The sequence below is a fragment of the Polypterus senegalus genome, chromosome 1 (assembly GCF_016835505.1).
Source record: "Polypterus senegalus isolate Bchr_013 chromosome 1, ASM1683550v1, whole genome shotgun sequence".
Taxonomy (NCBI): domain Eukaryota; kingdom Metazoa; phylum Chordata; class Cladistia; order Polypteriformes; family Polypteridae; genus Polypterus; species Polypterus senegalus.
The window spans coordinates 32,755,107-32,899,285 of record NC_053154.1 but is presented as its reverse complement, the minus strand read 5'-3'; the positions used below and the strand labels follow the sequence as shown (position 1 = coordinate 32,899,285).

At 40.8% G+C, this 144,179-nt stretch overlaps 2 protein-coding genes across 2 annotated transcripts in view; one reads left to right on the top strand and one right to left on the bottom strand.

The window, feature by feature from the left end:
• nfatc4 (nuclear factor of activated T cells 4) overlaps positions 1–21,535 on the bottom strand; it is a 184,966-nt gene extending 163,431 nt beyond the window's left edge. The window contains exon 1 of the mRNA XM_039745718.1: positions 20,811–21,535. Coding sequence (XP_039601652.1) covers positions 20,811–20,964 — 154 coding nt within the window. The 5' untranslated portion in view covers positions 20,965–21,535. The remainder of the gene's footprint in view (positions 1–20,810) is intronic.
• A 31,395-nt stretch (positions 21,536–52,930) lies between these two features.
• On the top strand, positions 52,931–104,464 carry LOC120515612 (galanin receptor type 1-like). The gene is made up of 3 exons (XM_039737138.1): positions 52,931–53,683; positions 93,117–93,182; positions 104,135–104,464. The coding sequence occupies exons 1-3, from the start codon at positions 52,931–52,933 to the stop codon at positions 104,462–104,464; spliced, it is 1,149 nt and encodes a 382-aa protein (XP_039593072.1).
• Positions 104,465–144,179: the final 39,715 nt, after the last annotated feature.

Here is a 144,179-nt window from a genome sequence, read left to right as displayed (position 1 = left end):
CTTGTTCCACTGCTCCTCGACTGTCTCCACACTTAAAAGCTTATCCCAGTCTATCCTACTTAGACTTTGTCACATCTGCTCAAAATTTGCCCTACCAAAGTTACACTTAACAGTTTTAGTCTTTGCATCTGCTCTCTTACAAAATACTGAGAATTGTATTATATTATGGTCTCCTGACCCTTGTGGTTCAATCACCTCTACACCCTCAATTCAATCCTGATTATTACAAAATAGTAAATCCAGACAGGCTTCACCCCGTGTTGGTGCTTTAACATACTTTGTTAAAAACAGTCACTGATTACTTCTAAAAACTCCTGCTCTTGTGCTCCACTTTTTGCAACATTATCCCAGTTAATATTTGAATAATTAAAGTCCCCCATGACAATAATATTCCCCTGTAAACTTGCATCTTCATTTGATATATATGACAAAACACTGGTGGAGCATACAGCTTTCAAAACACAATAACTGCCTGGCGATATTGAAGTGAAATACTAAGTGTGGCCATTTTGTGAGTTTTACATTTAGAAATTGATATCTTCTATCCATTTGCATGTACTCACCATGTTCAATGCAGGGAGCTGAAATCTATCCTGGCATTATTTTGCGCTAGATAGCAGAGAAGCCTGGAAAGGGCACACTCATTGTCACCCATACTCATTTATAACAGGCTAATGTGGTGATGATAATTAATCTAACACATGCTTTTGGGATGTCAGATGAAAATTGGAGTGCCTGGAGGAACATTCCCACAGACATGGACACAATGCACAACTCCACACAGACAGTGACTGGTGCCAGGATTCAAATTCCAACTCCTGGAGCTATGACACTGGTGCACTAACCACTCAGCAGCTCTTCATGTCATATTATTCTTCTGATAATGTATTTAGGAGTGACAAAGAGTCACAACTGGCACTTTATTTTTACGTGTAAGTCTATCGTCAGTCATCTTTGTAAGGTTCCAGGTGTAGCATTCATTTACATAATCTTAAGAAAATCACATAAATAATTGCAGGGTATGGTCGCTACTGTCAGACATATAGCGTGACATCCCCAGTGACTTATTTATAGAGCTCTACAACTAGACCTGACTATGACAAAGTCACATTGGTTGGATTTTCTTTTAGCAAGTCAAAAGTTCTATGGATGTGCTCTTGTTTCTGTAAGAATTAACAGATGTGGAGTGCTTTTAGACAAAAGTAATTTAAATTTATACATTGCCCACAAAAAGTGAAGAATAAAAATGGGATCAAGGAAAGAAGCCAAGCAAGTATTTTGAGCTGTAGAAATGGAAGAGATGCTCATCAAACTTTAGCGCTAGCACAAAGGTCCACCCGATGTTTCATATTTGTACACCACAGGAGAGCACAGACTACAGCTTATTTTTCATGATGTTTGCTTACTTTTTGTATCTCCTCCATATTGTTTTTATGCTCCATGTTGATTGGCTAACATTAGGTGACTTTCTGGTACTCCAACAGGGCAATGTAAGACTTAAAACCATAAAGAGACTCACAAGAAAATCAAATATCGACTTCTTTTGATTTCAAGTTGTAGAATTTGACACCCTGCAAAGCAATTCGATTCACCATCATTATTTGCTAAATATGGGAGACTGTCTGACTAGAAGTCATGTCAAGTCCTGTACTGTAATGCCAGCCTTAACGATGGTTCATCTTGTTGATATTCTGTCTGTATTTGCACCATTATATACCAAATAATTGGCTGCCTTATGGCTCACACCTGTCTCAGCAGAAATAAGTCTTAGCTCTTTGAACTGGAATCATCCAGTTCTAACATATAAGATACTGTATATTAGGAGTTCAGAATAATGTATCTTATATATAAAAGTGTACACGTGGAAGTATATGTGTCTGTCTGTCTGTCTGGCCCGGAAGTGCGAGGCTACTGCATGAAGCTCAAAGAGCCGGCAAGGCGGCCCCAAGTTAACAAGTCGGAAGAAGAAAAATGTACGAGGCTGCAGCGTGAAGCTGAAAAAAAGCGACTCCGTCACAAAAGCGAAACTCGCTTAGCCGCTGATAGACAAGGGGACGAGCACGTCCGCAAAATGAAACCGCCGATTCTGCATTTCAATTTTTTTCTCATGATTTTAATAGTATCTAGAAGTACGGGCTTTTACGGCACAGGTTTACACAGCTATCTCATATATAAATGTCTATGCGTGCAAGTGAGTGAGTCTGTCTTTCCTGCCCAGAGGTGTGGGGCTACAACATGAAGCTCAAATGAGCTTTGACACTCTGGCTCAGGTTCATCCCATTTTATTGATTATCACTTGTGATGTTTCCTCACCTTGTTTGGAGTCCACCTAAGGTCAATCAAATGGATTGGAACAATTAGGAAAGGCACACACCTGTCTATAAAGGGTCCCATAGCTGAAAATTTGCATTAGAGCAAAAAACCAAGCCATGATGTCAAAAGAATTGGCAGCAGTGGTTAAAGACAGGGTAGGGTTCAGGCACAGATCTATCTATAACAAAATCATGCAGCATTGAAGATTCCCAAGAGCACAGTTGCCTTCATAATTCTTAAATGGAAGAAGTCTGAAACAACCACAACTCCTCCTAGAGCCCACAAAGAGAAGGAGGGCCTTACTAAGAAAGGTGACCAAAAACCCAATGGTTATTTTGCCTGAGTTTCAGAGAACCTGTGTCGAGATGGGAGAGGTTTTCTGAAGGACAACCATCACTGCAACACTTCACTGTTTTATGACAGAGTGGCCATACAGAAGCCTGTCCTCAGTAAATGACACAATGAGTGTGCAAAAAGACACCAAAAAGACTGTGAGAAAAGAATTTCTGGTCTGATGAATCCAACATTACTGGGTCATGTCTGGAGTGGCCCCACTCATCACCTGTGCAATACCATTCCAACAGTGAAACATGGTGGTGGCAGCATCATGCTGCGGGGTTGTTTTTCTGGGAACCTAATCAGGGTTGAGGATAAACTGAATGGAGTAAAGTACAGAGATACCCTTAATGAAAACCTGCTCTGGAGAACTCTGAATATCAGACTGGGCCAAAGGTTCACCTTCCAACAGGACAATGACCCACAGCACAAAGCAAAGACAACACAAATGTGGCTTAGGAACAACTCTGGTTATGTCGTTGAGTGGCTCACGCAGAATCCTGACTTGAACCCAACTGAACATCTCTGGAGAGACCCAAAAATTGCTGTTGCTCCATGCAGCTTAACAGAAATTGAGAGGATCTGAAGAGAAGAATGGGAGAAAATCCCCAAATCCAGATGTACAAAGACCCAAGAAGTCTCCAGGCTGGAATCGCTGCCAAAGGCGCCTCAGCTAAGTGCTGGGTAAAGGGTATGAATACCTGTGTCAAATTTAGAAAATTCTGTTTTTGCTTTGTCATTTTGGGGTATTCAGTGGTGCTTGAAGAGGAAAAAAGGAATTTAAGTGATTTTAGCACAAAGCTGCAACATAACAAAATGTGTAAAACGTGAAGGGGTCTGAATACTTTCTGAATCCACTGCATGTATGCACAGCATGGCTACAATGCCTTTCAATGATTCAGTACTCCAATACTGGGAGGCTGTAGGTTCTGCCAGGCTGAGGGACCGAATACTACCTTCTTGTCGGACAAGTTCTTCTACATTTACATTAAATAAAAATGATTTCTGCTGGGGGCAGCATGATGGCGCAGTGGGTAGTGCTGCTGCCTCGCAGTTAGGAGGCCTGGGTTTACTTCCCGGGTCCTCCCTGCGTGGAGTTTGCATGTTCTCCCCGTGTCTGCATGGGTTTCCTCCCACAGTCCAAAGACATTCAGGTTAGGTGCATTGATGATCCTAAATTGTCCCTAGTGTGTGCTTGGTTTGTGTGTGTGTGCCCGGGGTTTGTTCCTCCTTTTGCACTGTGCTGGCTGGGATTGGCTCCAGCAGACCCTCGGTGACCCTGTGTTAGGATATAGCAGGTTGGATGATGACTGACTGACTGACTGACTGATTTCTGCTGGGACAGGTACAACCATAAGGTAGCAAAATCGCTTGGTATGCAGTGGCGCAAACAGACGACATATTAAAAAGATTGATCATCACTAAGGTTGGCATCACAGGACTTCTAATCAGCGAATAAAGGCTGCAACATGATAAAATGAGAAAAAAGGGAAGGGGTCTGAATACATTCTGAAGGCCCAGTACAGCAGGACACACCCTGTGCCAACAGTTCAAACTCACACTGACTCAGATGAGTATTAACTGACAAGACATCACCAGTGGTTCCCAAACTTTTTCGATTTTTGGTGCCCTTGCTGAATTCAGGTTTTCCCAAGACGCTCCCCCAAACACCACCCATGTCAAATTTGAATTTGCGAAATCTCCAATATATTTTTTTAATTAAAGTGTTAAATAAAAATAAAACACATTTGTAAGGTCACCTTGTAAGATGCTAGCAGTGCATTACTTGGTATTGATGCCTGCTTATAAAACCTACCTTTTTGTTGATTTCACTCTTTTAACTTTCTGGTAAAGTAGTCACGAGATTTACTAACCATGCTGAGATGTTTGGTTTCTAAAAGGCATTTCAACTTCCTTGATAGCATGCACTCTGATGCCAAAACTTTCACACACAGTACACACCGCGGCCTCTCTTCACCATTGACTTCTGTCAACGTAAAACCAAAGTCTAAATAACTGTCATCGTAATTTCGATATTTGTGATTCTTCACGCTATGGTTCACGTTGCCACTGGTTGACGCTGTGCCATCTTTATTTTCACTCTCACAACGCAAAACCGATCCATTATTAAAAATACATATGAAAAGAAATACTTCGCTTGACTTAATCACAACAATATACAGTTAATGCAAACTCCGAAAATTAATTCAACACTAACAGTATGTGAAACCGACAGCTATTTATATACGAAAACAAAGTACCGAGAAAGTTTGACAAACTACTAAAACAATCAAGAAACTTAATTATTGTAGAGTGTCATCTAGTGACCATTTGTAGAGGTTTCCGCAAACAGTTATTACTAAGTGAGTTGCTGCTTTGCTCCAGGTCCGCCAGATGTCACGTCCTATCACATTGAATTGAAAAATGGAAATAAAATTATGAAAATTGGGCACCACTGACCTAAGGTAAAGCACCATTTTCACACAATATAATAGTAGGCATCCTTATCCAAATATCCTTCAGACTTTTAAAATTATAATTTATAACTAAATTTATAATATGCTTTAAGAAAAGAAACTATGCTGTGCTTTAGAAATAGGTCTTGCAAGGATTCTGAAGAATAACATTTCATTGGACTGTATGGGCTGCTACTAACTTAAAACATATTTTTGAACATTAACAAACACTTTAATTAATGTGCATGACCCTTTTAAATAAGTATTTTTAGTTATTCATGGAAAAAAATAAAGTCTGTTTAAAGTTGTTAGTCACAGATCCCTACGCCAGACAGCAAGTGCAGGCTCTAAATAGAAAGAATCAGGTGTGTGCCCCAGGGGTGGCCTTGCCCACTGTGGACAGTAGTAAGCACAGGACCACTGCTGGTGGTTAAACACGAAGTGGAGGATTCCTGCATAACGACAAATGCTGGCAAAGCTCCCACAATGGAGGCTGGCAGAAGGTCCCAGCAAGACTAAACGGCTGCTCAGAGGTGGCCTCGTTCTTTAAGTGAGGTATTTCAGCTGTAATGTAGCTAGGAGCCACCGGGTGGTGCTGTTTATTGGAGGCATCAATTTTTTTTTTTTTTTAAGTTGCCCCAATCCCAGAAATAATTTTATATTTGGGTTTATAAAACCCTGAGAACTGCAAGTTGGAAGGCTGAGACAGACAGCTCTCTACAATTCATGGAGGTGCTTGGGGTCTTTTATCGTGTGTGTGCTGCTTAACTTTGTGCCCAATAGTATCTTTTTTTTTTTTTTGTAAACATGAGAATTGAACATTTTTTCTTTATATAGCAGTCTTGGCCATGCTCATACTTTATGATTGCTCCTGCTGTTAGGAGTATTCTTAATTCTGGTAATTTTTCAGATATTTTAAGTCAATATTTGGAATTGTTTATGATTTTGAGGCATTTTGACTGTTATTTTATATTTGTTGTCATTCTGGGCACCCGTTGTAAGTTGTCATTGGCGTGTAATTGAAGGTCATCACCCTAATTTCTCTCTGACAGCATAAAGGTCACAGGACAATTCTTCCCTAACTGAGCTGCAGATAAAACCCTTTTTGAATCACACTACAGAAAATTGTTGTGTAAGTTAAATCTCAACCTTTGCTATCGCTTTTGGACTCTGAGTTAGCCTTTCATTTTGGCTTGTCATACAGCTTCTTCCGATCTTTACGGTTTTGACCCCTTGCCTGTTTTTTTTTTTTTTACTTTGCTCTCCTGGTGGCTCATAACACCTGCATGCAAAGGGATGAAGACCCTAACAATACATTATGGCCCCAATTTACATGGCATCTTATTTTCACAAATAATTTGAGATAAAGGAGTCAACCAAGGAAGGAGGTGGTTTTAGGAATCAATGTCTTCAAAACTTTAGGGACTTTAGGGATACTGTATGATATATAATGAAAAACTACAGCTTTACTGACTTACCCATCTCCTGTGTTAACCTTGATAACTTCAGTAAAGGGTGCATGCTGAGCTAAACATGGTGGCAGGAAAACAGAAAGCTGTTTGATTATTAGGTACTGTTTATAAGTGTTTCATTGTTCTGTTAATGTTGTTTCTTCTTCTGCAATCCCAGCTTATCTTCTGATGCTGTCACAAGATCAGGACTAAGTGGTGGGGCCAGCATGAGGGAGACTCATATAAATAATATACATATTAAAGAATGTAGGTTTGAAGTTTAAAAAGCACACATACTGATTACACAACCGTACTACGTCGCTATTTCTCGGCACATTGCAGCATACAAAACAATGAGTAACAGCTCTCATTACTTCAGCTTTGATTTCACTCACAAAAGTAATTCAGTCACGACAACTACAACAAAATGAAAAAGATTTCAAAGAAGAACAAAGTGACGAGGTAAACAGAATCATATTGTCCAACAAAGAAAGTGGCCATGAAAATATCAGAGAAGATAATACAACAAAATGCAAAGGAAAACTAAAACAACGAGAGGGAGAGACGAAGAAGCAGTGCTCAGTGAAAATGACGGTGTCCATCACAGTTCACCAGCACTGGCCATGCTGATGTAGCACCCTCATTCAGGTTTAACACTGAAGACAGCAACAAAATGATTACAATAAACATGAGTTGCAATATGCTTATGGCGTTGAAAGGAAACTGCAAATAATCAAATTTACCACTTTAGGCAATTTTAGTTTGTTTTCACTACGGTTGATCGACGAAATTCGCCAATGCAATTTTCACAGTGAATTTTCATGAAACAGAAAAATAATACCTTGACCCTGGTTCAGCTTACATAAAAAGGTTCTTCAGACTTTAGCAATATGTAAGTACTAGGGGGCTTCACCCCCTGCTTGCTTTGCTCACCAATCCCCCGGAATGCGCTACGTGCCAGCCACTTCGCGTCTCTGCCACTCGCGTATGTGGATTTCACTTTCACCAAACAACAAATCTTTTAATTCTCATGGATACGCCTCTTCATTGTGAAGAAACACTACTTTTCCTCGATGGCAACATGAATTAGATGATCTACAAGTCCTCGACTTAAGGTTTAAACTCCGAACAATATCTACATACTTCTGTCATATCACCTGTGTCCATATTTCCAATCTCTTTTCGCTGTTCCGTTATTTCACCGAGTAATAATTTCCACTTGTTTGCACTAATGCAATCTTTACTATAATTTTTTTGAGACTTTTGAATTTTAGTACTTTCATTACCTCTAACCTGCTCTGCATGTGTTTCACGCCAATGTTTCTGAATTCTTTACGACGTTCTACTTTGTTATCTACTATTTGTCTTTTATTTCCGGCCCCGGGCGTGGTTAAATCTCTTGGCACAAAGTCTCGTCTCGCAGGACATGAAATTATCTCTCTGAAAAAGTCACCTTCTTGTCCCAGACTGAAAAGTGTTGTCTCTTACCAGGATTTTTTTAAATAATAGAGAGATAAAGAAATTAATTAAAAGAAAGATACTTTGGAGTACTTTGTTAAGCAAAGGCTTTACATGTTATGGATATACAAGAGAATATTTAGCATGTAGATAGATAGATAGATAGATAGATAGATAGATAGATAGATAGATAGATAGATAGATAGATAGATAGATAGATAGATAGATAGATTAGAACATTAGAACAATCTAGATGAGAACAGGCCATTGAGTCCATCAGAGCTCACCAGTCCTATCCACTTAATTCTTCCAAAAAACATCAAGTCGAGTTTTGAAAGTCCCTAAAGTCTTATTGTCTACCAATCTACTTGGTCGCTTATTCCAAGTATCTATCGTTCTTTGTGTAAAGCAAAACTTCCTAATGTTTGTGCGAATTTTACCCTTAACAAGTTTCCAACTGTGTCCCCGTGTTCTTGATGAGCTCATTTTAAAATAACAGTCTTGATTCACTATACTAATTCCCTTCATAATTTTAACTGCTTCATTAATGTTCATTTCAAACATTCAATCAGATAGATAGATAGATAGATAGATAGATAGAATATACTTGTTACTAGATAGATAGATAGATAGATAGATAGATAGATAGATAGATAGATAGATAGATAGATAGATAGATAGATAGATAGATAGATAGATAGATAGATAGATATAGATAGATAGATAGATAGATAGATAGATAGATAGATAGATAGATAGATAGATAGATAGATAGATAGATAGATAGAATATACTTGTTACTAGATAGATAGATAGAATATACTTGTTACTAGATAGATAGATAGATAGATAGATAGATAGATAGATAGATAGATAGATAGAATACACTTGTTACTAGATAGATAGATAGATAGATAGATAGATAGATAGATAGATAGATAGATAGATAGATAGATAATACTTGTTACTAGATAGATAGATAGATAGAATATACTTACTAGATAGATAGATAGATAGATAGATAGATAGGTAGATAGATAGATAGATAGAATACACTTGTTACTAGATAGATAGATAGATAGATAGATAGATAGATAGATAGATAGATAGATAGAATACACTTGTTACTAGATAGATAGATAGATAGATAGATAGATGACACTATGTAATAGATAGATAGATAGATAGATAGATAGATAGATAGATAGATAGATAGATAGATAGATAGATAGATAGATAGATAGACAGATAGATAGATAGATAGATAGATAGATAGATAGAATACACTTGTTACTAGATAGATAGATAGATAGATAGAAAGATAGAATATACTTGTTACTAGATAGATAGATAGATAGATAGATAGATAGATAGAATACACTTGTTACTAGATAGATAGATAGATAGATAGATAGATAGATGACACTATGATAGATAGATAGATAGATAGATAGATAGATAGATAGATAGATAGATAGATAGATAGATAGATGACACTATGTAATAGATAGATAGATAGATAGATAGATAGATAGATAGATAGATAGATGACACTATGTAATAGATAGATAGATAGATAGATAGAAAGATAGAATATACTTGTTACTAGATAGATAGATAGATAGATAGATGACACTATGTAATAGATAGATAGATAGATAGATAGATAGATAGATAGATAGATAGATAGATAGATAGATAGATAGATAGATAGATAGATGACACTATGTAATAGATAGATAGATAGATATTTTTTATTTTTAAAAGCAAACTTTATTAAATAAACACAGGAATAAATACAAAAAAACACAGTAAAACTCAAAATCTTAAGTCTTACAAAAACACGTACACACTTTCCTAATGATGAATATTCATTTTAAACCATTACATATTCATATTGTTCTTGGAGTATATATTTATCTAATCCCCCATTGTTTCCACCCTCCAATCCCACTTATTCTCAATTTATCCACCCAATTTATAAAGGAATGAAACACCAAAGTCAAAGCACAAATTGCAAATTATCTTCATCACATACACAAAGCACATTATTCACCACCACATTTCCTTAAACTTTGCTAAATTATTTGTGGACTTATAAAAATTAAAATCCACTAATATCCTACTTTCACATACTTTTCTAAAAATACAACAACATTTTCATTTCCACTCCCAGTAATCTTGTTTTACGGTCTTCCATATTGACAGTTTTGCTTGCCCGATAATAAAATTAATTAAGTTCATATTTTCTCTGGTGTGTTTTGTAATTCTAACCCCAAACACAAACACCGTGCCATTATACGGACCCCAGCCCTTCTACTATTCTTTCAATTTCACTAAAAAGGTCTGGAGCCTCTCACAATACATAAATGCATGAAAGACACTTTCCCTCAGACCACAAAAAGGGCAGCAATCTGAGACCCCCGGACATATAATCGATAAGAAGGAGTTCACCGCTAGTATCCCATGTACCAACCTCCACTGCAGGTCTCCCACCCTACTGGCCAATGGCGGCTTGTACAACCTCCATGCGGGTTCAGTCCTTGAGGGGCTCCAAGCTTGTCTCTCCAGGTGTGTCGTGTCTTCGTGTCCTCAGCTGCTCCAGGTTGTTCACCTTCACACAAATCCTGTACAGCTGTTTCCCCAGCACTGTAGGTAGAGATAACGCCTCTAGAGAACTTAAGGCTAAAACATTAGTCTCACCATCCCTCAGTTCAACAGCCGGAGACACAGTAAGCGTTGGAAAAGGTGTTTCGTCAGTTGGCTTCAATTGTGATGAGAAAATTCCGTGCAGGAGTGTCATGGATTCCCTGTCCATTGATGATTGTACCTGCCACAGAAACTTCTCCATTAGGCGGACTGAGTGCACTCCTGTCTCCACTGCTACCACTTGTGCACTTTTCCAAGTGTAATTTTCCCAGTCAATTATGTCCTTTATTGTGGTTATTCCATGTATTATGAAATGATTAATACAATTTTCAGAAAGTCCTGTAGCAGTGCCAACAGCAGGATTGTAGAACAGTGGTTCATGAAGGACCCAAAATGTGGAGAGGTCATCACAGTCCTTTTTTATCAACAGCAGTTGCCACGCTGCTAGAAGGCTTTTATAAAAACCTGGCACCTGTAAAGTCTTGATCTTATCTAAGTGGCACAGCAGTAAACTTTTCCCAAGTCCCATATGCCTGGCTTGTTTAAAGAAGAGTACGGCTAAGTTCATCCACTGGCTCTGCTCGACAGGATACAGCAGTTTTTGAATGGTCTGAAGGCGGAAAGCAGCAATCCTGCTGGTAATGTCAATAAGTCCTTGTCCGCCTTCATCCAATGGTAAAAATAGAACGCCCTTCTGTATCCAATGGGTACCAGTCCAAAAAATCCATGATCGCCTTCTGTATCTGCTGAACAAGCAAAGGTGGAGGTTGTAGACAAATACACTTATGCCACAGGCTGGAGGTCACCAGGTTATTAATGACCAGCATCCGTCCTCTATAGGATAACTGAGGGAGTATCCACTTCCACTTGGCAAGCCGAGCTGTAACCTTGTCCAACAGACCCTCCCAGTTCTTTTGGATGTAGTGGTCATCTCCAGATGGACTCCCAGGTACAGGAAGCCTCCAGTTGTCCACTGCAGACCCCCCTTCAGTCGAGGAGGACTACATCCTTTCCAGTTCCCAACCAACACTGCACTACTTTTGTTCCAATTCACTTTAGCCGAAGATGCTTTGCTGTAATTCCTCAGACAATCAGTTAATTTGTCCAAATCCTTCTGGCTTGTGATGACCACAGCAAGATCATCTGCATAAGCAGTGACTTTCACAGGGTCCATGTTGCAGTTGGGGATGGAGAGACCAGTCAGCACCTTCCTCAGGTGCACCAGGAAAGGCTCCAGCGCCAGAGCATATAACATGCCGGACAAAGAACAGCCCTGTCTGACTCCTCTTCTGACACTGAAAGGTGCACACAAGCCACCATTGACCTTTATGATACCAGAAATGTCACTATAAAGTAAACGAATATGTTTAATAAAAGACCCCCCAAACCCAAACGCCTTCATGGCATTCCATAAAAATGAGTGACTGACCCTGTCAAAAGCTTTTTCCTGGTCAAGAAAAATAAGACCAGTCTGAAAACCAAACAGTTCTGCAGCAGCCAAAATGTCCCAATTAAAAAATGTTATTAAAGATGGACCTGCCAGCCACGCAGTAATTCTGATCAGGATGCACCACTCTCCCTAAAACTTGGACCATCCTGTTGGCTAAGGCTTTAGAGAGAACTTTATAATCAGCGCATAAGAGAGACACAGGCCGCCAGTTCTTAATGAGACACAAGTCTCCCTTCTTCGCAGCAGCGTGATCACGGCTCTCCGGCAGCTCGGGGTAACAAGCCAGTTTTAAAACTCCATCGGAACACTTCCAATAAGTCCAGGCCGATGACATCCCAGAACTCTTTATAAAACTCCACTGGTATTCCATCGATTCCCGGGACCTTCCCTGTTTTCAGCTGTCCCAGGGCTGTGGTGAGTTCTGCAAAGGTCACCTCTATTTAGCTGTGCCACATCTGCATTGGGCAGCTGCGGTAAGTCCTGCAAAAAGGCCTGTTGGTCTTCACTGCCACCATCTCCATCTGCAGCAAACAGAAGTTCATAAAATTCGGACCACCTGCCTTATTTCACTGGGCTCTTGTGTCTCACTGCCATCGGGTGTTCTTATGCAATGTAAGATTTTACTCTGCGAGTTTTTTCTCTAAACCAAAAAAATATTGAGTTGGTGCATCCATCTCAGTCAGTCGTTGAAACCGGGCCCTCACTAAAGCCCCCTGAGCTCTGGTCTCAAGCAGGTGAGCCAACCCCAGTTTAGCAGAAGTCAGGCTCGCCTGAAGCTGCTCATTTGGACCCTTCTCTAGAAGCTGTTGAAATTCAGCTATTTTAATTTCTAAAGCTGCCATTTCTGACCGCAATACTTGGGTGACATTTCTGGTATACTCCTGACACAAGGCCCGGATGTGACTCTTCCCAACCTCCCACCACTGTTGTAAGCTGGTGAACTCCTTCTTCATAGCCTTCCAGCCTCCCCAGAAATGAACAAATAACTCTTTAAAGTTCTGATCTTTAAGGAGGAGTGTGTTAAAATGCCAGTATGGACTACGGGTCTGTAAGTGTTACAAATAAGTGTACAACACACCAAACTGTGATCAGAGAATCCAGTAGGCACAATAGAGCACACCTTAAATAAACCTAACAGGTGCTTAAAACTATAAAAATGATCGAGTCTGCCATTGAGATCGTATTTCCACTCGTCCGCCCCAGGTGTATTGCCGACAGGCCCCATTTTTAGCCCTCCATACATCTTCCAGCCCAATGTCCTTAATTATTTTACCTAAAGCTCGTGCTGAGCGGTGCGGTTCCAGCCCATTATTTCTGTCTATTCTGGTATCAAGTGTACAATTAAAATCCCCTCCTAACACCACCACTTCCTCAGGGTCACACTTGGATAAAAGATCTCCTAACTTGTTAAAGAAGTGGAGCCTCTCCTCACCCTCATTCGGGTACACATTAATGAAAGTGACGACACTGCCTTGAAGTTTCACCGTCACTTTCAGGAGTCTCCTTTCACCAGCTCATCAGTGCTGCAAACTTCTACTTGAAGTCCTCCAAGAAATAAAATGGCCACTCCAGCACTAACATTTGTCCCATTACTAAATAAAATGTCCCCCTTCCAATCTCTGCTCCACTCCCACTGATTTTGCTCATCAATGTGGGTTTCTTGTAGAAAGGTGACATTCAAGTCTTTTGTCTGATAAAATCAAACAATGCGACCCTCTTATCTGGACTTCTCCCACCGTTAATATTTAGGGTTCCTATGTGTACACTTGCCATGGTAACAGAATAGATAGATGAACACACAATGAAACACAGGGACCACCACAAAGACTGTGGAGTAGATTTAACAGGGGGCTTAGCCATTAGGTGGTGTTTAGATTGGACTGTTTTCTCAGTTTACTTGTTAAATTCTTTAGCCTCACGAGCTCTTTAACATCAAACATTGCGGAGACTGCTTTGTCTCGTCGCAACCCGCGGACAGACGATAGAAAGAGGTCAATGTCAGGGAAAAATTCGGCCACATCCACCCCCTTTTTCCGGCGGTATTCACCAAAAACTCTTTCACACTTTGAGCGCTGTAACCCCCCCTGGCTTTTAACTCTGGGGGCTCCGAGGCAGCAGACCCATCGGAGATATTACCGTCGTCGTTTTCTTCCCCGACACTCCCGCATTTGAGACGTTATCGGCCGTCTCCGCGAAGACGGAAAATCCTCCTGACAAGGACCATAGGCGGGATCCTCTCCAACGACCCCCGAGCCCTGACTTAAAACAATTTTCTTTCGTGCCCGATCTTCTCTTTCTCCTTGCCTTTTTGAGCAGGACGTTTAAATTCACTTTTTCCTCTGTCTCGTTGCTGCCTCCCTCATCCATATCAATTCTCCCCACACACTTTCTGCTGCAGTCGCTGTTTGATCTACCGTTTCACTACCGCCTTCATTCGGCTCATCTCTGGGCGGCACTTGATTCTCCTGCCCTTCAGCTCTAGTAGCATTTTTATTCTTATCACCTTGCGCCTCTGCGCCATCAGCCACAATTTCGTGATCTTCCACTTTCTGCCCCTCTATTTCTGTATTTGTACGGCTAGTTTTCTTGTTCCCGTGGTGTTTCTCAGGACACTGTTTAATTAAATGTGCTTCACTCCGCACCAAAACATTTCATTTCGTTAGAAGTGACGAAAATCACATAATCGAAACCGTCCACTCTAAACTTCATTGCCACATTTAATTCGTCATCCATTCTATTTAAAACCATAAAAACTTGTCTCCTAAATGACAAGACATGTTTTAAATCAGGCGATTTACAACCTAAAGGAATGTGCCGAATTTTCGATACCAGACGCCCATGCCGCTCCAACTCTTTCGCTATAGTTTCATTTTTGAGAAAAGGCGGCGCATTTGAAATTGTTACTCTACGGGACGGGACGGCTAAAGGGGAAACCTGTACAAAGGAGCCATTAATAACCACCCCCTTCTCAACCACTGTCGGAACTAAATCCACAGAGCTCAAAAAAACCACGATATTCCCGCTCATTCGTGAAGCTGACTTAATATTGTCACATCCGACCACTTCGCCTACCGCCAAAACCCCCGCCTCTAAAGGAACAAACTCCTCCGATATAAGTTTAATCCCATGGCGGCGGCTCAAACGCTCAAGATTAGCAGCCATTGCGGCTGCCGTGGCCTAAGCCACTCAGTACAAAAACAAGTGTAGCTGTTTTCACCAAAGAAAAGATAGAAATAAGAAACTAGAAAATTAGAAGAAAAAGAATCACCACACTCCCCTCAGCGTCCACCACCAGTTCCACTCGCTCACACTCAAGACAACCACCCAGCATGCACAGCGACAGCAAGAACAGGAAGGAGATAGATAGATAGATAGATAGATAGATAGATAGATGACACTATGTAATAGATAGATAGATAGATAGATAGATAGATAGATAGATAGATAGATAGATAGATGACACTATGTAATAGATAGATAGATAGATAGATAGATAGATAGATAGATAGATAGATAGATAGATAGATAGATAGATAGATAGATAGATAGATAGATAGATAGAAGTTTATTTGTCCCCAGGGGTTTGTATCCACAAACTCAGATAATCCAGAAGGCTAAGAGACTGAACTTTACACGTTTGACAAAGTGTGCACTGTGTGACCCTGACTGTCACTCTGCAGCAACTCCTTTGCAACATATACACAAAACAGAGACACAAAAGAACTTCAAGATGACGTCACAGGAAGATATGAAGTAATTCTGAAAAACCTAAAGATATGCATGAAAAGTAATAACAGAAATGAACTCTATGACTCAAATAAACCTCAATAGAGTGAAACATGAGATTAAGTTTGCAATATTAACATAACAAAGAAAATAAATGTAAAAAATAACAGTCACTTAACCTGCTTATTTAAGTAAACTCTGAGCAAAGGTTTCTCTCAAACATGAAATAAAAATTCTGAAGGAAATAACCCAATCAATAACACATTTTATTCATTTTTCTTTGCACTACATAAAAATATTGATATTAATCAATGCTACTTTCATTGGCTAAACCATGGTAATAAAATCATGGAACCTCCTGCCATGAAAACAGTGTGATGTGCAGATGACAGCTGCAACAGTGACTGGGAGTCCACTTCGTAACTTCGAAATTGTGACCCCCACATAAAGCCACAGTACGTCTTTCCTTGTGTTATGTTGTCTGAGGGCATGTAAGTTTTGGTGTGTGCTTGAGTGTACCCAGCAATATGCTAAAGTTCTATACAGTGCTGGTTTACTAATATATTTTGAGTGTGTTATGAAATACAAACTCGGTTGAATGAGCACAGCAAGCGTCCCCTCCATACACGCCTGCTCTAGCAGCACTAAGCTGGCATTTCATGTATGAGCGTATCCTGTAGGCGGCTGGTCCCTGCCCTGCACTCAATGCTGTCACAAAAGGCTGTGGCTCACCACATTTCAATATTTACAAATTGGTGACATAAACGGATAACATAAGCAAGGCAGACAAAATAAGCAAAGTATTCAAAAGCATCAAAGCCTTGAAAATCTTCAAAGAAACTTGACAACTCTTGAATGGCTGGTGAAACAAAACACCTGAAATCAACCACTGGGGGCTTGAGACTGCTATTTTAAATATTTATTGACATTAAAAAGAGTTATTCACAGCTAATTCAAGGACTATTTTATCTAAAACTGAACATTAGAACAATCTAGATGAGAACGGGCCATTTATCCAAACAAAGCTCGCCAGTCTTATCCACTTAATTCTTCCAAAATAACGTCAAGTCGAGTTTTGAAAGTCCCTAAAGTCTTTCTCTCCACCGCACTACTTAGTAATTTATTCCATATGTCCATGATTTTCTGTTTCTGTTTCTGTTTGTGTCCCTTGTTGCAGAATGTATTATAAAGTAACATCTGAGATCAACTGCACTAATTCCCTTCATAATTTTAAATATTTTAGTCATGTCACTTCTTAATCTTCTTTTGCCTAAACTAAAACGGTTCAACTGCTTTAGTCTTTCCTCGTAATTCATCCCCTGTAGTCCTAGAATGAGCCTAGTCGCTCTTTGCTGGACTTTTTCTAGTCTTTTTTTGTAACCTGGAGACCAAAACTGTATGCAGTTCTCGAGATGAGACCTCGCCAGTGAGTCATAAAACTTGAACAGAACCTCCTTAGACTGGTGCTCCACACATCAGGGCGCTATATAACGTAACACTCTGTTAGTCTTCTTAATGGCATCAGTCCACTCTCTGAAATACAGAAGGTTTCAAAAACATCCAAATCCTAGTCATCAGTTCCTGTTTATTTTCTTGGACTAGTTTCCATTGTCATTCTTAAGACAAGCAAATGCTCCTCTTATATGACATTTACACTAACTGCTGAGATGGCGACTGTGCTTCTTGTTTAAGAGCTTTAAGGCTCTACCACCATTTGCTTGTAGCAATAACAAAAGGGTTATATCATTTAGCAACCTGCTACATATACTGATAATGCTGGGGAAGGCCCGAAAGGGCATGGGTGGCCAGTCAACTCTCGGTCATTAGAACTGCAACGCTGTCTCCTTTCTGTCTGGTTTGGTTTATTTCCTACAATTATTCTGTTGAGTAGAGTTTTTGTTTTTTTTCTTTTCCATTGTCAATGTTGAATTTCCCAATTATACTTTCAATGGAATGTATATGTTAATTAAGCTCTAATTTAGTTTGTTTCATATAGTTTATGTTTTTGTTTTGAATGCAAATCTATATGTACCGTATGTATTCACGTCCTGTCTTGAAACCCGAAAAATCGATCATAAAATCAGACCCCGACTTATAAATTTGACAATTAATTTTTCTTTTTTATATCTTCTTGCCTCCTCCAATCTCGTACCAGTTTCTCAGATGCATTCAATTTCGTTGCAGTAGCGCATATACCAATTTCATTCACTACTTCAGTGATGTTTAATTTAAAATCAGCTTCATATTTTCTTCTGATTCAATGATCCATTGTAGATCAGGGATGCTCTTACAATAAAGGTGTATGAGGGTGTGAGATACAAAAAACACAAATCAGTGCAAATGTTGCTTTCAGGATAGTTCAGGTATTACCGTGTGGTCACGTAGGCACAATAGAGAGAGAGAGAGAGAGGGAGGGAGCTTAGGAGCACGAGATGATACAGCGCATTGCTGCACCCACATAGAAACAAAAAGGCTGTGTGCTCTGTGGTTACTCTCTCAGGTGGGTGTTAGCATATCATAATCTCTTGGACCAATAACGTGAGCTTTCTGCATTCGACTTATACAATACAATACAGTTTATTTTTGTATAGCCCAAAATCACACAGGAAGTGCCGCAATGGGCTTTAACAGGCCCTGCCTTTTGACAGCCCCCCAGCCTTGACTCTCTGAGAAGACAAGGAAAAACTCCCAAAAAACCTTTAGGGAAAATGGAAGAAACCTCGGGAAAGGCAGTTCAAAGAGAGACCCCTTTCCAGGTAGGTTGGGCGTGCAGTGGGTGTCAAAAGTAGGGGGTCAATACAATACAATACACAGAACAGAACAATTCCTTAATACAGCATAATAATAAAAATTTTAGAAGTACAGTTTAACAGTAGATGATATGACATAATTAGGTTTGGATATTTTTAGAGTCCCGGAGGCCTCATCCATCTAGCTGCCTCCCCATTTGGCCATGCCACGGCTGAAACATTGCTCCGATGAAAGGACCCCTCTTTCCCATGATTCCTGTGATCCTCCATCAGGGATGACTTTACCATAGGCAGGCAAACAACACGACTGACATTATAAAATACCAGAAATTATACTGCAAAATCAAGTCCCAACTTATCCGCAGGAGAACATATTCATGAGTATATACAATATATAAAATGCTAAGATGTTCATCTGTCATTCAATTACTTGTGAACTAAGGGGCAAGAAACTTTATCTTGTTCTTGATGAAAAGTTTATGACCCAATACTCATTGGGAATTCAAAAAAATTGAGGTAGTGGCAACCTTGGCAAACCGGCCTGCACTCATGGGTTTCTTATGGCAAAATGAGCAACAGACGAAGTGACGCTGTGGAAAGAAAAAGAACACTTGCAACATCTGCTGAGTGTCAAGCGAATTGCAGAGGCCAATGACATGATGAAAACTAAAAGAAGAAGAACAAGAGCAGCGCCATCTGCTTAACATGTGCAGGATATGGAATGCAAGAATGACGAAGACGAAGAGATGCATGCTACCGGAAGTCGGGTGTGACTACTTCAGCTAAAGCTTTGATTTTCACCTTGATTGAAAGCTTATGACCTGACACACACTGGAAATTCAGACAGTTTCTTACAGCAATGTGCTTGGCAAACAAAAGAAAAACATAGTAAAAAGAAAAAGATCAGTGACATCTGTTGAGAGTCAAGCAAATTGCAGAATCTGATGATGTGACAAAGAACAGTATAATAGGAAAAAGAAGAAGAGCAGTGCAATCTGAATAACATCAGGGCCGGGATGTAGAAAGCAAGAACGAGAAACACAGAGAAATGAATGCTACCAGAGGTCCTTGTTTGACTACTGGGTCTAGAACCTTGATCTTGGACTTGATTAAAAGCCTATGATATTACATGTTTTTAAACCACCATGAAATAATTGAAAAAGAGAAAAAGATGGGCAGTGATTACAGCTGAACTGGCCATACCTGTAAAGCCTTTACACAGACACCTGCTCCATCAGGAAGCATGTTATGGGCTATCAGAAAAAGGGGCAAAATTGCGATATGTTAAATTGTACTGGAAAGTCGTCACTTAGTCATCTCATTTGACATGCCCTGCTCTTCGTTGTGTAATATGACACGTTCAGGCAAAGAGATCAGTCCAGTTTGACATTCCCTCAGACTACCGGCAGACTGGTATATCAACTTATGGGCACTGGCCTTCTGCAGTGAGGACCTATGGCATCTTTATCAAGTGGGGGCTGTGACCCACGAATGTAAGTGATAAAAAGTGAGTCTGGTTTACCAAATAGAGGAATTAAGTAACAATCAGTTGTGGTCCTTGGTGACCCATGGGGGCTAACTCTGTAATTTGTCTCAAGTTTTGAAAATACTACAGTCGATGAAAAACACAACGCCAGCAGCTGTCTTTCCTCTCTGTTACATTCTAACAGCGTCTAGTATGTGCTGCTGCTGCGTCGGGGTGGTGGGAGAGGGGGTTGCGTGCGAAGGAGCCGTCACTTCGGTGGGCAGCGTTAAACCGTTAACTTCTCATGTCCATAAATGGGGGCGGTCACGTCCAGGAGTCTATGTATTCACCGCACACTCCCGAGACTATGACAGATCCCGAGTGTCTGAGTTCCCGTCATTTCTTCTTACCCGGCCTCAAGTCCGCGTGTTCACCCAACTCCTTCTGTTCTGATTCCCTGGTTGGAAGGAAAGGGGCTGTGCGCGTGCACGCGACGCAGTCAAATTCAAGAGCGGGCGCACAGCCCGGAGTCTACTCTCTCCTATACGGTTAAACAACAATCAACATCATAGCTATACTTAGAAATAAACAAATAAATTCAGCCATGCATTCACGTACCCATGGGCAGACTCAAAAAATGACGGATTTAGAGGTCGCTCGCAGCACACTCTGCTCACCTCTGTCTGCCCGGTGCCCGCGCACATGACTGCTGCCAGAAGTGCGACGATTTCTCTACTTCTATGGGAAACTGCTCACCTGGGCTATGCGTCTCGTCCGCGGATATTCGCTTCTCTGTCCCGGACTCACAATTGCTATTGCCAGCGCCCGACCCTGGAACGGCCGGCGGATCTTCTTCAAATACCAATTTGAATTCCAGCTCTCCGTCTTCCCAGCCCGGTGCTGCGCCCATCTGTGGGACCCTAGCATACAAATGCTGCGACAATGCGGGGATCCCAGCGGGTCAAGTTACAGTTAGCTGTCCGGGGACCAAAAGCTCACGAAGTCAAGGAAGCAAAGAGCAGGGCCAGTACATAAATTTTCTTTCTTTCTTTCTTTCTTTCTTTCTTTCTTTCTTTCTTTCTTTCTTTCTTCGCGAAATCCCTTTATTTTCCTATATTTTGCCAACTTTTTTCTCACGCTCTCTGTTCATTGGACGACGTTTTTCCCGTTCTTCACTTTTCATTGGGCGGCGCTTTTGCACCCCTGCGATGAGTACCCTCTGCTGAATTACGATTGGCCAAGCCTGACAGATAACCGGGACAGTATTGGCTTCCGTAACAGTAAATCACTGTAGTTTTTAATAGGGGAAACGTTTTTATTGTTAAATGCTTCGGGGAGAAAGTTAACTCGTTGTGCTTCTTAGCTTTTCCTAGAGTAAATTATTTGTGATTCAACAACAGTGGCATCGCCAATTTAGACTGCTCAGTATATTAATTAAGTTAATTATATCATTGAGTTGCATGTTCTATGATCATTACGTATACAAATAACATTCAATAATGAGTTTAGGAGTCGGCTGAAGTGCATCACTTAGATTCTTACACACACGAGCCTTTGTTAAGGTCAAGTTACGGAGAAGTAAGTGCCGAATCAGGGCAATATAAGCAGCCCCGATTCAAAAGTGTCATCACTGGCCCCTCGTAATGCATTGTTATGATCGCATTCGTAAACGACTAGTACGTACATTCAGTATAGGCTTATTTACTGATCTCGGACTAAAATGCTTTTTGAATAAAGTTGAAAACGGGACGTTAAAGCTTCGCATGTGACTCATACAGTATATGCATAAGATGAATATTATCAAAATATCTTTACGCCTTTATCCAAGGCAACTTAAAACATCTGAGATGCACTTTCTTACAGTTCTTTTGTTTTATAATTGAAAGGCAAAGTCTTAGTCCTTAAATGAACAGTGATCAAGAAGAGGCGAGCCTGATCTTTTAAGAGAGACACCAGTAAAAGAAACAAGAAAGTTATATTTTCAACTACAATTCAATCTAAAAAATGTTAATAAGTGTTCACATCTATCTATCTATCTATCTATCTATCTATCTATCTATCTATCTATCTATCTATCTATTATATAGTGCCTTTCAGTATCTCCTCTATTATATAGTGCCTTTCAGTATCTATCTATCTATCTATCTATCTATCTATCTATCTATCTATGTACAGTGGATTCAGAAAGCATTCATCTCCCTTTTAATTGTGTTGTAGGTTTAATTTTTTAATAGATACATCTTCCATTCTTGCACATCAATCTACACTCAATTATCCATAATAACAAAGTGAAAATATATTTTCAGAAAAGTTTGCAAATGTATTAAAAATCAAAACCTTGCTGTGACACTCTAAATGGTGCTCAGGCGTATCCTGCTTGCTTTAATTCTTCTTGAGATGTGTTCAGAACTTGATTGGAGTCCACCTGTGGTACATCAAATCGATTGGACATCATTCAAAAAAGCACACATCTGTCTACAGTATGTATGGTCCCATAATTCATACCGCAGATCAGGAAAAACCAACCCACAAAGTCTAAGGTGCTTTCTTTTAGACAACCACAGGTTAAGGTGAGGCACAGATCAGGACAAGAATGTAAATCCATTTCTAAAGCTTTGAGGGTTCCCAGTAGCACATTAGCTTTAATAATTGGGAAATGGAAATGTGGAACTACCAGGACTCTTCCCAGAGTCGGCAGTCCAAGGAGGGCCTTGGTCAGGGAGGTGACCAGGAAGCCACTGGTCACTCTTAGTAGAGCTTCCGAAGTCCTCAGCTAAGATGGGAGAACCAGTTATGGCCCAGTGGAGTAATAGAAGCCACTCATCCATAGAAGACATTTGACAGTTTAAACAACTCTGAGAGCTGGAGGAGAAAGATTCTCTGCTCTTTTTTCCCCTACTCTCTCTTCTGTTTTTTTCCGGTTTTCTGTGGTGGCGACCTGCGCCACCACCACCTAATCAAAGCATCATGATGTCCCTACATTGATGGATTAAAGGCCAGAAGTGCACATGACCGTCATCATCAAGTCCTTCCATGAGAACCCTAAATACAAGAGGACTGTTTCATTTATGTTAGGTAGGATGCCCAGAGGGGACTGGGTGGTCCCGTGGCCTGGAACCCCTGCAGATTTTATTTTTTCTCTCCAGCCGTCTGGAGTTTTTTTGTTTTTTTCTGTCCTCCCTGGCCATCGGACCTTACTTTTATTCTATGTTAATTAGTGTTCTCTTATTTTAATTCTTACTTTGTCTTTTTTCTCTTTCTTCACCATGTAAAGCACTTTGAGCTGCATTATTTGTATGAAAATGTGCCATAGAAATAAATGTTGTTGTTGTTGTAGACAAAACTTGAAATCTTTGGTCAGAACTCCAAGCAGACTCCAGGCACAGCTCATCACGTGCCTACACCATCACTGGGGTGAAGCATGGCGATAGCAGCATCATGCTGTTGAGATGTTTTTCAGCAGCAGGGACAGAGAGAGTGGTCAGAACTAAGGGAAGGATGAATGCATCCAAAAAAAGAGAGGTCCTTGAACAAAACCTTTCCAAAAGTCCAATTCACATGAAGGTTGTAGAAAGAACCTTCATTTATTTAGATATATAACTTGATCCTTACATTGAATAACCATGAGTAGATGGTAACAGATTTGTGAAATACCAATGGGTTGTGATTTTAAAAGGACTTGCATTGCATATGTCCAGTAACTCAAGCCAAGTCCAGGTTTTCTTAATCTGTTAGTATCCTGTTAGTATTCATTAAGGTGAATTAGGCTTTCGCCTACGGAACATATCATAAGGTGTGGTGGGGTTAGAAACACAGATCAGCTACCGAACAGTCGGTTGGCACTAATAAGTTTGGCCTAGGGTGCAAAATAGCCTAGCACCGGCGCCGCTTGTAGCCCACCATACATGAAAGATTTTGTTTTTATTTCTATATATTAGGAAGTTTTTTAAAACACAAAGAACATGCAAAGAACCCGACCCAGAATGAAATAAAGCTTGGTCAAGCAATGGAGCTATGAGGAGTCACAAAGTCGAGTAAAGAACCATAAAGTACCATTAAAGAACCAGGATCTTCAAAAGATTAGTGTGACGGTTCACCTTTCATCATGACAATGTCTCCAAGCACAGAGTCAAGACAATACTGGAGTGGCTTCTTGATAAGTGTCTGAAGAGTGAGTTCTTAAGTGGAAGGCCTTGACTTAAACCCCATAGAAGATCAGGGAAGTGACCTGAAGTTGGCAGTTTACATGTCCTTCCCTTCTGTTCTAATGGAACGTGAGAGGATCTGCCAGGAAGAATAAAATAAACTGCCCAAATTCAGTTGTGCAAAACTTGTAGAACCTTACTCCGAAAAGAAGCTGTCATTGCTGCTAAAGGAGCTTCCAAAAGGTATTGAACTAAAGGTCTGAATTCCCATGTGAATAAGAGATTTCAATTTTTAACTTTCAATAAATTTGCACATTTTGTCATTGAGGGTTATTGTGTCTACATTGATGGGTAAAAACTGGAAATGTACCCATTTAAAATAAAATCTAAAACTCCATAAAGTGGGTGGCTCGTTTTTCTATCTATCTATCTATCTATCTATCTATCTATCTATCTATCTATCTATCTATCTATCTATCTATCTATCTATCTATCTATCTATCTATAGTGTAATCTATCTATCTATCTATGTGACGATGTACATAATGTACAAGAAGGTGTGTAAACTGTGATGTCTTTAAACTCTTTATTCAGTGGTGCACGGGGTCAGTTACATTTTGCCATAACTTTACTCTTTCTTTTTCTTTTGCAGATCCTCTTTTTCCAGCTCAAATGAAAGCTGAATAACGGGCACTGGGCTCGAACTTTATCCTCCGAGTATAACGGGACTGCATTGCGCCCAGGGCGGCGGTGGCGGCGGCGTGGCTCGAGCGCTCTGCCCGTGTAATGCACGTCTGCACGGCGACTGCCGTCTCCACGCTCTGGCTCGGTTTCAGTCACTTTCATTTTTCAGGTCTCCCTCCTTCTCTCTCTCTCTCTCTCTCTCTCTCTGTCTCTGTCGGCAGTGCCCATCCCCCGATCACCCCCTACCTCCGTCCCGTCCCGAATTGTCTGCTTTGCATTAGGCTCCTGGATTGTTTACTTCTGCTGATTGCACACACATGCATCAAGAATGCACACCTCCCCCTCTCCCCTCACCGTCTCCTTCTCACTCCCTCTTTATTCCGTCGTTCTTTTCCTCTGTTCCAGCCCCCCCTGCTCCTTATTACTGGCATCCCATCCAAGCCTGGCTCCTGCTTTATGGGCGCTGCTACCGGGATAACCAACTCATCCGCTATTCCTTAAGTAAACACCTTTAGGTCTTTCCCTCAATATAAATGCCGTACGTAACCCTACGTTTGTAGCCGTGCCCGCTCGTTGTCTGTGTGCAATTAGTGTAAATGGAGTTTTTTTTTTCCGATACTCCAGTTTTCCTTTTGCAGGTTAGGAAGGTTGGCGGCTCAATGCTGGCCGTGTGTGTGTGTGAGTGAGTGTGTGTGCCCAATGACGGATTGACAAGTCTGTCCAGGTGTGTTTCCCACCTTACGGCCAGCACTGCCAGTACCGACTCCAGTGGACCTTGAATTGGATTAAGGATATCATGTTGAAAGACGGACACCTCTGTCTCGGTCCAGTGCGTCTCATCAGCTGCTCGCACGCTTCTCCATCTTTCGCCGACTGCCGGACTCCTGCCCAGTTTTGACTGATGCCTAACCAGCTGCGTGCTCAAATGAATACGCCTTACTTACTTATCCAACGACTCAAGTAAGAAAGGAAACGATTTACTTAAAAGGAATGTCAAGTTCCTGCATAGCAGTCATTTTTTCGTGCGAGTAGACCAGTGTTTCCGAGTGATCAATGTTTCCAGTGGCCTAGGAGGCCCGCCGCTTCAAAGATCCGAAACACTTAGAAGAAGCGCCATCTCCTGCTACCCGATACCGCCACCTGTCGGTCAAATCAAGTCTTTCTTGGCAGCTGCCGAGGTTTTTTTTTTGCATTAATTGAACGAAAAAAGTTGAATAGCAGTCGGTATGGGAGGAAGGCGAAAAGGAAAGTTACAGCAGAACATTGAAAAGCTTGCACAGGTTGCCCAGGTGTGTTCTTGTATGTTGTTGCAGTGTATTAAAGCAATACTCTACCCAAAATATATTTTTTATGTTACTTTATAGTGGTGGTCGAGAAAAAAAAAATGTAATCTCATGTTTTCATGCAGAAAAAATAGAAAGAAAATTATGATAAAGTGGAATCCAATGGTGATTAATGCGCCACAACAACAGATGGTGTAAAATAAAATCATCAATGGAAAAAAGAAAAAAGAAATCTCATGTTACTCATGTTACTTAATCCACACATCAGTTATCCAGTCTTAGGTACAATGCGTGCTTTTTTGCTACAACATTGTTAAACAGATACTTTTGGAATATTTATTGCATTTCATAAATATGGGTCTGAGTTTTTAACTTGAACATCTGCCTCTCCCCCTCGTTCACTGGACAGGAGTCTTTTACAATTCTACAGGTAATTCCCATGATGCTTTGCTTTGCTGTTTATAATGGGCCCTGATTATTCTAGAGCATTATATGAGCAAAAAAGCATTTGGTTTACACATTTTGAGCATACAATTGGATAACCGACATGCTGATTATTCCTTTAATGTGAGTAGTGAGCATCCATCACATCTTCTACAAGTCTTTGATGGCTGGTGCGGTTTTCAATGCTGTGGTGTGCTGGGCAGGTAACATCACTTCAAGAGAGGCCCACCGAATCAACAGGCTCAGTAAAAAGGCAGGCTCAGTTATGAGACACAATCTGGACCTCCTGGAGTTTGTGACAAAGGAGAGAATTAAAACAAAACTGAGTGCCATCATGAACAATGCTGCACATCCTCTCTCTGACGCACTGACACAGGACTTTCAGCCAATGAATCATTCAACACAAGTGTGTCAAGAAACACTAAGGGGGTCCTTTGTACCAACAGCAATACGCCAGCATAAGGCCTCACTGGGACTGGGGTAGCCAAGTTAGAACTTTACTTAATCTTTCAATTTTCTTTGTTTTTAGTTATTCTGGTGTGTGTTCAGATCATATTGTGGGTGCGTATCTTTTTACTTATCTATTTATGTATTTATTTATTTAAGGAGCTTCTGTAAAAAGCCACATTTATCCCAGATACAAATACAGATCTATCTATCTACAGGGTGGTCCAGGTTCACTTTCCAGTGAAGATCATTACCACTTTTGGCTTCTATTAATTAACAATTTTCCTCTCCATTTTTCATGAAAACATGAGAATAAATTTTTGGTGTAAATAACATATAGAAAAGTTATACACCCTTTAGTCCAGGCGTTAATGTTATTACAACTGGACCACTGCAACTATCTGCTGGCAGAAGCACCTGCATGTGCTGCCAAGCTGCTCCAGATTTTTCAAAATACAGCGGCACATCTGGTGTTCAACCAGCAAAGACAGGCACATGTCACTACTCTTTTCAGCTTGCTACATTGGCTCCATGTAGAGGCTCATATTAGGTTCAAATCTTTGATTCTTAGCAAGAGAATAGTCAGTGGGTCAACTCCTGAGTATATGGAGACACTCGTAAGGTTCTATCCTTGTTCTTGTTTTGTCACTTCATTGTGACATCAAATCTCAATCCAGATTCTTATAATTTGTAGGTCCTAGATGGTGGAACAACCTGCCTACCTCCATCTGAACTGTTGACTACCTCAATGGGTGTAAGAGGCATTTGAATACTCTCTTGTTCTGGGAATATCTTTCTAATTGATAGTATATACTGTGTGTATATATATATATATATATACAGTGGTGTGAAAAACTATTTACCCCCTTCCTGATTTCTTATTCTTTTGCATGTTTGTCACACAAAATGTTTCTGATCATCAAACACATTTAACCATTAGTCAAATATAACACAAGTAAACACAAAATGCAGTTTTTAAATGATGGTTTTTATTATTTAGGGAGAAAAAATCCAAACCTACATAGCCCTGTGTGAAAATGTAATTGCCCCCTTGTTAAAAAATAACCTAACTGTGGTGTATCACACCTGAGTTCAATTTCCATAGTCACCCCCAGGCCTGATTACTGCCACACCTGTTTCAATCAAGAAATCACTTAAATAGGAGCTGCCTGACACAGAGAAGTAGACCAAAAGCACCTCAAAAGCTAGACATCATGCCAAGATCCAAAGAAATCCAGGAACAAATGAGAACAGAAGTAATTGAGATCTATCAGTCTGGTAAAGGTTATAAAGCCATTTCTAAAGCTTTGGGACTCCAGCGAACCACAGTGAGAGCCATTATCCACAAATGGCAAAAACATGGAACAGTGGTGAGCCTTCCCAGGAGTGGCCGGCCGACCAAAATTACGTCAAGATGGCAGAGACGACTCATCCGAGAGGTCACAAAAGACCCCAGGACAACGTCTAAAGAACTGCAGGCCTCACTTGCCTCAATTAAGGTCAGTGTTCACGACTCCACCATAAGAAAGAGACTGGGCAAAAACGGCCTGCATGGCAGATTTCCAAGACGCAAACCACTGTTAAGCAAAAGAACATTAGGGCTCGTCTCAGTTTTGCTAAGAAACATCTCAATGATTGCCAAGACTTTTGGGAAAATACCTTGTGGACTGATGAGACAAAAGTTGAACTTTTTGGAAGGCAAATGTCCCGTTACATCTGGCGTAAAAGGAACACAGCATTTCAGAAAAAGAACATCATGCCAACAGTAAAATATGGTGGTGGTAGTGTGATGGTCTGGGGTTGTTTTGCTGCTTCAGGACCTGGAAGGCTTGCTGTGATAGATGGAACCATGAATTCTACTGTCTACCAAAAATCCTGAAGGAGAATGTCCGCCATCTGTTCGTCAACTCAAGCTGAAGCGATCTTGGGTGCTGCAACAGGACAATGACCCAAAACACACCAGCAAATCCACCTCTGAATGGCTGAAGAAAAACAAAATGAAGACTTTGGAGTGGCCTAGTCAAAGTCCTGACCTAAATCCAATTGAGATGCTATGGCATGACCTTAAAAAGGCGGTTCATGCTAGAAAACCCTCAAATAAAGCTGAATTACAACATTTCTACAAAGATGAGTAGGCCAAAATTCCTCCAGAGCGCTGTAAAAGACTCATTGCAAGTTATCGCAAACGCTTGATTGCAGTTATTGCTGCTAAGGGTGGCCCAACCAGTTATTAGGTTCAGGGGGCAATTACTTTTTCACACAGGGCCATGTAGGTTTGGATTTTTTTCTCCCTAAATAATAAAACCATCATTTAAAACTGCATTTTGTGTTTACTTGTGTTATATTTGACTAATGGTTAAATGTGTTTGATGATCAGAAACATTTTGTGTGACAAACATGCAAAAGAATAAGAAATCAGGAAGGGGGCAAATAGTTTTTCACACCACTGTATATATATGTAATGCAGAAAAGTAATGAGACTGATTTTTTATTTACCAAAGGTTTTATTTTTTTCAAACATCAATGTTATCCCCTTCAAAGTAGTTCCCTTGGGCAGCTACACACCGATGGAGACGTTGTTCCCACTGTTGGTAGCAGCTGGAAGTCTTCAACCGGTATGGTCTTCAGCATGTCCGTTACACTCTTTTGGATGTTTTCTAAAGTCCCGAAATTACGTCCTTTGAGGACATTTTTCAGTTTAGGAAAAATGAAAAAGTCACACAGACTGAGGTCAGGTGAATAAGGGGGCTGGGGAACCACAGGAATGCCTTTTGAGGTCAAAAATTCTGTTATGGAGAGGGCAGTTTTTCGGCACCATTTTGGCACAGACCTTTCGCATGTGCAAATGTTCAGTCAAAATTTGATGAACGGTAAATCTGTTCAAATTTAATTGTTCACTCATCATTTTTAATGTTAAACGACGGTCTGATCTCACAAGAGTGTTCACACGTTCGATGTTTTCATTGGTTTTCGAAGTTGATATCCTCCCTGAACGGTGTTCATCTTCAATGTGTTTTCTGCCTTCCAAAAATGATTTGTGCCCGCGAAAAACTTGAGCTCGGGATAAAGAATGTTCCCCATAGGCCTGTTTCAACTTTTCAAACGTCACACTTGCCGTTTAATGGCACAACGTTGCTCCAAATTCCGCTGTTCCATTTTGCATGACGCACAACCAAAAACACAACTTCGCTAATAGCAGTCACAAAAATCATGTAGTTAACGGAAGGAGTTGAAACTCGCACTGAGCTATGGGAGGGTACTGATACACGTGCTCTATCAAGGACAACAGCGCAGCGTTATGATCGCTTGCAGTGTTGCCAGTCTCATTACTTTTCTGCCACACCTCGTATATATATATATATATATATATACTAGGGGGCTTTGCCCCTTGCTTGCTTCGCTCACCAACCCCTGGGCCTGTGCTACATGCTAGCCTTTTTGCAGTTCTGCCACTCGCGTATGGGGATGAGGATGTACAATGTAAACAGATTTTTATTTCCATGGGAATTCTTACCTAACTATTTTACATTACAGTGAGTAATTAACTATAGTTAAAAAATAGTAAAATGTAATATTTTGAATGTAAATTATGTTTCATGTTGATTAAGTGTTATTCGTTGCGTAATACGATTTCATTCTGTTTGGCTTTGAAATTAACATACATATACTTTTACTGTAAAACTTAAGTAAAAACAATTTTTTGAATTAAATTTTTGTCAATATCATATTGAATTTTGATTCTGTGTTTGGACTTTCATAGTGACAACACAATGCATATCTGCCCGTGATTAAATTTCATTTCTTTCTGTCTATTAAATAAAAACGACTTTTTCAATTATTTGGCTCTGAGATTTGTTAATTGTCTTTGCAAAAGCTATTCTAATGGGAAAACGTAAATGTTTTAATACAAATGGCATATCAAGATCTCCTTTGTTGTCTAATGTTATCCCCTGAAGATGTACTACATTACCATTCTTGGATGCATCCTACTTTCAACAGTAATTCGGCCGGTGGAAGTCCGGACGGTGTTAACGGTTATATATATTCTTCGGGATATTGTAAGTTGATGTTTTCATGTTCCACACGATCACCACCAACTGTTTCAGCATAGTCTATTGATACGCATTTAACCAATTTTCAGTGCAACCGATCAAAATTTTTGCCATTAATTCGTTTGTCTTCATTGTTTCTCGGTGCTAGGATTACTCATTTCTTCTGTTGACAACCCTTTGAGATGAAATTCTTCAATAAGATTTGGACATATTACGTCTTCTTTAATTGGGAACTTAAATTGAGGAAATGTTAAAATTTATAAGAGCTGAGAGAGCAGAAACTGTGTCTGACAAAAGCATTCACACAAATGAGAGGTGACATGACCATCTGCGTGGTTGAAAATGGTTGAGAGGATACCGTGACTTAAAAAAATCTCATGGCCAAAGTCTCGTCTCGTGGGACTTGGAAAAAATCTCTTGTAAAGTGTCTTGTTTCGTCCCAGGATATTTTTTTATATAATAGAGAGATATACATATAAAATCACAGTAGAAACTGAAACTTGCTTTTTCAACCACTGCTAAGCTGTGCTTGAAGCTGTTGTGCTGTGAGGTGCCTGTCATGAAAGCCAGTGACCCTTCAAAACTTGTCTTCTGTCTGGGTTGTAACTGTGGGTATGCCAGATATTTTCCTATCAGTTTCTCCCAGTTTCCAGTTGCCTTTGCATTGTGTAGGACACCACTGTACTCAGTAACACATTGATTTCTTTTGCAGTTTCTCTAAATGAAAGGCCTACACTTCTAAAGGCAATAGTGGTCTGTCTCATTTCATTTGTTAACTGTCGTTTTCTTGCAATTATCACTGGAATATTGTCCAAGTGGTACTTCAGAAGGTATAATAACACAGTCTGTTGCAGAACATCTGTAGGTTGTAACCTGCTGGTTGTTTTAGTTGTTTCCTCATTTGTAATATTCTGATATTTCCTTTTTTCAGTTTAAATTTAAACCTCTGTCAGTTTACTGATTACCTTTTCACTATTTTAAGTCATTCATTGCATGGCAAAATTGAGGTGTTCTAAAATTTTTACCAATAGTGTATAATATACAGTGCCCTCCACTATTATTGGCACCCCTTGTAAAAATTAGTAAGAGGGGTTAGAGAAAGATCACTGCTGAAGAACCATCATTTTGCACTGAAAAAATGAAAAACATCAGACTTGTAATTGAAACAAGTTCAAAGAAAAACAAAGCCTTGATCAACAAATCAATATTTTTAAAATTAACATTTTTTATAAGGGGTGCCAATAACAGTGGAGGGCACTATACAGTATATATGTGTGTGTGTATGTATATATATATATATATATATATATATATATATATATATATATATGTGAAGGATGGCCGCCATTTATCCCGCCAATACCCCCAAGCCCAGGTGGAGCCCTCCTTGCAGCGTGGAGGTCCCCAGAAGACCAGCAGGGCATCATGGACATTGGAGTTTTATGCAAAGCCCTGCTGGATGCCGTGGGGGCCACAGGAGGGAGCTGCAGGGAGGACCGAGGGCTTCTTCGTGCCCTGTGACCCGGAGGTTCATCACAGGAAGAGCGACAGACTTCCGGGTTGAAGAAAAGGACTATTTACCCTGACCCGGAAGGAATAAGGACTTGTGGACTATTGGGTAGAAACACTTCCGGGTCAGGAGATATAAAAGGACTGTGGGAGCTCCCAGACGATGAGCTGAGCTGGGTGGAAGGGTGGCAACGCGTCTGGGAGCTGGAGGATTGGTTTATTGTATTTGAGATTTATTATATGAGTATTGTGGTAGAGAGTGTGCTTTGTGCACTGTGGAAGAAAAATAAAGTCAACATTTGGACTTTTACCTGGTGTCTGGAGTCGTGGACAGGGGTTCAAGGGAGCGAGAGCGCCCCCTATCGTTCACAATATATATATTTATATATATATATATATATATATATATATATATATATATATATATATTATTTTCATGACCATTTACAGCACTCCATCACTCTCCTTCTTGGTCAAATAGCCCTTACACAGCCTGGAGGTGTGTTTGGGGTCATTGTCCTGTTGAAAAATAAATGATCGTCCAACTAACCTGACTTCTGCACAACACAACTGCTGGTCCCAACCCCATTGATAAAGCAAGAAATTCCACTAAATAACCCTGATAAGGCACACCTGTGAAGTGAAAACCATTTCAGGTGACTACCTGTTGAAGCTCATCGAGAGAATGCCAAGAGTGTGCAAAGCAGTAATCAGAGCAAATAGTGGCTATTTTGAAGAAACTAGAATATAAAACATGTTTTCAGTTATTTCACCTTTTTGTTAAGTACATAACTCCACATGTGTTCATTCATCGTTTTGATGCCTTCAGTGAGAATCTACCAATGTAAAAGGTCATGAAAATAAAGAAAACACATTGAATGAGGAGGTGTGTCCAAACTTTTGGCCTGTACTGTATATATATATATATATATATATATATATATATATATATATATATATATATATATATATATATATATATATATATATATATATATATATATGTATATTCACACACCCTGTATATATTCAGAGATAAATAGAGAGGGAGATAAGGACAGAGAGTGCAATGGCAAGATTTATACTTGATAGCATTCAAAGTACAATATGCCATGTCAAATGTTAGAAAACAGAGAGAGTCTGATCCTGAGAGAAATAAAAGGAAAGTATTCTTTTAATATATATAAATGATTTAGATAGGAATATAAGTAACAAGCTGGTTAAGTTTGCAGATGATACCAAGATAGGTGGATTAGCAGATAATTTGAAATCCGTTATATCATTACAGAAGGACTTGGATAGCATACAGGCTTGGGCAGATTTGTGCAGATGAAATTTAATGTCAGTAAATGTAAAGTATTACACATAGGAAGTAAAAATATTAGGTTTGAATACACAATGGGCGGTCGAAAAATCGAGAGTACACCTTATGAGAAGGATTTAGGAGTCATAGTGGACTCCAAGCTATCAACTTCAAACAGTGTTCAGAAGCCATTAAGAAGGCTAACAGAATGTTAGGTTATATAGCACGATCTGTGGAGTACAAGTCCAAGGAGGTTATGCTGAACCTTTATAATGCACTGGTGAGGCCTCATCTTGAGTACTGTGTGCAGTTTTGGTCTCCAGGCTACAAAAAGGACATAGCAGCACTAGAAAAGGTCCAGAGAAGAGCGACTAGGCTGATTCCAGGTCTACAGGGGTTGAATTATGAGGAAAGATTAAAAGAGCTGGGCCTTTACAGTTTAAGCAAAAGAAGATTAAGAGGTGACATGATTGAAGTGTTTAAAATTATGAAGGGAATTAGTACAGTGGATCGAGACTTGTATTTTAAAATGAGCTCATCAAGAACACGGGACACAGTTGGAAACTTGTTAAGGGTAAATTTCGCACAAACATTAGGAAGTTTTTCTTTACACAAAGAACGATAGACACTTGGAATAAGTTACCAAGTAGTGTGGTAGACAATAAGACGTTAGGGACTTTCAAAACTCGGCGATGTTTTCTTGGAGGAAGCAAGTGGATAGGACTGGCGAGCTTTGTTGGGCTGAATGGCCTGTTCTCGGCTAGATTGTTCTAATTGTTCAAATTGTTCAAATTGTTCTAATTGTTCTATTCAAAAACATTATTTTCACACCATCAGCTATTTTCAGTTGTTAACATAAAACTAAAAAGAGAGAGGTTAGGAGCACACACTAATACTGCGAATTGCTACACCAACCACATGACAAACCAATTTAGGATCCCAGATTAAGACCTGAGTGCAGCCATGGGACGGGTGACACCACAGCACCACACTAGTTCAGATGGAGTGGAAACAGTATGAGGGTCCACTAACATACTGCCTGCTCCATTTCAGAATCTTTTCTCTACCACTGCTCTTTTGATCAGCTACCAATAAACTTTACCTGTATTTCATTACATATGTGGCCAACCCAGTAGTTGTAAGATGTTTGCATGGCTTCATGCCCAACCTCTCCAAACCATACCTGGCTGGTCAACAGTAATATTCTGTTTGGGTGGGTAGGACTTTTCTCTATCAGTGCCTGAAAGAATAGTAGAACATCAGAACAATCTAGACGAGAACAGGCCATTTAGCCCAACAACGTTCACCAGTCCTATCCACCTGAATTTTCCAAAATAACATAAAGTCTAACAATTTTGTTTTCAAAAAATGATTTCTCACCACTGTGTGAAGTGACAGATAATAGAATGCAAACATCTGAGTAGTAAGGTGAATTTTTTTTCCCTTGCAATCTGCTTTTCAAATAAATTTGTTTCCCTCCAAAGGACCACATGATATCAGCTAAAATCTCTGCAAGTCTCACTGATATTGCAAACGTGGATGAAGGAACACCATCTCCAACTCAACCCGGCAAAGATGGGCCTTCTCGTTATTCCAACTCATCCATCTATTTAACTCCACAACTCTGATCTACTTGACTTACTGTATACGTAAAACCCGCAAAAGTTGGTACACAACTTTGGGGTGGTGATCGATGACCAGTGATCTTTCAGGGACTCCATTGCTATAGTCTCTATAGTCCCTCAGTCTTTCAGATTCATACTATACCACATCCATCAGGTAACACCGTATTTGACAGAACCTGGTCCAGGCTTTGGTCTTATCACGTCTGAACTGCTGTAACTCTCTCCTGTGTCACCAAGGCACTGCAGATGATTTAACATGCAAAGGTATGTCTGGTGTTAAACCAGCTGAGGTGTCACTCCTCTTTTCAGATCACTACATTGGTTTCCTGCAGCAGCACATAACAAGTTGAAATCCTTCATGCTTTCCTACAAAGTAGTCAAAAAGTCAGCACTTATTCATATGGAGACAATTCTGAGGCTGTATGCTCCTTCTCGACCTCTCATGTCTGTTTTTCAATGGCATTTGATGATGCCCCTTCCACATGATATCATGTTCAGACTCTTTTCATGTGTACCTCCTAGCTGGTGAAATGAGTTGCCCACCTCTGTTTGAAATTTGGACTCCCTCAATGTTTTTGAAGCATTTGAAGACTCTCTTGTTAGGTGAATTTCTGTCTGTTTAATATTAGCTGTTATTAGGTTTTGTAACCTAGGAAGTGTAACTCGATTGTATTTTGTTCTGAGATCTTCACTTCTGATGATCAGTTTTGTAGCCTTGTCCTGTAATATGTGTTCCCAAATAGTCATTTACTTGATTATGTTGACATCTTTTATAAGTTACTTTGGGTTAAATCATCTGCTAATCCAGTGGTTCTCAAACTGTGGGGCGGGCCCCCCTAGGGGGGCGCGAAGTAACAAAAACAGGGGTGCAAATATGTGAAAAAAAGAAAACAAGAATTGAAAATATGAGAAACACATCTATTGAAACCAAAACAAATTAACTTAAACTACATTCTGATACTAGAAAAATAAATATAGAGTTAGATAAATGTCGATAAAAGTTAAGTTGGTATAGTAAAATATGCATCTATGATATATCATTAATTAAAAAAGAACAAATTGTATTAGTGGGCTCCTTCCAAAAAAACCTTGGGGGGGCGTGATTAAACCATTATGAAATCTCTGGTCGCAAATACTTAAAGTTTAAGAAACGCTGTGTTAAGCAAATACATGTAAATGTACATTTTTGGTTCCTAAATAGGGTGCCTATGCTCACACGCACACATTCACAGTAACACACTCACATTAGACCAATCTGAAATCATAATAACAATAATAATAAAATTGCTCCTATCGACAGACTGCATTTTGTTTGAGCGTTCAGAGCGTTTGTGATTCACCGTCAAAAGTGAGTCAGTGCCCGCCTGGGTGGACCTTCCACCAAGCCCTATGGGGACTTTGGCTATCAATTTATTTACACAGTTTGTCAGAGCTGGCCTTTGTTAGCGGGTCTCTGTGAAAGTGAAATCATAGCCTGCAGGTCTTGGGTGACCAGTGGCAGGATAAAGGGGATAACACTAAAAGAGAGTGGTCCCCCAGGAGTATGTTTGCAACATGGCTCATAATTTAAGCACAAAAGAGTTTCCATTTAAACTGAATATAGTGGTATCTTCCCATTGGGATAAATATTCAGATGCGGCGCTGGTTGGTAGGGACTGATTAATGCATAGCAGCATGCAAAGAGATGAATACAATCCCCCTGTGTGGGCTTACAAACTCCTCTCCAGCAAATCAACAGATTCTCAATTGGAGTCCAAGTCTAATTTCAGCCTGGGGCTCTGTGTGCCCTGACCACAATTGCTTGGCTCTACAGATTATTTAATACCATGGTAGGCCCCTGAGAATAAAAATCAATATGAAATACTTGGAAAGATCACCATCATGCTGAACCCCCCACAAAACTTTATTTTATCATCATTATTATTCTTAGAATTTTTTTTCTTTTTGGAGAAAGAAAATTACAAAACTCTTTAACTCATTGCTTTCCTACTGATTTGTCTGTTTTATGAACTGGAGTAATTCACAATAGAAGCTGGTGTGAGCTCAGCCAGATTCTAGAAATTCGGCTGTCAAATATCTCTGGGAAAGTGTGTGTCTTGTCAGGCTTGGAATTAAAACCAAGTGTGCTTTGTCAAGGAAAGAAAAAATGTAACATGGGATGGCCATGCAAGACTATGTCACCCCATTTATGCTTATTGAATTTTGAAACATGAAATATATGTTTCTGGTTATGTGAACAGCACTGACTACATTTTTAAAAACACCTACCACTGGGAATTACGTTTGCTTCTGCTTGGTAACTACAAACACTTTTGAGTCCTGTGAAACAATTTTTTACTAGCTAACATTTACTAAATGTTAATACAGTGGTACCTCGGTATACGTCCTTAATCCGTTCCAGATTCTTTGACTTATACCAAACAGGACGTATACCAAACAAATTATTCCCATAAGAAATAAAGGGAAAATGATTATTCCGTTCCCATGAAAAAAAATCTTATTGTTATTGGCATATTATACATTGATGGGGTTGTATAAAATAATTTTAACACTGTTTAATACTAAAATGCATAATACAAAATCAATTAAATGAAATAAATGAAAATTTAACCTCAATTTACTTTTTAATAATGTCTTTGTTTTTCACAATCGTAGATACCGTCGTTCTCGGCATACGGTATGCAGCAGCCATGTCCCGAATACGCATGCCACCTTCATACTTTTTAACAATCATTTCAAATTTACGTGTAAAAAAACACAAAATCAGGTGAAAATTCACAGAGTTATAGCTCAGATTGTTCACTGAATGCTAGCAACTGGCGTACTGACGCTCGTGAGCAGTCGTGGCTTTGTCTCGAGAGAGGTAAACAAGGGTAGCACGTGGTGTTCTAGTAAGCAAGTCGTATTCCAATCAAAAGTCGTAAGCCAAGCAAAATTTTTAATGTCCAAACAGGACTTATACCAAGTTGGACTTATTCCAAAGCGGACGTATACCGAGGTACCACTGGTTAAATAAGCAGACTCCATCCGCAATTAAAACCTTAGATTTCCTGTTGTCACACACGCGTGTTTACGAGACAACTAAAGGGCTTGAGTACATGTAATTCCACGCCACACCAGGGGGTGGTGAAGAGCACTAATTCTCTCTCTCGATCTTTTGTAGACTATTCTACAGAAAATCCGCCCGGTTCTGGGGCAGCCAACAACGTCACTTCATGGTCTGGCATGGAATTAAATGTACTCAAGCCCTTTAGTTGTCTCCTAAACACATGTGTGTGACAGGATCTATTCCAGCACCTGGAAGGAACACCTACAGCATGTCCGAGCGATATTACAGACATGACTTTTTGCTTCCTTTTATCCTCCAGAGGGATGCTTCGGACACAGGCCTAGGAGCAGTGCAGGGCCAAAGTGTTGATGGTGCTGAACACCCCGTCATGTTCCTGAGCCAGAAACTGCTGGATCAGGAGACAAGGTATGCAGCAGTGGAAAGAGAGGCTCTTGCGATTAAGTGGGCGATTACACAGTTGAGGTACTACTTCTTGGGTCGGGAGTTCGCACTTGCCACAGACCATGCACCTTTACAGTGGATGACCCTGCATAAGGAGTCCAACCCTCGAGTCACTAGGTGGTTCTTTGATCTGCAACCTTATAAGTTCTCGCTGGTTCATTGGAAGGGTTCTCTCCACACCAATGCCGATGCTCTCACTCGCATTCATGACCTCTCAGTGCAGGATCTTGTTGATATTAAAGCAGTTCTGTTTTGGACTCAGTCGTGTGAACATGTCTGTCATATTGAATCAGTTCTGCAGCCGGGAAAAATTATTCGGGTGTCTGCACCAAACTTTTGCAATGTGTTATGGTCATTCTTGTTACACTGTGTATCTTGATTTTTGAATCCTGAACTGATCGATCTATCTATCTATCTATCTATCTATCTATCTATCTATCTATCTATCTATCTATCTATCTATCTATCTATCTATCTATCTATGTTTGTGTGATTGAAGTTCAGTGGAAGCTTTTGACTTTTGGAAGGAGAGAGGAACATTTGTGAGTCCCACTGGCATTATTTTGAATTAGCAAATTTACATAGTAATCATAAATAACACATGGCTTCCTTGCTGGACAAACATCCTGACCTTGAGAGGGGAAGGTTCCTTACCCAGACGGGAGACACTAAGTGGACGGACAGGCATCCCAGCCAAGAGAGAGAAAGATGCTTAGCCAAAGATAATACAGTCACCATAAGGCATTATAAAGTCATATTGCCATTTGTATAAAGGAGCCCCAGTAGCATTTCTCAACACACTTCTGTTCAATAATTTGTACTCAGTGCATCACTGCATTCTCTCCCCCTCTACTATCTCAAGTGGGTTGAGAGTGCGCCTCATAACTGAGCCTGGGCCTCTCTTGAAGTGATGTTAACAGCCCACTGCACTGCAGCATCGTTTTAGGAGCCACAAGTAAGATATAGGTTAATGGTTTCTACTTGAGAGATCGGGGCATTGGGAGGAGTGTGGAGGTGGCAGATGATGGCCCATGGTGACCATTATATAGTATTGCATCTGGGAGAGTCTCATCATTGTGGTCATTTGCTGCTAAAGGCTGGAGGGCTCCTACATTTTTCTTAGAACCAAACACTCATTCGTCTTCGTGGTTAGGATGCATGTGACAGTAGTCATGACCAGGATGAGCTGTACAAATGAGGTGCTCCTATTGAGAAGTGCTCAAGTGCTTTTATTAAAAACAACTCAAAATCAAACTGTCCCAAAAGTGCAGTGCTCCAAACTATCAATAAATAAATAATCTATAAGAAAAAGTGTTCTTGTGGTGTTTAAAATCAGTAAATAGAAAAATCTGTTAAACAATCTGTCCAACAAGCCCTGATGCCTTCCTTTAAAACTGACGCTTCTCCGTCTTATCCCATCTGCTCCCTTCTCATCTGACCAATGGCCACCACTGCCAATCTCACGGTGTCAGCGGGTGACCACCAAGCCCTGCTCTGCCTGAACCGCTGCCAATCCAGGCTCCACCATGAGCGGATGCTTTGTACTTCCACCGTTGCCAATCCAGGCTCCACCCAGTGAAGTACCCCTGAGCATGATAGTCATTCCTGCTCCCAAAACACTGAACAGGAGCGACACTTCCACTCTGTACACCGGCTTGTTTCCTCTCTCTCTCTCACTTTCTTTTTGTCCCATCTTTCAACCTCCGTTCTCTTTTCTTATCTTTTTTACTTTTTATTCTCAATCCTGATTCTCCTACTCGCATTCACGCTTCCCATTTTAAAATGTGGACTGGCACAGCTGTGATGATTAGCAGCTCCATCCATCCATCCATCCATCCATCCATCCATCCATCCTCTTCCGCTTATCTGAGGTTGGATCGCAGGGGCAGCAGCTTGAGCAGAGATCCCAGACTTCCTTCTCCCCGGCCGCTTCTTCTAGCTCTTCCAGGGGAATCCCGAGCCGTTCCCAGGCCAACCGGGAGATTTAGTCCCTCCAGCATGTCCTGGGTCTTCCTCGGGGCCTCCTCCTGGTTGGACGTGCCCGGAACACCTCACCAGGGAGGCGTCCAGGAGGCATTCTGATCAGATGCCCGACCCACCTCATCTGACTCCTCTCGATGCGGATGAACAGCGGCTCTACTCTGAGTCCCTCCCGGATGACTGAGCTTCTCACCCTATCTTTAAGGGAAAGCCCAGACACCCTGCTGAGGAAACTCATTTCAGCTGCTTGTATTCGCGATCTCGTTCTTTCGGTCACTACCCATAGCTCATGACCATAGGTGAGGGTAGGAGCGTAGATTGACTGGTAAATTGAGAGGTTTGCCTTACGGCTCAGCTCCTTTTTCACCATGACAGACCGATGCAGAGCCTGCATCACTCCGGATGCCCCACCAATCCGCCTGTCGATCTCACGCAACATTCTTCCCTCACTCGTGAACAAGACCCTGAGATACTTGAACTCCTCCATTTGGGGCAGGATCTCTCCCCCAACCCTGAGAGGGCACTCCACCCTTTTCCAGCTGAGGACCATGGTCTCGGATTTGGATTTTATAATCCCCTTAGGCAGATGAAAGGATCAAGGGTGTAATTTCATGTTGGGCTTGCATAGCAAAGTATATACTTGGCCATTCTCTGTGAGGTTCATATTAGTTTGGAGCTGATAGACACAGGGGTATCCCTATCAGGTAGGAGAAAGGAATGATGGGTCACTAGATGAAGAAAGAATCAGAGAGAGAAAACAGAAGAGTGCTCCCTATATGGCTGCTTCATGTAGGCGTAAGCTGCTTAGTATTTGATGTGCAGTATGTGTAACTGAAGAAGCTGCACACTCACTTGTGATCAGAAGTTACCTTCTCTGTAATCACAGGACAGAGAAAGATCATGTTTAACATTTTGATTTGTATTATTTCTGACTAGCCAACCCGGAGCGTAGAATACGCCGCATAATCAGGCTGCTTTTTAAATGATTTTTAAGGAAAGAGGAAAAAATAAACATTTGAAAAATCTGTAATTTAATAAACCACCAAGAAAAGTAACATTGCAACAATGCACGCTACGAACCAACATACAATTGTCCGTGACTGAAAACCGGAGGAGCGCCGTCGCGCTTTCTCCTTCCAAAGCGAAGGACGGGATTGAGCGGCGCTCGTTCAGTATGCACTGTCCGCTTATGTGCCTGCCCCGAACTCCCTACCTGAGTCGCTTTCGTCTGTGTATAGTCCACACGCACCTGTGAGTCACGTTGACTGTTAATTTTCCAAACACCGCCTCAGTCGGTTTCCACGTTGATTTTTTATTGTTCTTTGCGGTTCCGGCTGCTTTTTTTTATATATAATCCACCAAGTCACCCGACCATGGGGGGCTTTAAAAAGGGCAGGGACGTAATCAGTGCGAGCGTATGACCCGCACGTACTGGGAATTTCTCGTTCATGGGGAACAATTGGAAGCCACGGTCTCCATCACGAATGGGGTTCAACGGCTTACCCACGCCTCCCCGCGCCGGGTAGACACACGTTGATCCATTCAGTGTAGCGCGCGTGCAGTACTGGACATACAAGTGCATCACAGACCTGTTAATGCTCAATCTCACATGGCTGAAAGCCAATTGTCCCTCTAAGAATTTGGATGCCGACCTCTGTTGGGTCGTGTAACTATTTAGCAGGCGGGAGTCTCGTTCGTTTTCATAAATTACCAGCCAAATCGCTCCACCAACTAAGAACTGCCATGCACCACCACCCACAGAATCGAGAAAGAGCTATCAATCTGTCAATCCTGTCTGTGTCCGGGCCGGGTGAGGTTTCCTATGTTGAGTCAAATGAAGCGAAAGGCTCCTCACCTGGTGGTGCCCTTCCGTCAATTCCTTTAAGTTTCAGCTTTGTAACCATACTCCCCCTTGAACCCAAAGACTTTGGTTACCCGGTTGGCTGCCCGGCAGGTCATGGGAATGACGCAGCCGGATCGCTTGTTGCGGGGCCTGCATTGGTGAAGCAGGTGAGATGGTAATGAAACAGAGGCACAGGGCTTATTGGTTTTTAAAGACTGCTTCCTTCATTGGGTTTTAACCAATGCACAGAACGAACCAACACACAATCGACGTGCGGCGCTCAGGGTGGAACGGGAGGAGAGGAGAAGGACATCCACTCCGCTCCCTCCATCATGCTAGTCTGCTGATTTCTCGTTCAGTATACACTGCCTGCTCATGTGCCCACCTCCAACTCGTCACTCAAGTCGTTGTCTTTGTACAGTCCAGATGCACCTGTGACTCACGTAGACTTTTCATTGCTCTGTGCGGTTTTGGCTGCCTTTCTATATATAATCCACCAAGACACCCGACCACGGTGGGAGGTGGGTATGTACAAAGTGCAGGAGTATCTAAGAAGACGCATGTTTGTCGCGGATGGGAATTGCAGTATGTAGCGTGTAAAACAGTTTGCTATAGTGCACGCGGTCGTGCGTCATAACCAAAAACTTGTTTTTTAAAGACTGCTCACTTCATTGTGTTTTAACCTCAGTTTTAAAGGAACATTTTAAGGATCCCATGGGATACCCCTCGCAAACAGTTTTACACGCCGCATATGGCAATTCACCTCCGCGAGAAACATGCCTCTATGAACAGTCAACGTAGGTCGGAGCTACATGTGACCTCTACGACAGATGAATATAAATGACGCCGGTTTTTCTGTGTCGTCGTGTCCGAGTTGGTGGGCGTGGTTCTGTGAGTTGTCGTCGTACCCAATGGTCTTGGAGTTGGTGGGCGTGGCTCCTTCCTGCGTGCGCCATAGGTGTCTCACTTGTCGGCGGCTTAGTGAATCCACGCCCCTTCCGCCGTGCTTTCCATGGTTGTCTTGCCTTAGTGAATTATATATATAGATTCTTGATAATACATGCTTCAATGGGTAGCATTACCACCTCTGAATTTGCTAAGTCTCCAATCAGATTTCCTCTTCACTTCAAAAAAGGACTGCTATTCTACAGCTGAAGCAGCCTACCATATGTCTGATGTGGCATTTATCCTTTATTTTACTTAACTAACTTTTTCTTTACTACACAAAGACATTAAATGGCCATCTGGAGCCCCAGCACTTCTTTTGTTTCCTTCTGTTTTAATATATTTACACAGACACATACACATATGTTTATATATATACAGTATACATACCAGCTGTGTAAGCCCGTGCTATAAAAAGCCCAGGGTCCTAGAAGCTATTGAAATCATTAGAAAAAAAACTGAAATGTAGAGATGTCAGGTAATTAAAAGGAACTGCTCTGGGCGTCGTGGTGAGTCTGAACGCTCAGCTCTTTGTTTGTGAGCTCCCATAATCCTGTTATAATCCCTGACCCGAAAGTGTTCCAATCCCCAGTCCATGTGATCTCCTATCACTTCCGGGTCAGATGTCATTCCCCTTGTCCATGTGATGCAAATAAACATTATTCCTCCCTTCAGCCTCTCCTAGTGGCCCCCATGGTATCCAGCAGGGCTGTGCATAAAGACTCCAATGTCCATGATGCCCTGCTGGTCTTCGGGGTACCTCCATACTGCAGGGAGGGCTCCACCTGGTGGCTTGGGGGTATTGGCTGGTAAGAATGGCCGGCCATATACCACAATATATATATACTCTGTGCACAGTATATATGCTGAGAGTATTTTTTTTTACTGTTGGAGTACAGGCTATTTAAGTGACCTGCTTCCAAAAAATGTACACAGTCTGTTGACAATGGGACTGAAGCAGTGGTTTAGTCAAACCAGCACATGGATAGACAGATATGAAAGGATATGTTAAAGGATATGTTATAGATAGATAGATAGATAGATAGATAGATAGATAGATAGATAGATAGATAGATAGATAGATAGATAGATAATCTTGTTCAGGTAAAATTCTAAAGGCAGCTGAGAGGGAGGGTGAGAGAGAGAGTGAAGGTCCAGACTACGAGTGCGGCATTGAAGAAGAACTGCAGGAGGCGGGCCAAAGCATGAGGGGGGCTGAGCAGGAGAAGGAAGATGCAGTGGAAAGAATAGTGAGAGCCAGAGGCAGGTGGAGTAAAGCTGTGGAAACCTGGCATCATAAGAAAGGACTAATGAAAATTGTGAAAAGAGAAATAAAATGCACTGCATGTCGTTAGATTTTATACAGTGTACTGCACATATTTTTTCCTTGAAGAAAAAAAAAATAATTTTGTGGTTTTATCTTTGAATAAACTAGTGATATTTTAGATCATGATTAACAGTTTAACACTTCTGAAATGTGGAAAATGTGGTCAAAAAGCAGAAGAGCTTTGATCCTTTGAGTTTTGAGAATTGTTACCTTTGGCTTCAATTTTTAATTTGCATTTTTTTGTGTTGCTATAGTCTTAAATATTTCAAATACACATAGCATTCTCACCTCCTGGAGCCATTATTTTTTTTTTGCTACCTGTCCTGGATGGTTCTGTCTGCCACAGTTGACTCTGCTGTTTGATTTCAGAGACTGAACGTGAACATGGACACAGTGTGAAGGATGGAGCTGTGAGCACAGTGAGTGGATTTGTACACTTTAAGTATTTCAGTTCCAATGTATCATTAAAACAAAGGACAGTTTGTTAATAGATGTAAATATTTTTATTTCTTCTAACACACACTTGAACCTGAAATGACAATTTTTAAAAAATGTTTTGCTTTACTTTTGACTTTTTCTTAGGCTGTGAATGAAAGTGAGAATCCAGGTGTCTGTTAAATGTCTCCAAAGCAGCTTGAGAAGCTAAAAAAATGAGCTAACCTGGATTAACTTGACTAAGAAATATGTGCGTGCTGATTGTGGAGAAAGAGCTTGTTGAGTTTTGCATAATTCTTCAGTGTGACTAAAACCTTTGCTTTTTTGGCATCAAAGAAAATCAAAAACATGCAACAGCAGCTGAAATACAACTCCTGGTGTTTCCAATGATCTCAGTCCTGCATTATACAATCAAATCTGCTAAGATTTACAAAACCAGCCGCTCTTTTTTTTTTTTCATTTTTTCCATTTGCTTAAAATGCATTACTAACAAATGGAAGCCACCAACCACCATTAAATTTATTCCTACATTTTTTGAGTCCACTCTTCCAGGACACACGTTAGCAGACGGCTCAAAGTTGTCCCAGCAAAACTAGATGCAAGGCATGAACTGTAATTGAATTTATTTTGGGTTTATTACAAAGGAAAATAGAATTTCTGTTGCAATGTTGAGAAAGTTAAAACTGGCATGAAATGTCTTAAAAAAGAAATCATTAATTCAACTAAATGCATTCAAACTGTTTGTCCTCACTTGCATGTTTTTCATTAGTTGGCAGACAGCTAACAGTTTCTTGTAGTAAGGCTTAGAAAGAAAAAAAAACCTTTTATTATCGTTCATAAAGTTAATCATTAGAAGATACAAGAAAAATGCTTGTCACAATTAGTATGAGTGATTAAAATTAAAGTGAACACATCCAGAGCACGTCAATGGTAACAGAATCCTGGAACTTCACGGGCATGCTAACAAAGCCAGTGTTATGTGATAAAGGCACAAATATACTGAGGCCGATTTCAGGATAAACTAAACATGTTGCACAGTAAGCTGAGAGACGTGACGTACAGAACGCGTTCAAATCGTGCAATATACAAGTGCTTAGAAACATATGGGGGTAAGTCAAAAATTAAAGGGAATTTAAAAATTACGCAAGAACGTCAACAGACAGAAGAATTTCACAATACAACACATTCATGACAGCTTGTGGGTAGTTGGAACACGCACAGCACAGCGCTCTGCCGTTAGTCTAGTTGTAGCCCAGGTCAAATGGACATAGACGCTCCGCTGTGTGATTGCTCCATTGTTGAACAATGCGCCACAGTGAGACTTGTATGGGCAGAGGGAGTGAAACCTGCTGAAATTCACAGAGTGGTGTTGGCTTGTGCAAATCAGTAAGCTGCTTGGGGCACCCATCTTGCAAAACTTTATAGTACCCCACATCATCATATAGTATGGAATCTGTAGATCCATAACTGATATGGAAATGTGCAGAAACAGTGGGCCACGTAATCCATCGGTCTTCTCTGATTCAGGCATTCGCCTGTGGACTTGTGTGTGCTGTGTTGATGGTTGACCTGATCGAGCTTCCTCTGTTACACTTGTTCTTCCCACTTTAAACCTTTCTACCCATTCATAATCGTTTCATTAAGTCATGCAGTTTTCACTTTCTTACTGAGCTAACATCCTCCAGTGAATTTCAGGAGGTTTCACTCCCTCTACCCAAAGAAATCTCACCGTGGCACATTGTTCAACACTCCCACTGCGGACCACTCACATTCATTTGACTTTGGTTTCAACTACACTAATGACAGCAGAGAGCTGCACTGTGCGCGTTTGAACTACCCATAAGCCATAGCGAATGAGTTGTATTGTGTCAGCTTTTTTCCGTTGCAGTTACTGCGTAATTTTTCAAATTACCTTTACTTTTTGATTTATTCTTGGAAATGGTTGAAGACACTTAAAGAAAAAGCTGTAAATTCAATAATATGGCTTCAGCTTGTAAAAAAAGCAAGGAAGTTCAAACTGTTATTGTAATCACACATATGACATAACTAGCTAAAGTACCTGCCATTGTCCGATTTTATTTATATAATGGCTTAAGGTAAGAAAGCAAATATTTATCTGTTTTTGAAATGTACTCCCTTTTGTCACTGCTTACTAAAATGCTAGCGTCCCATTTGTCATTTACACTGCCCGCTCTGTCAGTTTCTCTGCTCTCAAGATTTGAGGATTTATTCTTCTTGTGTCTGATTGGACTCCATAATTGTGGTGACTCCTTAAAGGGATGGAACCATGAAAGCTACTTCTTCGCATTTAGTGTGTTTCCCACCGTGGTTTATTAATCCCATATTAATAAACCAGGTGGCTTGATGAATAATTGAATCCTGGAACTGAAGAAAGCAGCTACAATAGGAGGGCTGGGGGGATTGGAGCTCTCCATTTTATTACAGGAGACAGCACCAGTGATGGTATTTGAGAATGTTCATCCATCCATCCATTATCCAACCTGCTATATCCTAACTACAGGGTCACGGGGGTCTGCTGGAGCCAATCCCAGCCAACACAGGGCACAAGGCAGGAAACAAACCCTGGGCAGGGTGCCAGCCCACCGCAGGGCACACACACATACACACCCACAGCACACACTAGGGACAATTTAGGATCGCCAATGCACCTAATTTGCATGTCTTTGGACTATGGGAAGAAACCGGAGTACCCAGAGGAAACCCATTCGGGTCACTCAACTGTGAGGCAGCAGCGCTACCACTGCGCCACCATGCTGCCCTATTTGAGAATGTTATAAAGGTAATTCAAAGTTGATTGATTTAAAATGGCTAGGTAAGATCATAATGCTGTATTGGCATCAAGGCCTAAAATTATAGCTGCCTCATCATAGCATAGACTTAAAATAATGTCTTCCATCAATAAATGGTAAACATTACTAATGCCATCCTCTGTCATTCTCTTTCTACAGCATTTTGAGCAGCAAATCAGCATGCACTAAAAAATCCTGTTTTATTCTTTTTCATCATGGATTATCTCTATCGATCTTACTATAGTAGCGATATGCATGGCTTCTTCAACAATGTAAGGGTTTGATTTGATAAAAATAATGTAGTGTCACAATAGTGTCATCAGTTTATTTCCGTTATTGTGTGAAATTTCTATCTGCATGTTTGACCAGTAGAGTAGGTCTCCACTGTCATTGCCCAGGGGCCAGAATCCAACTATATTTGGTTATTTGTAATATCCATCCATCCACTCGTCCATTTTCTAAACCCACTTATAACATCAGAAAATAAAAGGTAGAGCAGAGATAAACCTCCATATACTTTACTAATCTTTGTTTCAAATATGATTTCTCAAAAGCAAAACTCACTAACAACAACAACAACATTTTTTTATATAGCACATTTTCATACAGATAAAGAAAAGAGAAATAAAAGACAAAGTAAGAATTAGAATAAGACAACACTAATTAACATAGAATAAAAGTAAGGTCCGATGTCCAGGGAGGACAGAAAAACCAAAATAAAAACTCAGGACAGCTGGAGAGAAAAAATAAAATCTGCAGGGGTTCCAGGCCACGGGACCGCCCAGCCCCCTCTGGGCAATCTACCTAACATAAATGAAACAGGACTTGATGAAGATGGTCATGCAGACTTCTGGCTTTTAATCCATCAATGTAGGAACATCACAGTGCTTTGATTAGGTGATGATGGCGCATATCACCACCATAGAAAACCAGGAAAAGAAACAGAAGAGAGAGTAGGGGTTAGTATGGGTTCTAGAGCCACCATGAATAGTTATAATGAATTGAACATACAGAGTATCAGGAACAAATGAAGGTGAAGTTATCAGAAAGCCATGTTAAAGTAATGTGTTTTCAGCAGTTTTTTAAAGTGCTCCACTGTATTAGCCTGGTGAATTCCTATTGGCAGGCTATTCCAGATTTTAGGTGCATAACAGCAGAAGGCCGCCTCACCACTTCTTTTAAGTTTTGTTCTTGGAATTCTAAGGAGACACTCATTTGAAGATCCAAGGTTACGATTTGGAATATACGGTGTCAGACATTCCGATATATAAGATGGAGCGAGATTATTTAAGGCTTTGTAAACCATAAGCAGTTTTTTAAAGTCAATTCTAAATGACACAGGTAACCAATGTAGTGACATCAAAACTGGAGAAATGTGCTCAGATGTTTTGGAGTTTTAAAAGTTTATTGGGGTTTGAAAGTGCTGAACATTCCTCTTTAGGGGTTTGGCAACACCATGCACACCTTTTGGATATTTCCCAGAAAAGTGTCAGGATGCTTTGGAAATTGAACATGGCCAAACACAACCCATGATGAGACAAAGTCACGTACTCTTAGCCAAAATCTATAACCTAGCAAGTCAGTAAAAGTGTTATCCAGACTAGTTGAGAAGAACACACTGTATGTACCTGTGGTCTTTAATGAGATCCTGCTTTGGCCGGTACAAAACTCTGTGCTGTTCTCCATCAGCCTCAGTTCACTCCTGCTGCCTGATGGGAACTGCAGTCTCTACATGAGCAATTGTTTTTTGGTTGCCCCATTACAACCCATCAACCTTAAACACCATATAGCCTGGATTTTAAGTTTGACCAATGACATTACAAGTGAAAAATTTTGTGAAAATCATTTCAGCCATTTTTGCAGGACTGGCAATAAGACGAACAAACAGACAACTTAGGATTGTAAATATGAAGATGAGAGTCCTGCTGTACTGTACACTAACAAGACATTGAGGGTTGTAGAAATAAGAAGAAATAACAAAAAACAAGAACAAAAACATAATGCTGTAATACCAACAGAAAAGAATCAGGGGTCTATATATCATGCTTTCAGAAAGTATTCAGACCCTTCAGTTTTCACATTTTCTTATGTTGCAGCTTTATGTTAAAATCATTTAGATTATTTTTTTTCCCTCATCAAACAATACTTACTAATCCAGAATGTCAAAATCAAAAACACAATTTTAGGAATCTTTTCAAATTTATTAAAGATAAAAAGCTGAAATATTACATTGATACAAGTATTGAGACCCTTTACTCAGCACTTCATTAAAAGTCCTTTAGCGGTGATTGCACCCTGGAGTCTACTTTCGTTTGATGGGACGAGCTTCTCACATCTGGATTTGGAGATTTTATGCTATTCTTCTCTACAGATCATCTCAAGCTCTGTCAGGTAGGATGGAGACCACTGGTGGACAGTTATTTTCAGGTCTCTCTGTGGATGTTTGATTGGGTTCAAGTCCAGGTTCTGGTTGGGACACTTAAGAACATTCACAGAGTGTGTTGTCCTTGCTTTGTGCTTAGGGTCATTGTCTTGTTGGAAAGTGACCCTTCAGCCCAGTGTGAGGTCCACAGGGCTCAGAAGCAGGTTCTCATTAAGGGTATCTCTTCTTTGCTCCATTCAGGTTTCTCTCGACCCTGACTTGTCTCCCGGCCCCAGCTACTAGAAAACAACCCCACAGCATGTTGTTGTAACCTCCATACTTCACTGCTGCAATGGTACTGCAGATGATGAGTTGTGCCTGGTTTCCTCCAGATGTGACTTTTAGAAATGAGACCAATGTTGGTTTCAGCATACCAGAGAATCTTGTTTCTCCCAGAGTGAAAATCCTTTAAGTGCCTTTTTTTGCAAACTCCTAGAGGGCGTTCATGTGTCGTCTGCCACAAACTCAAGATTAGTAGAGCGTTGCAGTGGTTGTTGACCTTCTGGAAGTTTCGCTCATCTCCATAGTCTCCATGGAGCCCAGGCAGAGTGACCTTTAGGTTCTCGGTCACCTCTTTTTACTGTGATCGCTTTTTTTGGCTGGGCAGACAGCTCTAGGAAGAGTCAAGACTGTTCCAAATTGATTGCATTTAAGAATTAGGGAGGCCACTGTAATTTGGGGAATCTTCAGTGCTGCAGGAATATATTTTGTACTCTTCCCCAGATCTGTGCCTTGATACAATCCTGTCTCTAAGCTCTGCAGGAAATTCCCTCGATGCCATGGCTTGGGTTTTACTTTTAAACGGGTTTGTTCCTTTCCTAATCATGTACAATGAGATGAATTCCCCACAGGTGGACTCCAAACAAGGTGCAGAAACATCTCAGTGACACATCAGTTTCAAGCATCATAGCAAAAAGTCTGAACGCTTGCATCAAAGTGATGTGTCAGTGTTTTATTTTTAATTAAAGTGCAAACATTTCTAAAATCCTGGGTTTGCTTTATCATTCTGAGTGTTGTTTGATGAGGGAAAAAATGAATTTAAATGATTTTAGCATAAGTCTGCAACATAATAAAATGTGAAAAATGTGAAGGGGTCTGCATACTTTCTGAAGGCACTGTCTACAAAGAAGCACACAGGCACATATCTTATATAATTCAAATGGTAAAAACTGCTTGATCTTCTTCAGAGTCACTGGGAGCTAAAGCATTGAATGTAAGACAAGAGTCAGCCTTGGATGAGGTGCCATCTCACTGCTGGGCACACCCAAACCCACATTAACACTCATCAGCAGGGGTGGGGCTAATGAAACTGATGTACCGTTTTAATTATATTAAGAAAAATTACGTTAATGAGGAGAACATGTAAACTCCACACAGATAGTGCCTGGGCTGAAATTTGCTCCCAGGATTTTGGAGCCATGACACAGAAGCACTTACCCTCCCATAAATTAATTAATATAATAAAGGTAAAGAAATTTTCTTAATAGGTTTTTAATTAATTTAATTAGTTTTCTCATTTTATTACTTTAATATTGAAAATGTCTTGTGACCTATGTGGGATCTGAAAATGGATGGATGGATAAATCAGAAAAAAAATATGCAAAATATCTGTCAGTTTAACTTTTGTAATTACCTTTATATAATTGTATTAGTTTTATTAATAATATTTCCTTTTTTTTAATTTGTCTGCCTAGGTTACTATGGAATTCCTGATCACCCCAGAATTTGCACCATGACTATCGTTGTTATTACTCAACTTTAAAGACATTGTGACACAGTGCCAGTCATGGTTTTGTTGCTGCAGAATCTTAATGGCTTTATAAAAACTTGAGTCCAAATTTCTGGAAACCAACAGAGAAGCCAGCACACGATAGCCATGCCATCATTAATGTCTGTCATTAATGGCAAGTATTCATGGAACTGACACAATATTGAATTTCTAACTTTCCTTTTTCGCTAACTGGATCTCTTGATTGGACTCACATTTCACAAACACTTTTCTCCTGTAAGGGACACTTTAATATTAAAGTGTTTTTATTTTTTTCCTTAAAAATACCAGTAATTTATTTTTTGGACAACTATATAACTTTAGTAGATTGATCATTCAAGCGATGAATATCTACGTGGATCGTTACAAGGACTGTGATCAGACAAACACTTCCTTTGTCACAAACATGAGTGTCGAGGGTGTGTCGACATCCTCTACGTGGACCCCCATGAATATCAGCGCTGCTCTGCCCACGGCAGCCTTCTCTCCCGGAGACGGCCCTGTGACTGGACCTCAGGTGATCATGGTGCCACTTGTTTTCTTCGTGGTCTTCATTTCTGGTGTGATTGGTAACTCCTTAGTCATTGTTGTGTTATCCCGGAAAAAAATGGGCAAATCTGGCACAACCACAAATATTCTCATTCTCAATCTAAGCATGGCAGACCTGGCCTTCCTGTTCCTCTGTGTCCCTTTCCAGGCCACAATTTACTCCCTTCCTGAGTGGATTTTTGGGCCCATCTTATGCAAGTTGGTTCACTACTTTGCCACAGTCACCATGCTGGTCAGCATCTTCACATTGGTTGCCATGTCGGCTGATCGTTACATTGCAGTTGTGCATCATGCCAAGGTGTCCTTGGGACTGCGCAGCCGCAGAAATGCAGTGTCTGGTATGGTAATAGCCTGGCTTCTTTCTCTGGGCATAGCCATACCAGTAGCCCAGCACCAGACATATGTCACAGGCTACTATGAGGCACCCAACAGCACTTTCTGCTGGGAGATATGGGAGAGTCGCACCCAGAAACAAAGCTACACTGCTGCCATCCTCATTTTGGGATATCTGCTTCCATTACTGTTTATTTCATGTTGCTATATTCAGGTGAGTAAAACTTTTGACATCAGTACACATGGCATTAAAAAATATACAGTGCTATCAAAAAATATTTAGACCCCTTCACTTTTTGCTATTTTGCAGCCTTATACTAAAATCTATCAAATTCATTTTTGCCCTTCATCAAGCAAAACTCAGTTTTCTAGAACTTTAAGAGAAAATACGATTTTTGGAATTTTTGCAAAATTATTGAACATTAGCTGTGGTATCTGTCACAGATAATAGAATAATTAAAAAATATTTGCTATCCCTGGCGCCTTTCCTCTGTATGCATATGTGTGTGTACACCTCGGTGCCTCTTTTGTGCACGTTTCTGTAAAGTCTGCGTCTCAGACTCCTTCCTGATTTGCGAGGCAATTTTCTCGTCTCCTGTTTGCTTTTTGACTTGAAGACAACACTTCCTGTGTGTCTCATATGCCTTTACTCCTCCACTTGCATCTCTCTCACCTCCTCTTTCAATTTGTCACCAAAGCCAAAGTGATTAATCACGCCAGAGCCAAACTGACCAATCAAATTTCTTGGAGAAACTGGACACACTGACCTTAGCGTTTTATTATATAGTAAACTAGCTGTACCCCGTGGCTGTGCAACACATAGTAATGAAACAGGACAAACTTTAAAAATCAATAGACGTTGGCACTATATCTGATCCTGTTCAGCTCTGATGGGAGAGCATTCCCCAAGTGCGGAGACAAGCACATGGCCGTGATATCTCTGGCAATCAGCAGCTACCCTCTAAAACACACGTAGCTCTGATCTCTCTCTCAAAAACGCCAAACGTTACTCCTTAACAATCTGTAGATGATAATGTCTGTTGAACAAACAGGTATCGCCAACTAAGCGGAGACAAGGTGCACTCCAACACATAGTGAGATGTAGACCAACCAACTCGAACAGAGGCTGGCGAGTGAATGAGGAAGGCCCCGTCCCCCTGCTCTCGGCCTACAGCCACTCTCTTGGATTTGCATAAATGCATTGGTACCTCAAGCGAACTATGGCACTGGAAAGTTAAAGCAAATTATAGAAAACAACCAGATCTAAATCCATTAAGTAATTCTCTCGTGAAAGGGTAAGGGTATCCTACATTCCAAATTTCTACTCCCAAGTCCTCATGGTTTGGGAGATTTCGTGATGAGTGAGTCAGTGGTATTTGGTTTATATATATATATAGATTAAAAACCTTAAATATCCAGTTGACACAAGTATTTGCTGTGGCACTTGATGTTTGGCTCAGGTATATATCATCAGATTGGTCCTCTTTGAGCACTAGTGGTCAATTCAATTGATTGAGCATGATTAGAAAAGGCACACTGCTGTCTATAGAAGGTCCCATGCATTGAAGGACTACTTAATTCATAAATGGAATAAGTTTGAAAGAAACACATGACTGCATCAGAATTCTGAGGAGAAAGGCATTAGTGAAAAACCAGGAGTGGTCTCCCCTAGACTTTCTCATATACTCAGATATGGGGATGGATGTTTGAGGAGTAAACCATAAGACAATGATTATATTTTTATATTAAGTACATTAAAGAACTATCAACAAAAAATCAAATCAAATTAATAATATATTGAACAATTATTATAAAAGTGAATGAATGCATGAATAAAACAGTACCACTTCTGGTTAGTGGAAATAGCTCAAAAGTTGATAGAAATTTACGTTTTGTACCTAAAACTTGTATGCAAAATTTGGTTGACCTAAGTGACAGCGTACTCAAGTTATTATGTTTACACACATACACACATACAGACACAGACACACAGACATAATTCCAAAAACATGATTTTTGGGAGGTCTAAAACGTTGAGATCCATCAAAATCTTGAAATCGAATTTTAGGACATTACAATATTTTCCCTATACTTCATACACAAGAAAGTAAAAAGATGACCAAGACCTGATTGTCACTCTACAGCTACAGAGAAGCTGTGTGAAAATGGGAAAAACTTCCACAAGGACAACCACCATAGCAACACTCCACTAATCAAGGCTTTATGTCAAAGTGGTGAGACGTGGTTGCTTGGAGTTTGCACCTCAAGGACTCCCAGGTTATGACACACATGATTCCCTGGTCTAATGAAACCAGAATTGAACTGCTTGGCCTCAATTTTAAGGGTTAACTTTTGAAGGCTGCCAGGCACCAACTTCCAAGTTGTTGTGCCTGCTTCTGGTAAAGTCATCCCTGATGGAAGATCGCTGGAATCATGGGAAAGAGAGGTCCTTTCATCGGATTGGCTGGCCCAGCACTGTTTCAGCTGTGGAATGGCCAAATGGGGGAGGCAGCTTGATGGATGAGGTCTCCAGGATTATAAACAAATCCAAATTATCTTATGCGATGTCATCCATTGTTAAATTTTGCTACGTACTTTTAAAATTTTTATTTTTATACTGTATTGAGGTTTTGTTTTGTTCTGTGTATTGTTTTGTATTGACCTCCTTCTTTTTGACACCCACTGCACGCCCAACCTACCTGGAAAGGGGTCTCTCTTTGAACTGCCTTTCCCAAGGTTTCTTCCATTTTTTCCCTTCTGGGGTTTTTTTGGGAGTTTTCCTTGTCTTCTTAGAGAGTCAGGGCTGGGGGGCTGTCGAGGCAGGGCCTGTTAAAGCCCATTGAGGCACTCCTTGTGTGACTTTGGGCTTTACAAAAATAAATTGTATTGTATTGTATTGTATTGGCTGTGTACTACCCTTCCTATGGTAAGGAATTGTTGGAAACGATGAATTGATCACTCAATCAATTGTCAATTTAAGCAATTAATTAATTTGGCAAGGCTCCACCTATATTTACCTTACCTTCCTCTGTTGTAGGAGGCAGATCTCTGGCTGTTAGACTTGTGTCAAAGTAACTGAGGCGGACTTGTTTAAGAAGCAGAACAATACAATTTAATGATCACCTAAACGACCATAGAAACATGATAACTGCATATATATTGCCATAGAAGGCAGAACAAAAGAGAAAAGAGACACGCAAACGTTTAACACAGAATATGCTGGCTGTTTACTGGCTATTTAGAGTTCTATGTCATCTTGGCACTGGTAAACAGTTTTACGATACCATGTCTTTAAAGATGATGTCTGATGTTGTGCGGAGTCATTGCTGTTGTTGCTTCATGTTTAAGTGCAGGACTTCTTCTGTACTGGAGTGCCCTCTTTCTCTTTGCTACATGGTCATTGTCCTTTGTTCGTGGTGTGCTGTGATGCTGCCTTTATCAGCTCGCTGGTAATTTCTTTGCTATGTCCTCTGCAACTTTTCTTTCATTCTTCTCAAACTTGGCTCAGTCACTGGCACAGAGCTTGGCTTGGCAGAGTGACTTCTAGTGCTAGTTCAGGGCATCCGGCGCCAAGGCTCTATGGAGAATAGTTTCCAGGCCAAAGGCAGTGGGTGGCTTATCACCCCTGAAGAGACTAGCCCGTCTGCTTTCATCTCACAAACAGAACAGACTGTCAGCTTTCAGTTCCCTAAAAGGGAGTGTATTGTCTGCAATATGGCTCCCCAAAGGAAAATGACTCTCAGGATAAAAAAGAGATGAAATCAGCTAGTCTTAAAGGAAGGTGACTGGATTAAAGTCCTGTCCAGTTACAGATCCAGGGCCTGTTTGTAGGTGTATTATTTCGTCCATCACATCCAGGCAGGTTCAGTTTGCAGTCACAAGTCTAAAATAAATGTCCATTTGGGTGCCTTTCATCAGAAGGAGTCTTTTCAAGTGTCAGCTCAACTCTCATTCACACCTTTGCTATCAGATGAAGGACTTTGCTGTCCAGAGTGTTGGTGTGAGCTGCAGTTCAGCAAATCACTCTAGAAGGCAGGTAAAGGATGGAGAGTAAAGGGCTTTCTGCATCCCTGTTAAATCTACTGTATTGACAGGCCTTGCATGCCACTAAAGCCTAGCAAAATAGGCAGTGCCCACTCCATCCTAACGCAAAGCGGTGGCAGCAACATACTGGAACTGGGAGACAAGTCACAGTTGAGGGAAGTTGAATGGAGCAAAGTACAGAGATACAGTATCCTTAATGAGAACCTGCTCCAGAGTGCTATGGACCTCAGACTGGGCTGAAGGTTCACCAATGACCCTAGAGGAGAGGTTTAGGGACAACTTTGTGAATGTCCTTGACCAGCCAATCGATCACTTCTGAAAAGCCTTGAAAATAACTGTCCACCAATAGTCTCCATCCAAGCTGACAGAGCTTGAGACGATTTGCAGAGAAGAATTGCAGAAAATCCCCAAATCCAGGTGTGAATGTCATTGGATCAAACCAAAGAAGACTTCAGGCTGTAATCTCTGCCAAAGTTGATTCAACTAATTACTAAGTACAGGTTCTGAATGTTTGTGTCATTGTGGTATTTCAGTTTTTATTCCTAAATTCTTCTTTTCGCTTTGTCATTCTGGGGTGTTGCTTGATGAAGGAAAAATGAATTTAATTGATTTTAGCATAAAGCTGTAACAAAATGAGTTAAAAGTGAAGGTATTATATGTAAACCTTTGGGCATTTCAGAAATGAAGAACAATTTTGGAATATGGCATACTGTTTATAAGGTAATAGAATGACACGGGTTTATTTGGCAGCAATCCATTCATTTGTGTACTTGGTAGCATCATACACAGAACAGCAACCACTCATGGCTGCATAGGAACAACCACACGTTCACCCAGCTTCAGTCACACTCCATCACTTTAGATCCTCATTTGCCTTATTCATGGTTGGGTTTATAGGGGCAAGGCCAGCACACACTTACACTAGCACAATTTAAAGGCCTTTTTGCTTGTAGCAATTAAATCATCCCAATATGGCCTACTTTTCGCATTGCATAACACACTCACTCACTCACATACACACACCCACATTCTTTCATACTGGTGCTATTTCAAGTCTGCATTTGCTTATTTCTGGTGAGGCTTATGAGGAGCCAAAAAGAAAACTGCCCTCATGTGGGGTGCCAGTTGATGGCAGGACATATTGTGAGCACACAATCACAGCTGGTTTTCACCATGACAGCCCATTAAACTAAATGTCCTTAGGCTGATGGAGGTAAGACGAGGAACCAGGAGGAACATTCAGACTCCAATAAGAAAGACAACATTTGGAAATGGAACCAGGTTCTTAACTTATATATTTTAAAAGATAGGAGAGAATGTAAAAAAGCATTACAATAAATCTTCTGTTTCAGTTCTCAGCTTCGACTCACCTTATGGCCTGAAGTGAGTCACTTCACCTACCTGCAAACAATGGTGCCACAGTGTAACACTCCAGATAGAGGTCGCTATACAAAGGCAGTTCTGCCCACCATCCATCCACTTCCTGAGTCTATCCATTGTAGATGCCACATGGGCTGGACGGGCATGAAAAGGGGATGATTCCTTACCCGGAGGGGATGGGGGCCTAACAGGCAGATGGGAATCCCAGGTAGGGAGGAAAAAAGCATCAGACCTGGAAGGAAGGGAGCAACAATCAGCCCACTAAAAACACAAAATATCGATGGGGGCTTTTTACTCCCCCAGCACGCTAGATGGCAGCAGCCTCCAATATTGGTGCCCAGCGGAAAGCCAGCAGGGTATGTAGGGAGATGTAGTCTGGCAGAGCAGCCCTGCTGGGGTCACTGGGTGCCACAAGAGGGTGCTGCAGGGAGACAAGCTCCCTGCTGTAATGGACTCATACAGTCTCAGTATGTCTCAGGCAGTGGCCCTGACACCAGAAGTACTCCCAGGTCATTAATAAAAGGGACCCACATACCCTTGGCCAGGCGAGTCGGAGCTTGGAGCAAGAAGGGCAACACTCGACTTTAGAAGGGCAGTGCGGTGGTAAGAGAAATTGTGGGGAAGAATTGAATTGTGGAGAGAGAAACCTGTGTTTTTGTGCTTTTTGTTACTTGTTTGAGGAGTTTGGTTAATAAACCAACCTTTATTTAAACCCGGGACTGTACTTGTGTGTTCGTGTCGAGGTTTGGGCTCACTGACGCCCCAGTTTCCATCACACCGTCTATTTCCAAACTAACGTATCCCAGATGCAAACCAGCTGACACTCTTGGGCTGGACCATAAAAGGCGCACTATAAGGTAAAATGGCAGACACTAAGCAGCTTTTCCATTTTTATGATGCTCCCCCCTAGTTCTGCCCCTAAAAGTCATCTCAGTTCTGACAGCACACACGGGCTGTTGTTGCTTGGTTGCTTTCTTTAATTAGTTAATTGAATTCTGTATAAACAAGGACTAGTTTGTTTTTATCTTTTAAAGTCTTCTTCACATCACCTTCTTTCGTTACCCAATGCCTCCTCCACTCTTTGTTAGCTCTCTCTGACATATTCAGAACTTCAAGCAAAGCCGCATAATGTTCATAATCAATGCCCTGCCGTCTCTTTGTAGTGTTGGCACATCACACATTAGACGCAGGGTTACTCTTAATGGCAGCACCTTATGATAATTTTAATATTTTTAATTCTTGATTCCACCTTCTCTTGAATAAGCCAACAATTATTTTTCATTTAATTTAACTTGTTGAACACAGGATTACCCCACTCACAGTTAAGTCTTCATTCTTATCATCTGGTATCTAGACAAAGGGTGAAGTCAGACTAATGAGGGTTACTATGCTGCTGGCAGCCTGGGCATTCTGCCAGGCTCATTAACAGAGCACACTTCTTTCCAGACATGTGAAGCTACCAATTACATGGGAGTTGGGGGCAAAAGATCACAAGATGTTTCTTAGCTAATCTTTTTTTTTTATGTTCCAACCACTGGCAGCATGATGGCACAGAGGTTAGTGCTGCTGCCAAAGCCATCAGCTTTGAGTTTGCATGTTCTCCTTTTGTCCGTGTGCACACTGGTTTCTATTCAAAAAGCCTTTCACACTATCCACCATTTAAAACTAATTTTGAAACTAGATGCTGTTGCCATTAAAACCACATTTTATGTTGGATAATCGATACAAGGCCAAGAGGACAGATAAGGAGGGAATGGAGGAAGTCATTAGCAGAGCTCATCAAGGGGTTTGTCCTTCCAGTATTAATCTTTCAAAGTGATTTTAATAATTGTTCCAGTGTAGTTAATAAACCTTTGAAATGTCTAGATAGCACTAAAACTGGAGGGGTGGCAAATGCAAAAGATCTTAAGTTTAATGTCGAAAATTACAAAGTGCTACATGTGGGCAAAAGGAACGTCAACTATAAATACAAGATGGATGATTCTGTCTTACAGAGCAACCTCTGGAAAGGATTATGGGGGTTGATGTTACCACAATTTTCTCATCAGCAAGGCAATATGCAGAAGCAATTGCAAAAGCAAATAAAATGCTAAACTATATTGTAAAAACTGTTCAATATAAATCATGCTAGGTTACGCTCAGACTGTAAAACGTACAGTGCCTATAAATAGTATTCACAATGGATTTAATTTGGCTTTTCTGACACTGATCAACAGAAAAGACTCTTTAATGTCAAATTGAAAACAGACCTCTGCAAAGTGGTGTAAATGTATTACAAATGCCAAATGCAAAATAGCTGATCACATAAGAATTCAGGCCTTTGCAGTGAGTATTTAGTACTTGCACCTTTGGCAGCCATGGCAGTTTTGAATCTGGGTGCACAGGTCTCCCTCTTTCTATCCTCATCTTGGCTCTTCTTTTTTTCTGTAATCAGTTTCCAAAAGTGTCCCAGTTTCTGTCAAGTTGCGTGGAGATTGTGAGCAAACAACCTTTTTCAAGTCCAGCCACACATTCTCAATTGGAGTGGACCTGGACTCTGACTCGGCCATTCTAGGGGCCTCACACATAACACCGTGTATAGAATTCATACGGACAAAAGCGCAAATGTGAGTACGCACAAAAAAATCCAGATGCATAAATCTGTGCGTATGCCAACTTTCACGTTCTTCCGCTACATAAATCCTGGTGAGCGTGAAAAGTAACGCACGTGCATGCGGCTGCCACCATTCCCATACTCCTCCAAGAATTACGCCTCTTTGAATATGCAAATCAATATAAATAGCCCTTAAGCTCAGCATTGTGTGAAAAGACAATTGCAAAGGCACGGGGGAAAATAGAAGAATTTCAGCGAATACCAAGTGGAGGCAAAGAAAAACATACTATTTGTTGGTTTAAACAGTGATATAAACAACAAAAGGAAGTTGATCGAGTGACAGAGTGCTGGGGAAACTTGACAGTTCAAGTTCAGAAAGGAGCAAATTGTCTGAAATAAATAAGAAGTTGTCAGATATCAAAGTCGCCATGAAAAGGCGAGTCGTAGCCCACCGTCTGAGTGTCATATGAAAGCTTATTAGGATAAAGAGAAAAAAAAAAAAAAAATAGGCACACAGTGGGAAAAAAGCTAGAAATGTCAACTTTAATCTAGAAATGTCCACTTTAATCATGTACTTTATTTTGTCGTCAAAGCCAAACATCATAAACCATCTTAAAATCATTTAATTTACTAGTTTTTCAAATACCATCGTAACTAAAGTAGCATGATAAATGCTTTGTTTTGTATTTGTTCTTCTATGTGCTCTATGTGTGTGAATCACTACGTGATTCTTAAACAGGACACAGAATCCATTACATTCGTGATATTACGGCTCTCGGGAAACAATTTAAATATTAATAAGGTGTATACTTGATCTCATTTCAGTATTCATATCATATCAATTAAAGCATGTATTAAACATGGGAACACGGTGGAGCAGTGATAGTGACAAGCTGGCACCCTGTCCAGAGATTGTTCCTGCCTCCCACAGGATGGTTGCTGCACCCTGCACGACCTTTGATGAAATAATTTATTGCAGCAGTACTGTCTCTCCCAAACATACTAACCCCCAGTTCCTGTCCTTGCTTTTCTTTCTCCAAGTAACCAATCGCCACACAATCAGCTCTGTAATACATGTTAAGCCATCTGTAAGCTTAGAACACCGATTCTTCAAAACTTTTATGAAACATTGAAATATCTTCATAGTACATGTTTAATTATTCCATCCATCTATCCATCCAGGGTCATGCCAATCCCAGAAAGCATGCAGAGCGAAGCAGGAACAAACCCTGAACGGGGCGCCAGTTCATCGCTAGTGCTGCACCACCATGTCCTCACATGTTTAATTATTAACAATATACATTATTTTAATGAAGTTTAAAACGTATCTGTATAATGTGATCAAAATGCTTTACTGCATGTCATTTTAAAAATGATATCAAGAGCTCCAAGAAGATAGCTCTTGGAAATCTAAATCAACTTAGAAGCCAGTCATCATCATTTGTAAACACGTGCTTTATAAAGTGGCTCAGGTTGTGCAATATTATAACTGTCGTGCAAGTTTATAGTGAGGTGATTGTACCAATAAGTACAAACAATTCTACCAGGAGCAATTGATGGATGGGCTGATTGAGTGTGTTTAGAGCACTTGAGATGAAACTGTTTCTGAACCGCGAGGTCCCTACAGGAAAGGCTCTGAAGTGTTTGCCGTATGGGAACAGTTCAAATAGATTGCGCGCATGGCTGAGACAGCGTTTGGCAATTCGGTGCACCATTATATGGTTACAGGTTGATTACAATGAGATGCTTTAAACTAATAAACGATATGTGGTTAATTTCAGTGCATTTGATAAAGCCACATCAGGGACGTGAATCTAAAAACTAAAGGGAAACCACATAAGAACAGTAGCACTGCTTTGACACTTGGTGCTGCCAGTTTGCAAAACCGAGCGGAGAACTTGCGTACGCCAAGGTTTGAGCTAGCATGAAAATGTGCGTGGCTTTACTATAGTTTAGTTTTTATACATTGCAATATATAAAAAGTTTTGGTCTTATCAGACCATTGAACCTTCTTCAACCGGACTTTAGACTATCCCAAGATGTCCTTTGCCCATTTTCTCTTTGTGAGTCTGGTGAAGCTCCTGGGCAGTACTTGTCTGCTGTCTTTCCAGTTTCACTTACTGTAGTTTGTGACTCCTTGAGAGTTCTCATGAGTATCTCGGTGGCCTCCCTCACTCATCTTCTTCCCGCACAATCACTCAGTTTTTGTGGACGGTCTGCTCTACCAGATTTACAGTTTTGCTGTACTTTTCCAATGTCTTAATGACTGATTTAACTGAACTCCAGGAGACATACCGTGGCTTGGACATTTTCTTGCCTCCATCCCCTGACTTGTGGTTTTCAATCCCCTTTTTTCGTAGAGTTTCTTGGAGTGTTTTGCCTTCTTTGTGTAGGTTAGTCCAACATACTAACCAGAGTCACCACAAGCTGGCCCTTCCACATTTTCATGTGACTTCTCAAGTCAATGGCTTCACCACTGATGATTTAGGGGTGGCATATTAGAGGTGAATGCTTATGAGAATCAATTATTTTGTGTTTTATATTTGTAATTAACCTAGACCACTTAACAGAGATCTGTTTTCACTTTGACATTAACTAGTCTTTTTTATGTGCCAAAAATCCAAATTAAATCCACTGTGATTCAATGTTGTATAACAATAAAATGTGAAAATGTTCAGGAGGTGAATACTTTTTAAAGACATTGTATAGCGGTTACTTTGAACAATTCTGAAATCAGGACTACTGCGTCACTTGGAGTAAAAGGTGGGCATGTTTTGGTACTTGCACCACTGAATCGATGAAATAAGGTTATGTCGATGCTATTAAATTCTCAGGTTCAAGTTGTTGCCTGGGCACTGTTTGTGTGGAGTTTGTATAAGTGTGCCCTGCGCTGGTCTGGTCTGTACAGGGCTCCATTCCACTTTGTGCCCTGTGCTGCCAGGGTTAGTACCAGGTGCCAATGCCTCTGAACTGGATATGTGTTGTAGAATATTAATGAATGAGTCTGTCTGATTGGTCAGTTTTTATGTAGTCGATGGTTATGACTTGCATTTGATTGGTTAGATTCTCTTCAGTCAATGGTTGTGACTTTAATGGCCATTCGCATCCATTTTATTTGTATTAAGTGCTTTGAAGTTATTTTTTCACTAGAACATTTAAATACTGAACACACCAGCAAAGCCTCATAATCTGCTTTTCTCTAGATCTCCTAGTCAACGCTGGGTACCAATCCATGAAGGCCAGGACTGGGCCGGCCATTTAAGGGTGTGGCTATGAAGAATTAGTAATTAGCTATTACTGTGGCAACTCATCTGAGGAGGCAGCACAAGGCTACTGACTTTGAAATCCAGAACCATGTGACCCCTTTAGTAGGTTGTCACTTGTAAAGAAAATATTGAAATTCTTACTTTCATCATTTCCAAGAAAAATTCAATACCTCATCCTCTCTTCTGCTTATCCCTCATGGGACCCTATGGGCAGAGGAGGCATCCTGCTGAAAGGCAGAGCCAACATTTTTCTCAGAGGCTTGGGTCCCTGCTATCCTATAGGCTCCCAGCAGGGCACTGCCCTGAGCCTCACTCATCGAAGCATTTGCTGCCACTCCTCGACTTTACATGAAAGTGAGCCTTGGGCCACTCCATCTACCCCTAAAATATTTGCCTCTTTACAGCCCCCGAGTGTCAGTTCTACGCTCCTCTGATGAGCTTTCCTCCTGGCTGCCTGCCTCCTTCTTCTACTTGGCACAACGATGACTCCCCATCCTTCTGTCTCCTGTGGCAGACGACTGGGATGGCAGGAGAAGGGAAGCACCAGGAGAGGAGCAGTATCTTCCCTGGGACACAAGAGGGCAGCTGCTCTGGATTGCATGGGGGCCTTGGAAGCTCAACCCTGCGGGGGGCTGTGGCCACCGCCAGTGGGCAACTGGATGGTTCCAGAGCCATACACTACACCACTTTCGCAACACAGAACAGGAGCCAGGTACTCCCGGAGTGCTTCTGGGTGCCCATGCAGCACTTCCACCAAGGCCCGCAGGGAGCACCTGGAGCACATATGGGTGCAGTGTAAAAGAAGCCGCCTCACTCCATTCAGGGAGCCAGAGTTGGGTGGAAGGTTGACGAAGCTTGAGAAGAGTGGAGGCGGCAGAAGAAAAGTAAAGAGAAGAAGGAAAAGAAAGAAAGAAAAAGGACAGTGAGCATTGTTAGGAATTTAGGCGCTATGTGGTGCTGTAGAGGAAGAAAAATAAACGTGTGTGTTTTGCACTTGGCTGTCTCAGTGTCTGTCTGTGTTCAGGCTTCTTTCACACTCCATAACCTTCCCTCCTTTAACCTCCATATCACTTTTCTTTCTTTCTTTCTTTCTTTCTTTCTTTCTTTCTTTCTTTTCCTCCTCTGTCCCTCTCAGTCATGAAGGCTCTTCTTATATTGACCTGACTGTTTGCAGATGTAACCCTTCTGCCCACTCTGAGTTGTGAATGTGACACCTCTTACTTATTCTGCTTGCTTTTGCACTTGAGTGTGTGATCAGCCAAGCACCACAATCAACCCTGGAGCAGCGCCATCATGTGCACATCTGCACCCACTCTGAGCCTGCACACTCTTGGGACATTGATTATACATTTAAAATCTTTCCTATGCCACGGACATCTTCTCACACACTAATTCCTGAAACCTTGTGAAAAAAAAGCCAATAGTGGTGTGTCTACATTATGGGCCAGAGGGACACAACCCCACTAGCTGTTATGCAAAATATGTAATAAACTTTGCTCAGTAGTAGTTTGTTTAATTAATAAAATGTACATAACATCATTCAACAATTTCTACTAATACATTTTGATAGGTTTTCATCATATAGTGAATGTAATCTCTTATTGCATTTGTAGTGAGCGATATTGTCTTCATTCCCAGTGCTACAAGCACATTATCATCTCATTTGCCTACCTGTATGGGCCCTAAAGTGTCCGTGTGTGTGTCTGTAGTGTGAAATTACCAATTCATTTCAGGGGGCTTGAAGACAAGAGCCCCATATACTTGGCATTAAAATGTGAGCCGGCTGTTTTTTATTTAATTGCACATCTGCACTTCTATTCCTAGTAAAAATTATGCAGTATGACGAGCAGTGGGAGTCGAGCTTTCAAACTTCACTTAGGGTTTCGTGAGTATGGAAGTCATTAGACCGCACTCTGCCCAAAGTCCCTGTAGTCAAAGTCCTTCTGAAGATGCCACCTCAGCACACAGATCATTAGAAGGACAGTTTGAGCAAAGGTTTATTGGAGGGAGGATGAGGAGCATGATGCTAGGATTGTTGTGATCGTTTAGAAAGTGGTGCTTTGGTGCTACTGGACAAGTAGGCATCTCCACTCACCGGGTAAACAGGAGTACAACCATCTTTGAAGGAAGGCCTTATGGAGCAGCAGTGTTTAGTTTACTTGTGTCAGATTTCTTTATACTTTTATGACTCTCCTCTGTGTGTTTTATAAAACAAAACCACAGTCCTGATCTGCTTGAGTCTCCTTGGCATCACTGTGGGCGTGGAGAGATGCCAGTAGGGTGCTCTCCTGTTCCATGCAATTAGTGTGTCTACGAAGCCAAAGTAACATGATGAGGTTTAACCTACCTGCTTGTAAATGACTGTTATTAGTAAACCAAAGTAACTGGCGAGGAGTAGAATAATTAGGAGAGTCATTAGCGTGGCGTCATCACAAACCCCGTGACCTGGTGACTGCTGAGCTTCCTAGAGACAAATGTGAGGCAGACATTTTTTGGTAAATTAGCACATGATGTGAGACAATAAAAAGAAAGAAATCCAACAATTGAGAGGGAACGGAACATCTTTGTCATCTCTGAATTGGTGCCACCCTCATTTTTACTGATTGCGTGGTTTGCTTGCTATGCACTGGCGCTAAAGTCTGCGTAGGGTGTGTTTAGATTTTCTTCGTCATACTTCTGTCTAGCCATCCTGTAAACTGATTGTCTTCCAACCAACCTGTATATCTGATACTTAATCCGTCTATATATTCATTTTACAAATCCATTGTTTAATCCATCCTTATCAATCTTGTTAACTCACTGGTTAATCCAGTTGTCTGTGCCGCGTACTGCAGAGCTTGGAGGCTGGAAAGTGTGAAAGGGACATCTCCATTTGGGAACAGAAGGTCGAGCGTGTCACTAATTTTATGTATCTGTGAAGTGTCCCACAGCCATGATGGTAAGTACACCCGTGATATCATGCAGAGAACTGGTCTGACTGCTACCACGATAAGATCTTTTCAGAAGCTCTGGCACCAGCACATGTCCAAGTCACCCTTAAGGTCAGAGTCTACCAAACCTCTATTCACCTTAAACAAATGGATAAATGTCTGTGTGTCCATCCTGTTGTTACTTCTCTGTCATTCCAACAAATGTCATATCACTAACATTTTTAGTTATAAAATGCATTGCAATGGTCATTCCAATAGATGGCGGCACATCACAAACATTAACACTGCTTTCACAAATCCCATACCAAATGACATTTAACAGAGACATGTGCATTGCATGGTGCACTGTTAATATTAATGCAGACATCTATATTGTCTACTTAGATTTCAACCTGTCTTTGATGGGTAGCACAGCTAGTTCTACTTATACTGCTATACGGTGCAGAATCCCGAATCCTGCTCTCTCATTACATACAAAGACTCCAATCTTTCCATGTGTGATGGCAGAGTCAAATTCTCTCTGCTTGTACAGGTTTAGAGCCCATTGTAGCTGGCACTTCCCACTGTCGGCTTGCAGTATTTGGTCAAATTGCTCACGTGAACACATCAACTCTAAATCATAGAGAACTAAAGGTTTGCTGTTATCCGACATACAGAGAGTCGTGCTCTATAGGGCAGGAAAAGGCCTCCAGGACTTCCACAATGCACATGGGTTCAACAAATTGGCAAAGGTACTCCCATGACTATACCGAAGGGTGGACTCTTGCCATTGGTCACAGTCAGAAGAAATCAGCGCAATGGGCCAGTGATGCCCATGTATTCCGATTGATTGATTGATGTTGCATGACTAGTGTTCAGTTCAGCCACTTTTATAACCTTTGTTTAATCTATTCAACTGTTTTGTAAAGTTAGTGTTTAATATTCCCATTCACTGACTTTCCCAGTAATCTGGGAGATCTGCTGTATAATCCATTTATCCATCCATTTTGTATGGCATTGTTCAATCCATTCAATCACCTATCATGTAAACCCATTTCTCGTAAATCTATCCATCCATCCATTTGTGTAAATGCATTATTTTATCCATAAATCCAAGTTTAGAGCCCATTATAGCCGCTATCGCACAATGCTGAATCGCTTGAACAGTTCAACACCGAGTCATGGAACACGAGCATACGCTGTTGTGCATCCTAATGAGAGATGTACACCAAAGGGCTGGAAAAGGCCTTCCACCACGCACAAGGACCAAACAAACTGGCTATGGTACTCCCTTCACCATACAGAAGGATGGACTCTTGCCATTGATCGTAGTCATCATAGATCAGCGCAATGGGCCAGTAAAGTCCATGTGTTCAGATTGATTGATTGATGTCACATGACCAGTGTTCAGCCCAGCCATTCTTATTTCCACTGTTTAATCTGCTCACCCATTTTGTAAACCCATTGCTTTATCTTCCCATTCACTGATCTATCCATAAATCTGGTAAATCTACTATTTAATCTATTTATCCATCCATTTTTTCCACCCAGTAAAAACGTGTTTTAATTTATCCATCCATCCAGTTCTGCAAACACATCATTTTATCCATAAATCCACTCACCCGTGTAGCATAAAATTAATGGTTCTCATTAATGTGAGTTTGCCCCCCACCAGGGAAAAAATTGTTTTAAACCCACCAGTCTCTCCCCTGAAGTCAAAAACAATTCTAGTAAAGGTTCTTTTTTTAACTATGGTGTGCCTGGCCAATATGTTGCATTATGGGGGAAAACTGCTGCAGTGTTATCATCCATCCATCCATTATCCAACCCGCCATATCCTAACTACAGGGTCACAGGGTTCTGCTAGAGCCAATCCCAGCCAACACAGGGCGCAAGGCAGGAAACAATCCTCGGGCAGGGTGCCATCCCACTGCAGGGCACACACACACACAACAAGCGCACACTCCAGGGACAATTTAGAATCACCAATGCACCTAACCTGCATGTGTTTGGACTGTGGGAAGAAACCGGAGTACCCGGAGGAAACCCACGCAGACACGGGGAGAACATGTAAACTCCATGCAGGGAGTATCCGGGAAGCGAACCTGGGTCTCCTAACTGCAAGGCAGCAGCGCTATCCACTAACATAAAAATAATATTAATAATAAAAAATGTTGAGACCCTAGTGTATTATTCATTTATTTCTATTATTCATTGTTATTTCTATCTGAATCTGGGGCTGGCAGGACACCTGGCGCATTTTTATTATTACATGTTTTGGTAACTGTGTGACATACCCTGGGGTAATAGGGGGTCCTGTTAGTTGAACACCGAAATCTTACTCTGGTACTATGGAATACATGATAAATTACATATGGAGAATGTTATCATTTAAGATTTGCATAGCTTAGGAAAACAAATTACATTATACACAGATAAACAAAACCATACCAGGATCACGTGGAAAAAAACACTTTTTATAAAAAAATACACACATTTCCATCTGAACATCAACTCCTTCAACGTGGGCACTGATCTCTCATTGGCCTCCTTTCAGTCCTTCTGCCATCTGAGATCTGAAGTCCTCGCAGGGCTGTTACCACAGGTTCATCTCAATACCGGGTTTGTTTATTGAACAGCTAAATACTGCAACACTGTGTTCTCAGACCATAGCAAGACCGATCATTTCACGTTCACATTTTTATGGGTTGCAGGAAACACCTCTGAAGCTAACATGGACTGGAAACAAGACACGGCTGTGTCACATTACACATCTTTTAGTTGTCAGGTATGTCTGACTTTCCAGCTGCAGTTGTTGATGACATTGCCAGGCCATGTCAGTTTACATGACTGAAAATCACTGCCCATGTCACATTTATCGCAGGCCCACCTCCCAGCCTACTCCTGCTTACCAATTTTTGTGACAGACAATAGATAATACGTTGATTGACAAAGCTGGTACTGTTTGAAGAGTTAACAAGTACAGCAAGTTCAGCCGCAATCTCATCCCTTTTAATTCATTTTTTCATTCCATCGTTGTACATAAAACATGAAACATCAGACAGATGAGCTTTTCTTCTGTTTGTGAGGTCCAAAATGTCTGGGTTCCTTATCCTTCATCACTTCATTATAAGCATTGTACATCCAGATGAGCTTTCAATATGGACGCGTCCAGGAAAAGCTTTGTTGCACTTGCTCCATCGGAATAGAAAAGCAGTTGATAAAAATATTACCTGGTAATTTTGCATTTCCAAACACCGTAGCAGCATGTCCACGCATAGAAGTTGGACAGCGCTGTGTGTACAACTGATTTAATGAGACACACATTGACAGAACTGCTAATAAACAGTACAGTATGCTCTCATTAAAGTTAGTGGTGTACATCACCATTTTGGATTTCCGTGATGATCTGAAGATGGACAAACCTGAACTTGACAGAGCAGCCCCAAGTTTCTGAGTTGGAAATCCGACGTAAGTGGTGTAAATGGATGGACGCTAGCTGGCTAGCTGGCCTTTTAAACCCAACAGACAGATGTTCTGGACATAGGTTAAAAGTACCAAGAAGAATTTTATTATTTCTTCTTCCGACACAGTGCTACCAAAGCATCATATGCACAATATGTTCAGCAATAACACACAATATTCATCTCCTCCACACCTCCCAGCAAGCGTTGTCCACCTCCTCCCGACTCAGGCTTGCCTGTTTGGTCTTCAGCAGTCCTTTATATAGTGCCCAACCCTGAACTTCTTCTGTTCTTCCTTCCATGTGACTTCCCAGCACTTCCGGGTCAGCTGGAGAACTCAAATTCTTTAGTCAGGGTTCCTGTCCACGTATTCCATTAGTACTTCCAGGCTATAGGGAAAGTATGACTGCCTTGGTCCTTCGACAGCTCCCCTTGAAGGCACTCAAAAGGGCCGTGAAACCGAACCTCAAGTCCCAGGATACCCTGTGGGACACTGCTGTACTCCAGGGGAACTGCCATCTAGCGTCTTGGGGGAGGCAGAGGCCAAAAGTAGCTGCCATCCCCCATCTTTTCCATCTTGGGGCATCCTGGCTGGTTTGAACTGCCAGCCGTCCATCACAGTCGTCATTCCAGTTAAACTTGTAAAATCCGACTTTGCAATTCAGTGCATGAAAGATTTCAGATTTTTTCATTCCATTAAGAAGTTCTTAAAGCACAAAGAACCAACTTCATATGCAAAGAACCCTTCCCATAATGAAGTGACACTTTGTACAGCAATGGTTTTACAAGGAACCATCCAACCAAGCAAAAAACCATAAGATGCCATTAAAGAACCTGCATTTTTAAGAGCAGTTGCACTATGGTTAAGATTAGGAATGTAGAAGGGTTGCCTGTCTCATATAATGATGACTGTCAAGCAAGTCAGCTCCACCTACATGGAGCTCCACACTTCATGGTCTGGGCTGCAGAGAAACCTCTCCTGGCCAATCAAATATTCTAAATTTACTATGCAAAGCTTAAGGACTGGGAACTGCACAAGCCTGATATTAAGGAATTTTGTTACGAGGAGTCCTGCTTTAGCCACAGGCTTAATCCATCAATATGTCTAAACATTTGTGCTCATTTAACAAAAAACTTCAGAGAGATTTTTCATTTTCAAAAAAGGATGTATTTTGTTCTGAGAACAATAATCTGACATGCCAGACATGTGGAGGAAGTTGTTCTATTTACTGTGGAGAACACAAAGATATTGCTTGGCCTAATCAATGCCAAAAAAAAAACCATAAAGACTCCAAAAAGAGTAAGCGTTCCAGGTTGGCTAATTTGTGCAAGAGTAGCGCTATTCACATTTCCCTTAGCAGCATAAATAAAACACAATTTGAGGATCTATACAGGGCTTCCTAATTCAATGGAGTTATGCTATGAGAAAGCAGCGTCAAAGTGGTACACACAAGGGATAAAATAACATATTAGGAGTGGCTTTCATGGCTGGATTTGCTTGTTTTTGATTCTTTAGCATTTAGTGTGTATGAGCTGTGTAAACGTGTTTGTATACAGCAATATAAAACCACGATACCCTAAAATTTTGATAGCCTTCGAAATATTCCTTAAACACTAATTGGCACAATAATCAATGGAAACAACCAATGCAATTAACAATCCATCAATCGACCAAACACCACTTTATATATTATAAATCACTTTACAAATGAACAAGAATATATTTTAATAAAACAAAACTCAGCATTTGGTAAGGAGTAGTTCATGATTGGATTAAGATGATTCAAAAACTAAAACATCAGATCAGGACTGAGAGCAGATGGCTGCAAAGCCCCACAGCATTCAGCTTGGGAGGCACTGGGATGGCAGGCTTCAGAAGTTAAATATGAAGTCCATAGTCCATTTCCAAAATGAACATCATCTGTGCTAACTGCCTGGACGAGTCTGTTAAAGTGGTGATCTGTCATTTGGAAAGTGGAGGTTAACAGTAGAGACCAGGGGCTGCATGTATAAATGGTGCGTACGAACAGAAATGTTGCATAAGAACTTTTCCACGTTCAAATCGCAATGTATAAAACCTACACTTGGCGTAAAGCCACGCACTTTTCCACGGTACATCATACCTTGTCGTATGCAAGTTCTCTGGTCAGTTTTGCAGACTGGCGGCAACCAGTGTCAAAGCAGTGCTACTATTCCTGTGTGGCGACTCTTTATTTTCCTGACACAGCTTTATAAATACACTGAAACCAATCACATATTGTTTATTCGTGTAATGCATCTGATTGTAGTTAACTTGTAACAATATAATGGTCCAAGGAATAGCCATAGTATTCCAAATACCATAACTGCTTTAGCGTTGTTACTCTCACTGCACCTTCATCTTCTTCTTTTTCTTCTTTCAGCTGCTCCCGTTAGGGTTGCCACAGCAGACAATCTTTTTCCATATTACTCTCACTGGACCACTCAGAGTATTTATATCACTGTGTCTGAGTGTGAATCACAGCAGCAGCTGATCGGAAAGAGAATTATCAGGATACAGCATCAAGCACACGCTACCTAAGCCACGGCAAAACGTTTCAAAGCCTTTCCTGTACGGACCTCGCGGTTCAGAAACAGTTTCATCCCAAGAACTTTAAATGCACTCAATCAATTGCTCCTTGTAGAACTGTCTGTACTTATAAGTACAATCACCCCACTGTAAACTTGCACTACAGTTATAATATTACACAACTTGAGCCACTTTATAAAGCGCGTATTTACATATGATGACGATATCAAAGATGAAATGCAGCACAATATGTTTATTATATTATAGAGGTAAAACTTTAACTTCATTTAAATAATCCATATTCTTCACTGGGACTGGCGTGAAGGATAGAATAATTAAACATGTAATACGTAGATAGTTCAAAGCTCCTTAAACGTTTTGATGAATCGGCGCTCTAAGCTTACAGATGGCTTAACATCTATTACAGAGCTGATTGTGTGGCGATCGGTTTCTTGGATAAAGAAAAGCAAGGACTGCAGGGGTCGGCTACGCCAATATATATATTAAATATAAAACAGCTAAAAACGCAGCGGCAAATTTAAACACTTGTGTCATGAGCACGAGGTGGCTATGCAGTGTCCGTAACGTACGTGGCCATCCACCGTGCATAAGATACCATATTGACATTGGTGGGCGAAGGAGCCACCGATTCTTTCTCTGTCTAGAGCCGCCCCTGAGTACTGCTGCAATAAATAATTTCATCGAAGGTCGCACACAATCACTGCGCCGTGAAACCCATGTTTAATAACATGCTTTAACTATCATCATGAAAATGATATCACGTATACATCTCAGTATTTTAGCTATTCAGAGAGCTGTAATATCACAAATGTAATGGATTCTGTGTCCAGTCTGAGGAAGAGAGCCAGTTTAAGAAGCAAGTAGTGATTCACACACATAGGCACATAGAAGATCAAATACAAAACAAAGCATTTAACGTGCTACTTTAATTACAATGTGATTTGAGAAACTGGTTAATTAAACGATTTTAAGATGAAGTTTATGATGTTCTACTTTAATAACAAAATAAACTACATGATTAAAGTGGAAATTTCGAGATTGAACTTGACATTTTGTGCTTTTTTCCCCACCATGTGCCTATTTTTTTTGTCTGTATTCTAATAAGCTTTCATATGACACTCAGACGGTGGGCTATGACTTGCCTTTTCACGGCGACTGATATCTGAACTTTCAAGTTTCTCCAACACGCTAAGTCACTCGATCAACTTCCTTTTGTTGATTATACCACGGTTTAATTAAACAAATAGTATGTTTTTCCTTTGCCTCCACTTAGTATTCGCTGAAATTCTTATATTTTCCCCCGTGCTTTTCCCATTGTCTTTTCACAGAAGGTTGAGCTTAAGGACGATTTATATTGATTTGCATATTCTAAGAGGCGTAATTCTTGGAGGAGTTGGGGCGTTACATTAAGCGCGTTCACGAGCGTTAGTTTTCACGCTGACCAGGATTTATGTAGCAAAAGAACGTGGAAGTTGGAGTACGCACAGATTTCTGCATCTGGATTTTTCTGTGCATAAGCAGATTTCAGCTTTTGTGCTTACGCCATGTTATAGTGCGAATTCTACGCACGCCGTTATACATGAGGCCCCTGGCCAGTAGACAGGGTGCTGACCCTGCATGGGAGCTGCCCTACTTGGAGGCCTATGAAACAGAAACCAAATAAACCTTTACCTACAGTAGTTTTCATGACAGTTAACGGGAGGCTGCTGCTTATATTGTTAAGATTTTCTGAGGCACAGAATAGATATTTGTTGTACTGTGAGACGAGGAAGAAAAATTAGCACAAACATGGGGAGAAAATCCAAACATCATGTATAAGGTAGCCATGCACAGCATCTTTATTACAGTGGGATGCAAAAGTTTGAGCAACCTTGTTAATAGTCATTATTTTCCTGTAGAAATCGTTGGTTGTTACGATAAAAAATGTCAGTTAAATATATCATATAGGAGACACACACAGTGATATTTGAGAAGTGAAATGAAGTTTATTGGATTTACAGAAAGTGTGCAATAATTGTTCAAACAAAATCAGGCAGGTGCATAAATTTGGGCACCACAAAAAAGAAATGAAATCAATATTTAGTAGATCCGCCTTTTGCAGAAATGACAGCCTTTAATCGCTTCCTGTAGGTTCCAATGAGAGTCTGGATTGTGGCTGAAGGTATTTTGGACCATTCCTCTTTACAAAACATCTCTAGTTCATTCAGGTTTGATGGCTTCCGAGCATGGACAGCTCTCTTTAACTCACACCACAGATTTTCAATTATATTCAGGTCTGGGGACTGAGATGGCCATTCCAGAACGTTGTACTTGTTCCTCTGCATGAATGCCTTAGTGGATTTTGAGCAGTGTTTCGGGTCGTTGTCTTGTTGAAAGATCCAGCCCCGGCGCAGCTTCAGCCTTGTCACTGATTCCTGGACATTGGTCTCCAGAATCTGCTGATACTGAGTGGAATCCATGTGTCCCTCAACTTTGACAAGATTCCCAGTCCCTGCACTGGCCACACAGCCCCACAGCATGATGGAATCACCACCATATTTTACTGTAGGTAGCAGGTGTTTTTCTTGGAATGCTGTGTTCTTTTTCCTCCATGCATAACACCCCTTGTTATGCCTAAATAACTCAATTTTAGTTTCATCAGTCCACAGCACCTTATTCCAAAATGAAGCTGGCTTGTCCAAATGTGCTTGAGCATACCTCAAGCGGCTCTGTTTGTGCTGTGGGCGGAGAAAAGGCTTCCTCTGCATCACTCTCGCATACAGCATCTCCTTGTGTAAAGTGCCAATGGTTGAACGATGCACAGTGACTCCATCTGCTGCAAGATGATGTTGTAGGTCTTTGGTGCTGGTCTGTGGGTTGACTCTGACTGTTCTCACCATTCGTCGCTTCTGTCTATCCGAAATCTTTCTTGGTCTGCCACTTCGAGCCTTAACTTGAACTGAGCCTGTGGTCTTCCATTTCCTCAATATGTTCCTAACTGTGGAAACAGACAGCTTAAATCTCTGGGACAGCTTTCTGTATCCTTCCCCTAAACCATGATGGTGAACAATCTTTGTCTTCAGGTCATTTGAGAGTTGTTTTGTGACCACCATGTTGCTACTCTTTGGAGAAAATTAAAGGAGGAGGGAAACTTACAATTGACCCCTTTAAATACTCTTTCTCATTATAGGATTCACCTGTTTATGTAGGTCAGGGGTCACTGAGCTTACCAAGTCAATTTGAGTTCCAATAATTAGTTCTAAAAGTTTCAGAATCAATAAAATGACAACGGTGCCCAAATTTATGCACCTGCCTGATTTTGTTTGAACAAAACTTTTACATCCCACTGTACATTTACAGGTGCACATATCAACTTAGTGGCCACTTTATTAGGTCTGCCTACCATTTTCACTATAGATCTGCTTGGCTTCTTTGTGGCATGGATTCAACAAGGTGTCATACACATTCCTTAAGGATGTTGGTCCATGCTGACTTGACAGCATCACACTCTTCCTGCAGATATTTTCAAGAGTCCAGCTGGAGGCAGCAACTATGAGGCTGGATGTACACTGAGAAGCCAAGAGGCTGGATGTGACATTTCATTGCTTGTGGAAATCAGCACGCACATCCAGTGTAAGGCTGCAAGTCTACTATTTTTTGGGAACTGTTCAAAATGCAGAACTTGTAAAATAGGTACCATTTATAGCAATAATGATTTTAAAATATTGTTGCGGAAATTTTCAAATAGATAGTTTATATAAATGTTGATTTAAAAAAAAAACAATGTATCCACCTAAATTGTGGCTGGATTTTCACAAACAATAACACATAACTACAATGAAACGCCTTTTTCCAGGTTCTCATGCTGCGGTCACTTGCTCTTGGACAGAGGATAAATCCAAGATGTCGCGTCAGAATTACCACGTCAACGCTCAACAAATTAGGAATTACAAATTGGACCATTAGGACATAACAAAGTTACCCAAATGATCTGAATTCTAATGGTTTGCTGACAATTTCACTTTAGTCAGTTGCTCAAAATAAAACATTTAACCTGGTCAGTCCAAAAAAAACATTATTTGGTGAAAATGCATATGGAGCAAAGTGATACACATTCAATATGTTTGCTGTTTATTTCCACAAAAAATGGCATTCATCTTTAATTGTTGTTTTGGCATTCCAAGTAACAAATCAACAGCGATGTCACTTTTCTCCAGATAGTCTGACCGTAAACCCACATAAACATGCTGAAATGAGACGATGAAATATGTCAAATAGGAAACAGGAATAGGGAAAGATAAGTCAGAGCTCTGAATAGTCCGAGAGCACGTGAATGAGGTTCAGTGTTCATGCAGCCTCACAGCAGATGTCTGCAATCAGACCTTTCTCGATTTTTTGGCCATACATTCATGTTGCAAAACTCCCATCCAAATAAATCCCAAAGGTTTTTGGTAGGATTTGAGATTTCGGGTAAACATTTTCTAGTAAACTGAAGTTGCTGTCATGTTTATGAAAACAGTTTGAGATGATTCCTGCTTTATGACACGGATGATTATCTATCTGAAAAATACGTATGCTTTAGCCATGAAGGGATGTACATCGTGAGAGACAACACAAAGGTATCTTGGGAAATTCAGGCTTAATATGATGAGAAAAAACAACCCTGACAAGCAAGGAGCAAAATGATTCACGCCAAACTGAATTTATTGTGGAACTCAGTGTTTCACTTCACATAATAATTTATGAAACAAGTGACACTTGCTGTGAAATTTGTGACATTCACACAAGAATAATTGTGTTTATTCCTGTCTGAAAGGTGCTTTCATACATTAATTATAAATGCATCTACTTAACATTTTATATGTAAATAAAGTTTTTTCTAGTAAAATAAATATCTAAATACCAAATAAATAGCAATTTCTTGCTTCATATAGAGAATTTACTGAGCAGTCAAGTGTGCTGTGTTTGTGCTGGTAAGAGGATGCCTACTTTGCCAATTATCATGACAATCATACAAATTGGGGAAATTCAAATGCATACAGCAGCAAAATCATAAAACATCAAGAAATGCTCACAGGACAAATAATACAACCAATCAATAAATCTGAGACTGAAATTAATCCAGAAAATCTTGTAAATACGATGCTATTGTTATTTCGGACCATGCACCTATGATCTTGGAGCTGAAATTACTAAGCCCCATACACTCACCCGCAGATGGCGCTCAACCGCTTCTATTAGCTGACGAGAATTGTACTGAATTTATATCCAAACAAATCAAATTCTTTCTAGACACAAATACATCCGCCAAGATCTATGCAGGAATACTCTGGGAAACTCTTAAGGCCTTCTTAAGAGGTCAGATTATCTCATATCTTTCCCACAGAAATAAATCCGAAGCGAATAAAGTAACAGAGATAAAAAGCGAAATTACTAAAATAGATGAAGAACACGTCAGACTACCAAGCGAGACTCTACATATGAGGAGGCAGGCTCTACATTTAGAATTAAACCTCTTGACAACTAAAGAAACTGAACAACTAATTTACAAATCCAGACATCATTACTATGAACATGGAGAGAAAGCTAATAAGCTTTTAGCTCAACAAATTCACAAGCAAGAAGTGCGCAACGCAATCTCGGTAATCACTAACACGAACGGAGATAAAATCATCGAACACAAAAATATAATGCACACTTTCAGAGACTACTATAAATCCCTATATACTACTGAGTTTAAAGAAGACAATATACAATCTAATGCATTTCTGGATACATTACAGATACCACAAATTGACGCTTTTAGTGTGGAGGAACTTGATAAACCTCTGGCATTATCAGAATTACTGGATGCTATAAAGTCACTCCAAGGTGGAAAAGCAGCAGGCCCTGATGGCTACCCTGCAGAGTTTTACAAGAAATTCTCCGCTCAGCTAGCTCCCCTCCTATTAGCAACATTTACAGAAGCCAGAGATAACCAATCTCTTCCACAAACCTTTCGCCAAGCACTAATCACTGGCTTTCCAAAACAAAATAAGGACTTATTACAATGTGCATCATACAGACCAATTTCACTTCTGAATAACGACGTTAAAATACTCTCTAAAATCATAGCTAGAATGATGGAGAAAGTGCTCCCTCGTAATATCACAAGACCAAACTGGATTTATTAGGGGACACTTATCTTCAAATCTTGACGCCTGTTTAATGTAATATACTCACCAACTAAATCAAACACCCCAGAAATATTATTATCATTGGATGCAGGAAAAGCATTCGACATGATTGAATGGAAATACCTTTTACTATTTGGAGAAGTTTGGGTTTGGCCCAACATTTGTGCATGGATTAAATTACTGTATACTAACCCAGAAGCTTCAGTTTGCATCAATAACATTTGCTCAGACTACTTTAAACTAGAGCGTGGCACAAGACAAGGATGCCCTTGTCACCGCTGCTGTTTGCATTGCCATTGAACCACTGGCAATACATTGTCGAAATACTGATCAGATAAAGGGGATTAGCAGAGAAGGACTGGAACAGAAAATCTCATTATATGCAGATGACATGGTACTGTATATATCGGACCCAGAAAATTCTGTGCCTGCAGTCTTAGCAGCACTCACAGAATTTCAAAAGATCTCTGGTCTCAGAATTAATCTGAATAAAAGTGTACTCTTTCCAGTGAATTCTCAAGCATATAATATTAGATTAGACACCCTACCTTTTATCATTGCAGAACAGTTTAAATACCTAGGGGTAAACATCACAAGTAAACATAAAGCTCTTTATCAACAAAATTTCGTCTGCATGGAAAAAATTAAACAAGACTTGCATAGATGGTCAACCCTTCATCTCACACTAGCTGGAAGAATTAACACTGTTAAGATGAATATTCTTCCTAAGCTCCTTTTTATTTCAAAACATACCAATATACATTAATAAATCATTCTTTAAGCAATTAGATTCAACAATAACCTCATTTATTTGGAATTCAAAACATCCACGCATCAAAAGAGCGACCCTACAAAGACAAAAGGCAGAAGGCGGCATGGCTCTACCTAACTTCCAGTTTTATTACTTGTCGCAAATATACAGGCGATAAGAACCTGGACACAAATAGAAGAACATACACAGGCTTGGACCGCAATAGAAGTAAAATCCTGCAGTACTTCTTTGTATTCCTTGCTCTGTGCTCCAATAAACACACGTTATCGGCAATACACTAATAACCCAATTGTGCTCCACTCACTTAGAATCTGGAACCAATGTAGAAAGCATTTTAAGACGGAGAAGCTTCTATCTGTGGCACCTCTGCAAGAGAACCACCTCTTTCAACCTTCACAAACATATGCAGTTTTAATATCTGGAAAAATTTGGAATTAACTTGCTTAGAGATCTTTATATAGACAACGTCTTTGCATCCTATGAACAATTACATTCCAAATTTAACATTCCAGCTACACATTTCTTTCACTATCTTCAAATCAGGAACTTTGTTAAACAGAACCTTCCAGATTTTCCTCATCTTGCACCCTCATCCACTGGAAAAATATTGCTCAATTTCAAGGATTAGACTCCATCTCTACAATATATAAAATCATTTTACAATCCCTTCCTTTCAAAGATCCAAGAGGACACTGGGAAAAGATCTCTCAATTAATATATCAGAAAAGGAGTGGAAAGTAGCAATGCAGAGAATTCACTCGAGCTCCATATGCGCAAAGCATACAATTATACAACTCAAAATTATATATCGAGCACATCTGTCTCGACTAAAACTCTCAAAATGTTTCCAGGGCATGATCCAACCTGCGAACGTTGCAACCAAGCCCCAGCCTCACTGGGTCACATGTTCTGGGCCTGCACCAAATTAACATTATTCTGGACCAAAAATTTTAATTACCTTTCAGACAGCTTTGGACTCACAATCCCTCCTAACCCATTAACAGCTGTGTTTGGGGTTCTTCCAGAGGGCTTAAAGTGGAGAAAGACAAACAAATTGTGATTGCATTCACTACACTGTTGGCACGCAGACTTATTCTGATAAACTGGAAGAACCCAAACTCTCCTCTTTAAGTCAGTGGGAAACTGATGTGTTATATTATTTGAAGTTGGAAAAATCAAATACTCAGTTAGAGGATCTGTACAGACTTTTTTCAAAACATGGCAGGATCTAATCAGTAATATTTTAAAATAAGTTTAGAAAGCACAGAGAATTTATTAATTTAGGTATGTTTACAAGCCTTAAATTTTACACCGTTTGGCTTGCTCCCTCTTTCAGGGTGGGGGATCGATCTGTTCTTAACTAATTCTTTTTTGTAAAACTTGATTGCTTTGTATGGATTGTAATAAAATTAATAAAAAAAAAAAAAAAAAATTAATCCAGAAGCTCATGCAGCATGCACACCTTCATTTATAGGAATCAAAGAACTGGAAAAGGGGGTTGTTAGGTAATGGTGAGTGGGGGGCAAGGTGATGCCAGCTGCTTTCCATGAAGTGAGTTTTCCTGTGGAGAAAACCCAGTATTGTGAATGATCATCCATTTTAGTGTGGTTTCATGTGAAAAATGTGCAGTATGTAAAAAACACACTGTGCTCCTCTGTGGCTATATCAATGAAAGGCATATATACAGTTCTTAATGGTATGTTGATGAATGCCTGTATTACACAGGTAAACTCTGAATCGTGAAAAACCTTTCAAACTCCCTACATTTATTTTTTTATTAAATTTATTATAAACAAGTAACATTCAATACAAACAAATCAAACTTAACAAAACTACATTCAATTTACCCCGACCAATGAGAAAGAGAGGAAGGCCAATGGCTAGAGTAAAACTTTGAGAGCATTAAAGGGGAAAAGGAGTCCTTCTCCCCAGTATAAAAGCTTATTCTAAAATGTTATCCTGACAGGTTTTGAGCAGATTCTCTAAGTGAGAATTTGATTTTTTCCAGTTCATATTCATATATAACATCATTTACCAACTGAGTTAACAGAGATGGGTTAGGATTCTTCTAGTTGAGCAACATACTGTAAGTCTACATGCTAATAGTGAAGTAAAGGCAATTACAGTCTGTTTGTTCTTCTCCACTTTAAGCCTGGGAGTCCATCAAACACAGCTGTTAATGGGTTAGAAGTCAATGTGACACCAAGACTGTCTGGTAGGCATTTAAAGATTTTGGTCCAGAATGATGTTAATTTGGTGCTCGCCCAAAACATGTGGCCCAATGAGGCTGGAGCTCGTTTGCAACGTTCATAGATTGAATCTTGCCCTGGAAACATTTTGGACAATTTAAAATGAGACAGATGTCCTTGATTAAAAAAAATTTTAAGTTGAATAATTGTCTGCTTTATGCATATGGAGCTGGAGTGAATTCTGTGCATGGCTGCTTTTTACTCTTTTTTGGAAATGTTGAGTAGGAGATCCTTTTCCCACTGTACTCTGGGATCTTTGAAAGGAAGGGACTTTAAAATGTTTTTATATATTATAGAAATCCTGTCTGAGTCCTCAAAACTAATCAATATTTCCACCAGAATTGAAGTAGGTGGGAGGTCAGGAAAACTGCACAAAGTTTGTTTAGATATAATAATAAATAACTTGTATTTACTGGGGCACAAAGCAAGGAATATAAGAAGTACTGCAGGATTTTATGTTTATTGCAGACCAAGCCTGTGTGTGTTCAACTGTTTGCGTCAATGTCCAGGTTTAAATAGCTTGTATATTTGCCACCTAGTAATAAAACTGAAAGTTAGTAGAGCCATGCCACCTTCTGCTTTACGTTGTAGAGTTGCCCTTTGGATACATGGATGTTTTGAATTTCAAGTAAATGTGGTTATAAGTGAATCTAACTTGTTAAAAATGATTTGTTAATGTATATGGGGATGCTTTGGAATAGAAAAAGAAGCGTAGAAAGGATATTCATCTTGACAGTGTTAGTTGTCCCTTCTAAAGTGAGATGGAGAGGTGACCACCTATGCACATCTCATTTATGTTTAACCATGTTGGCAGCAACATTTTGTTGATAAAGAGATTTATGTTTACTTGTGAGGTTTAACCCTAGGTATTTAAACTGATCTGTGATGATAAAAGGGAAAGTGTTCAATCTAAGGTTGTGTGCTGGAGAGTTCACTGGAAAGAACACAATGTTGCCCAAGTTAATTTTGAGACCAGATATGTTTTGAAATTCTGCTAGTGCTGTTAGGATTGCAGGTACAGTAGTTTGTGGATCTGATATACTGTATATAGTACCATATCATCTGCATATAGTTTTATTTTCTGTTTAAGTGCTTCTCTGATAATCCCCTTTATCTCAGAAGCATTTCAAAATTGAACTGCCAATGGCTCTATGACAATTACAAACAGCAGTGCTGACAAGGCGCATCCTTGTCTAATACCACGTTTTAATTTGAAGTTGTCTGAAACAATGTTGTTAATGCAAACTGAAGCTTCTGGACTGATATACAATAGTTTGATCCATGCATATATGTTCGGGCCAAACCCATATTTGTGCCATTTAGTGAATAGGCTATCCCATTCAATTTTTTTTTTATGCATCCATCAACAATAAGATCTCAGGGGTGTTAGACTTTTTGGGTGAATGTATTACATTAAACAGGCTTCAAACATTGGAAGCTAATTGTCTCCGTTTAATAAATCTGGTCTGGTCTTGTGATATTACCAAAGGAAGCACTCTCAGTCCTTCTAGCTTTGGAGAGTATCTTAACATCACGATTCAGAAGTGAAATTGGTCTGTATGATGCACATTGTAATAGGTCTTTATATTTTCTTAGGAAAAATAGTAATTAATGCTTGGCAAAAGGTTTGAGGTAGAATTGCATTGTCTCTGGGGAGCTACAGTAAACAACTGACAATTTATTATAAAATTTGGCAGGGTAGTCATCAGGGCCTGCTTCTTTACCACTCTGAAGTGAGTTTACAGCATCTAGTAATTCTGAGAGTGTCAGAGGTTTATCCAATTCCTCTGCACTGAGAGTATCTAGTTGTGGTATCTGTAATGCATCAGAAAATGCATTAGATTGTGTCTTGGACTTACAGTAGTCTCTAAATGTGTACATTATATTTTTATAGTCAACGATCTTGTCTCTGTATTGTATTGGTAATTACTCTGCTTGTGGATTTGTTCAACTAAGATCTTATTAGTCTTAAGTTGTTCCGTTTCTTTTGTTGTCAAGAGGTTGAGTTCTGAATGCAAAGCCTTCCTATAAAGTGACTCATTTGGGAACCTTGTGTGTTCTAGATCTATTCTGCTAATTTCCCTGATTAATTCTGATGCCTTCTTGGTTTCAGAATTATTTTTGTGGGAGAGATATAAAATAATCTGTCCTCTTAAAAATGCCTTCAGAGTTTCCCAGAGTATTTCTGCAGAGACTTCTGAGAATATATTTGTCTCTAAAAATCTATTTGCTTGAATCTAAGCTCTGTACAGTTCTCATCAGCTAATGAAAGTGGGTTAAGAGGCCAACTACAAGATGGGTATGTGGGGCATAATGATTTGAGCTCCGTGATCAGAGGGGCATGGTAAAAGATAACAATAGTGTCGTACTTGCAAGATTTGATCGTGGGCAAAAAATGTCTCTATATTATACAAAAAAAAAAAAAAAAACTTGGGACAAGATGTGATTTTTTGAAGAGAGACAGATCAGAGAGACAATTTCACGTCCCGCGACACGGTCAAGTCATGTCATACTGGAATCCTTTGGAAGTAAGTTCCGTGAGATGGTGACCTTGGCAAGTCACGCCCTACTTACAAACATTTTCAAAGAAGATCACGGTCATCTAACCTCTCAGTTGTTGGATAGAACTTCAAAAATGACTAAGCGAAGAAGAAAGAGCAACACATCGAAAAGAGACCCAAAAAGTGTTGGAGAGAAAAGAATGCCCAAAAAATGCAAAAAAGAACAATAATAATCTATGTGCAAATTCTGATAATAAGGAAAGTAAGGAATGACTAAGCAAAGAAGAAAGATCTGCAGCATCTATCACAATATTATATTATTACATAAAAGTCTAAGCTAATTGTCTCTTTTTTATTAAATCTAATCAAGCAAAACTTAGAATGGAACCTATATACGGTCTCATTGTTTACATTCAAAATTCAAATATCAATAGTTCAGACAAATTAAAAATAGGTAAAGCAGTAATATTACCATAATTATATCAAGGTTGTCCAAGAGCATTGCAATAGTTATATCATAATGCAATGGCAATATCCAGAACTATTGGTTGGTCAGATTTATTTATTACAATGATGTGCAATCCACAGTGGCCACAAATCCGCAGATTCTTAAGAACAATGCCACCGGCTACATTGGCTCTGGATATTCCCACTTTTGTAATAGATTGTTTTATCAGAAAGTCTTATTTTTATTGAATGAACTCAAAATGGTGCTCGGTCAAATCAGTGCATACATTTACACAATCGAATTTCACAAACAGGGTTTGCCTCACATGCATTTATTGGTTACTTTGCAAAATAAATTATTAACTGCCGATGATGTAGATTACTTTGTCTGTGCTGAAATTCCAAATAGAGAAACCTATCCCGAATTATGGTACAAAGTCATTAAATACATGTCTCACATACCACATTTAAAAGATTCAGTATGTTGGGACTCAAAAGAAAAAAAGTGTTTAAAGAAATTTCCAAAAGCATTCGTTTAAACAACGGATATGACTAAGGCTGACTTTCCTGATTATCTCCGAAGTGATAATCATCACAAACAACACACTTATCACGGAAAGAATGATGGTAAAATTGTGATCCTCAGTAATTCAATGATTGTACCATATAACCCATATTTGCTCAAACAATTCCATTGTCATATTAATGTTGAGTATTGTGCATCGGTTATGAGTATTAAGTACATCTACAAGTAAATTCATAAAGGGCACTATAGAGTACACATAGTTTTATCGAAAGAACAGTCTCAGGACGAAGTTCAAGCATATTTAGATACTCGGTATGTCAGTGCAATGGAAAGTGGGTGGCATTTACTGTAATGGAACTGTCAAGGCACGGTCAAAGTCATTCTGATGAATTATTACCGATTCATTTACCAGGTTCAAATATGATTCAATTTAAAGAGGGCGAAGAAGCAGAAGCTTTAGAGGTAGTGAAAAATAGAAATACAAAATTATTGGCTTATTTTGAACTTAATAAAACAAAAGTAAATGCAAAATCATATATGTATGCACAAATTGCTCAACATTACACATAGCAGAATTTAAAGAGAGTGTGTCATCCAAGAAAAGTGAATTGCAAAAGTGTTGCTTGATTAAATATTGCATCACCAAAAGATATTGAACGGTTTCATTTAAAATTGTTGTTACATGAATTGAAAGGAGCAACGTCATATAAAGATGTTCTAACTATAGATGGAACTAACTACGGTACTTTTCAAAAAATAATCATTGTACTGGTGCGAATAAGGAATATGCTGTTGAATTTGGATTTAGAAATCTCCAAAGGTCTGATAAGTTGCAGTCAATTGCAAAACTGTGTAATTGTTTTTGCAGCGTTAGATATTATCACCCCTGCGGCTGAAGACCTATCCCAGTCTGAATTTAAAACACAATTAAAGTCTCCGACCATTGTAATTTTATGAGTATTCACATTTGGAATGGATGCAAACACATTTTAGGTGATGTCTCTATCATACATATTGTGTGTGTAGATATTTATCAAAATCTCTTTACAATCAAAAAAAATTACCCATAACAATCACATATTGGCCTTTAGAATCAGATACTACATCTGAAATTGTTCTATGTATTAAAATTCCCACAACTCTTGTTTTCTTTGTAAGGCTGGAGTGGAATATTTGGACAGTCCAGTCTCTTTGCAACTGAAACTGATCCTTGTTTAATAAGTGGGTTTTCTGAAAAATACTATCTTGGCATTTAGACCTGTTAGATGAGAAAATACTTTCTTTTTCTTTAATTCATGATTGATACCTTTGACATTCCAGCTCACAAAGTTCACTGTTTGGTCATAGAGCCTATACTTCTGAATTTTTGTTGACATTTTGTAGTCATAAATTATAAGGTAGTTAATTGTTACATTAGGTAGCTTTAACCTTAATTTCCAATTTTTCCAAGAGTTATTGCTATGAAGCCTATTGTTGTGTTGGCAATAACAATTGTAAAGGTTAAAAAGTTAGATTAGAAATAGCTTGCTCTCTTTCTCTCCCCCCCTTTTGCTTCCCGACATGAGGTTAGACCACACTTCGTGAAGTCCCTGTCCTCTAACATACATAGAAACAGAGCTCCCCCCCACCCAGCAGCGGTGTAGAAGGATTAAAGTGGAGATATCTATTGGCAATACAGTCCAAATACTATAAACCTAGAATATAATCTTAAACAGTCCCAAAAGAGTAAACCCAGGGAATGATGTTAAACAGTAGCCATGGATAATCCTAATACAATAAACCAAGGGTATAATGTTAAACAGTCCCCTTTGGAGAGGATAATTAAATGTAATTAGAACATAAAAATAGCCCAGAAGGAAATAGAATGTATAATTTCTACAAAACTCTAAGCTAAAATCTTCTTTGCCTTGCCAGGACACAATTTGACTCATGATCGTATTTCAAAAAGTGTCAGGATCAATTTTCTTAGCTCTTTTTCTGCTTCATCTGGAGAGCTAAAAAATGTTCAAATTGATCTGAATATCCATTTTCAATTTAGCAGGATCAACAAAGGCTGTATCTGTTTTCGGCTTTCTGTAAGCGCTGTTTAATGTTGTAAAATGCACCACGTTTAGCAGCTACTGAAGATGAGAAATCAGGGAAAATATGAATGTGGTTATTTTCAAATATGATCTCTTGTTTTAGTCTGAGAAGTGACATCAAATTAATTTAGATTGTAATTTGTCAAAATGTACAATGAGGATTCTAGATTTTGAGGCATTCGATCCATGTAGGTGGTAAGTTGCTGATATCTCTTCGTCTGATTTGAAGTCCTCTTTAATTATTTTAGAGAATATTTCAGCTGTGAATTTCACTGAGTTTGGATTTTCATAGTTTTCAGGGAGACCTTCGATTCTGATATTATTCCTTCTGTATCTGTCTTGCAGTGTAGCTCGTCTGTCTCCATGCCTTTGCATTCAGAATTTGTAGCCATTGCTTTTTCGTCAGCAGTAGATGCCAATTGTTCAACTATTTCAATTGTGAATTTTGCTTAACTTCCTCAAGCTGAAAATGCTCTAAATTTATTCTCAATCTTACTCGCATTTTCCTGTATTTTTTCCTCAATTTTTTCTAACATGCCTTTAAAGGTTGCCTCAAAGCGATTACGTTTCTTCTGGTCTTTAATATCCTGAAGCAGCTCTCTTGTTTATGTCCTTTATATCTTTCCTTATATCATTTGTATAATTTGTAACCTTCTTCATATTACTCTTTAGCTCCTTTATGTTCCCACCGAGAGTGGTATTTATTGAGGTAATCATTTCGGTGGTCGTTGCCTTTTGCTCGGACTGTCCGTTTTGATCTTGTCTGTGCTTCGTGGGTGGAGTAGCAAGCCTGGTTGAAGTCGTGCCGCTGACTTGCTTGGGGGTAGTTCACAGCAGGGATAGAAAGGCCATGTTCAGTTCTAATTAACCAGGAATCAACGTGTTCTCCTGGCCTGAGTCACATGCAGTTTCACTTCCACTTTCACTCTTGGCTGGAGTGAATGCTGCAGAGTCAAGTCCCCAGAGATGTGTTCTTTCACTGATCTATTCCAGGTCAGTCTCTGGCAGGCTGTACCGTCAACTTGAACTTGAGGCCTGTTTAGACTTAGATGAAGCTTTACCTGTCTTTTCTGTTTCTTTCTGAGCCCTTTTCTGCTACTCGTGCTTCTATATACTTGTATTTACTTTAATTAAAGCCCCCTAGATTCAGTAAATACAGGATACCTTGGGATGGTAGAAAAAAAATGCAAAATAACACCGCTACTAACAGAGTTCCATCTCAGAAGTTCAGTATAGTATAGAATAGTAACCAGACTTAGAAACAGACAAGACCAAATCCTTAAAAAGCTAGTTTCATGTTTCACAAAATCACCAGCAAAACAAATTTTAGATAGATAGATAGATAGATAGATACTTTATTAATCCCAAGGGGAAATTCACATAATCCAGCAGCAGTATACTGATACAAAGAAACAATATTAAATTAAATAGTAATAAAAATGAAAAGAATTAAAATAAAATTAATGTTCGCATTTACTCCCCCGGGTGGAATTGAAGAGTCACATAGTGTGGGGGAGGAACGATCTCTTTAGTCTGTCAGTGGAGCAGGACGGTGACAAAAGTCTGTCACTGAAGCTACTCCTCTGTCTGGAGATGACACTGTTAAGTGGATGCAGTGGATTCTTCATGATTGACAGGAGTTTGCTTAGTGCCCGTCTCTCTGCCACAGATGTTAAACTGTCCAACTTTAATCCTACAATGGAGCCTGCCTTCTTAACAAGTTTGTCCAGGCGTGAGGCGTCTTTCATCTTTATGCTGCCACCCCAGCACACCACCGTGTAGAAGAGGGCACTCGTCACAACCGTCTGGTAGAACATCTGCAGCATCTTACTGCAGATGTTGAAGGATGCCAACCTTCTCAGAAAGTATAGTCTGCTCTGAGCTTTTTTTTTTAGCACCAGTTCATGTAATTGTTTGCAAGGAGAAACTTTTGCTCATCACTACTGTTCACCCTCACATTACCATCACTAGCTTTTCTTGTTGAGGTAAGATAGATCCATGATCATGTGCCCACTACATTCTCATCTTCCTGGTTTTTAAGTGACAGGGATGTCATTTGAACTGATTTTCTGCTGCTGTAATCCAAAATTGTCAAGGTCTGATGTGTTGCATGATCGGTAGATAGGAGGAGGAGGAGGTGCCACACTCACCACATGACTAACCACCTCAGGTTCCCAGATTAGGACCCGAGTGCAGCTATGCAACGGGTGACACCTCAGGGCCACACTAGTTCAGATGGAGTGGAACAGTGTGAGGTTTTCTTATGGTGGCTTTTCCCTGCAGGTTGGAGGGCCTACAGATTAACATCATACCCAGGATGGAGGAATTGCAGGTTAAGGGCCTTGCTTGATTGCCAGTGCAGATCCCTAGCCTCAGAGTCACCACTCCACCTCTATCGGTAGATAGATAGGACTTTATTTGTCCCAGGGAGAAATTTGACTTTTTACAGAAGTTCCTTAAATAAATATACACACTCACCTTAGTCTGAACACACACCGCAATGGCTATACAGCAAGACAGTCACAAAGAAAAAAAAGTTCTGACTTAGCTGTCACAGTCCTAGTGAGGCATTATGCAGCGGTATTGATATTGGTATAAAGGACCTCCTTAGTGTTTCTTGACACACTTCTGCTGAATAATTTGTTGGCTGAAAGTCCTCAGTGTTAGTGTGTCAGAGAGGGTATAAGCAGCATTGTTCATAATGGCACTCAGTTTTGTTTTAATTCTCTCCTTTCCTACAACCGCCAGTTGGGCATGAGTGTGTCCTATATCTGAGTCTGCCCTTTTAATTAGCTTGTTGATTCGGCTGGACTCTATTGAAGTAATGTTATCAGCCCAGAACACCACAGCATAGAAAAATCACACTGGCCATCACAGATCTATAGAAGATTTGAAGGATGTCACTTCCCACATTAAAGCAATGCAGTCTCCTGCAGTGTGCCTTTTCTTACACACAGTACAGTAGTTCCTCTATGTTCTGAGACCAGTCTGACCTGTCATTGATGTGGACCGCAAAGTACCTGTGGAAATGGACCACCTCTACATTCACTCTTTGAATAGTAACCAGACTTAGTGGCACTTTGGTGCCACGAAGGTCAATAAGCAGTTCACTAGTTTGCTGATGTTAAAATGGAGACAATTCTCTTTGCACCAAGAAACAAAGTTCTCACCTGACACCTCTACTCTGTCTCATCCCCCTTATCAATACACCCCATAAGTGCAGAATCATCTGAGAATTTCTGCAAGGGACATGACCTGCTGTTACAGTATATTTATAGTCTGGGGTGTATAGAGTGAAGAGAAAAGCAGACAGGCCTGTTCCTTGAGGTGCTCCAGTGTTGCTCACACAGTCCTTGAATCTAACAAACTGCGGTCTGTCTGACTGATAGTCCGTTATCCAGGACACAATAGCCTCCTCCACCTGCATATCTCTGAGTTTAACCTTAACAGGAATGGCTGGATGATATTGAAGGCTCTGGAGAAATCAAAAAAACATACTTATAGTGCTACCAGCTTTGTCCAGGTGAGAATAAGTCTTGTGGAGCAGATCAATAAATGCATCTTTGTCCGATAGGCAAACTGCAGTCTAGGTGGTCTACCAAAGGAGGATTCATATAGTTGATTTGTATATTTTTGCCCTTTCTGTTAGCTTAAATATGTCTAAACATTTGTCTCAAAACACTTTTTTTTTTTTTATCTCACCATTCGCTGTAAACTCTGTAGACTTTAGAGTATAAAAATCCCAGGAGGGCAGCTGTTTCTGAGTTGCCGGAATCACCACACCCAGCCCCTGTTATCATGCCACAGTCAAAGTCACTTCAATCACGCATATTGTCCATGCAAATATTTGGTTGAACATCAACTGAACCTCTCAATCGAGTCATAATGCTTTATAGACTGAGTTGCAGTCCCATGATTTGCCTTAATTAGCAGGTGGATCTAATAAAGTGGCCACTGAGTTTAAAACAAATCTCAGATCACCACCCAGAAGTGAGGTTTGGCAGCCAAGCCGATGGAAAATGCTTCATGTTTAGAAAGTACGAGATAAAAATCTGTCAGACAAGGGAATCCGCGTCTTTAGGCTTAATTATTGTGTATATTGATTTCAAACTACAGACGACAAATGATAGGATTTAAGACAGCTTCAGGAATGGCTGTATTACTTTAAATGTAGTGCTGCACACTGCGGCTAAGCAACAAGATAGCAGAATCTAATGTAGCAATAGATCGTCTGTCGTTCATGTCACACAAGTATTCCTCCTTTTCTAATTTGGCTTTTCATTCGTATCAGCTCTTCAATGTTAGCCACACTGAGGAGCAATCACAGGCCACATTAAATCACAAGTCACAGCCTGATGTGTAAGTCTTAGGCCCTCTTTATAATGCAACTTCACCCAGATAATAGCTGACCACATTAAAGCCAAAGGTAGCTGTACTTGTGGCATTCTCATTCAGATCACATTCAGAAATCACAGGAGAAACAGAAACTGAACTCTGTCATAGAATTTTGTATGCTTCTACAGGTATTGTGATAAACTTTGCAGTAGTTCCTTTAATGAAATTATTAATTAAATGAAATGGTGGTTAACCCTGTTATTTACACATGCACAGAAAATACATGTTTATTGTATTCCCTGTGCATCCACAGATTACTGAGACTGTGACTAACTGACTGTTGACTATCATTGCAGGTGTTGAGGCATCTTCATAAGAATATCCGGGTGGTTTCTAAAAAGTCGGAACGCTCCAAACGCAAGGTGAGAGATGACAGGAGTAAAGCAACAAGTAATTCTTAGCCTTCCAATGTACAGTTAGGTCCATAAATATTTGGACAGAAACAACTTTTTTCTCATTTTGGTTCTGTACATTACCGCAATGAATTTTAAATGAAAAAACTCAGATGCAGTTGAAGTGCAGACTTTCAGCTTTAATTCAGTGGGTTGAACAAAAAGATTGCATAAAAATGTGAGGGAACTAAAGCATTTTTTAACAAAATCCCTTTATTTCTGGGGCTCAAAGGTAATTGGACAAATGAAATAACTGGAAATAAAATGTTCATTTCTAATACTTGGTTGAAAACCCTTTGCTGGCAATGACAGCCTGAAGTCTTGAACTCATGGACATCACCAGATGCTGGGGTTCCTCCTTTTTAATGCTCTGCCAGGCCTTTACTGCAGCGGCTTTCAGTTGCTGTTTGTTTGTGGGCCTTTCTGTCCGAAGTTTAGTCTTCAACAAGTGAAATGCACACTCAATTGGGTTAAGATCAGGTCACTGACTTGGCCATTCAAGAATTTTCCACTTCTTTGCTTTAATAAACTCCTGGGTTGCTTTGGCTGTATGTTTTGGGTCATTGTCCATCTGTATCATTTCATCTGTCCAATGAATGTTTTTCCAGATGTTCTTTAGCAAAGTCCAATCTAACCTTTCTATTCTTGAGGCTTATGAGTGACTTGCACCTTGCAGTGCACCCTCTGTATTTACTTTCATGCAGTCTTCTCTTTATGGTAGACTTGGATATCGATACGCTGACCCCCTGGAGAGTGTTGTTCACTTGGTTGGCTGTTGTGAAGGGTTTTCTCTTCACCATGGAAATGATTCTGCGATCATCCACCACTCTTGTCTTCCTTGGACGTCCAGGTCTTTTTGCGTTGCTGAGTTCACCAGTGCTTGCTTTCTTTCTCAGGATGTACCAAACTGTAGATTTGTAACTTGCCACTTGTAATATTGTAGCAATTTCTCAGATTTTTTTTTTCTGTTTTCGCAGCTTAAGGATGGCTTCTTTCACCTGCATGGAGAGCTCCTTTGACCACATGTTGTCTATTCACAGCAAAATCTTCCACATGCAAGCACCACACCTCAAATCATCTCCAGGCCTTTTATCTGCTTAATTGATAAGGACATAATGATGGACTTACCCACGCCTGCCCATGAAATTGCCTTTGAGTCAATTGTCCAATTACTTTTGAGCCCCTGAAATGACGGGATTGTGGTAAAAAAATGCTTTAGTTGCCTCACATTTTTATGCAATCGTTTTGTTCAACCCACTGAATTAAAGCTGACAGTCTGCACTTCAACTGCATCTGAGTTGTTTCATTTAAAATTCATCGTGGTAATGTACAGAACCAAAATTAGAAAAACGTCTCTGTCCAAATATTTTTGGACCTAACTGTACATACAGTATTTATAATGTACAGTATACAGTTCCTATAAAAAGTATTCACCCCTTTGAAGTTTTTCCATTTTATTGTTTTACAACATTGAATTATAATGGATTTAATTTGGCTTTTTTCATGCTGAAATGGAAAAGACTTTAATGTCAAAGTAAAAACAGATCTCTGCAAAGTGGCCTAAATTAATCTATACTAATAAAAGGTAAAGCCCTCACTGACTGACTCACTGACTCACTGACTGACTCATCACTAATTCTCCAACTTCCCGTGTAGGTAGAAGGCTGAAATTTGGCAGGCTCATTCCTTACAGCTTACTTACAAAAGTTAGGCAGGTTTCATTTCGAAATTCTACGCGTAACGGTCATAACTAGAACCTAATTTCGTCTATATATATGGCTATAGCCTGCAGCTCGGTCGCTGTGTGAGGCGGAGTTGCGTCCCTCATCGTCACGCTTCCCACGTAAGTGAGTGCCTGCCCATATAAGGCCATCCATCAGCAGCTATCTAATAAACATGCTGCCTGCAAAATATTCACGGGTGAAGGACTGTGCTTATGCAAACGAAGATGAGATGATCAGGGATAGAATAGTGTTTGGCACAAACTCAGCAAAAGTGCGAGAGAAACTGTGCCGGGTCTGAGCTAACATTAAATAAAGCCGTGGACATCGCAAGATCACACGAGATAGCACAAGCACAGCTGAGAACCTTTGATGCATGTACTCCAAGTGGCTCACGTGAACTGACTGCAGGACTGGGAAAGGTAAACCTGTGCATGCAGTGTGTGATGTCTCAGACACACTACTTCTCCCCTGCGAAGCGCGGGTATCTGAGCTAACATTAAATAAAGCCGTGGACATCGCACAGCTCAGAAGCTTCGATGTGTGTGTGTATATATATGTGTATATATATATATGTACACTGCTCACAAAAATTAAAGGAACACTTTTTTTATTGGGCCTGGCATGAAATCAATTAAACCTGTCTGATAATTTTCTGGTTGGTTAAGCAGCTGAGGTCATTGTTAATCACTTTCAGCTGTATTGGTGTTCATGGACTTAACGACAGGTGCACTAAAGTGGCAACAATTAGAAAACCCTCAAAACAGGACTGGTTTTACATGTGGAGGTCATTTCAAGTTTCTCCCTCTTGATCTTTTTTTGGCTGGTTTTCCACTCGTGCTAGTTTTGGCTTGAGTAATCATATCTACTGGCAGTATGAGGCAATTCCGTAACCCTACAGAAGTTGCATAGGTTGTCCAACTTCTCCAGGATGGCACATCCACACGTGCTGCAGCAAGAAGGTTTAATGTGTCTCCCAGCACAATCTCCAGAACATGGAGGAGATTTCAGGAGACTGGCTGTTATTCTCGGAGAGCTGGACAGGGACGTAGAAGGTCCTCAACCCATCAGCAGGACCGATACCTGCTCCTTTGTGCAAGACTGAGCACTGCTCTTGCCCTACAGAATGACCTCTAGAGGGCCACTGGTGTGAATGTCTCTACCCAAACAATCAGGAACAGACTTCATGAAGATGGCCTGAGGGCCCGACGTCCTGTAGTGGGCCCTGTGCTCACTGCCCAGCACCGTGGAGCTCAACTGGCTGGTGCTCAACACCAGAATTGGCAAGTCCGCCACTGGCGCCCTGTACTTTTTACAGATGAGAGCAGGTTCACCCTTGCAGCTGTGATAGACGTGAAAGAGTCTGGAGAAGACAAGGAGAACGATATGCTGCCTGCAACGTCGTTCAACATGACAGGTTTGGTGGTGGGTCAGTGATGGTCTGGGGAGGCATATCCATGGAGGGACGCACAGACATCTACTGCGTAGGAAATGGTGCTCTGACTGCCATAAGATATCGAGATGAAATCCTTGAACCCATTGTCAGACCCTACACTGGTGCAGTAGGTCCTGGTTTCCTCCTAATGCACGACAATGCCCGGCCTCATGTGGCAAGAGTATGCAGGCAGTACCTGGAGGATGAAGAAATTGAAACAATTGAATGGCCTTCACGATCCCCTGACTTAAACCCAATAGAACATCTGTGGGACATTATGTTTCGGTCCATTAGGCGCCAGGTTGCTCCTCAGACTGTACAACAGCTCAGGGATGCCCTCATACAGATCTGGGAGGAAATGCCACAAGACACCATCCGTCGTCTCATTAGGAGCATGCCCCGACGTTGTCAAGCATGCATACAAGCTCGTGGGGGCCACACAAGATACTGAAAAGCATTTTGAGTAGCAGAAATTAAGTTTTTGAAAAAATGGACTAGCCTGCCATATCTTCATTTCACTCTGATTTTAGGGTGTCTACACAATTGAGCCCTCTGTAGGCAGAAAACTTTTATTTCCATTAAAAGACTTGGCATCCTTTTTATTCCTAAGACATTGCCCTGTCGTTATTTGTATAGATATCCAACTTCATATTGAGATCTGATGTATCCAATGTGTTTCTTTAAAGTGTTCCTTTAATTTTTGTGAGCAGTGTATATATATATATACTGTATATACAGTAATCCCTCCTTGATCGCAGGGGTTTCATTCCAGAACCCTCTGCGATAGATGAAAATTCGCGAAGTAGAAACCATATGTTTGTATGGTTATTTTTATATATTTTAAGCCCTTATAAACTCTCCCACACTGTTAACATTATTAGAGCCCTCTAAACATGAAATAACACCCTTTAGTCAAAAGTTTAAACTGTGCTCCATGACGAGACAGAGATGACAGTTCTTTCTCACAATCAAAAGAATGCAAACATATCTTCTCTTCAAAGGAATGCATGTCAGGAGCAGAGAATGTCAAAGAGAAAGAGAGAGACAAAGAGAGAAAAGCAAAAAATCAATACATGCTTTTGGGCTTTTAAGTATGCCAAAGCACCGCGATAACGCATTTTTTAGAGGAGCGTCCGTATCTTCTAAGCAAACAGCCTCTGTGCAAACAGCCCCTCTGCTCACATCCCCTCTGTCAGACGCAGAGAAAAGCAAACAATCAAGCACCGCGCAGGAAGCATATCATATATCATTGAGGAGTTTTAGTTAATACGTAATACATGCTCTGATTGGGTAGCTTCTAAGCCATCCGCCAATAGCGTCCCTTGTATGAAATCAACTGGGAAAACCAACTGAGGAAGCATGTACCATAAATTAAAAGACCCATTGTCCGCAGAAATCTGTGAACCAGCGAAAAATTTGTGATATATATTTAGATATGCTTACATTTAAAATCCCCAATAGAGTGAAGCTGCGAAATTCAAAGCGCGATATAGCGAGGGATTACTGTATATGTATACAGTATATGTATATACTAGCAAAATACCAAGGCTTACAGCGTAAGTACTGCCTTAAAATTTTTATTAAGAAAAAATGAAACCTTTTTAAACTGAGGGAAAATATACCAATAATTATTTGTTAAGGATCTCTTTGTATACCACATTGTGAGTTCGGCTCTCCGGTTGTAATAGGACCAAGCTGTGCGCTGAGCTTACTCTTGAGCATGCAACTTACAGTTGGCCATGTGAACAGTAATCTTGTTTCAAATCTCACAGCTTGGATTGCTGCTGTCATAATCGGTTTGAGTTTCATGGTTTGTTTCAATTACAACAGTATTTGCAGGACTTGTGTTGAAGTGATATTTCGGCATCTGTCAAGCGTTGTAAGCATACAACTGGTTTCATCGATAACTTCAAATCCAGCTTTTCAGAGTTTAAACATTCATAAACATCAAAGTGTCCACTACTGAAATCATCACCTGTGAATCTAAGATGTTTAAGAGGCATTGGCGGTTGTCAAAAGGCGTAAAATATTTGGCCATTTCGGTACACTTGAAAGCGACAACCGAACAATTCGCCGGCAGCCATCAACTCAGATGCAGATGCATAGGTGAAGGGCTTAAGCATTTCACTCTTATAGTGCTCCTGTGTAGTATAATTATCTCCTGTACCGTCATCAGTCCACACCTTGAACCTGTCCCAGTCATTTAATACATAAGACACAATGTTCCTCCGGATATCAAGAGTGAGCCTGATATGGCCGTGCAATATGTAACAAAGAGAATGGAAAAGGTAGGTGCCATCTCCGGGCAAAGAAAACACTCGGTAAGTGACAGTTCTTTGATCGATGGTGATCACCTTGATAGACATGTTAATGGGGGTACGGTTGGAATGATAAAGGAAATGGGTACCTGAACAATGTAAAGTAAGTCTAAAATACCTAAACAATAGCTATAATCGTAATAAATGAAAAATAAAACAGCAGATAAGCCGTGGATTAAATAAAACGGCTGTAGTTATCAGCAGGGAGACGTGAATCCTGTGGCGAAGCAAGGAAGGGAATGTAGAGACTGGAGTGACGGACCGTCTTATATAGGCAGGCAGCCAACAACATGGGAGGCGTTGGGATGGGGGACCCAACGCTGCCTCACACGGTGACCGAGCTGCAAGATATGGACATATATATGTATGTAAGTAGGATTCAGTTAGCGTTGGGAACCCGCGTACCAAATTTCTTGAAGATGGGCCCATAATAACAAAGACCATTGAAAAGTTCAATATGGCGGCCGACAGTGGCATCATACCACCGAAATAAGCATGTACATTGGTTTCGGTTAGCGCAGGGAAGCCGCCTACCAAATATTCTTGAAGATGGGGCAATGAATAAGAAAGTTCAACATGGCGGACATTGTTGACCGTTATGACCATAACGCGTAGAATTTCGAAATGAAACCTGCTTAACTTTTGTAAATAAGCAGTAAAGAATGAGCCTGACAAATGTCAGCCTTTTACGTACACGGGAAGTCGGAGAATTAGTGACATTGGAAACTTCAATATGGCGCACGACAGTGGCATGATACCACTGAAATAAGTAAGTACATCGGTTTTGGTTAGTGCAGGGAAGCCACCTACCAAATTTCGTGAAGATGGGGCCATAAATAAGAAAGTTTAACATGGCGAATGTTGTCAACCGTTATGACTGTTACGCGTAGAATTTTGAAATGAAACCTGCTTAACTTTTGTAAGTAAGCTGTAAGGAAGGAGCCTGCCAAATTTCAGCCTTCTACCTACACGGGACGTTGGAAAATTAGTGACGTTGGAAAGTTCAATATGGCGTCCGACAGTGGCGTCATACCATCGAAATAAGTACGTACATTGGTTTCGGTTAGCGCAGGGAAGCCCCCTACCAAATTTTGTGAAGATGGGGCCATAAATAAGAAAGTTCAACATGGCGGACGTTGTTGACCGTTATCGACCGTTATGACCGATACGTATAGAATTTCGAAATGAAACCTGTTTAACTTTTGTAAGTAAGCTGTAAGGAATAAGCCTGCCAAATTTCAGCCTTCTGCCTACACAGGAAGTTGGAGAATTAGTGATGAGCGAGTGAGTGAGTGAGTCAGTCAGTCAGTGAGGGCTTTGCCTTTTATTAGTATAGATACACACACATACTGTATATATGTATATATAATGAAACCTGTTATCTTTACAATGGTTGACAAACATAGAATGTAACTTGAACACAAGTTCCTCCAAATACGAACCTAATTAAAAGAAATAATGATAATCAAATCCTTGATGACAGCAACACTCATAACAGTCACAAAACAATTACATTGACAATCAGTTATGTTATTTTTAAAATGTTTCCTTTTCTTTTTCATAACTTCTTTAACACACTACTTCTCTGCTGGGAAACGCGGGTATTTTGCTAGTTACAAATATAAAACACAAAATAACTGATCACATAACTATTCACCCTCTTTCATATGACACTGCCTGGCTTAGATCACCCATATTTAGATCAATGGAGATCAACTGTCAGGAGTTTCAGTTGATTTTAATGTAAATGGACCTGCTCTTGTAGGTCCACCTTGTGGAGAGCCAGTATGGTGGCCTAACCTATGCAATGAAGACAAAAGAACACTCCAGGTAGGTATTTCCACGAAAAGGAGATTGAAAAACACAAGTCAGGGAATGGAGACAAGAAAGTATTCAAATCACTGACTGTCCCTTGGTGTCCAGTTAAATCAACCGTAAAGGAATGTAAAGATTGTGGCGCAGCTGTAAATTTGGTAGAACAGGTCAACCACAAAAACGAGTAATCGTTGAAGAAGAAGAAGACATGTGAGGGACACCACCAAGAGTGAACTCTGAAGGAGTTACAGGTTACAGTGGATGAGACTGGAAAGGCTGTGCAGACAAAAACTCGACTACATGTCCTTCATTAAGTCCTTCCGTGAGAACCCTAAATACAGAGAGGACTGTTTCATTGTTTAATTAATGTTGACTTATTTTAATTTCTTACTATGTCTTTTATTTTTCTATTCTTGATTATGTAAAGCACTTTGAGCTACATTTTTGTATGAAAATGTGCTATATAAATAAATGTTGTTGTTGTTGTTGCTTCATCAATTGCAGCTTTATGGAAACATGGCCAAAAAAAAGCCACTGTTAAACAAACATGCACATGGCATTTTGGCTACAGCTTGTCAGAAGGTTTATGGGAGACTATGAAGTCAGCTGGAGGGAGATTCTATGGTCTGATGAGACCAAAATTGAGCTTTTACATTGCATGTTATCAAAAATAAACCATCCCAACCATGAGGAATGTTGGTGGCAGCATCATGCCGTGGGGATGCTTTTCTGCAGCAGGCCTTGATAGGCTTGTGAGGGTTAAAGGAATGCATCAAAATTCTGGAAGAAAACCTGATATAGTGTACAAGAAAGGGAGAAGGTTTGTTTTCCAACAAGACTATGACCTCAAAATAAAGCCAAAACTAGAGAGGAATGGATTAAAAGTGAGAATGTCCTGGAGTGACCAAGTCAGAGTCCAGATCTCAGTCTAATGGAGAATTTGTGACTGAACTTAACAAAGACAGTTCACTGTTGACCTGCATGTGACCTGACGGAACTTGAGCAACTTTGAAAATTGAGGAAAAATGGCAGTGTGCAGATGTGCAAAGCTGATAGAGGCAGACAGAGAGACCTGTGCACACAAACTCAATGCTGTCATGGCAGCAAGAAAGTTCATCTACTAAATAACAATAACAACAACAACATTTATTTATATAGCACATTTTCATACAAAAAGTAGCTCAAAGTTCTTTACATAATGAAGAATAGAAAAATAAAAGACACAGTAAGAAAATAAAATAAGTCAACATTAATTAACATAGAATAAGAGTAAGGTCCAATGGCCAGGGGGGACAGAAAAAACTCCAGACAGCTGGAGAAAAAAATAAAATCTGTAGGGATTCCAGACCATGAGACCACCCAGTCCCCCCTGGGCATTCTACCTCACATAAATGAAACAGTCCTCTTTGGATTTAGGGTTCTCACGGAAGGACTTGATGATGATGGTCACGTAGACTTCTGCCTTTTAATCCATCCATCATTGTTGGAGCATCATGAAGCTTTGAGTAAGTAAAAGAAACCGGAAAAAGAAACAGAAGAGAGAGTAGGGCTCAGTACGGATTTTAGAGCCACTATGAATAGTTATTATGATGAATTGAACATACAGAGTATCAGTATTAAGTTAAAGTGAAGTTATGAGAAAGCCATGTTAAAGTAATATGTTTTCAGCAGTGTTTTAAATTGCTCTACTGTATTAGCCTGGCAAATTCCTATTGGCAGGCTATTCCAGATTTTGGGTGCATAACAGCAGAAGGCCGCCTCACCACTTCTTTTAAGTTTTGTTCTTGGAATTCTAAGGAGACACTCATTTGAGGATCTAAGGTTACGATTTGGAATATAAGGTGTCAGACATTCCGATATATAAGATGGGGCGAGATTATTTAAGGCTTTATAAACCATAAGCAGAATTTTAAAGTCAATTCTGAATGACACAGGTAACCAATGTAGTGACATCAAAACTGGAGAGATGTGTTCAGATTTTCTTTTCCTAGTTAGGATTCTAGCAGCTGCATTCTGCACTTGTTGCAAACGATTTATGTCTTTTTTGGGTAGTCCAGAGAGGAGTGCGTTGCAGTAATCTAGTCGACTGAAAACAAACGCGTGAACTAATTTCTCAGCATCTTTCAGTGATATAAGAGGTCTAACTTTTGCTATGTTTCTTGAGTGAAAAAATGCTGTCCTAGTGATCTGATTAATATGCGATTTAAAATTTAGATTACAGTCAACAGTTACCCCTAAGATTTTTACCTCTGTCTTGACTTTTAATTCTAATGTATCCAGTTTATTTCTGATAACCTCATTGTATTCATTATTGCCAGTCACTAAGATTTCAGTTTTCTCTTTATTTAACTTGAGAAAGTTACTATTCATCCATTCAGAAATACAAGTCAGACATTGTGTTAGTGAATTGAGAGAGTCGGAGTTATTAGGTGCTATCGATAAGTACAGCTGTGTGTCATCAGCATAGCTGTGGTAGCTCACGTTGTAACCTGAGATAATCTGACCTAACGGAAGCATGTAGATTGAGAAGAGCAGCGGACCCAGCATAGAGCCTTGTGGAACACCATATTGGATATCATGTGTCTTTGAGTTGTAATTACCACAACTAACAAAGAATTTTCTCCCTGCCAGGTAGGATTCAAACCAATTTAAGACTGTGCCAGAGAGGCCCACCCATTGACTAAGGCAATTTTTAAGAATGTTGTGATCAATGGTGTCAAATGCAGCACTCGGATCTAAGAGGATGAGAACAGATAAATGGCCTCTGTCTGCATTCACCCGCAAATCATACTGGCATGAAGGGGGTGAATACTCATATCATCAATTATCTTGGGTTTTATAATTCTAATTGATATTACTCACATTGCAGAGAGATGATGGTATCTATCGTGGCAGCTTTAGATGCCAAGCAGGGTCTAATCCTGGGCACCAGCTCATTGGGTTCACTCACACCAACACTTATCAGGGAAATTTGAATCATTAGTTAATCTAACATACAGGTCACTGGAGAGCACTCTTTTGACAACTTTTTTACCTCTGTACAGTGACGTGGCATAGGCGTTAACACTTTTTCTTTCTGAATTCAAATATAAATTGGGTCCATTTAGAATTGTCAAACAACCTAATCTTCTTGTTTTTGGTATATGGAAATAAAACAAAGTACCTGGAGAAAAGCCACATGGATATGGGGAGAACATGGAAACTCCACAAAAACAGTATCAGTGCCCAGACCTTATCTGAGGATTTGGTAGCAATGAGGCAACTGTGATAGCAACTATGGCACAGAGGAATATTTGAGGAAAGCCAAAACTAAATGCTTTCAAGCTGTAAGGTGCTAATAGTGTTCTACATGACGACCGATTATAAAGTCAGGGTCACTTGGTGGTTGCTATAAAGCATGACAGTCAGGTATCACATCTGGTTGATATCAGATGAGCGACACGCCTTTGTGCTCCCTCTGTGGAATGTCTAAAAGACTTATTATGAAATGGTATGCTAAAATGATGATCGTTTTGTTTGGTTTGCCTGCAGAGTTTCACATGAATAGAAGATTCAAGACTTTATTAATTTTTAAATTTACTAATAGTTTTTTTCTTTTTATATCTCCCTCTGTTTTTCTCTCCTACTCTTTAGACCACACAGACCATACTTGCAGTGGTGGCCATCTTTTCACTTTCTTGGTTTCCTCACCACCTTGTCACCATGTGGGCTAACTTTGGCCAATTTCCCTTAACCGATGCCTCCTTTGCCCTCCGGATTGCTGCCCACTGTCTGGCTTATGGAAATTCTTGCGTCAACCCTCTCATTTATGCCTTTCTGTCAGAGAACTTTCGTCGGGCTTACCGGGATGTGTTCAGGTGCTCCTGGCCCAAAACCCGCTCAGTGGGGGATGTGAACTGTAGGATAGCTGCTGGGCGGTCTGAAAATACCGTGACCACAATGCATTCCAGCACGAACATGTGAGGTCATGAGAGAGGAGATGACCAGGGATGGGATCATATAGAGAGAATGTGACCTAGGGACTGTGCTAGAAATGAACACAAGGCATGTGTACAATGACAGAATGAGAAATGGAAAAAGAAGAGAAGCTTAACTTGAAATCCTATTTGAAATCCAAAGACCTGTTGTGGTTCAGCAGCAAATGAAAGGTAAAAGATGTAAGGCCTCAAAATATAATCACTCCTTGCCAGCTAGCCCAGAGAAGGGGCCACTCAAAGGCAGCCTGGGTTTCTACTCTACAGGCTGGCTTCAACCTACACCCAGCTAAATGGGGCTTTGACTTCAGAAGTTCAAAAATGTATAAGCAATTTTCCAAAAAACAATCAAATTACTTACTCACAAGGGAGGGAGATAAACATCAACCCCTGGCTTCTACAAAAATGGGCTATCAAAGGAATCATTATAAAACAGGAGTTTATTAACAAAAAAAGGAGAAAAATAACAAAAGTTCAAAAGGCAACCTATAGCATCCAAGTCCCAATACAAAACCAATAAATGAAATACTAAGAAAATAAATAGAAAGACAATATTCAAAAAGACACCTGTGAATTACACCAAATCATGCTTGGGGATCTACCCACAAAATACATTATGAAAACAACACATAGAAATCATATATATATATATATATATACTGCTCAAAAAAAGTAAAGGAACACTTTGAAAACACATCAGATTTCAAAGGGAAAAAAAGTCCTACTGGATATCTCTACTGATATGGTCTGGGTAATGTGTTAGGAACAAACGGATGCCACATCGTCTGATGGAAATTAAAATTATCAACAGATGGCTGACACCCCGAAAATCAAAGTGAAAAAATGATGCAGCAGGCTAGTCCATTTTACCAAAATTTCATTGCAGCAACTCAAAATTGTAGTCAATAGTTTGTATGGCCCCGACTTGCTTGTATGCATGCCTGACAAAGTTGGGGCATGAACTTAATGAAACTTTGGAAGGTGTCCTGGGAATCTCCTCCCAGATCTGAACCATGGCATAACTGAGCTCCTGGACAGTCTGAGGTGCTACCTGACAGCATCGGATGGACCGAAACATAATGTCCCAAAGATGTTCTGTTTGATTTAGATTAGATGAGTGTGGGGGCAAGTCAATGGTATCAATTCCTTCATCCTCCAGGAACTGCTGCACACTCTCACCACATGAGGCCAGGCATTGTTGTGCACCAGCAGGAACCCAGGACCCACTGCACCAGCATAGGGTCTGACAATGGATCCAAGGATTTCATCCTGATACCTAATGGCAGTCAAGGTGCCGTTGTCTAGCCTGTACAGGTGGTCTGTGTGTCCCTCCATGGATATGCCTCCCCACACCTACACTGACCCACCACCAAACCGGTCATGCTGAATGATGTTACAGGCAACATAACATTCTCCATGTGTTTTCCAGACCCTTTCACGCCTGTCACATGTGCTCAGGGTGAACCTGCTCTCATATGTGAAAAGCACAGTGCACCAGTGGTGGACCTGCCAATTCTGGTATTCTATGGTAAATGCCAATCTTGCTCCACAGTGCCTGGCAGTGAGCACAGTGCCCACAAGAGGACGTCGGGCCCTCAGGCCACTCTCATGAAGTCTGTTTCTGATTGTTTGGTTAGAGACATTCACTGGGTATCATCTTGTAGGCTCTGGCAGTGCTCATCTTGTTCCTCCTTGTTCAAATAAGCAGATACCGGTCCTGCTAATGGGTGAAGGACCTTCTACAGCCCTGTCCAGCTCTCCTAGAGTAACTGCTTGTCTCCTGGAATCTCCTCCATGCCCTTGAGACTGTGCTGTGAGACACAGCAAACCTTCTGTCAATGGCACGTATTGATGTGTCATCCTGGAGAAGTTGGACTACCTGTGCAACCTCTGTAGGGTCCAGGTATCGCCTCATGCTACCAGTAGTGACACTGACTGAAGCCAAATGCAAAACTAGTGAAAAGACAGATGAGGAGGGAATGTTTTGGGGGTCACCTCATTGTTGCCCCTCTAGTGCACCTGTTGTTAATTTCATTAACACCAAAGCAGCTGAAACTGATTAACAACCCCCTCTGCTACTTAACTGACCAGATTAATATCCCATAAGTGTCATTGACTTTATGCTATACCCTGATTAAAAGTGTTCCTTTAATTTTTTTGATCAGAATGAATATATATATATATATATATATATATATATATATATATATATATATATATATATATATATATATATATATATATATACTGCTCAAAAGAATTAAAGGAACACTTTTTAATCAGAGTATAGCATCAAGTCAATGAAACTTATGGGATATTAATCTGGTCAGTTAAGTAGCAGAGGGGGTTGTTAATCAGTTTCAGCTGCTGTGGTGTTAATGAAATTAACAACAGGTGCACTAGAGGGGCAACAATGAGGTGACCCCCAAAACAGGAATGGTTTAACAGGTGGAGGCCACTGACATTTTTCCCTCCTCATCTTTTCTGACTGTTTCTTCACTAGTTTTGCATTTGGCTACAGTCAGTGTCACTACTGGTAGCATGAGGCGATACCTGGACCCTACAGAGGTTGCACAGGTAGTCCAACTTCTCCAGGATGGCACATCAATATGTGTCATTGCCAGAAGGTTTGCTGTGTCTCCCTGCACAGTCTCAAGGGCATGGAGGAGATTCTAGGAGACAAGCAGTTACTTTAGGAGAGTTGGAGAGGGCCATAGAAGGTCCATAACCCATCAGCAGGACCAGTATCTGCTCCTTTGGGCAAGGAGGAACAGGATGAGCACTGCCAGAGCCCTACAAAATGACCTCCAGCAGGCCACTGGTGTGAATGTCTCTGACCAAACAAACAGAAAGACTTCATGAGGGTGACCCAAGGGCCCCATGTCCTCTAATGGGCCCTGAGCTCACTGCCCAGCAGCATGCAGCTCGATTGGCATTCGCCATAGAATACCAGAATTGGCAGATGCACCACTGGTGCCCTGTGCTTTTACAGATGAGAGCAGGTTCACCCTGAGCACGTGACAGAAGTGAAAGGGTCTGGAGAAGCCATGGAGAACATTATGCTGCCTGTAACATCATTCAGCATGAGCAGTTTGGTGGTGGGTTAATGATTGTCTGGGGAGGCATATCCATGGAGGGTCACACAGACCGCTACAGGCTTAACAAAGGCACCTTGGCTGCCATTAGGTATCAGGATGAAATCCTTGGACCCATTGTCAGACCCTATGCTGGTACAGTGGCTCCTGGTGCACGACAAATCCTGGCCTCATGTGGTGAGAGTATGCAGGCAGTTCCTGGAGGATGAAGGAATTGATACCATTGACTGGCCACCACACTTTCCTGACCTAAATCCAATAGAACACCTCTGGGACATTATGTTTTGGTCCATCCAATGCCACCAGGTTGCACCTCAGACTGTCCAGGAGCTCAGTGATGCCCTGGTCCAGATCTGGGAGGAGAACCCCACACAACACCATCTGTCATCTCATTAGAAGCATGCACCGATGTTGTCAGGAATGTATACAAGAACACAGGGGCCATACAAAGTGCTGCGTACAATTTTGAGTTGCTGCAATAAAATTTTGGCAAAATGGACTAGCCTGCCACATAATTTTTTCACTCTGATTTTTGGGGTGTCTTTGAATTCAGGGCTCTGTAGGCTGATCATTTTCATTTCCATCAAACGATGTGGCATCCTTTCGTTCCTAACACATTACCCAGTCTATATCAGTATAGATATCCAGGAGGATTTCTTTTTCCCATTGAGATCTGATGTGTTTTCAAAGTGTTCCTTTAATTTTTTGAGCAGTTTTATATATATATATATATATATATATATATATATATATATATATATATATATATATATATATATATATATATATATATATATATATATATATATATATATATATATATATATATATATATATATATAATGCTAAGTGTTGGGCCCTAATGTTGGTCATAACTGAGAGCTTATAATGTTTCTATTGAAACAAAAAATTTGGGTAGCAAAAACCTCTGTGAAGTTATTGGGGCTCACATGTTTCTCAAGACAAATTGTTCAAGATGGTGACAGGGCAGAAAGTTAAAGAACCACAGCAACATCTGCTTAGTGTGAAGCACATGATTGATACCACTCTTAAGAATGAGAAAAAGAACAGCAGCTGCACCATCTATTGAGAGTCAAGTAGGAAAAACAGAATACATTTGTGACAAAAACTGACCTACACTGCTACAATGAAAAGGAGCTTAAGAGGCGACATCTCCTGAGCATCAAGCTAAATACAGGATGTGCTTCAGTGATGAAGAACAACAAGAGGTAAGCCTTAATCTAGAGCCATTGAGTGTCTGGCTAATACTATGACTCATCAACACGCCACACTCACTCCATGCTACAGAATGTAAGAACAACAACGACAGGGAGGTGTAAGTCAACAAAGGAGGAGATCATCAAATAGTCACAACTTCCACCCATACACAAACATTGCATTTACATCCTTATATGGATGTTTGGTTGAGGAGCATTTCTTTTGAAAGTAAGATCAGGTATGTGATTGCAGTGGAGTGGTATTTTTTTATACTGAAAATAAAAGAATTTGTGGCCAAATTGAAAATGTTCAGTTTGCTATATGTGAACCACCTTTATTTGAGGACTAGACGTCCAGATATTTCATAAAATATAGATACAATAGAATTAGCAGAAAATACATAATTAGAAAAATAAAAATTATAATAACAACAGAAACCAACCTCTATTTTGGAGCCACTTCCAAGACTGGATAAGTAGGGAGGGTTGGCATTAGGGAAGGCAACCCTATAAAACATTGACTCTACATAGAAGTGGGGAAAGATGAAGAGTAAGAAGAAGAGCAGCAATATCAAATGGAAATTAGTGAATACAAATGAAATAAAAATAAATTGTAAACATAATCCAGTGGAAGGACCATAGTATATTTAAATATAAAGACATATGTCCCACTCTGCTCCTGAGAGGAACACATTTCTATATAATTATTTATATATGATTTAACTGAATTAAGTGGAAGATAAGGGGCACTCTTGAATAACCTGCAAATTTGCAATGAGGCCCCCCAAATAACACAAAAATAAAAACTTATTTATACCAAAATACATACAAAGAAGGGTTAAATAATGGTAAGAAAAACAAAAATACATCACAGACAAAAGACCTTGTGGACATAATCAAGTAACACCAGGGTTACTTCCTCTGATCTCCAGTCTTTCCTGCTGCCAGTTAAACTTTTGTCCAGCTCTTCTCCCAATTCCAAGTTTACTGGGTATCTAATTGGAAGGAGCTTTGAAGTGTTATGAACCCAGTCCAGGGTTATGACCACCTTCTGGGTCCTTGGGGCCTTCACAAACTCCTCTTACGAGATCCAAATGTCCCCTAAATCTTGAGCCCCAGAACACACTTTTGAAGCAGAAATCTTGACAACCTTTAAGAAGAATCTGGATGAGATATTGGGAGAGCTTAGCTATTAGCTGAGAAAAGGCCTTGATGGTCTGAATGGTCTTCTCTATTTTGTCAGATTTATTATGTTTGTATGTTATTAGAGGAATAGGCAACCCGCAGTTGGCCTGGTCAACAGAATACATAGCAGAAGGTCAATGATATTGTGTCAGATCCCCCCGATTTCACTATTTAGACTGGAGGTTCTCACCTAAAATATGATAGTTACCCCAATGTTCTTGCCCCTGGAACAATTGTAACCAAAAATTCCCTGGTACTATGCTAGCAAAACTCAAGCTTATTTTCTTTGTAATGTCATTGCCAAATAAGTACCAGTCTTGTCATGCATAGACCCCAGCTGTCTATACTGGTAGACTGTGCCTGCTATGCATACACTATGTGCATAATATACTGTATATGTGTATGATACAATGTATATTTATCTTTGTTCATGGTGTGTTAAAACTTCTTATCCCATTTTTTTTCCCTTTATACATATTTTTAGATTAACATTTTGTACAGAAACAATTCCAGACCACATACTTTCGCACACTTCCGTCCTCTTCAAAGTTGAGCTCTGCTGATAGAAATCCACTATGATGTGATCTCTTATCCAGTGTAAAACTCATCTCATTGTCTCATCTCAGTGACTTATGACCAGGTAGACACATCCTTCATTGTTCAAATCCCAAGGAGGCTGCATGTGTAACCCAGTCCACTGTGTTTTTCAGTTAGTAAGTCTTCTTCTTGAGCAGTGTAGCCCCCAAGTGGCTAAAGTGATTGACTGTAAAGGGCAAGGCTGCTTATTTGATCATCATTTGAATGAAGCCCCGAGACTGTAACTGTTGAAATCAACTGTAAAAACAATTGAACTGATGTTGCTCAGTAAGAAAAGACGCTACTTACAATAAATTATGTTTGTTGGTCAACTGGTGTTATGGTCTTTCATCGTCATACCAGAGGATCTCCCATTTTTCTTTTTATTCAAAGACCCTTTTTCATCCAAAACCCGTTCAATATTTATATACAGTATATAGTGCCTTTCCACCGAGAATATAGTTTCAATTTCATGTTATTCTTGTAAAGCACCTTTATACTTAAAAAAATCAATTTGCATCCATCCATTTTTAACCTACTTACAATATAATAATCTTAGGGGTCTGCCTACCTAATAAAGGGAAATAATTTGGGACAAATCTTTCTGGTTAGTTACTGTGTCTTTAAATAAAACCTTGATTAGAATCTAGTTGTCTAAACTTTGAGCCGTTGTTTAAAACTAATTTATGTGTGAAACATTATGAATACGGAGTAGACCTAGCTTTACCTACCATGGATTAGAACCAGAAAGAATTTCACATCCCTCTTCTCCAAGAAAGCAGGAGGATCATGAACTAGACACCTGAAGGAGTGCACATTATGACTGCTGAGGAGCTTCTAACACATTTGGCATTGTGTTTAAAAGCATGGATAGATAAAGAAAAAAGTAGTTTTTTACAAAAGCTAAAAACAAAAAAAATAACAAACAACAACAACCCTCCTCAAATAGACACCAGAATTACCAAAAAGTAAAAAATAATCTGACTAAAGATAAAAGAGCAATGAAAATAAAGGCATCATAAAGCTGTATTGCCATCGGTATAAAGGAACTCCAGTAGGACTTCTGAAGAATAATTTGTTGGCTGAAAGTCCTCGGTGTTAGTTTGTCACAGAGAGAATTTCCACCATTGTTCATAATGACATTCAGTTTGATTTCATTTTTCCTCCTCTACTACCTGCAGGGGGTCCTGAGGCTGCCTTTTTAATCAGTCCCCTCCTGAAGTGATGTTACCATCCTGTGTCTCTGATGTGAATGTGATCAACAATGGAGCACCACAAGGAACAGTCCTGTCACCTTTTCTCTGCACCTTGTGCACCTCAGACTATAACTGTTACAGCAGGTCATGTCATTTGCAGAAACTCTCTGAGGATTCCATACAAATGGGACATACTGATGGGGTAGAGGGGGTGAGCATAGGAATCATGAGGAGAATGTGGAGAATTGTCTGCAGTGTAACATCAGCAAATCCAAACAAATTGTTATTGCCTTTCTCCACTAAAGAACCTCTATGCTCAGTTGCTATTCATGGAGTGGATGTAGAGGTGGTGCACTGCTAAAAGCACCTGGTGGTCCACGTCATTGTCAGGATAGACTGGTCTAGTAACACAGAGGAACCATATTAGAAAGGCCAGAGCAGACTCTTCTTTTCTTAGGAGACTATTATCCTTTAATGCGGGTAATGATATTCTTTACATGTTTTAGGAAATGGCACACTCTCTTCGAAGAAATGTAGTTGATCATAATTCTGCAAATCTCAACATATTTTGTAAAAGGTACATGATTAAGGTCATGACAACCTACACCTTATGGTCAAAACGTATGCACACAGTCCTCCAAATTCTTGAGTTCTGATGTTTCATTGTTAACAGGTGCATAAAATTAAACTCATAGCCATGCAGTCTCCATTGACAAACATTGACACTAGACTTGCTCATACTGAAGAGCCCAGGGACTTTAAACATGACACTGTCATAGGATGCCACCTCTACCATATATCAATACATAGAATTTCTGTTCTGGTAGATCAGCCCCAGTCAACTATACAGTAAGTGCTATTGTTGTGACGTGGAAGAGTTGAGGAGCAACAACATCTCAGCCATAAAGTGGTAGACCATGCAAACTCACAGAGCAGGGCTGCTGAGTGCAAACAATATAGAAATTGCCTACCATCTGTTGCAGCTCTCACCAAACTGCCTCTGGAAGCAACGTCAGCACAAGACCTGTGCATCTGGAGCTTCATGAAATGGATTTACATGGCCAAGTTGTTCCACACAAGCGTAAGATCACTATGAATAATGCCAAGCATTGGCTGGGGTGGTGTAAACCATGACATCACTGGACTCTGGAGCAGTGTAAATGTATTCCTTAGAGTAATGAATCATGCTTCACTAACTAGCAGTATAATGGACCATCTGGGACTGCACCCTGCCAATTGTGATGTTTGGTGGGGGGGTGAGAATAGTGGCAGGGTTCAGACTAGGCCCCTGGATTCCAGTGAAAGACACCATTAATGCTGATTGTGAGACATGTCTTCTAGTCCAACATCAGTATTTGACCTCACAATTGCTCTTTTGGCTAAACGGGCATGGATTCCCAAGGGCACACTCCAAAATCTTCTGAAAAGCCTTCTGAGAAGAGGAGAGGCTCTTACAGCTCCAAAGTGGGGCCAACTTAATATTAATGCCCATTTTTGTGGAAACGGATGTCCAACAAGTTCACATAGGTGTGATGGTCAAGTGTCTACAAACTTTGTACTTTGAATGGCTGGCTGATTGGCCGCCTGTTCAGAGAAGACTTCTTTTATGTTTCTAATAAAATTACTTGCTTTTTCAAAATGATTTTGCTCCTTTTTTCATAAGTGTAGAGCAGGGGTGGGTGATGTCGGTCCTGGAAGGCCACAGTGGCTGAAGGTTTTTTTTCCATCCCAGTTGCTTAATGGGAAGTCAGTTGTTTCTGATGAAGCACTTGTTGCTCGATTGCCATTTTGATACTTCATTTTGGTAGTCTCGCTTGTTAAGGTTCCCCATCCGTGATTGCTTATTTCAGTCTTAAATAGCTGCCTTCAGTGTTTTAATGGCTCCTTAATAGCAATAAGATGTAAATAACAAAATAACCAGCAGCTCTCCATCTCTTTTGTTTCCATTTACATCTGCATGGATTCATTGTGCACTATTTGATTTAATAAACACAAGTGAAAAATGTGACAGACTGAAAATGATATGTTTTAGGCTTCAAATCATTCAGGTGATATCCTTAGAAAGGAAAAAATCAATGATATAAGAACCCAACGTTGCAGATTAACAAGCCATAAAATTAAAGAAGATTGATTACTAATTAAACAACTGGATTGGAACGAAAACCCTGCAGTCACTGTGGCCCTCCAGGAGCGATGTTGCCCACCACCAACAATAAGATTTGCTTTCCACCTTCAAAACTGAAAATAAGAAGCTGATTGGTAAAGTAGTGGTGTACTTTTCATACTTGCAGTTCCCTCACTGTGAGTCACTTCCATCACAGCCTTAACTCAGACCATGCTTTCCTCCTCTCAGTAATTATTTTGTTATACTATGACACACAAAGAGTGACTCATCTTGACTTGTGTAGGACATTTCTTGCAAGTTCAATAACTTGAAACCTCCAGATGTTTGTAGGATGGAGGAAGGAGTCTCCCACATCTGCACTTGAAGCTTTCTTAAATGCCCATGAGAGGAAATGTGCCCACAATAGTTTTAAAAAGGGTAAATCGTTCTCTAAGGAAGGAACAGAGGCATTCCCACATATAATGAGGCTAAAGAAGGCCTCTCAGAGCACATGACTAATGGTGTCTGCTTAATGTTACTCCCTCATGTCTTTTCTTAAATAACAGAGCCATGTGAGTTTTTATACATCAAGACAAAACAGAACGAAGAGCTTTTCTTCGCCATAAGGTGTTCAATATTGTTGCCTACTGCTGCAACATTCATCATAAACAGAGAAAAAGTATTGCGTGAAGAAAAATCTGTAAAGTAAACAGTGCTAACAAGACCTCGCTCCGCTGTGTCCAAGGCACAATTTAAAAGGCCTTATGGCTTAGATCAGCTTGAAATGGCTTGGCAAAGGAATGGCACTGGGGATAAAAAAGGTTTTAATAAAGCCTAGAAATGCGTGGCTATAGCTGACTGCTTCTCATTTGTTATCCTTCTAAACAGAGCATTTCACAGGTTCAAACAGGTGTATGTGGGTCTGCTTCTGCTGGAGCCTGTGTACACAATTCAGTCGAAGCAAGTGTCCTGATTAAGACACATAATAAATGTCAGCAAGTTAGAAAATGTGCGCATGATGTAACAGTCAGGTGCATTCGAGGGTGCAGTGCAGGCAATGTAGTCCTCAATAGACTGAAATCAGAAGGTGAGCTCTAGAATCTTTTAGATCCATTTCAGGGTTGAGGGGGCCAAAAGGTGTCTCGCCAGGATTGGACAAAAGGCTGAAAACAGGAATCTAGTCCATCACAGGGACCAGTCTCATTCATACATACACACCCACCATGTTCACACACAGTCACCATATATATATATATTGTGAAAGATGTGCCAGACACAGACAGACACGACACCAGATGTCCACAACACACATGGTTTATTTTCGTTTCCTCTTCACAACACAGCACAAACACAGTGCCTAAAAACTCATAGTCCTTTTCCACTCCTTTCTCTTTTTATTGCCTTTTCTTCACCGCCTCAACTCCTCTCCTGCAAGCTCCGTCCTCTTCCACCCAACTCCGGCTCCGTGAATTGTTGTGAGGCGGCCCCTTTTATACTGTACCCGGATGTGCTCCAGGTGCTCCCTGATGATCTCCCTGCAACACTTCCTGGTGTGCTGGAAGTGCTGCGGTCCAAGGCTCCATGGTCCTTCGGGCGCCTCCTGGCGGTGGCCACGGATACTCACAGGGTTGAGCCTTCCAAGTTCTGTGGCTCCCACACAATCTACGATGGCTGCCCTCTTTCATCCTAGGAAAGGAATTTATATATATATATATATATATATATATATATATATATATATATATATATATATATACACAAGGGGGTACCCAAAAATTACTGGAATTGCATAAAAAATTGTTTAATTAATTTTTACTTACTGAAACTTTAGTCTCCTTCAAAGTACTCTCCATGTGAATGGATGAACCTGTCCCAATGGTTTTCTCACTGGTGGAAACATTCTTGGTATTGCTGAAGAGGAATGTTGTCCAGTGCCTGCAGCAATTTTTCTTTGACTTCCTCCATGGTACAAAAATGCTTTCCTTTGAGTTCTTTTTTCATATGCAGGAACAAGAAAAAGTCACACAGAGCAAGATGAGGCGAGTAGAGAAGGTGGCAAGAACTCCAAGACACACAAGTCAATTCAGAAATCTCTTCAATAGTCTGATGACGATATCTGTAAATTGCATTGTGAACTTTTTCAAGATTTTCATCATTCCTAATTGTGGAAGGTTGGCCAGATTTTTGTTGGTCATCAAGTGACATTTCCCCTCGTTTGAAATGCGATAACCACTCGTAGACCTGTGTTTTACTTAAAGCTTCCACTTTAAAAGCCATTTCAAACATCACTACAGTTTCAGCAGTGGTTTTCCCTAAGAGAAAATAAAATTTAACATAGACTCACTGTTCTTTATGATCGCCCATCACTAAAATCGTAGAACATGTTTAATAAACACAAAAAAAAAACTGACAGGGAATGGCGTACGAACAATACAGAGCAACACCACTTGTCAGACTGCAACAGAATACTGTAAGTATGTTATACCTAGTGGCAAAATTCACAGCTAAGTCGACATTGCACCCATGGAAAGATTCCGGATATTTTTGGGTACCTCCACGTATTTGCCATTATGGGTACCAGGTGAAGGAGGAGCTTTGATGATACAAGTAAACTCATGCAATTTCAGAGTTCTTGAAGCAGAAACAAATAAGTACCAGTATGCTGTCTGTTCTTGTGTGATTCTTCTTTTTAAAATTTAAACCCAAGTTCCTAATCTAGCAGAGATCCCCCTGGAGTTTCACGCACACTGTTGTAAATGTATTCTGATGACGTTTGTAGCTCTGAAAAACTTCATAAAACGGGTTGTAAAGGGTTGATTTCAAAGTGTTTATGTAGTATGGTGGAGAGCAGGACATCAAGGACCCTCAAATCTTGACAATCTAGATGAACAGGATGAATGAGCTTGTTGGGCTGAATGGCCTGTCACAACTTTTCTAACAGTCTAATGTTCTAATGTCACTTCCTGCTCTACATCAAATTCTTCCAGGACAGGCATCAGCTCCCTGCAACTCTGATTTGGAAGCAGGTTTGGAAATGGGTGAACATAAGCAGGAAAAATGACATCTAAAAGAATTAGCTGGGAAAACTGGATAGCAGTTCATTTTGTAATCAATTTACTTTAATGGGAAAGAACCGCTATAAAAAGGGGCTACGTGCTACTTTATGGCAGTATCACAGGTAATTGGTTAATTAATATAAAATATTAACATAGTCATATTTTGTTCTTTCTGGCAGCCTTCACTTCAAAAAAAATCAAATGTTAGAAATAACCACCAATATAAATTAAATTCAGACCCGAGTCCAAAACTGTGTGTCCTAGTAGCCTCGTTTTTAAATGAAATCTTATTGGTGTCTAGATGTATACTGTCATGCATGCACACCACAGAGTCACCCTCCAGGTTCCCCTAAAGTAAGTAGCACCACCCCAGGTCGAGAGACCGCCCCTTGAGAGTAATGAAGTGAAGAAAGCCATGCCGCTTCTGGTCCACACGATCCAGAAGGAGGACTCTCATTTCAATATTGACCTTGGTTCTGTGCTGAACTAAGCCAGAAATGCTCATTTGACGTTACAGAGAGGGCAATGATAGCAATTAAGGAGGTACACTGAGACATATAATTTTCATTTCATTTTCTTCATTTTTTTTGTTGCAATTAAATGGGGTTTTGCCTGGTTGGCACCTCAATCATTTAATGTTGTTATGCATCCTCATTCACCTCACTACAATGATAAATAGATAGATAGATAGATAGATAGATAGATAGATAGATAGATAGATAGATAGATAGATAGATAGATAGATAGATAGATAGATAGATAGATAGATAGATAGTTTATTAATCCCAAGGGGAAATTTACATACTTCAGCAGCAGCATACTGATAAAAAACAATATTAAATTAAAGAGTGATAACAATGCAGGTATAACAGACAATAACTTTGTATAATGTTAACGTTTACCAAACCTGGGTGGAACTGAAGAGTCGTATAGTGTGGGGGAGGAATGATCTCCTCAGTCTGTCAGTGGAGCAGGACGGTGACAGCAGTCTGTCGCTGAAGCTGCTCCTCTGTCTGGAGATGATCCTGTTCAGTGGATGCAGTGGAATGTCCATGATTGACAGGAGCCTGCTCAGCGCCCGTCTCTCTGCCATGGATGTCAAACTGTCCAGCTCTGTGCCTACAATAGAGCCTGCCTTCCTCACCAGTTTGTCCAGGCGTGAGGTGACCTTCTTCTTTATGCTGCCTCCCCAGCACACCACCACGTAGAAGAGGGTGCTCGCCACAACCGTCTGATAGAACATCTGCAGCATCTTATTGCAGATGTTGAAGGATCCCAGTCTTCTAAGGAAGTATAGTCGGCTCTGTCCTCTCTTACACAGAGCATCAGTATTGGCAGTCCAGTCCAATTTATCATCCAGCTGCACTCCCAGGTATTTAAAGGTCTGTACCCTCTGCAGACAGTCACCTCTGATGATCGCAGGGTCCATAAGGGACCTGGACCTCCTAAAATCCACCACCAGCTCCTTGGTTTTGCTGGTGTTCAGTTGTAGGTGGTTTGAGTCACACCATTTATATGCAATATAATAAAGGAGTTACAGTACAACAATCCAATTCATGTTGCTGTAACAAAAAAGGTAAATAATTGCTCAATCAAAATAGACAGAATAAATGGCACTTTATTTGTCCAAGGGAGAAATTAAGATTTTTTAAAGAAGCTAAGTACAAAAGCAAAAATTATAACAAACAACAACAACCCTCTTAAATATACAAGAATTACTAAAAATAAAGAAATTTTCTGACATGGCCAAAGGTAAAAAGATCAGTCATAGTCACAGTGAGGCATAACAGAGGCATATTGCTGTTGGTATAAAGGAGATCCCAAAGTGGTTCTTGACACACTTCTGCTGAATAATTCATTGTCTAAAATTCCTCACCGTTAGTGTGTCAAATAGAGCATGTGCAGCATTGTTCATAAGGGCACTCCGTTTTTTTCTTATTCTCTCTTTCGCTACTACCCCCCGGGGGTTCAGAGTGTGTCCCATGGATGTGTTCCTTGTAGGGATGCTAATAAAGGCTAAATTCTGAATGATCTTTTGGGTACTGTTAAAGGTGATTATTCTGCTGGTACTAACCTTGTAGTTCTCAGTTGTTGTGTCTTGACTCATTTTCTTGTGTATCTATGTCTTACATTTTTGTGTTTTCCAGCTGCAAACAAATTTCCCTTTGGGACAATAAAGTGTACCTACCTACCTTAATTAGCTTGTTGATTCACTTAAAGTGAGGTTAGCTGCCCAACACACCATGATGTAGAAAATCACAGTGGCCATCACAAGTATTGTCTAACATGTGAAGAACGTCACCACCCACATTAATGGAGGGCTGTGTCCAGAGAAGTAAGAGTCTGCTGTGCCCTTTCTTATATAGTTTCTCTGTCAAGAGACCTGTCCAGCCTGTCGCTGTTGTGGACCCCCAAGTTTTTATAGCGGTGCACTACCTCTACATCCACTCTCTGAAAAGTGACCAGACAAAGAAACTCTTTAGTGTGATGAAAGTCAATAGCTACTTTCAGACAATTTTCAAACTTTTCCTCCTGACTCCTATATTCTGTTTCATCCCCCTTTATTAATACACCCCATGAGTGCAGAATCGTTTGTGAATTTCTGTAAGTAGCATAACCTGCTGTTATATTTATTCTCAAAGTCGTTCCTGGGGACCCCCTGTGGCTTCAGGTTTTTGCTTCAAGCAGATTCCTAATCAGTGACAACACCTGATAACACTGATTTCAATTAATTAGCTGGGATTTTTTTCTCTTCTCTTATTCTACATTAAGAAAGCACCACAGCAGGGTTTTTACATTTATAAGAAATTTAGGAATATTTCCATTTTTGCTATAGATTTAAATGCTTAAGCCTCTTTTGTTAATTTCATTATATTTTGCCCTTTCTCTGTGCAGTTTGCTTCCTTCATTGTGTCTTAATGATGACAATTAGAAAACGAGCAGAGCAGACACGCTGGCAAACAATACTAAATCATGAAAGGCTGCAACTACTTTAACGTTAGACCCACTAATTAAAAAATAATGGATGAATTAACCAATTAGAACACCCGGAAAAACAGAACGAAAATCAAGATGAAAATATTGTTAAAAGGAAAAAAAAACATTACTTCCAAATAACTGCTTAGTCCATCTGTCCATTTTCCAACCCGTTGAATCCGAACACAGGGGTCTGCTGGAGCCAATCCCAGCCAACACAGGGCACAAGGCAGGAACCAATCCCGGGCAGGGTGCCAACCCACCGCAGGACACACAAATCCACGGGACAGTTTAGAATCGCCAATCCACCTAACCTGCATGTCTTTGGACTGTGGGAGGAAACCAGAGTACCCGGAGGAAACCCACGCAGACACGGGGAGAACATGCAAACTCCACGCAGGGAAGACCCGGGAAGCGAACTTGGGTCTCTTAACTGCAAGGCAGCAGCGCTACCACTGCGTCATCGTGCTGCCCTAACTGCTTAGTATATTTTAATATTCTTTTTTAGTTTTCTAATTTCTGCATTGTTCCCAAAACACAGCATCTGGGAAATAACAAGTCAATTAATTAGCCCAGGAGTCCAATTAAAAACAGAAGCTGGTTGGAACAAAAACCTGCAGCCACAGTGGGCCCCCAGGACCGATGTTGAGAACCCCGGTCTAGACTGACTGAAGAGAAAGGAGACAGGCCTGTTCCTTGTGGTGCTCCAGTGTTGCTCACATCCATATCAGAAACACAGTCCTTGAGTCTCACAAACTGCAGTCTGCTCGACAGTTAGCCCATTATATGTGATACCAGACGTGTATCCAACTGCAATCTCTGAGTTTGCCCCTTAACAGGATGTCTGGATTGTAGGAAGCGCTTAACAAATCAAAACACGTAATCCTCACAGTGCTGCCAGCTGAGAATAAGCCTTGTGGAGCAGATCGATAATTGCACCCTCCACTTCAGTCTTTGCCTAACAGGCAAACTGCAGTGGGTCCAGATGGTCTTTCATAAGAGGATTCATATAATCCAAGACCAGCCTCTGAAAGGTCCTCACCTTGTGGGCCACTTGCCTGTAGTGATGAAGTGAAGAGCTGTCTGCCTTCTTTGGATCTAAAACAATATAGGATGTGTTCCACAGCAGCAGCACTTTCTGGAGCCTTAGGGGCAGACTGAACAGGTGACGAAGTGTGAAGGGGCAGACAGACAGGACACACGCTTCACCACACAGTACACCTTTATTCATGTGGGGAAGCACTTTTCTATTGCTCTCCACATTACCTCAGTGAAATAAAAACTCCCTCTGCAGAGTCCAGCACTAACTCTTATTCTTTTCACTTTCTCTTGCCTCCACTCCTCCTCCAGCAAGCTTCGTCCTCTTCTATGTGACTCTGGCTCCTCAAATGGAGTTAGGTGGCTCCTTTCATTCTGCTCTTGGGAGTGCTCATCAGTATTACCTGGAATCACTCCCACATGTGATGGAAGTCCACAGCCACCCAGGAGGGCTGCCCTCTAGCATCCCAGGGAAGAGTAGTGCGTCAGAGATGCTCTCTCCCCCGAGTCGGGCAATGGCCAAGGCGGCCCATCACAAAAGGATACCACAAAGTTGGTCAGCACAGGCCATCTGGTCCTGAGACTCTATTCTTTTATAGAATCCCTGGTTGTCTCTTCAGTTGGTCTTTAGTTATGGGCAGCGCATACTGTGCAGTCTCTTTAAAGTTAAGACTCATTAATCTTAAATAACACTAAAAACTACCTTTACGCAATGCAGAGAGCTAATTAGTAACACAAAGCCCATTATATTGTACTTCCTCATATTAATAAAAACAACAGGAGTTAAACAAAAAGGTTGGCAGGAGCCCTGCAGACTTGTGTAAGAATAGCATTTACAAATTCTTGCCGGGTTCTGAAGCCTTGTGTCTCAGTCCTCATCTCTGACTTAAGGTAGGACCTCTAGCAAGTTACTTGGCTTAAGTCAGATCACATTGAATGTATACTTCTAGATGATTCCTCCATTTGAACTGTATGCTCCATGAAAAATGGAGAAGAAAAGGGTCTAAAGATGTTTCATGACCTGTCATGTAGTATGTGGAGAATCATCTGGAATGGAACCTGACCAGGATAAAGATGGGGGTAACAGATTTCTGGGATTCCAAAAAACACCTTGAGGTCAGTCACTCTCATTGTAATAGACGTGAAGGTGATGACAGTTTACACATTGCCTATAAAAAGTATTCGGCTCCTTGAACATTTTCACATTTTATTGTTATACAGCATTGAATCACAGTGGATACAATTTGGTCTTTCTGACACTGATCTACAGAAAAAGACTCTTTAATGGCATAGTGAAATCAGATCACAGCAAAGTGGTTTGAATTAATTAGAAACTTAAAACACAGAATAATTGAGCATATAAGTATTCACCCCTTTCATGTTGGTATTTAGTTGGAAAACAAATCTTCTCCCAAGGTGCAGGGTTTTCTGCACACTGCATCAGGTTTTCTCCATATTTTGCTGCATTCCTTTTACCTTCACACGCCTTCCAGGGCCTGCTGTAGAGAAGCATCCCCAAAGCACCTCCATACTTCACAGTAGCAATGCTGTGTTTTTAAATAATGTGCAGTATTCAAACATTTAATATGATGACCAAAAAGTGCAATTTGGTCTCATTGGATCATAGAACCTTCTTTCAAGTGAACTTTTGTAAACTCTAGTCGAGCTGTCATGTGCATTTTTTAACAGCGGCTTTCTCTTTTCCACCCTCCTGGCGAATTGGCTGAATAATTGTTATTTGCACAGTCTCTCCAATCTTAATCACTCCTTCAGAGTTCTCATAGATTTCTTGGTGGCTTCCCTCTCTTGTTTTCTTTTGTGTACTCTTTCCATTTCTTCATGATTGAATTAACTGTCGTAACCAAAAGGGGGCACCAGAGAGCCCCAAAACGCAGACAGTAAAGCACCACACATTGATAGGATAAAATAAAGAATATTTATTCATTTCCGCTCCACCTCTCCAACTTTTCTTCCAATAACAAGCCACAAATACAATTACAAACATGATAAATCAATTCATCTTCCTCTTTCCGTCCTTCATTTGAGTGGTGCCAGCTTCCTCCCCACTCTGACTGCAATGGCTATGGAAGAGAGCTCCTTTTAAGGCAAGCCTGGGATTACTTCCAGTGATCTGACATGGCCAGTTGGAGGCACAAGAAAGCCAGGGAGATCCTCACCCAGCAGTGTCCTCTACCATCCCAAAGGGAAACCTACAGGGCTGCACTTCTGGGCTCCAACTCCCATGCAGCCCTGCAGGTATCCAGACTAGGACCATATATGAGGAACACTGCTTCCTAGAATGGCTCCCCTTCTGGTTCCTGACATCTTTGGACATCCCAATCAGGATGGGAATCACAAGGCATCCCAGCTGGGGAAACTGCCCCCAGTTACTCCATCCTTCTGTTATGGCATTCCGGCCAGGTAAGGAATTCACCTCCATCCTGGGAGGGATGCCCACTCGTCGTCTGTGGGATCTACACTGGATACTCATTGGTTTGGAAATTTTCTTGCCTTCTTCCCCTAACTTGTGCTTTTAAATCTCCTTTTCAGAGACTTGCTTTTCATGTTATTTTATTCTTCACTGTGTAGGCTTCTTCACCAAAATTACTCCCAACAAGTTGTCCCTTCCATATTCAGATGTTTTTATACTACAATCAATTGAAACCCCAGACAGGTGATTTCCATTTAGCAAATTATGCAAATTTGCTGGACCACTGATGATGTCTCATATTAAGGGGTGAATATTTATGAGATTAGTTATTTTGTATTTTATTTGTTATTATTTTAGACCACTTTGCAGAGATCTGCAAACAACAGAGTTTTTTTCTGTTGATCGATGTCAAAAAAGCCAAATTAAATCTGTTTTCAAAGCTATATAAAAATGAAATGTAAAAACTTCCAAGGGGCTGAATACTTTTTATACACTTTGTAAATTCCTTGGGGTCCATCTGAGAAGTAGATTGGATTGGGCAGATAACACAGCCATGCTGTGCTAAATAGGCCAGAGACAACACTCAACTTTAGGTCTACATCGAATGACCGTGTGACGGTACGGGTCAGCTAAACACCCTCAGTTGATCTAGGGAGCCTCTTGTACCTGCTACCACCGATAACGTACCCCAGGATGAGCCAGTGGATGAGGACAAACATAGGAAGAGGTCGGTACATAAAGGTGCCAAAGTGCTTTTCTTAAAAACAGTCAAAACAAACAGTGTTCAAAACAAAGTGCTATGCTCCATCAGTCAATAAATAAATAATCCATAAAATCCGTGAAGGTGAAAATCCGACAAATATCCATTAAAATCACAGGTTAAAACCAGAGATGGTACATGAAAAAAATGAGACCCAGTGCTTCCTTTTCAAATCTTCAAATGTCCGGACCTTGCAGAAGGAGGAGATGTCTGCTGACAGGTACAGTCAACCTTCAAATCCTGGCTCAGGTCCCCATTGCCCAGAAATTCTGGGGCACCACATTGAGGCTCACATGTCTCCTGCATTCTCTTTCTCCCAGGCAAACACTCATTAGCAGTACCCTTTCCACAGCTCTGGCTCCTACAGCCCTGATATTCACACTCAACCACATGCCCAATGAAGTTTAGCATGGGCTCTGTCTCTATCTCTGTCTCTGCTTCTTTTTTTTGTCTCTCCTCTTCTTACTTTAACCTACTTTGAGTCTTTCCTTCCTCTTCTCTTGCTGGCCAGTCTATTTTCTCCTTTCATCCATCCTTTTTCTTGTACTGCTTATATACCTTTGTGGACACAGCGCCTCAATTGCACACCAAAGAAGGCAGATAAAGCAATTTAGATGGACCACCCCCTTACGTTCAGGTAAGTCTTGCCTCAATTACCTCACCCACCTCCTGCAGCTGCACGAGCACGCACACCCTCCGAGATCTAGCCAGCCATTCAGTTATTTATTTATTTTAAAACAGGCCACTAAAATGCTAAGCCATGGACCCATTATAACACAGACTGACCCTAGATTTACTGGAGAGAAAATGGTGGCCAAATTAACAGCTATTGTGACTAAGGTTGCCCATCCTTTCCACAATGCATTGACTTGAAGCAACTGCCCCCACTGGTCCATTTCATGATGGTGCTGAAAGAGACACTACCGGAGCTGTGCCTACACCAGTGGCCTTTCTACAACCCCATCTGAAGTTGCGCAAAATAAGTAATACACTTCCCTTTGTTATGATATTCTTTTGTTTACATTTTTTTCTTTATACCTTCCTCTTTTTCTGGGTTGTTTTCTATCAGTATGGGGTTTTGAAGAATGAATAATTTGATTTTGGCACTCCTTTTTTCCCAAATCAGTTATTTGAAAATGTTGAAATGCTTTGCATCTTTCCTGACACCATTTTGTTTTTCCATTTTGTGGCTTTGTTACTGTGAGGCAGTCAACCATTTTTAGGAGGTGCGATTTTGTAGGTCACCGCCTGTAATATAAAGATTAAAGCTTAACACTTCCTGGTTATTGGAGTGTGCAGACAGAAACTTAGAAATATGGAAAGTGTGTATTCAGTTAGTATTTAACTAGTCTCAATTTCTTATCATGACAACACTGGTTGCCTTCTCAGTGCTACAAAGGGAAGAAGAGAGGAGAAGATTAATGTGAGTGCCATCTCTTGACCCAGGGTGTAGTACCTACTTCAGATGAGCCCAGATGGTGATCCACAGATGCACATGTGTGACACTGTATTTTGTCAGATCATGGCAATGTCAGAGGGTATCACAATGATCTGATGCCATTTAAAACAGACCAGTCTCCAGCATCCCATTGTTTGAGTCATCTTTTTTTGTGATGGTTTGGTTTTTGGACAGAGATTATTAATTATATAGGTTCATGTAGAAGTCTGCATATCTGTAGGAATATTCTGATATAGCCCCACTTGGATTTTCATGGCAAAAACTCCACTGGTCTACAGCCATCGATCAGACTGTATAATTCCTCCTCCTGTTGTGCCACTCTTTAACCTAAGCACTAGATAGATAGATAGATAGATAGATAGATAGATAGATAGATAGATAGATAGATAGATAGATAAGATAGTGTGAAAAGAGGAGCCTCGGCACAAGACAAAGGTTTGGGGCAGCCAAGTGTGTACTTGACCTTGGCTGCAAAAGGCAAAGTTTCAATACAATTATGCATAGATCAGAGTCCAAAACAGAACTCTTCAATGGAGGAAAGAAGTTGGGTTTTATAGGAAGGTGTAAGGAAGTGATGTCATCCTCAGGGCCGGGACAGGAAGTGATGTCGTCCTGTGGGCCGGGACAGGAAGTGATGTCCTCAGAACCGAGGTGGAAGTGACATCGTCGCACTCAGGCAGAATTTAACATGTATGGTCTTCTGGGACAAAATAAGAGGTTTAAGTGCACCCCGCCACCCCCTTGCCAGGCATGGAATTCCCTTTTTTTGGTCCCTGTGGCTGGCTCCCATGTGCACGTGTGTGACAATAGATAGACAGATAAATAGACACTCTATCTATCTATCTATCTATCTTAACAATTGTGTTATGTCTTTGTGCAGTATTAGTATAGCATTGTAAAATATAGCCATGTCTGTCCTTTAATTATTATACTGCATATTACTCACTGATTTTAATAATTTAATAAAGAAATTATTGTAGAAGAAGATTCAGACAAAGAGAGGCTACAGGTAGTTAAAAGTTCATTGTATGCTTTGTGAAACTACAGATCATTAAAGCAGACATTAATCATATAGTCAACAAAACCTCCAAGTACATGAAAAGAAAAATTCTTGAAGACTTACAGAGTGCCTTCCAGATATGCTTGAAATAAATAAATATGCTTGAAATAACCCATAATAGGCAACCCTTAAAATCTCGAAGGTCTCCGTACAACTTACCTTAGTATCATATTGACCACATTATCTTTAAATATAGATCTGTGCCACAGCTGTCATGAACATTTAATGGTGCTTCGAGATTGTTGTCAGCAAGGTGACCAGAAGATGAAATTTGAGCAGTTGAAAGACGTGGTCAAAAGGAGTAGGGAGGAAGTCAATGGGAACAACCACCGACGGCAACGGAGAAAACGAAAGCAAAGAGCAGAGCCAGAAATGAAGTTGAAACCAAAAACGCAATCTACCACTAGGGCCAATTTAAGCAAAAGCTAACTATCAGTAAAATTTTAAAAAAGAAGTAGGAATAAAGTAAAATGCAAACACCACCATACTTGTAGCGTGATGCTATGTGAAATGAAGTGAAATGTCACTTGCCCAAATCAAAATGGAGTTACACAAATAAACTACTACAATCATAAAAAATTACTTTTTAAACACCAATCTGATTGGTGAAGAACTAGAAATCTCACATATAAAAACCCAAAAATAAACAAAAATACACCTATATCTAAAGGTTATAATGCAATAGCTACATATCTGAGGTGTCAGGAGTCTTTAAATGGCTCTCAGGTAACTTCAGCCATAATGATCACAACACCGGAGAACATTAATTAAATTAGAAACCCCACCACAGTAAAAAAAACTTGATACAAAGAATAGGGAATTGTTGGGTTTCAGCCAGAGTTCATTCCCTGGCTGGGGTTCAGTTTCATGCTTTATGTCGTCTTTAGAGATTTATTTGTGTTATTTGCCACTGCCTGTGTTTAAGTTCCAGTGCCTCGGCTATGTTCCATATGTTTTGTGGGTGGTCCCACATGGAGCTAGACCACCTGCCAATCACTGCCAGGAATTGCCTTCTGCCTTATAAACTGGAGGATCTCCCATAGTTCCTGGTGGATAATTATGAATGCACTCTGGGAGTTTGGTGAGTTCTTGTGCCTTTTCTGCACTTTTGAGATTTTTGTTCTATTTTTGACTACAGTGCTGGGTTACTGCATTGGGACCGTGTTCGCCGTAGATTGCTTTGTGTTTCTAGGCAACTCCATTGTGCTCTATGGAGCTTATCTATGTGAGTATTTTTGTGAAGAATAAAATCTTTTTATTTTTATAAAGTTTATGTGTTTGCCTGTTTATCAAGCTTGGGTTTGGGGGTATATCCCCCTCTAGTGGGCATAATTAGATGTGCTTTTGCTACTTTTTGGGACATGTGTGTCTTGTGACTCCTAGTCATACCATGAATCAAGAACAGAAAAAAAAAACAAAATATATTTGAGTTCCCTGTATTCCAAAATGAAAACAAAAAATTATCTGGATTATGATAAAAACTTGCAAAGAAGAAGAAATTACAACAACAACAACAGTTATTTATATAGCACATTTTCATACAAAAAATGTAGCTTAAAGTGCTTTACAAAATGAAGAATAGAAAAATAGAAGACACAATAAAAAATAAACATAAGTCAGCATTAATTAACATAGAATAAGTAAGGTCCGATGGCCAGGGTGGACAGAAAAAACAAAAAAAAACTCCAGAGGCTGGAGAAAAAAATAAAATCTGTAGGGATTTCAGACCAAGAGACCACCCAGTCCCCTCTGGGCAATCTACCTAACATAAGTCAAACAGTCCTCTTTGTATTTAGGGTTCTCATGGAAGGACTTGAAGATGATGGTCACGTAGACTTCTGGCTTTCAGTCCATCAATGTTGGTGCATCATGATGCTTTGAGTAGGTGGTGGTGGCGCAGGCCGCCACCACAAAGAAACCGGAAAAAGAAACAGAACAACTAGTAACACTTACTAGTTATGCTTCCAGGTATAAACTGTAATGTCTGAGCTACACGCAGAGTGAAAGGCAGACCTTCAGAAACTGCAGCTCAGCTGGCACTCAGTTATTTGGCAGGTAGAAAGGCCAATCCTTTTAGACACAACAGGAAGGAGGGCTCCTTGCTGATTTAATAGACATATTCTGCCTGTTATACATTTTAATAAGCTTAAACAGAAGCTTAGCTCTTGATCCTCAGCATGCAATGATGCACACCAAAGTCCTTACAAGATGGCAGCTTATTAGCACTGCAGGCCATCACCATTTGTGTACAACTTTCAAAAATACACAGGAGGAAATCAGTCAATCCTGTATGTGAAAGTGCAGGATTAAAGTATATGCCTGTGTGCGGAGGTCAGAGCCACCTTCATCTGAGTGTTGATCTGGAACAATTCCAAACACTAATAACTTCACTTGAAGCATTCATTTTGACTCTTGGGTCTGTGCTTGCCAGCAAAATGTTGTTCTGCTGCAGGCTTACTTGTTGACTATTGAAGAAAAAGACTTCCTACACTGCTGGCTGACCTCTCAAAAAGTGAACTATACAGGGAATGGGAAGGAGGGAAGAAGAATTATAATAGAATTACATTTCGTACAAAAAAGCACATTATACCAGAATCCTGTGTGCACCTAAATTGGAACTGATACACCTACTTCAGCACTTCTGGAACTGTCTTAAAATGAACACAAAAAGCTTTCCTCATTTTGCTTCTCCAACCTTTTTCCAATATAAAATCATACATATTTCATCAAACTAATACAATTTCAAAACTGTGTGCCAACATATTAGGATATCCTTAAGTAGTGGAAAGAAAGCAGAGGCCCTGGTTAAAGCCCACACGAACATGGGGCGCATGAAAATCCAAAAAGAGATCTCCATAATATCTTTTTGTTTTCTCAGAGACAACAATGAGATCAGAAATAAATTGAGACATTTTCATTGGACTCATGCCCCAGTATTCTCACAAGTGTCTCCCTTTGAGTTTCAGCAGAGATCACAGCAAATTCACGATTGATTCACATTTTCGAAGTGGTGTCTTGACATCTTTTTTTGCAATTTGACAATATTTGCATTGTGTGCTCTATAATATATTGTGAAATGTATGGACAAATTGTTTGTAGTAATAAAACACTTTACTATGATTACAAAACTGTAGTCCTTGCTTCTAAATAATACTATTAGGTGCTGCAATTTATATTACTGTTCTCCAATTAGATCATACAACATTCTGGGAGAAAATGAAGGCAGCGTGATTAAGAGCTTGGATATCGAATCCCACTACTGACACCATGTGACCATGAGAAAGTCACTTTATCACTGCCTACTTTCCAGTTGGAACAACAAAAGAAATGTAACCGATCATAGCTCATATGTTGGAAGGCACCATAGATAAAGATATCAGTCCAGTAATAAGTAAAATATAGCATATGAAGTCTCACTATGCAAACCTATTTATGGCAAAATTACAGGAAGGTTTTATGTCAACGTGCGTCTTAAAACCAGTGTTGTATCTCCTTTACATAGACAACATATTCATAATCTGGACTGCCAGTGAGAAGGACCTCCTCCATTTTCATAATGAATACAGGGTGGTCCAGATCTAATTCTGCAGATCCAGATCGTCTGGATGACTTTGATTTATGCAGAGACAATTCCAGTTCGGCTTGAAGATGATTCTTCATGTCGTCAGTTCGCACACTTCTTGATGGTCCAGGATTTTTTGGGCAATTTTCTATGTAATAAACTGAATAAGTTATAGCGTAATGAAAATTGCATAATTAGATCTGGACCACCCTATATAATTCTTTCCACCCCAACATAAAGCTGAAGCTGAATTTCTCAAAAACAAATGTCAGCTTCCTCGGCACCACTGTTCAAATAAAAGATAACACTCTTGTAACTTCTGTTTTTCACAAAACAACAAACACATGGACCTACCTTAAAAGTGACAGCTTCCACCTAAAGCATATACTTGTAAGGCGCTCCATTATTTTCAGCCAAGCAATATGTTACAACCGTATTTGCTCAGACCCAACAGACCAGGATAAACAACTTGCAGGAGCTTAGACAAGATTTCATAAGACAAGGTTATACCCCCAAAACAACAGACACTCAGATAAGAAGAGCTACTGCCATACCCAGAGACAACCTTCTGGAATATAAAAATAAAGACAACAAGAACCGCATTCCCATTGTTGTCACCAATAACCCACATCTTGAAGCACTTCGAAAAATTATAGAAAAACTTCAGCCAATGCTAAACAATGACCAAACCCTGCAAAATGTATTTCCAGAACCTCACCTCCTGGCAAACAGACAACCACCAAAGCTGCAGCTACTAAGTGAATCAACAGAAAATGGCACAACTCCCTGCCTACAGAAAAGATGTAAAACGTGTGCTCACATTTATAATACAGACTGTGTAATTATACCACACTGCTGACTAGAACATCGCATAAAGGGGTCATTTTCTTGCATGTCATCTAATGTGGTCTCCCTCATTCTCTGTATTAAATGTCCTGACACTTCACTCTATGTGGGAGAAACTGGACAAACACTCCACCAAACAATGAATTTACACAGGTTCCACATTAAATGTGGCAATAAACATGTTCCTGTAGCAGCTCACTTCAACAGCCATGGACACTGGAGAGGGACACTCTAAAGTCACAGGGCTTATGGGCAACTTCAGAACACAGCAAGACAGCAAAGAGTGGGAAATTAAACTCATGCTAAAATTTAACTACAACATGGTTTAAATAAAGACAAGAGTTTTATGGCCAGATGTGAGGATTGTTTGCATCTCTCGGACTGTCATAGACCAACTGACTACAGATCCAAATTTTATGGAAAAAATCAGAAACTTCAAAAGACTTTGTTGGAAAATTATCTTATCAAAAGATCTTGACTATACATTGTTCTCCTGTCTTGCTAAATGAATCTTAGCCTGGAGTTGTCTATTAATTTTTTACATCTAAGATGTCTCACTTAAAGGTTTTCCAATGTTGTTGTTTCTCCTGGTGTGTATATAAGCACAGGTAACTCAATTTTTGTATTCCATCTTGCTTGAAGAAGGGGCCTGAATTGCCTCAAAAGCTTGCATATTGTAATCTTTCTACAGTAGTTAGCCAATAAAAGGTATAATTTTGCTTAACTCCTCACTACATCCATAATGGCTAACATGGAACAACACCCTAGTGCTGAAGTCTTGAAAGAAATTAAAACAAGACTACAATGAAATATCACAAAATACAACATGCTTTTCAAAAGAAATTCTCAATTTTGATTCTGTTTACCTTGGTTGTATCTCATATCTCTTTTTTGTATAAAGCTAATTCTCCTGAGGAATTTTAGGAGAAACATCTGTGACAAAGTTAATTCATAAATGAAACATAAATGAGAATCTATATTAAGTCACATTAGCCATCAGAGATCAGTCTTTGACCAGTAAAATATTCCAATGGGCACATGTAACCTTCTAGTTAAACAAAATGACTAGAAAGGTTAGCCAATAAAGAACAGTCATGCTGATGTCAACAAGCTGTTCTAAGCACAAGTATGTTTTTATTTTCTTGTGTCTCTTCTAACACCTTTTTCACATCTTATTTAATTTCATTGTATTCTTCTTAAGCTAATGCATTACCTGCCCCAGTATAGCTGTTTTCTTTTTTTGCTTTCCTGACCTTCTTTCAAGGTCTAATTAGCACAGAGAAGTGAGAAAGTCATCGTACTCTTTGCACTTGAAAATAAGGACCCTATAAAATTGGAAGAGTCCCTTGGTCAGTTCTCTAGATTTACTGGAGAGTAAATCCTACAATCCTACTTCCGCCCAGTGGCACTCAGATCTGTCATTATGAAGTGCTTTGAGAAACTGGTGCGGAGTCATGTCATGATCTGTTTGCCAGTAGACCTGGACCCATTTCAATTGCTTATAAAGCAAACAGATCCACAGAGGATGCTGTGGCCACAGCCCTTCATACTGCCCTGACCCACCTGGAGCAGCAGGGGAGTTACATCAGACTGCTCTTTGTGGACTTCAGCTTGGCATTTAACACCATCCTCGCACAACGACTGGTGTCCAAAATGGCAGGTCTGGGACTGCCATCACTCACCTGCAGTTGGAAACTGGACTTCCTGTCTGGTCGATCCCAGAGGGTCAGGCTGGATCTACATCTCCACTGCTGTCAGCCTCAACACCGGGACGCCACAGGGTTGTGTGCTCAGCCCGCTCCTCTACACCCTCTACACATATGACTGTGTTCCCACCCACCACAGCAACAACATCAAAAAGTTTGCAGATGACACAAAGGTGATTGGACTCCTCTCAGGCAAGGAGGGTGAGCTGACATACAGGGACGAGGTGGAGCAGCTGTCAGAGTGGTGCAGAGTCAATAACCTGCTCCTCAACACCACACAAATGAAGGAGCTTGTTGTTGACTTTTGTTATTGACTTCATTCTTGGCGGGGCCTGTGTGGAGAGGGTACCGGTGTTCAGGTTTCTGGGCATTGAGCTGGAGAATGACCTGACCTGGGCCGCAAACACCAAGGAGCTGGTGAAGATGCAACAGAGACTGTATTTTCTGAGAATCTTCAGAAAGAACCATCTTCCCAAAAATCTGCTCCTTGCCTTGTAACGGCCGACCCCTTATTCCCAGCCAGCAGCTACACCTCCAAGACCTGTGGCCTGGATAATTGACTGAGAAACCTTTTCCTGTCAAGCCGTACTCCTACACAGATTAACTTTCCCCACAATCGACGGTTTGAAAAGCAAAGACAATAAGCAGAATGTAAAAGGAAACAAGAATAAATGTATTAAATGGGACAAGACACGCCACAAGACAAATGTACACTCAAATATTCCTCCACCCCAACAATCCCACAGCAAACCCGACAATATATATATATATAAATCCCCTCCCTTGTCCACGTTACATATGACACACACCACACAAACGACAAATGGCTGGCAAACGGAATGATCATGAACTTGAGTCCGGTACGTGAAATAAATGTCCTGAATACGGGTACTGATTAATGACGATAGTAATGTTCGTATTTCCCGGCGTTTGGAATAACCTCACCGTGATTCCTCGGTGTGCGGCGAATGATGATTCGACCCCGGGGTCTTCAGCGGTAAGCAGGTTGAAAGGCAGTCCGGATGAATGAAATACAAACTGGATGATAGCGCAATGGAATGAAACGGCAGGCAGGTTGTAATCGTGAATGCGTATTGGTTGTTCTCCTCTCTCTCCTCGTGCTGGTCTCCCTTTCGTCTCCTCCTCTTCTCCTTAAATAATCCGTGACGGCAGTAATTGATTAATTGATATACAGGTGTTTTCCAGGTAAGTGATTGTGAACTCCTCCCATCATCCGTCCTCCTTTACGGGACAACATTAACTGATACACACAACGCAGTCAATGGGACAATGAAAACGAGACACACACAGCACTGACATTTAAACACTATGTGGCACCGCTACATTCCCCCAACCTTGGACAAGGGAGGGCCGAAGTACGGCTTGAGGTTGGCCACATGGATGGTGTCTAACTTGGAGGCAGCGCCGATACCCCTTTGGATCTGGAAATTGACTGGACCTGTTTGTTGAATGATTTTAGCTGGACCTAACCATTTAGGCGCTAGCTTGGCGGAGAATTTTCTGCTGGCATCTGAGAGATGGTGAGCTCTAATCCAGACCAAATCACCCGGCTGGAAGTGCGCTCCCTCCGCCGGCATTATACAGTTTGGCGTGTCTGGATGTCGAACTCACCAACCTCCCTTGGATTCTCCGCCGTAAACCCTCTACCTTAACCAAATTATTGTAACTGGTGGATTCTGGACTAGGGGTGCTGGGAAGGAGTCGGTCGAGTGGGCCCTTAAGCTGTCTGCCCAGCGCAACCAAAGCAGGCGCCTCACCTGTGGCTTCATGCACCGCGGTGTTCAGGGCAAACCGGAGCTCGGGAGCCATTTATCCCAGTCCTGATGGCGTTCACCCACATAGGAGGCGATCATGTTCTTCAGGGTCCGTTCACTCGCTCCGTCATGTTGGCCTGGGGATGGTAAGCGGTGGTGAGGTTTTTCTTCACTCCCCAGGCTGCATAAAGTTCATCCAATATGGAGCTTGTGAACTGCGGACCCGATCCGAGATGATGTTTCTTGGCACCCCCCAGCGGGTGAAGATTTCATTCTTCAGGATGGAGCATATTTTGTTAGCCCTTGCATCGGCTAACGCAAACAGCTCCACCCACTTCGAAAAATAGTCTACTACTACCATCAGGACGGTCTTCCTCGAGCTGGTGATAGGAAATGGCCCCATTAGGTCGACTCCCAAAGTCTCTCCTGGTCCATCTGCGATCGTCGATTGAAGTAATCCCGCCGGTTTACCAGGTGGGTTTTTTAGTTGTTGGCAGGTGGCACACGTCTTCACGTGGTGGCACACGGCTTTCCGGACAGACGGCCACCACGCAACCCCCAGAATCTTTAATAAAGTTTTTGTCCTTCCAAGGTGACCACCTAAAGGACTGTCATGGTAGTGCTTCAGAAAGTCGGGGACGAGCTCTTCCGGGACCACCAGTTGATGTTGCAGACCCCCAAGGGTGGATGGAATAGTCCTGTACAAGACCCCTTGGAGGTCCACAAAGTGTACCCGGTCAGTTCGCTGTTGCTCCAGCCCTTCCCTGATGTTCTGGCAGAATGGACTGGTAGCTTGTGCTTGGGCTAGGTCTTCAAGGCTCCTTGGCAGAGGGAGGTTCATCTTTTCGCCTCCTGCCAAACACCCCATCCCCGACGGCTCCGATACCCTAGATAGTGCATCCGGCACGATGTTACCACAGCCCTTCCGTAAGTCACCCTGAACGTAAAATTCTGGAGGCGGAGGACCCACCTGGTCAGACGGGAGGAGGTCTTCGGGTGATTGAACACCCAGGTCAGAGCGTGATGGTCGGTGTACACTTCGAATTCAACCCCCTCCAAATAATGTCTCCATTTCTCCACAGCCCACACGACAGCCAAACACTCCTTCTCAGCTGTCGAGTAGTTCAGCTCAGCGCCGCGAAAACTCGTGGAGGCGACGCTGGCGATGACATGTTCAGCCTGGTTAATTCTTTGAGTGAGCACGGCCGAGCCCCAGGTTGCTGGCATCTGTCTGTACCTGGAAGGTGAGCTGTGGATCCGGTTGGGCCAGAACGGGTGGCTCTTGTAGGTGGCTCTTTAGTCGCTCGACCGCGCCCTGGCATTCTGTCGTCCACTCCCACGGGACATCTTTTTTCCTAAGCTGGTTCAAGGGAGCCGCTATATCTGCCATCCGGGGAATAAACTTATGGTACCACCCCACTAACCCAAGAAAACGTTGCAACGACTTCAAATCGCCAAGGCCAAATGGCCAAGGTCTTTTCGGGGTCTACAGCGACCCCCTCCGATGAAAGAATGTGCCCGAGGAAGCGTATGGGGTTGAATGAAGGTACACTTCTTCGTGTTCAGCGTAAGGTGCGCTTGATGAAATCGCTGGAAAATGGTGTCTAAATCCGGAGATGTTGATTTATAGAAGGGGAGTAAACAATGACGCCATCGATGTATACGAAGCAGATCTTGCCTATCAACCCCCTCAGAACCTGCTCCATGAGCCGCTGGAAAGTGGCCCCAGCATTTTTAAGCCCAAAAGGCATGACATTGAACTGGAACAGGCCTTCAGGGGTGATGACTGCCGTCTTCTTTTACTCCCTCGTCCATCGGCACCTGCCAATAGCCACTGCGGAGATCTAAGGTGCTAAATACTGCAGCTCCATGCAGTGACTCCAGGATTTCATGAACCAGGGGCATGGGATATGCGCCCAGGCTCGTCTTCTCGTTAACCCCTGTAGTCCACACAGAAACGATAGGAATTATCCGACTTCTTCACGAGGACCACAGGGGACGCCAGGAGGAGGAAGATGGTTCTATTATTCCCTCGGCGAGCATCCGATCGAGGTGTTCTTTAATGACGCCTCTTCAGTGGAGAAACCCGTAAGCTCGGTGCCTTATAGGGACTTCGCCCAAGGTGTGGACCATGTGGGTCACCCCACGGGCAACTCCTAACTTCTCCGTCCACACCTCGCCCACTTCTTCAGCACCGGCCTCACCTCTTCAGGTTGTCCCTCCACTGGGGCTGCCGCGAGGTGCTTGCGCCTCCTCTCTGCTGCGTAAAACCCGATAAATTCGAGCCCAGATCTTCTTTGGATTTGTAAATGAATTCGCATATCCCTTCCCCGTACCGTATACCCCTGGGACTGAGATGGATGGTCATCCTCATGGTGGCTAGAGAATCCAGCCCAAGGAGTAACGGAACTGACAGGTGCTGGTCCTCCAGGACATACGTATTCATATCCCAGGTGGTGGCGAGTACACTGTACCTCAAGGGGACTCTGCCCAGGGCCTTGTGTTCACTCCCATCCGCCAATACAAATCGGACGGACGGGCAGATGTTAATTTGTCTGTCGGTCGGCTAATCTTCTCCCACTGGCTTGAGCGGATTAAAGTATGGTGGCTCCCGTATCCACCACCGCATCCATCTGCCACCCCGCAGCATCACTGGGACGATCAGAAGGGACGTGCTCGCTTGCATAATGGCGAGATCGGCTTCCGACCGCAAGGTTTGGCTCGTTGTGGTTTTAGGGGCTGGGTTTCTCGTGTACTGGCCTGAACTTTGTGCCAGTACGCCTTGAGTTTCCCCAGTCCCGCTCCACTTGGGAGCCTACCCTCACCAAGTCCTCCACCGATCCCACCACCCCTGAGACTCCCAGCTAACCGCGGTTACAGGCATTAAGGACGCGGCGGACCACCTCTTCTTCAGCCATAGCCGCCGCCACTTCAAACACAAAGCCCGGTATTCATAGGCGAAGTCCCGGATGGTTTGTGAAGGTAGTTGCACCATGGACCGCAGCTTGTCCTCCAGTTCGGTCTCGTAGTCTTCCGGAAGAAAAGCCGCGAGGAAAGATCGACGAAAGGATCCCCAGTCGAAAATGGTCTTCTTGGCCGTCAGCCACCAGCTCCGCACCGTCCCGAGAGGGATGTCCCTATCACCCCAATTAGCTCTTCCGGGGTTAGAGGGTTAACGGCCAGGTACGCCCCCGCCCTCCACAAAGTTCAGGACATCATCGACATTATATGGAGCCCCTAACTTGGGAAAAGACAGGCGCACCCCAGGAACAAATGGCCGATTGAGGCATGCGCCCTCCCGAGATACGTGCGGCGTTGAATGACGGGCGACGGTCTTATCTTCTGGAGACACCTTTGACTTCCCCTGAAGAGAATCTTGCCAGCGTCGATCCCGCCTCTGGAGGCACAACACATTTCCCCCCAGGAGTTGAACTTGCTCGTTGATGTATTCTTTCATTTCCTCCTGGGAGCTGCTGATGCGAGCCCGCAAGGCTGCTTCGCTCCAGCGCATTTCGCAACCTCGCGGATCTTCTCCTCCAGCCGGGTTATTTGTTGCGCCAGATCCTCCCACAGAGGCGAGACGTCCTCCAGGCCTTCCTCTTCAGGTCCACGGTGATCTTCGAGGTACAGCGACTGCAAAGAATCCACCACCTCTCGCACCGCTGAACACGCTCTGACCGTGGCGTGCGCGCCGCTACTCCATCATCACACCGAGGAAGCAATGGTGTCGTCCTGCTCGCACGCCCTAAAGACATGATATTTTTGGGGAAAATTTAAAGGCAGACAGTGATCGAATTAAATAAAGATTCCTCAGAGAGGGCACCACTTATGTAACGGCCGACCCCTTATTCCCAGCCGGCAGCTACACCTCCAAGACCTGTGGCCTGGATAATTGACTGAGAAACCTTTTCCTGTCAAGCCGCATCCTACACAGATTAACTTTCCCCACAATCGACGGTTTGAAAAGCAAAGACAATAAGCAGAATGTAAAAGGAAACAAGAATAAATGTATTAAATGGGACAAGACACGCCACAAGACAAATGTACACTCAAATATTCCTCCACCCCAACAATCCCACAGCAAACCCGACAATATATATATATATAAATCCCCTCCCTTGTCCACGTTACATATGACACACACCACACAAACGACAAATGGCTGGCAAACGGAATGATCATGAACTTGAGTCCGGCACGTGAAATAAATGTCCTGAATACGGGTACTGATTAATGCGATAGTAATGTTCGTATTTCCGGCGTTTGAATAACCTCACCGTGATTCCTCGGCGCGGCGAATGATGATTCGACCCGGGTCTTCAGCGGTAAGCAGGTTGAAAGGCAGTCCGGATGAATGAAATACAAACTGGATGATAGCGCAATGGAATGAAACGGCAGGCAGGTTGTAATCGTGAATGCGTTATTGGTTGTTCTCCTTCTCTCTCCTCGTGCTGGTCTCCCTTTTCGTCTCCTCCTCTTCTCCTTAAATAATCCGTGACGGCAGTAATTGATTAATTGATATACAGGTGTTTTCCAGGTAAGTGATTGTGAACTCCTCCCATCATCCGTCCTCCTTTACGGGGACAACATTAACTGATACACACAACGCAGTCAATGGGACAATGAAAACGAGACACACACAGCACTGACATTTAAACACTATGTGGCACCGCTACAGCCTTTTGTCACTGTTCCATCGAGAGTGTGCTCATGTACGGACTGTGTGTGTGGTATGGCAGCTGCACTTCCTCAGAAAGGGTCGCCAGGACAGCGGAGAGAACAATTGGTTGTACCCTCCCCACTCTGGAACAAATCTACACCTCCTGATGCCACAAAAAGGAATAGACATTTCAAAGGATTCATCACATCCCGGTCATTGCCTCTTCCAGCTTTTGCCATCGGGCAAAAGATACAGATCAATAAAAACCAGGACAAACCGCCTTAAAAACAGCTTTCATCCAAAAGCAATCATGGCCCTGAACTCAGAATAAAACTGCTCTGTATCATTCTCTAAATGTGTAATATAGTCCTATATAGACATACTTTTATTACTATTCCTTTTCTTGTTTTTTAACTCTTATACCTTCAATTTTGTTGTTCTTTTGTAAAAGTGATATTGACAATAAAGATCTATCTATCTATCTATCTATCTATCTATCTATCTATCTATCTATCTATCTATCTATCTATCTATCTATCTATCTACAGTATGTTTTGATCCATGTGACATTTTATTTTTAATGGACTGAAAATTTAAAGTGGTAAAGAAGGAGGAATACTGGAGACTTGCACAAGACGTCAAACCCCTTGTTGTGGAACCTCTGTGCTTATTTATGTAAAAGCACTGCAGAAGGGTCTTTATTATATACTGTATGTAAGTAAATACACCCCATATAATATTTTTTATTTTTCAACATATGTGGACCTATCAATACTTACAGTATAATATAACAAACATCATGCCACATTTACATTTTCTAGTTCATTGTATACTGTAAATAAACATACATGCAAACTTTGAATATTGAAAAATTAAGTAGACCCCTTCATTTATGTCTTCCTCAAATTAGAATCAGGTGTAAATTATTAGATCATCATCATCAGTTGTCACACGTGTGATTGGGAGACAGCTAAAGGGCCTGAATGATAGTAATTCCATGCCAGACCAGAGGGTGGCAAGGTACACTGACGGTCTCTCTCAATCCTTTGCAGACCATCCACGGGAAATCCTGCAGGGTTCCTGCACCACTGATGACATCACTTCCTGTCCCGGCGCTACTGATAATGTCACTTCTGGTTCCAGTGTTATTGATGATGTCACTTCCGGTTATGGGCACCACTGATGACTTCACTTCCGCATCTCGGCATATAAAACTGCTATCTTAACTACCTAGTTCAGTTCTATTTTGGACTCAAACCTGTGAACATCTCTCAATCAAATAACCGTTTTGCAGCCAAGGCATAATATACAGGTGACTGCCCCAAACCTTTTTGATGACTTTGTGTCATTTTTGATACATTGTCTAAACAGCTCTTATTTAAACCTCAAAAACTTTGTTTAGTTTGCTCTTTGTCAAAAGAGCTTTCTGATGCATTGAGAAAGAAGGCTAAAGAGATGACTGCCCCAGCAAGTTCAACCCAAAAGCAGAATGCAACATCTTAAAAGCCTAGAATTTCATCACAGGTCATCCAGGTAGCTCTTGCCACAGTTGTTCATGAGTCTACTATTAGAAAGAGGCTGCACAAATGAGATCTACATGGGGGATAAGCCAGGAGAAAAGAATATCCGACTACAGTTTTCCCATGAACACCTACACAAAGACCAGACGACGTGTTTGGTGAAAACCAAAGACAGCATTTGGCCAGAAGAACCTGATACCACCTTTAAAACATAGTGGTGGAAATGTTTTAGTTTTGGGCTGCTTTGTTGCAGTAGGGCCTGGACAGCTCACCATCACAGAAGCCACTATGAATTCATTATTATACCAAAAGGGACTTGAGGATAATATGAGACCATCTGTGAGAAGACTGACAATGACTCTAAGCCTAATACTAAATCGACGAGGGAATGACCAAGACAAAGTCCAGATATAAATGCCAATGAGATACTGTGGGAGGATTTTAAATGATCTGTGCACACAACCCACCCCTCAAACATTACATAGCTACGTGGAGGAAGTCGATGTCAGAAACTGCTAGACAACCATAGAAAACATCTACCTGAGGGGACAATACCAGCTGTTAAAGTAAAGGGTGGACACACTTTTTCCAGAGACTAAAATGGCATATCTCTTCATTTTTCACTGAATAAATTATTGAAAGGTCAAATTTTCTTTTTTTCAGTTACATCACCCTTTTTAAAGACATTTTACATGAAGATCACATTTTTATATGTGGGTGTATGGTGTCTACTTACTTTTATCTTTTTTTAACTGTATATGCATAGGAATGAAGAAACTACCATCTTTATACAATAACAGGGTGAGTGTTAAAAAGTTTAGACAGAAAGGGTTAATCACAGACAAAAAGACCAAGCGGGAAGAATGTGTTGATGTAAAGTGTGCCAGTAAGCACTCAGAGAGGACAAATGATGCTCCTGTCGCCTGGTTTGCGTAACTCAGCAGCTTTACATTAACGTGACTTACGGGCTCCTTGTGACTCACGCTTCAGTATTCTGATTTCATTTGGTGAATTTCTGGCTGTAATTTGAGTTACACTTACAGGTCCAACAATATGCACTTTTGTTTTTCATTCTTTTGATGTTGAAATGATGCTGTGTTTAGAAAAGGTTTACTTTTACCATTGTGCTGTTTTCTGTCAAGGATTACGCTGCAGCTGAGTGCAATAAAAAAGTGTTCAACTGTGAAATACCAAAGCAGATTTAGAAACTGAGGACCTTAAGAATTTTCTCCCTGTATCTCTTGGTTATTTGCGTTTGCTGAATAGGCTCCTTATTGTTCCTCACGGAAGTCAAGGTGTTAAGGCTTCTAGTCTTCTGTTTGTCAAAAAAAAAATTACAGTATCGCATGAAGCTTTCATCTCCATGACAACCACAGAGGCCACACTACTGGCTTCACTGTGATGGTGCATTCTTGTTACTCACTTTAATCCTACATATTTTCAATTTAATAGCCATCCATCCATTGATTCCCTGAAATGCTGTTCATTTTCGGTGGGACTCAGAATGCAGCATCAGGTGCAAGTCAAGATCCTCCATGAGCAGAGAGAACATTGGATGTATAATTTTTAGGGACTGCTGTTGTTTAGCTAGGCCTGTGGACTCAGGTGTTTGTTGTTTCACTTCTTTTTGCTACTTATTTCCTGCAGTGTCTCCTTCTCTTTTGTCTGTATGTGTGTACTAAACATCCTTTATATTTAGCACTTTGGACGCATGTGTCTGTGCTTCTGGTTCAAAGACATGCCTATTCAAGTTATCAATAAAATCAGTTCATATGCAATGCCACAAACAGGAAAAATAATCTGCAAAATAAATAAAAGATATGATCATTTTCCTTCTTTCCTTTCTGGGAGCATTTTAGGGACAAAATCAAAATTGTAAACAAAGCAGAAGAATAGCTGGCAACGTGCTCATTGTCTCCACTTCATAAGGTGAATCGTAGGATTCTGCACCAGGTACCGCATAACATTCTCTCTAAAAATGAGCTGTAAGAAGGTTACTAAAAGGAGACACACAATCTGAAAATGAGAGGTCGATAAAACAAGATGAACTGACAAGATTTACCCGTCTAGTAGCTATAGCACAATCTTAAATTTTCAAAGGGATTACTGCAACCAGTCCTGACCAACACTCCACCAGTCCCCAACAAAACGCTCACATGTCATCATGTTCGCAATGCTATGTGCTTTTTCCGGTTTTCTGTGGTGGCGATCTGCGCCACCACCACCCGATCAAAGCATCGTGATGTCCCTACATTGATGGATTGAAGGCCAGAGGTCCACATGACCAGCATCATCTAATTCTTCCATGTGAGGCCTGAAAACCATGAGGACTAATTGAGGTCATTTATGTTAGGTAGAATGCCTAGATGGGGCTGGCTGGTCTCGTGGCCTCAGTACCCCTGCAGATTTTTTTTTCTCTACAGCTGTCTGGAGTTGTTTTTGTCTTACTTTTATTGTATGTTACTTAGTATTGCCTAATTTAATTTTTATATTTTGTCTTTTTTCTCTTTCGTCATCATGTGTAGCACTTTGAGCAACATCATTTGTATGAAAATGTGCTATGTAAATAAATATTGTTGTTGTTGCTTCAATCAAGTTGTAACTCTTAAAACATGGGATTGGAACTTGAGCGCTTATGCCTGCAAACAGGGGAATGCATCCACAGCTCAGACAACTTCCTGAAATCCATTCAAGTAACTCTCGTGAATTCTCTCTGGGCACTTCGCCCTCATTTTTTTGCTCTTTCCCGTTGTCTTAATTTGAACTAACCAGGCACTGTTTCCCTGCAGAGACAAGGCAACACTAGAACAATGGCACCTCCACACTCAGACATGGGAGCAGCCTGGCGAGCCTCCTCGGAATTGCATGATTGCCAATACATGCCTCTTTCTGGAGCCTGCCTTTGTGCTGCTGACCTGCCATTTCCAACTGGCAACTTACATCGCACCACTTCATTTTATTGAGGTAAACATCTAAATCTATTTATAAAATGAAAGCGTAAAGGTGTCTAGGATAAAACTAGACCATCACTAGATAATTATGAATTGAAATTCAGTTGAAAAAACATTTTTGGGGGTTTTATGAGCTCATTTGTATCTGTGGAATTTACGCAAATTACATCCAACCTAAATAAACATTCTTAAAATAAAAAGTAACAAGACTGTCTTGTATTTTTCCATAACCTTTTGATATTGTATGAGATGACTAGAACAACAAAAGCTTATTCCTCAAACCACTCTTCGAGGTACCCCAACCATTTAGGGCCAAAGTTGGATCTAGTGAGGCCCTAAGCTATGGCATGCTGGGCTCCTGCACCTCTACAATGCCTCACTGTGACTGCTCTCTTATCTTTAGCCAAGGCAGAAGGGTTTTTCTTGTTTCATCTTTTTTGTAGTAGTAGGGTGTTGTACCATGTTAGCCATAATGGATGCAATGAATATTCTATTAACTTTGGACTCTGGCTCTTCTGCAATCTTGGTCTT

What these genes read in the sequence shown, in the direction of transcription:
- LOC120515612 (XM_039737138.1), top strand. Translation starts at nt 52,931, where the DNA reads ATGAATATCTACGTGGATCGTTACAAGGACTGTGATCAGACAAACACT. An exon ending in TTTCATGTTGCTATATTCAG is followed by an intron (nt 53,684 to 93,116) that starts GTGAGTAAAACT and finishes CTATCATTGCAG; the next exon opens with GTGTTGAGGCATCTTCATAA. An exon ending in CGGAACGCTCCAAACGCAAG is followed by an intron (nt 93,183 to 104,134) that starts GTGAGAGATGAC and finishes CCTACTCTTTAG; the next exon opens with ACCACACAGACCATACTTGC.